Consider the following 144,179-nt stretch of genomic DNA (forward strand, 5'->3'; position numbering starts at 1 on the left):
CATAAGAAATTGCGTTGCATATTCTTGATTCTCTTTAGTACCCATTTCGGTGCAGCAAGGACTGAGAAAAGATAGAGGGGCATGGATTGTAGGACTGCCTTTATTAGGACAAGCCTGCTTGCCATGTTAAGGGTTCTGTGTGTCCAAGACAATAGCCTGCTTTCCATTTTCTCAATAAGTTGATGCCAGGAAGCATGCTTTAAGGCTGAATCTATAAGAGGGGCCCCTAAATAATGAGAAGGAAGTTTGGCTTGAGAGAATCCAATGATTCGAGCAATGATTCTTTGAGTAGCAACAGGAGTATGGAAGAAGAAAAGTTGGGATTTAGCAGTATTTATAGTGGTGCCAGAGGCTTTTGAGAAGGTATCTAGAAGAGCTTTGAAGGTACGGGCTTCATTGACAGAGGGATGACCAAAGAGCATGTTGTCATCAACAAATTGTTGATGAGTGATTGCAGGGGTTCCATGTACGGAGATCCCTCTGAGATCATGAGAATGAATGGTCTGCTTTATAATACGACCCAAACCTTTAGCCATAATGATAAAGAGAAATGGGGATAGAGGGTCACCTTGACGTATTCCTCTAGAAGGGGAGTAGGGTTTGGAGGGGATCCCATTGACTAGAACAGAGCATAGAGGAGAGGAAATAAGGGTCATAAGCCATCTTACCCAGGTTGGACTGAATCCAAAGGCAGTCAGCATCTGTTTTATGTAGGTCCAGCTGAGCTTGTCAAAGGCTTTAGATAAGTTGATTTTCAAAAGCATGCCTGCCTGTTTGTGTTTCTTTAATGAGTGGATGGTTTCATGAGTCAGAATAATGTCGTCCAGGATTTGACGTCCTTCTACATATCCATATTTCTCTGGTGAAATGAGAAGAGGGAGGAGCGGTTTGAGGCGGTTGGCAATGACTTTCGAGATAATTTTGTATAGGACATTGCAGAGTGCGATGGGCTTGAACTTCTTTGGAGTGCTTGGCTGCGCTTCTTTAGGAATAAGAGTGATGAAGGTCGCATTGAGCGAGGGAAGTAGCCAATGCATGACTCGTGATTCTTCGACCACATTTCAAACATCTACTTTAATTAAGTCCCAGAAATGATGGTAAAAGTTAGAAGTGAAACCATTAGGTCCCGGTGCTTTCCCCGCTTTCAATTGATTTGATGCCTTTTCGACCTTCATAGGGGTGACCGGTCTTAGCAGTAGCTGATTATGCTCCTCTGTTATGAGTCCGTTGAAGCCCCAAAATCGGGTCTACAACAAGGGGGATACCCGCCCGGTCCGGACCTTGGTTGGCAGCTCCTTTTCTGTTTGGTATAGCGGGTTCGATTGGGGATATGGGACCAATTTCCCAATTTGTGTGTGTGTGTGAGGAAGATCTGATATTTCTATTTCTAACAGTTTCTAAATGGAATACTTCTACTCTAATTCTAATCTAATAATAAGGAAACTGTATTCTAATAACAGGAATATGTAAGTCTACACTAACCCGGGGTGTGATTTTCTTCTATGTAATCTAAAATGATTTCAAACAACAACTGGTAATAAAGATCATTAAGCTATTATGAGAAAAAAATTCAATGAAGATGAACCACTTCGTATAAGAAGTTAGACGAAACAGTTGTGAAAAACATATCGCATAATGAGCTACTCATACACTAAGCATAAATAAATAGCTATCACCGTACAAAAGTGCCAAATGATAACTCAGGCATTCATACATTAATATATAAATAACTGAAATGAACATCACTTTAACACAAGGCAGAAATAGTTAAGAGATAGAAATACCATTTATAACTAGTCCTACTCATGAGCTTCAAGTGATCACGATTTATCTCTCCTTGATCAAATATCCACTAAGAGTACAAAAGTGCAACATCAGTAGCAGATATCAAATGCAAACATTAATAAATCATGTTCCATTCATTCATCAAAACCTCCTCAGAGGGTACAAAAGTGCATGTTCTGGGGATAAGTTTTTGATAAATTTCAAGACCCTTCTCTAAATGCATGAGAAGGGTTTAAATACTACTTAACTAATTCTAAAAATAAATTATTACAAAAATGTAGGATGTGGTTTAAATGACCGTCCTCTTTTCAGGAAAATAAAACAAAATTAAAGCTAAAATTAAATCTAACACTAAACTACTTATGTATTTGGTCCTTGAAATCGCACGCATGCAGCATCTGTTTGAGCAGAGTTGGCTGGCTGACTTCCGCTTTTAGCTGAGCTGAGTAAATAGAATCGACAAGCGCTGGCACCATCTTTTCGGCCGAATTGATGATACACTTAACAGTCATCCATTGGCTATGTGGCTTAACCAAGTATGCCCAGTAATAATCCCAGTTTAACTTGGTTAACCCTTGAATTGCTTGTGCCTTTTCTTGAGCTCTTTGTTTCCAATCTGCCTGTAGTTTTACTTTCTTGCGATTTTCGGGACTTGCAGGTGGCTGAGCAACTAGCAACTTTCCTTTTTTAGAAATTTTTCTCAGCGATGCGTGATTAGCGCTAATCGCACATCGGAAACTGCCTCTGTTTCTCGATCCGGGTTTCCTTGATGCGTTTTTCGCCTTTTGCGCTTTTTCCTTCCAACAGATATAAAGTTCAATATTTGTAAACATAATACTTCTGTGAACTCTTGACATTGAGTCTTAAACTGTTTGTTTCTGATTTCTGCACTATCCAGTATCCACTTGACCATGTCCATGTATGGGAGGATTTTTGGCCTTGCTGCTATCCGGTGTAAGAATGAGCAGGCTAGCTCTGAAAGGGACGCTTCTGAAGAACCATTTGAGCCCGCGCTAGCAACTACTTCCATTACCCTGGGATTTTCCTCTTCGAGCAGATTATACATGCCTTCCCACGTAGCTATTCCCGCGTCTCTGTTACAGGCCGTGTCTGTATATAAGGGCGCCATTTCCTTTTCTTCTGAGCTCGGGGCTTTGCCTTTCTTTCCCATTTCAACCTGTGTAATGCTTTGTATTGGCCTCTGTCCTCCATTATTGCAATTCACGAGTGAAGCGAAAATGAATGACAAGGAAGGGTGATGGTAAAAGTTTTAAATGCCACAAACATATCAAGCATACCACCTTATGTGAAATGATTCTTTCGATAAGCACACACCCATAATCCATTAAAACTGGCAACTACCTCATTTATTAGCATTAAAGCGCATGACTATGTGTCAGCTTAGGGAAAATAATTTTCTTGAATAACGCGCCCGAAAGATCTGCGATGAAGTGATTTTGCGATTTGCTTCGCAACATCGTAGATCGCAACATCGCAGATCGCAACATCGCAAATCGCAACATCACAAAATCGCAATATTGATCGCTCGTGACATCGCATTATAGTATTATCGTTGCATCGCGAAATCGCAATATCGCAACATTGCAATATCGCAAATCGCAGAAATGTTATGTATGACAGACTTCGTTAACCTGTTTTCTGCGATATGCGATCTTGCGATCGGCGTTATCGCATATCGGCAAATTGAAGTGTTTCAATGAGAGTTGTGCTGAATGCGATGCGATATTTGTTTTTTATCGCATATCGCGATCTCGCAAATGTTGGAAGTGTGCTTGTAAGGTGGCGTCCCGCTATCTTATGCGATGCGATATTTCCTAAGGAAAGATTTTATCTTACCTTATCATAAAACTTAGCTTTTTTGGATTTTCCAAGGGGGTTTCCTAAGTTTATGATGGTAATTTTATTCAAAAAGGAAATTTAAACACTACTTTGATTTTTTAAATTTTTAACAAAGGGTTCCCATTTATTTAGTATTAGGGATAACACTAAATAAGAAAAGGGGGGTTGTTGCTGGCCACAATAGAGTCTAGGAATATGTTGAAATATCTCGTTGATGGCAGGTTGTCTGTCTATGGGCGACTCTTGGTGCACTGTTTTGAAGTGATTAGTGAGCTCTTTCTCTATATCTTCCGGTTTCTCCATTCTGTCTTATTGTGAGTTTTGAATATGCAAGATTGTATTGTTCATTCTTCTTTGTATGGTTGTGCAATGAAAGAATTTGGTATTTCGTTCCCCTTCTTTTAGCCATCTAATTCTTGACTTTTGTTTCTAGAGCAGTTCCTCTTGTTTCCTTCTTTCGTCTAATTGTGTTATTAGGACTTGTTCATGTCTGGCTAGGTCCTTTGTTCTGCCTTCTATGATGATCTTCTGCTGTAGCTCTTTCATGCTTTGCTCCAGAACTTTTTGCTCTTGAAATATGTTGCCAAATGTAGTGTAATTCCAGGTTTTGATTTGCTTTTTGATGTGCTTCAATCTCTGCTGGAATTGATACATTAGTGAGCCTCCATTGGGAAGGAAGCTTTCCCACGCTGATCTGACCATTGTTTTGAACTCAGGGTGGGTGAGCCAGAAAGCTTCAAATTTGAAAGGTTTTCTGTTTGATTTTCCCGGATTTTTCCATTGCAAGGAAATGGGCCAATGGTCCGAGCCAGCCATGGGGAGAATGGAGGTGCATATGTCCCTACCTAGATGTACAAAGTTGTCTGAGATTAGATATCTATCCAGCCGTGATGATATTTGCTGTGAGCCTGCTCTTTTGTTGTTCCATGTGTAGGTGTCGTTATCAAATGGTAGGTCTATGAGCCCATTGTGTTGAATGTATTCTTTTAAGTTATTGCTTTCATTGTCCAACTTTCTTCTGCCTCCAAGTTTTTCCTCCAGCCGTGTGATCATATTGAAGTCACCTCCTATGATCTAGAGAGGATAAGTTCTTAGAGCATTAAGAGTTTCCAGTGTTTCTAGCACCCTGATTTTTTGCATGCCATCTTGAGGGAAGTATACATTAGTTAAATGGCCATGTATGTTGGTTCCGATTAGGTGGAACGTTGCTTGAATGAAATGATGTGAGGCATGGAAATTTGTGAGGGAGATATGCTGAGTGTTCCATGCTATGGCGAGCCCTCCCGAAGCTCCTGTTGCGTCTACTGTCACAGTTTGACAGCCTGCCCAAGCTTTGGATAAAGTGTAGGCTAATGTACTAGTGCTACATTTTGTTTCCTGCATGAATACAATTTGTGGTTGTTCCTGCTGAATCATGTTCTTTAACATTTTGTACTTCCTGGGACCATTAAGTCCTCTTACATTCCATGAGATGAGCTTCATGGTTGACCTATAGGTAGGGATCAGTAGTATTTGGTCAACTTGGAGCACATTCCGGACTCCACTAGCATTTCTCCAATTAAAATAGTGCACTGGAGATCTGTCTTTCTGCCTCTTTTCTTCCCATCTTTGATGATGTGTTTCCCATCCCATTTACCTCCTTGCTGTATGCCCAAAGTATTGTGCTGATGCACTCTTGTTAACACTACTTCCAAATTTTCCAGTTGTCTGTCTAGTATTGTATCAAACTCTTTCCTTTTACAGGCTTGCTCTAGACTGAAAATATCTATATCTCCTAGATCAAAGCTTTCAGGTTCTTCTTCCATTAAGCTTTGTTCACTGCTGCCCTCCATAAGGGATAATGGCTGAGGAGGTTCTGCCAGTATTTCATCAATGTCCATAACTTTGTCGGACCAGAGGGCTTTGTTTTGATTAGAGTTGGGGATAAGTTGCGAGTTTGAGGCATGCGTAATAGAGGTATTGACTTTCGATGGTTGACCTGTTTTATTGAGAATAGGTATGGAGGAAAGAGCGGTGGATGGAACAGAGGTTGCTTTTGCTGTTGCAGGGGGATCTGATTCAGGCATATCTAGGTTTTCCAATATATCAAAGCTGTTGCTGGAGGATGGCACATCTAAAGATGGAGTAACATTTTTAGGTACTGTGGGAGGTTTTTTGGTATGCCTTTTTCTGCTGGCCACTTTGGTGTATCCTTCTGGATCAGACTTACCTCCATTTTCTGTGGGTTTAGGAGGAGCGTTTAAGGGACAGTCACGAAAAAGATGTCCATGAGCATGGCATCTCCTGCATCTGAAAGGTACATGTTCATAATCTATAGGTTGTATCCATTCAAAGTCGTCGTGTAGGAGACTTACCGAGTCCGTGAGCGCCTGGCCCAACTTCATGTATACGCAAATACGAGCGTAGGATGTATATCTTCGAAGCTTTGTTTCCTCTGCTGCCTTTATGAACTCTCCCAATCCATTGCCAATGGCTTTAAGTGATTCTTCATCCCAGTATTCCAGTGGAAGCGAGTACATGCGGATCCAGACTGGCGCCCAACTGAAGTCTTCCTTATCTGGGTTAAATCTTTCGACCCAGTCACGTAGATAAAGACCTGCTGCATTGAAGAAATAGGGTCCTCCATCCAGGACTCGATTTTGGTCTTCAAGGCAGTTAAAGATAGCTGTGAAAAAGCCTTTAGGGCCCAGCTGTAGAGTGACATGTCCTTTGGGCTTCCACTTTGAGGTTATCCATCCTTGCAGAGCTTTTTCAGTTGGCCAATAGCCTATAAATTTTCCAATCAGGGCATGGTCTCTCATGTGTTGTATCTGCGCATTAATCCTATGACTGGGTAGCTCAATCTTGGGCCGTTCTGTGGCAATGGGCTTGCAAGTGGACGATGTTACTCTCTTTGGTTTTTCAGATGCTGTCGATTTATCTTCTTTCTCGTTGTCCAGATCTTCTTGCGCTTTCTTCCCCTGCTGCTGGTCAGGCCGTATCTCTGGCGTCTCTGTATTCTGAGTTCCTCCTTCTATTGGGTTTTCATTGTTGTGTTCATTGGGGGGAGGCGTTGATGCCTCCCCCATCGGAATATTCATTGTGCTTTGCTTCTAGAAGCACAGAGCCTGTGCTGTCAAGAGATCTGCTTGTGCCTGAGAAGCTGCTTACTCTGTCTCTTCGTCGTGTAAGGGTTTGTCAAAAACCTAGGCCGCCATTTTCCAGAAGCCAGAGCTCCTTTTTAAAAGGTAGTGGGCTGGGCCCAGTTTAGACTAACTACTCGCAAGACGAGCTATGACCTTGCTCGAGATTGAACACAAGACCGGTTCGTCATGACGAGGCCGACTTTACCACTACGCCACCTCCACGACCTTTTAAAATTATTATATTAATATTAGATGTATTTACATATTATTGATAAAATTAATCATATGTTCGATAGATTTTCCTTGGCTGCACACGAATGAAACCAACTTAGATCCATCTTAACTATGGATCCATCAAGTGCCGAGAGGGATCAAATCTCTCAAGATGCAAACATTTCCTCAAGTTTTGCACTAAAAAAGTGGTTTGCACCTCGAGAAACTGTTGTCTTATGTAATTGACATCTCAGCGTGGTGTTTTTTTTTATGTGTTTCAGTTGCTCCTTCCAGTTTTTTGGTTTTGGTTGTCCTCGTCCAGTCATCTTGTCGTTGTTGTTTGTGCCTTGCTTTGTTGCAATGTTTGGCGACGTTCTGGAGTTGTTGTGGGCTTCTTGCTGGGCTTTGTGGCCAGTTTCTTATTGCTCAGTGTCTCTACGTGTCATCTCTTGGTTCATGGGTGTTGGATTGGGAGTTTTCGTCGTTTTTCTCTCTGTGCTTCATGGCTATGTTTCACGTTGCCTGTTTTTGGGTTCAATGTTGTGATCATTTGGGCGGCCTATGACCTGTCAGTGTGTATTTTCTGCAGACATTTATCTATCTAGGTTTTTGTTGAATATTTTATGGCTGATTTTTTTTCTACCATGTAATGTTGGTCGATTTTGTTTGTAGTTTTAGGTTTCGCCATGGCTTTCTTCTTAGCCTTTTAGGGTTTCTTCGATAGAAGATGTTTTTCCGACCCATATATTCTAGAATACCAAAACACACATACAAAATATAAATTGTTTTTCTCTCATGAATAAGATTAAAATTACGTATGGTTAAATATGTGGCATCCATCTTTGTCTTTGCATTTTCTTTTGCGAGGATCCAAAATGGATACGAAATCTAAACCTCAAGATAATATGCTCAAAGATTGTGATCAATCAGGTGAATGGATCTCTTCAAAGATTTTAAACTTCGACCACACGAACCACCTAACTTGGTTCTAATGCGTTTCCTTAGAAGTCTTTACACATGTCCCTTGGTATTTTAAATGTTGCGGATGGAGTATTTTTAATCTTTACATAAAGAGGAACGAATATATAAAATAATGAGAGGAATAAAAATTTCAGATAATTTTTGCTATAAAATAGTATGAAGTAAATGTATTTTTTATATTAATTAATATAAAAATTATTTTAATGTAAATTTTCATATTAAGACATTTGTAATTTTTTTTAATTTTTTTTGTCATAGGTGAAATATTTTTAAAAAATAGTATTTAAAAAATAATAATAATAAATATATTAAAAAAAATAGTATTTAAAGAATAATAATAATAAAATAAATTAAAATTTTGAAAAATTATTATTGATATAGTAATATATTTATTAAAAATTTAATATGTTACTTTCAAAAACTAATTTTATATAAAGAGGATAACATTTTTGAAGGAAAATGATAACGTCTTTTTTATTCTGGTCGTGATGATGAACCTTGATTTAGGTTCAAAACGCGTTGACCCTTTGTTTTCAATGTGATTTTTTCCGGAAGATCTGAACAATATATTATGAATCACAGAAGCATAAAGTCTGAGAAATGTCTTTCTTTTTAATTAGAATAAAAATTTTGGTTTATTATTTATAAGAAGAGATAATGAGAAATAAATTGAAAATGATTTCAAATTTTTTATAACATTCTTTAAAATTACGTATTGAGATAAAATTTGTTATAATTATTTTTCCTTTTAATTTCAAAACTTTGTATTAATCATAGAAACAATATATATAGAGATTTATGTTGGCAGAGGGAGTTTCAACTGGAAATCTTGACCTTTGTCACATATATCTAATTGAATCTAGTTCCATGCATAATGAGATTTACAAAAAAATGCCCATTTGGGCTTACAAACTTTCCAATCAGACATCACCAAAGACCCAAGAGGAATTACATTCCAAAGATCCATAGATGAGTAGCCTATGTTGGCTTCAAAGACCTAACACAACAAGAGGCAATGGAACATACAAGATGCAACAAAAAAGTAACCATCATGAGCTGAAAGAAAACATGACCACCACCAAAATTGGGTTGCAACTTTGTATGTCGTCGTAATCCCAAATGAAAGCTACCCACACAGGGCCAAACTGGAACTTGAAGTCTACCATTGAGGGAGACATCCAAAAAACCATTATTCTCCCACCCTTCTTCACTAGTATCCATCTAACGAAGAAATATTAGCCGGGGCACAAGCACTTGAACTAGGCAAGTCTCTAGGGTCACCTCCTTTTGATTCACAGGGGGCATGGCTCTTAACATTCCTTAGGCGAGCATCAATCCCATCAACGCAGAAGAACATATTTCTCAACATCCTCTTAGCATCTTCCAAGGATGCAAAGATGTTGTACTTTTCAATTGTTTGTCTCTGTGAACTAAGCCCAATAGTGTCTTCATTTACCAATGAGGGACCACTGAGTTTAGGAATTGTTTCTTTCTGCCTCTTGAGTGTATAGGGTTTGGAACCCACCCACCCAAATCCTCAAGTAATTCTGACTCAGACATTGACTTCCTCTCTTCTCCCTCCTTTTTCTCTAATTCTCTTATCTCCATATGCACTTCAGGCAGGACGGTGCTGAAATGGGATGCCACTGTATCATGAGCAAACAACCTTGCACCCCTCTGACCAAGTCGAGTAGCGCTCCCTCCACCTCTTTTTCTTCTATGTTATTTCCTTGGAGGCATCTCGGAGTCGTCAAGGGGTTGACTTGTATCTTTATGGGGATTACTCCTTCTTGCAAAAGGACAAAAAGACCAAACTCTTTCCCTCTTGACAAAGTCAGGACACCACCACACCGAATCATCACAGTAGCTCCAAATGAAATGATTGAGTTTAGAAAGAAAACCACCTGCGCAAGAAGTGGGCAACATAAATTCCACAACGGACTTCAATTCCTCAACCATTTGACCAATAAAACACCACCCCAAAACACGATACCAGTAGCAAAACGGAAACCAAAGAAGCATGACACAATCCCTTTTCTAAACCCTGACACCACATAAAACCAATGTCGCCCTCAACAAAACATGCCTACACACAACACTATGAATACAACCGAAACGACACAGAGAATGAAAGCCCATAAACTTTAAGATATAAGACCAAGCAAGAGGAAGACTCTCAATCTTGAAACAATTGAAAAGCCAGGGTTGAAAAGGATGTGCCATTTAAAGAAAATTTGTCAAGAATTCAAGACAAACAACAAACCTAGCCAAACAACAAGATATAACTGAAGAAGAAAAATAAAAAACCTAATACTCCAGTCCGTAGAGATGAGTCAGCCACCTCGTCAATAGACATGAAACACAAACCCAAAGCACCACCTTCACCCACTAGCAGGAGGCTAGCCCCAATTCCCCACTCTTATTAAACAAACAACTAGAGAAATCCATGCAAGGAGGGCTCCCTCATTATCTTGCTTATACAATATACACCATGAGGTTGAGAAATAAACCTCGACTCTCGCATTCTCCTCAATACTACATGCCATGGATCGATACCCACTCCTTTGTTTTAACGGCATGCAAGTAAAGCATCACATACCTCCCACATTAATTGGGAGTGCAAATTACCAAGGGTGTTGGGCACAATAACCTAGGGCCCATCCTTTCTGCATTAACACTCCCATCCGGGGTTTATAATTTAATTTTTAATTATTATTTGAATTAATTATGCAGAGTCATTTTTAATAGAGCTTATTAAAACTGTCCAAAGTTATATATATATATATATATATGTATGTATGTATGTATGTATGTATGTATGAGTACACTCCACTTAGTAGAATTGGTAACTTTGTACATATGGCTACTACTTTTTCACCAAGTAGAACAATTATTTCATAAATGTCACAAGGGCCATTGAACCCACGTAGTTGGGGACACAAAATGTGTGTCATGCCACTCGAGCTAAGTTCCTTTGGCTGTATTTTTATAAAATATTAAAAAATATAAAATAAAATCGTACTTTATTAATATATTTTTAATTAAAAAAAAGGTTTTAATATTGTTTTTTTAAATGATAAAATTTATTATAATTTAATTGTTAATTAATAATTAATACAATTATCAAATTATGCCCCCAATTAGGGTATTGGGAGTTGGGACATTGCCAGGTCAGGGGGATCCTACCACCTTGTTGCCTCCCATCGCATTTAAGAGGGGGAATGGTGGGGCTGACCCACCCCATGCAACACACGTGGAAACACCATTTACCACTTTTCATTCATATGTCAGACAACACTATGCTCGTCCACTATGATATGAGAGATGTTGTTCTCTGGTTTTTATGTTATGTTTGGACTTCTTCCCCACAACAAATGGGATAATTCCCTTGGGAAACTGAGAGTATGGGACTTGTGCTTGACAACAAATTCATAGAGTTGGGGCATAGTTGGTGAAATTTCTCTCAGATTTAGGGATTGGATTTTTGTTATGGTCATGAATCGACATGCACTTGCATTCTAGGTAACTTGGATTCAGAGATTAAAGGACTTCAACTCATTCACTGACCATTGAGAAATTGTAAAGGGATAGACCTGGGGCAAGTAGTGGTCACATCTCTCAAGACACTGATGACAACCTTGGAGCTCGACATTGTAGAAGAAAGAGGCACAATCTTCACCTAGCTCGTACGACCTTGCTTGTTCAGGTTTGGGGGCTGGTCAATATAGAGTAATGTTATCTATATCAAAATTTTTTGGTTCATTCATTTCATTCTTTGGTAATGTTTTTAGCTGGTGGACGATAGCTTGTTATGTTTTGATCTCAGCTGGTGTGTGTGGCAATCTGAATTTTGATGTCTCATGGTGATTATTAGACCCTGCCAGGAGTCTTTCATCTTCTATTCCTTTTCATTTTTTTGATTCTGATAGTTGTTATAGATTGCTCTAGAAACCCAGAACCCCTTACATTTTTCCTTCATCTGGCTTTCTCAGTATCAATCCCTTGGGTCTCTGGATATTGTAGGTAAGAAATCTAGCCTAGTTATTTATTATTTAGTTTAATATGCCCCGGTAGCAAATGTGCTACAACCAAGGAGATGGGGGAAGGGGTCCTCAGGGTGAGTTGCATGCCCAAGCCCAAGCAGAAGATGACGTGGCTATCATCCACTCTACTACCCCCTGACATGCATGAGGAAATTCATCAACTTGAAGCTTTGACCACCAGTGATCGACAAGCTTATTCTAATTCAGAAATCCAAGTGGATGTAGCCAATTAGGTTCCTGACCCTAGAGATACCAAGGGAAGCCAGAGCCAATACCTTAACTCCATCACCCTTCATTGGCAGATGAAAACACTTTTAGGTAGGGTCTTGAAGGAGAAACATGAAGACTGCAATTACTTAATCTCTTCCATGAATGGAATCAAGTGAGTATAATGTTATCAATGTTGTCATCTTGCTAGTTTGTATCCCTAGCTTGCTTAACTTGCAATTCATCTTCAGTATGAGCTAAAACATTGGGATCCAACTGTAACAATTGCTCAAGACTCGGCCATATCAATGTTAGCTTCTTTTATTTTAAAATATCTAAACTTTGGTTAATGGTCAATAGATCTGGTTTCCCTCCTAATAGATTGAGAGTGAACATTGCATGAATAATAATATCTTTGCTAGTATATGAAAAAATTCTAAATAAGGCAATGTAAATTAAAAAAAAATTCAAAATTTATATTTAAATTTATAATAGAAAATCAATTTTAATCAATTTTATTTATTTTTATCAAAAAAATTTAAAATATTTTTTCAAAAGAAAGTATTTCCTTATATATATATATGATTCGTGTTTCCAAAATTTACATGTGTTCATTATAATAAATTATTTATATCTTCACTTTGATAAAATGTAAAGGAATATTTTTCCTTGTAACATTTTTTTCCTTTATGAAATCCATAATATTTATTTTAATTTTATAAGTTTTTAATAGTATTTGAATATTAAATTGTATTTTAAGTTTAAAAGAAAAAAATACATATTTAATGAGAGATCTCATTTAATGTCAAAGAATTAATATATTCATTAATATGTAAGTAGAGGATAACAAATTCCCAATTAAAAGGGGAGGTAGGTGTTTAAGGTTATTTTTCACGCTAGAGGAACAATTGAAGAAAAATATGCATGGAAATTTGGAGCGGAATTCAATATTGTGGCAAAAGCATATTCTTTCTTTAAAGGAATTTTCCTAGTTAGATCATTTTGTCTCATTCATCTAATGGTGTTTGGTTACTCTCAATTGATAACTAGATGCATGAGTAAAGGATCAAAGGCTAAAGATTTGACTAGAAACCATCATCAATCAAATTTGAGATCAAGTCTTCCATATAGAATGCAAGGTGGAATGGTTTCACATGAAGCAACAAAAAAAATAGGATGTGGATCCCAAAGTCAACAAGGATATAATAATGAATAAAAAGGGGGCCTTTTCTTTTAAGGGAATATATGGCATGCATTTAGTTCCTTAATCGCATGGACGATCAAGTGTGAACTCAAAATTGTACTAACTGGAGCCACTATAAAACATAATGTGTCACGTGCAACAATCATTCACCTCCTTATTAAAGAAATTAAAAGAGAGATATATATTTATTAAGAGAAACATTACACTAGCAACAATCATAAAACATAAACATAATGCACACAATGTTTACCCTAGGAAAACCATAACTTCGAGGAAAAACCTAGCTAATGAAATTTCATTATATCCCTTGTCCAAAACCCTGCCAAGCCAACCAAGTGAGACTTCACCGCTCATCTCCTTATACCATTACAATAGAGTCTACACCTAGACTTTTAAAAGGCTTCATTACATGAATTCCGTTGGTAGAAAAACATGGGTACGCTAAACCATGTTCGTGAAACCATTACCACTTGACCTAGTCAACTTTACCTAACAATTTCCCCTTAGACCTTGACTTGGGGTTTCCCTTGATCAAAACTAGCCAAACTAACTAGGTGAGTCAGTGTTGCTCACTCTATCCCTTATGCCCCTCAAATTGTATAACTAGGGGATTTGCATGCCCTCCCTATCACGTAGGTATAACATCAAACTTTACGCTAATTTCCTATGGATACACATGCCTTACTAGGTCTTACAAAAGTATGCCCATTTACATGTAATAAAATTTTTAACTCTATTATAAGATGATAGTATTTTTCTTGTTGCTTCATCATTTATGCTACCATCCTCTTGCCTTGAAACACACCTAGCACTTCGTCGCAATGCTTTCCTCTACCTACCAAAACCCTTGGTCATAGATTTCTCTAGCTCTCACTGTTTCTCTCACCATGCCATTAGTCCAGGTGATACTAATTTGTTGTGTAGATCTCTTACACACAATCCACCAATCAACCATCATTTTCAAATTCTTAAATGTCTTATTGTTGCCATCATCCCCAAGTTTACTTCTTGGAATGGTTCCATGTGTGCTTCTCTAGAAGGTCAATCCCTTGTCGTCTAATTTCTTGCCTAAGCACTGCCTAAGTTCCCTACAACTTCATCTACCTAAGTGCATCTTAATCGCCCCACATATTCACCTGCCTCTTTGCCATCTCCAATACATGATGAAAATATGGACCACATAATTGTATATAATGCAACACAAACATGACTCAAAGGGAAACCAAAGATATTGTTGGACTATCTCCCATAGGTGAGCATCATTGATCCTTTCTGACCTCCTCATCGAGTGCAAATAAAACAATATCCCTTCTTAATCGAGATATAAACCTCTTCACAATTATAATTTTATCCTCTAGACCTCCAAATTGTTGTCCAAAAAAAATACCACTCCTTTTCCATTGTCTCAAAAGTGTAGTTTTCTAGTGGCTATCTCAGATATCCCATGGTGCCACCACCACTAGATGGGATTATTGTTGTTTCCAATGGTTGTGATGGTCCCTCAACTCTCTTTGCGAGAAATGATGGTTCAATCCTTGTTTCCCAAAAAAACAATATATTTGTTTATGACTAGGTACTCCAACATCTTTAATCTACTTTAGAATCACATAGACCAGATTCAAACCTAGATCTAGATCCCTTATTTTCCTCACTACTCTTTGCTTCAAACCCTTTCCATCAACCTCTTCTTGCTTGGATTTGTAACTTCAACCACATAACTCAGATCTTGTCATTACTAATGACTGTTGCATTTATTAAAAAATCCTTGCATCTTCACTTGGTTTCACATTATCTCTTCCTCTTTGTGCCTTCACCTGGTAGAATGCTATCTTTTCCTCCTTGTGACATCACCTAGTCTCATGAGACTTGGGCTCATATAGCAGTGGATTCTTCTCCTATATGCTACAAATACTCATATATATCAACCCTACTATCACTTCCTATACCTCTACATTCATTGGTTTGAGATTCACCACCCATGCACTTGGTATCCTTGGCTTTGATTACATCATTCCAATTTTTAGAAGCATTATATGCCATCTCTCCATGCATCCAAACCTTTAGTTTCTCACCTTTACTATGTTGATTTTTCAACAACCCTCTAAGCTGATAATTGTTCTTATGATTTTTCTTAGATTGATAATTTCTCACATTCATTATTCAACATAAAACAATTACACAAATAATTCCTAGATAATCATAAAGAGACAACCACACAAGAACATAAGAGTTTATCCTGGGAAAATCTGCATGGGAGAAAAACCCAACAACCTTTCCTTATAGATTCAAGTCAACAAGAGAGACATCAAAGTCAAGATGATAGAAAAATTGACCAACAAGATAACAAGAAAAACTTCCACCAACAAGCCAAGTCAACCCTCCACAAATAGTTTCTTGAAAGCTCAGTCAAATTTGGTCAAGGTCTATGATTTCAGCCTCTCTCTTCCACAAAAAACTTGGACTTCACAATAGAATTTACCCACAGAAAAAGTTGGATTGCTTTCACACATGGCAGCAATAATAGAGCTAATATTTCACACATGCAAGGTCTTCTATCTCCTTTGACTTCCTTTTAGTCTTCAACCTTCTTCTTTTGTCTTTCTTCGCATGAGGAAGCAAAAATATACTTGATTTGATGAGATGTGAATTATCTCTTGGAGAGATGTTGAATGGCCTATTTATAGACTTCTTGAAGGGTCCAAATAGGTGCCTCTTGGGGTAGATCCGATTTGATCATGTGAGGGCCGACTTGGTCAGCTTTTGGAGCCAAAAAAAATCTAAAATTCAATTTGTTTTAGAAGGTATTGGATAACAAGCCTTCTAATTTTCTTTGAAAAATACAAATAATAGAATTTTCTTTTGAGAATGAATAACATGCATGTAATAATTGATTAAGTGATATGGTTCATCTGCACTCGATCTCAACACCTACACACAACCACAAACACTCAAGGATGACAAGTGATCTTCCTCGAAAGATCGTTAGCTCAAAACATCATAGAATCAATATATGTAACTGTTACAAACATGTAAATATAGGGAAGAATCATAAATTTCTATTAATCATGAATCAAATGGTACAATTATATGTTCAACAAATGAGATCCTCTCCTCAAGCTTATAACATGGTATCCTCTCCCAATACAGTAGAGATCTCGCGCTATAGTGTGGATACTAGATTTAACCCCCTTTCCTCTTGGTGAGATTATAAAGCCTTATTCTATCCTTCGGGAGAATGCATCTAGCCACCTAGGGGTTTGAGAATTTAGGAAACTTTTACAATAATGGACCCTTAGCTAACTCATACTCAAGTGGATCAAGTTGATCTCCTTGGGAATAGAAAAATCTAGAAACATTTTTCACATTTATGAGTTTTTTCTCAATTATCTCAATTATGAAATAATTATTATCTCATAATTATAGTGTTTGGAAAAATAATTATGAGAAATTGCTCAATTATGTAATTCCACCCTTTTATCATGGGATAAATCTTACATAAGTAAAAGAGAAGGTGAAAAGGGGTGTGTTCTAGCCAAACAACATAGGTAAGTTGATATTGGGTTTCTCTCACTATAATGGAGTGGAAAATAGGGTTATAACATATTTCATTATGTATTTCCCTTTTTTATAATAATATTTATACTTTTATAGGAAACTATATTTCATTTCCTCCCAAGTACCTATGCTTCCTCCTTAGGAAACTATATTTCATTTCCTCCCAAGTACCTATGCTTCCTCCTTTTAGTCCGATAAACTATCTTAAAGAAGCACCTTTCAAGGTTGAAGGGAACAACCTTAACTTTTGGAAATCCATTTAATAATTATAGGTTCTACATAAAAATTCAAATTCAAACAACAAGTATTGAGGTCTTTTGTATCAAACCACAAAAAACTAGAAGAACTAAAGAATTAATATTCTTTATGTTAGCATCATCAACAATTTCCCTTAAAGGAAATGGAAGTCCTCTTCTTCTTCTTCATCAACATGCATATCATGCCTTCTTTATTATATTTCCACCTCATATCATTCCTCATGTCCCTCCTATCTATCTCCCATGTTAAATTAAGTATCGAGTCCTAATCAAAATATTTATATCTTGTTCCATTACATCCAAACTCCCGAATATACAAATATGGAATCTCTATTGGCATTATGGCTAATGTATTGTCCTTGATGGAAACCTACTTGATAAACATGCCAACATGATGGTTATGCAGATGCTACAGATGGTATGGACAGAGAAATGACAGTTCAAAAATAGATTAATGTTAAAGGTGAAGTTTGAGAAAGTATACATGGATCTTATGAAGAAGGGTTGCGTACATACGCAGATCCTATAAGGGAAATTCGCGTAAAAAATCTGAACCATGGTAATTTGAATACTAGGAGTCTTTGCCATGGTATTGACCCATAGTAATGGAGAAACAATGATTATTTTATCCCGTTAAAGTATACCAATGACATTACCAAGGGATTTTCCTAAGGTATTGGCTAAGGCTAAAGCTATGTAAGGGGATGTAGATCAAGATGTCAAGTGGGCAAGTGATGAATTGTTTATGAATGATTTAATCTAAAATAGGTGTGTACCAAGGAAACTGGACATGAATCAGATCTAATAGATCTAAAGAATACATGTGCTTGATCTATTTGTGTTTGTAACTAATAATTTTAGATTTATGATGATGGTGTGAATCTGCATATAATGATGTATGACTGAAACAGTGTGTGTGGGCCAAGACCTGGGCTTGACAGATATTGCAAAGATATGATTAAGCGATTTTAGATCTACAAGTTGATTTTCTTCTGAATGGTCGCGTACACACGTGGATCTGCTCCTATAGGGTCACGTATACATTCTGTAGTTTGTTGAGATATGTAACCTAGTGTTATGCATGATAGTCACGTACATATGTTGATTTATACTATGGTAGTCACGTATATATATGTTAGGGTTTGCAGTGCACTTTGATGATGACACCTGATGAGTTATGCTCTATTTTCTGTTGTCTATCAATGATGTCTCTATCTTGATGATTTGTGTCTGACTATGATGATTGGGCTGGTTGATTGGCAATGATGCTTCAGTGTGGGGATCTGTGATTTGTTTAGTATTTTGTTATTGTTATGTGTATGGTTCAGTGATTGATTCAACATTACAATTATTCATGATTTAGTTTGTAGCAGTTTAAGATATGTACGTAGGTGTTATATAGAGGAGGTGCGTACATACGCGAGTCTTATTCAATACAGTCGTGTACAAAATTTGTTTTTTGTTGTTTTTGGTTGGGTTCTACATTCAATGATTTGATGCTTCAGAAATTCAATTGATTTGCAGTGTTATAGTGTCTCAGATTCAATGCTTCAGTTTGATATATTTGTTTGGGTTTATTGTTGATATGGGTCCAGTTTGAAAATGTGATGAAAGGTGGCCTACAAGTTGTTTGATGATTATTTGATAGGTGGATCCAGTTTGAAACATTCTAAAAAGTGGTCCACAAGGAGCTGAGGGTTGCAACCTTCAGAAAGGGGGTAGGAGCTTTCATCCAGTAGAAGTTGGTAAACAAGATTAGGGGGTGTAGCTCCCTTCCAGTAGGAGTTGGAGAATGAGTGGAGGTTGTAGCCTCCTGTAGGTAGGTTCCTGCGTACTGATAAGAGTCTGCATCAGTACAAATGTAATGAATATTTTTCTTTATATCATAAGAAAGAAGACAGAGACAACAACAACGATGGTTTTCTCCCACATTGGGTTTCCACCTAAAAAGTCTCAGTGTTCTATGTGTGCTGCTCATATGTTATGATTTATTTATCTTCTTTACTACATACTAAAAAGTAATTAATCTATTAATGCAATGATTAACGATAATCATATGATATAATACATGAAAAATTCAAATATTCTAAAAACTATATAAAAAATAAAAAATAAAAAAGTGTATATATATTTATTTATTTAAATTGTAACCAAAAGATTAAATTCTTATCTCTAATTAGTTTATAATTAGTTAAAAAAAATATTTAAATTATATCATTTTTATCAGCCTATAATATTTTATATTCACTCTTTGACTAATGAAGTGATTTTTCTTATTAGAATAATTTTTACTATATTTAGGAATTTGTTATAATCCTTTATTTATATATTTCCTATTCTTGGTTATGTTATTTTTATGATTGTTTATATATATATAAGTTAAATTAAATTAAATGAAATTATTTTAAAATTAATTAAAAATAAGTTTTCAATTATTTATATTATTTCTTCCCCTTTTTTCCTCACCCAGTCAAATATAGCCATTTTTATAGTCATTTTCCTTATAGCCTTTGGAAGGTCTTATTTCCCTATTTAACTTGCCACTATGATCTAATTCTTCTTCTTGCCTTGATGATGAACCACACAGGTTGGTTCAAAACACGTCAACCTAATTCTTCCAATGTGATTTCTTCCGAAAATGTTTCAAATATACAAAATATGGATCACAGAAGCTTAAATTTTAAAATCTGGATATATTTCGGTTTCTTTCTCAAAACTATCATACATACACAGGTTGATTTAATAACAGTGATGTACATCTTTCAAAATATAAGATTTGAGTGTTTGAGTTTAAAATATTGATTCCCCCCTCCCCACCAGTATTTTTCCCAACAATTGGTATCAGAGCAGGTCCCTTAGAAGAAGCTTGATCACTTAAAGGGAGATCCATCAAGATGAGTAGTCAAGAAGGAGCATTTTCTATTAAGCCACCTTTGTTTAATGGAACTAACTTTGTATTTTGGAAAGTCATAATGAGAGCATTTTTGCAGGCACTTGGAGCTGATGTATGGGAAATTGTTGAAGGTGGATATCAATACCCATCCTCCATCCCCACAGATGATGCAGGGAAGAAACAATATGATACCAATGCAAAGGCAGTCAATGCTATCTTGGGAAGCTTCACTGAATCTAAATTTGTAAAGGTCATGTAGTTGAATACAACAAAGGCTATATGGGACAAGATTGTCCAAAGCTATGAAGGAGACACTAAGGTAAAAAGTGCTAAACTTTAAATGTTTAGAATTCAGTATGAGACTCTTATAATGCATGATGATGAAATTATTTCAAGTTTTTTCCTTAGGTTTGATGAGATCATTAGCTCAATGAAAAATCTTGGTGACGAAATAAAGGGTTCTACTACTGTTGAGAAAATTTTAAGATCTATAACCTCAAAGTTTGATTCCAAAGTCTTTGCTAATGAAGAAATGCAGGATTTGAAGAATCTCACTGTTGAAGATCTCCATGGGATTTTAACAACTTATGAGATGAGAAAAGGGGGTCAATTAGATATTAGAGAAGCAACATTCAAGGCTACAAACAAAGGGAAGGAGAAGGAAGATCATAGGGAAACAGGTTACATTTCAGACAAAGAAGAAGTGAATTTTGTGAAGAAACTCCAAGTAGGAATTGGCAGGTTTAAAGGTAAGCTTCCTTTAAATGTTTTTCTTGTGAAAGAGTAGGTCACTATGCCGCTAAATTTACTTATAAAGAAAATCATGAGAAAGGGAAGAATGTTCCAAATAGGAATGTTAAATGAAATTTTAATAGCAAGAAAAGTTTTTATACTCATGAATATAGTGAATATTCTTCCAATAATGAGGATGATGAACCAAATCAGGATTGTTAGTTACTTATGGCATTTGAAGAAAAGTGTGTGGATGAATCTTATGATGTTTTTATTGATGCTCTAGAAGAAATTGATAGACTTGGGGTTATAAAAAAAAATCAAGACAAGGAAATTAGTATGTATAAGGAAAACTAGATTGTTGAATAAATAAATTAGCTAAGAATTTGTCTAGAAGAAGTTAAATTAGCTTAAGAAGATTTGAAGAAACAGGTTTTAGAAAAGGAAAGTCACAATGAAAACTTAGAACTTGAAATTTTGGGTCTAAGAAAGGAAATTGAGAAAATTAACTCTCAAATTTTCTAAAGGATCTGGGACATTAGAAGAAATCATTAAAGTTGAATTTTCTCCTCTCTTCAATATTGGTCTTGGATACAATCCAAATGATGAAACATCAAAAAATATGAAATCTTCTGAAATAGGTACAGGAAGCTACATCAATGCAGTAAAAGGAAGTAGTCATTAGAATTATAGACCTCAACAAAAGAATGAAGGATCAAATATTTCCCATGCAAAACAAAGAATGAAGGATCAAATATTTCCCATGCAAAACAATCTTACCATGAACACAAGGCAATCTACTCAAGAAGGTATTATAATCCCAAGTATTCCTACTTCAATGGTCAATGCTTCACTTGTCACAATTTTGGTCATAAAGAAGTTCATTGTGTTTCTTATAAAACAATTATGACTAGAGAAGCAAGAAAACAACAAGAGGAGATCAGGACAAATAAATCTTCTTACAATGTTTTCTCACCTCTTCAGAATGAACTTGAATTTTATATTTGTAATCAATTTGTCCATGAAGAAACCAAATTCAAAAGCAGGATGAAGTCACCTTACCAACATGAACAGAAGACAATACCACCCAAGGTATGGAAAAATAAAATTATTGCCTCTCGTCTAGTGTTTTATGCAAGAGACCAAGAGAATCTATGGTACATAGACAGTGGATGTTCAATGCATATGACAAGTGAAAAAGACAAGTATGTTTCTTTTAATGAAATTAAGAAAGAAAATAATGTGACTTTTGGTAATAACTCACTTGCTTCTAACAAAGGGAAAGGAACCATGCTTTTAAAGAAAAATGACAAGGTTGGAAATGTATTATTTGTTGATGGGTTAATACATAACTTGTTAAGTGTTAGTCAAATGTGTGATCAAGGGAATGACGTTATTTTCAGATCAAAGAATTGTATGGTAAGAAATCTGGATACAGGTAAGATCATAATAAAGGGAACAAGAACTCCATGTAATGTCCATGTCTTAGAAGGTGGCTAAGAGCACTATTATTTTAGCAATTTTGAAGAAATTTTTCTTTGGCACAAAAAGCTGAGGCACCTTAAATTTTCTCAACTATACAAATCAAGCAGGATGGGAGTAGTCCGTGAATTTCCCAACATCTCTCCACTTGAAAATAACATCTACAAATCATGTCAATTTGGTAAGCAATCCAGAGTTTATTTTAAATCTAAAGAAGGTGCTACAAGTAAATCCATTGAACTTGTTCACATTGATTGATGTAGTCCTATGAGAAAGAAGTATCCTCGTGGTGAACAATACTTAATATTATTTATTGATGAATTTAAAATAATGTGTTGGATTGGTTTACTAAAGTATAAGGATGAAGCATTTATAAGTTTGAAGTATTCAAGACTTTGGTAGAAATGAATTAAATCTAAAAATCAAATGTCTTAGATATGATAGAGGAGGAGAATTTATATCAGATGATTTTTTCAATTTTAGTGAACAACATGGCATCAAAAGACAATTCTCCATAGCTAAGACTCCTCAACAAAAGAGAGTGGTAGAAATAATGAACAAAACCGTTCAGCAAATGGCACATGCCATGCTTGATGAGTCAGGAACACCTCACACCTTTTGGGGAGAAGCAACACATATAGCCATGGATATACTTAACAAAGCTCATGTTCAAGTAAACAATGATAAAACTCCATATGAACTATGCTTTGGTAAGCCTGCAACTATCAAACACTTTAGAATTTTTGGAAGCAAATGCTACATAAAGAAAAATTATGATAAGCTTGGAAAATTTAAATCAAGAGTTGATGAAGGAAATCTTCTTCAGTAGACTTCTAGAAGCAAAGGATATAAATGTTACAGTAAAAGGCTTCAAAATATTGTTGAATGCATAGATGTTGTGATTGATGAATCATCCACAGGTACTAAAAGGGAAGCACAAGCAGATGATGAACCCCTCCCTACTAAAATCCAAGAAGTTGTAGGAGAAGAAAGATAAGCATCAGAAGAAGGAAATGGAAACACAGATATGTCAGAAAAGACTCCATCAAGGTATGTTCGAAAAAATCATCCTGAATCACAAATTCTAGGAAATAAAGAAGTAGGAATACAAACTAGAAGAAATTTTGTTGGGACTTCTAGTCACTTAGCCTTATTATCCACAATTGAACCTCAAAATGTAAATCAAGCAAGCAAAGATGAATGTTGGGTTAAGGCAATGCAGGAAGAACTTGATCAAATAGAAAAGAATCATACATGGGAACTAGTCCCAAGGCCTCAAGATAAAAATGTAATTGGAACAAAGTGGGTGTTCAAGAACAAATTAAATGAAAATGGAGAAGTAATTCGAAACAAATAAAGAATTGTATGAAAAGGTTATGCTCAATAAGATGGGATAGACTTTGAAGAAACATTTTCTCCTGTAGCTAGACTTGAAACCATAAGAATGTTTCTTTCATTTTCCAGCTTTCATAAATTTAAGATATATCAAATAGATGTTAAATTTGCATTCTTAAATGGGGATCTAGAAGAAGAATTTTATAATGAACAACCTGAAGGATTCATTCTTGGCAATGATAAATATCTTGTTTGCAAAATTAATAAGGAATTTTATGGGTTAAAACAAGCTCCTCGTGCATCATATTATCATCCTGACATGTATCTTCAGTGACAAGGCTTCAAAAAGGAGTATGTAAATAGAAACTTTTATATCAAATTTGATAATGCCAAACTTTAGATAGTTGTTGTTTATGTAGATGACATCGTATTTGGAAGCAATGTAGAATCTATGGGTCAAGGTTTTGCTTCAGTTATGCAGCAAGAATTTGAAATGTCTCTACTTGTCGAACTAACATACTTTCTTGGTCTTGAATTCCAACAAACTAATGATGGTATCTTTCTTTCTCAAACCAAGTATCTCAAACAGATTTTGAAGAAATATGGAATGGAAGACTGCAGGCATGTATGTGCACCAACGATAATAGGATGCAATATTAGTCAAAATGACGATTCTCCTTCAGTTAATCAGCCAAAATACATATCTATGATTGGAAATTTGCTCCACCTTACAGGTAAAAGACCTGACATTATGCATGTTGTTGGCATAGTTGGACGGTTTCAAGCAAATCCTAAGGAAACTCATCTCCAAGTTGTTGAGGGAATATTTAAGTATATACAAGGAACACAAGATTTTTATCTATGATATCCCAAAAATGCAGATTTTTCACTTCATTCTTACACAGATGCAGATTGGGAAGGTAATATTGAAGGTCGCAAGAGTACTAGTGGAGGAGCATTTTATTTGGGGCCCCACTTGGTTTCATGGTCTAGCAAGAAATAAGGTTCTATAACTTTATCTACTGCTAAGGTAAAATATGTTGTTGTTGCATCTTGATGTACTCAACTTCTATGGATGATCCAAACATTGCAAGATATTCAAGTCACTTGTCCTCAACCTGTACCTATTCTCTGTGACAATACTAGTGCCATAAGTATCTCTAAGAATCCTATCATACACTAAAAAACCAAGCACATTCCAATTAAATATCATTTTTTGAGAGAGCAGGTGCTTGATCAAAAGGTCAAACTGGAGTATTTTCTTTAAAAATAACAAGAAGAGGATATATTTAAAAAGCCACTTCCACATGATTCCTTTGAATATCTCAGACAAAAATTAGGAATGATTCCTGCCTCATCACTCTGCTAATTTTTCTAACATGTATATCATGTTCAGGGGGAGTTGTGACTGTAAATACTACAGTTTAATTTCTATACACCGATGGTGTGAAGGAATTGGGTATATACGCGATTTCTGAGTTAGACAGACGTGTATACATCTTAGTGATTGATAAAGAGTGGCACAAATCCAAGGGGAGTTCCCTATATGTACTCATCATTTCATGTTTGGTATTTTGGTTCTGACATTGGTTTGCTACAATTTGTTGGTTCATGGGGAGAAACTATTATGGCCCTATAGTTCCTTGTTGGCATTATGGTTTCCTGAGCATGTCTTGTTGCATATCTTTGCTAATGTCTGGATGTTTCTACTATTACTACTGAAGATTTATATGTTGTTATTTTGTCACTAGTTATCAATGATGCATGGATTCCAAATGATAAAGTTATGAATGATGCATATCTATTGGTATGCTTGATGAGGAGGATGTGTATGCTATTGTTAGTATTGATGATTGCTTGTTGGTGATGATCGTAAATTGATGCTACATTTCCTTATCTTACTTCAATGCTGCTGTGGTCAGATGTTCATGTTGCAGGTTCCTAGATGGTGTATGGTGGTTGTTGATGACTATCATGATCTTGATACCTCATTTTTGAGATCCTTGTTCTGGTTATAAGTGTCATATATGTCTCTTGATGTAAAAGTCATGAAAATACCCATGTTGTAAATCATTGTAAAATTCAGTTGTATATGGGCTTTTGGGATCATGTCATGTAACGTATGTAATCTCCCTTTGAGGGGACATTAATGTAATATTTTTGGTCCAATATGTAAAACCCACAAGTTGGATAATTGATGTAATCATGAGACTATAGAGTCATTGATCATAGGAAAGGTAATTTTTGGTTGAGTCATAAAGACTTGTACTCTATTGAATATCTTCAGAAGGTTTAGCATATGCTCAGGGGGAGTGTTCCTCTCTACAAAGGGGGGGAGAAGACTTCATTCAGCCCGGTTCAACCCTTTTCCCTTGATGTAAAATGGGCAGAGAAGCTTGGTGTTGGAGAAGAATGCTTGTAGAATCTTGGTGAGAAGTTTTGATATTTGCAGGTGTGTTTGCAAGTATTTACATGTAATGATCAAACACCAAAGTGGTTGCGATCAATTCCAAATAGGGAGCTTGTTGGAATTATGTCTAATGTGTTGTCCTTGATGGCAACCTACTTGATAAAGATGTTAACATGATGTTTATGTAGATGCTATAGATGGTATGGACAGAGAATACATGCAAATGAGACAGATGCATGTTAAAGGTGAAGTTTGAGAAAGTATACACAGATCCTATGAATAAAGGCCACGTACATATGTAGGTCCTATAAGAGAAAGTCACGTACAAAATCTGAACCATGGTAATTTGAATACTAGGGGTCTTGACCATGGTATTGGCCCATAGTAATGGAGCCAAAAAGGTTATTTTATCCTGTCAAAGGATACCATCAATATTATTGATCCAAAAATGGATCCTGGATAAACCTCTAAGTCTAAAAGACTTCATATAAGAGGTAAAAGGTGCCAAATGGCACAAATCCTTTGTAAATCAAAGGAAAATCAAAGGAAAATCAAAATTGCGAGCTGCTCTTGGAAATAGTCTCATTGCAGAGATCTCCTCATTTTGAATCCAACGCAACTTGAATGGGAGAAAACAGACTTCAGATGATGGAGTTATCATAAAATGAAGCTGCCCTTTTTCAAAGGAAAAAGAGGCAAAACAATGGCTTGAACAGTGTTTGCACAGGAGCCATCGGATCGGGCTAATCAATGGTCCAGATCCGATCAGAAATCACAGTCGATAGTGGTAGTTGGCAGATATGCGATGGGATCGGGCCAAGCGATATGTCGATCGCCGATATCGGCGGATCGCAATCGGTGATGCCACGAGGCAAAGACAGGACCCCGCGATGCGCGATGTGCCGATCACCAATATCGGTGGATCGCAGTCAGCATTGGCATTGGTCACGCCATATGGCTTACCTCGGGTCCCCCGATATGCGACAGTGATATTACGGACCCGATGGAAATATAAACATTGTTGCATAAGATTTGAGATCCGCCGAAAGGCAATTTTATGTATTTTCGTATATTTCATTATCAAACAAAATACAAAGGGAAACCTTGGAACCAAGCCATTTGCAATATGTGATAGCGACTCCCAAGTGGACCCGATAGAAATATAAGGTGGGATTAAGGACTTTTGAAGTCCGAAAGACAGTGTTTCTGCGGATTTTCCCGTGTTTTACAACGTTCTCTGTGTAAACAGAGAATGACTGTTTTTGAAGGATTTCAAGTGTCGATGGGTCCATTCCATTACAAAACAGGTGGCCGCGTGCCCTAAAGGAATTATGCAATGATTATTGAACGCTAGAAGAGGGATTTGAGCGGACCAAAGCCAGAAGTTGCAAAGCCCGAGAGGGAAAATGAATAGGCAGTGTGATTTGGCTTAAAAAGCCATAGAACAATAGAACGAGGGGACTGTTGGTTGCTGAGGGTGTTGTTGGGTTTTTTTTGCTGAAAGTGAAGCCAAGGCAGGAAGCCAAGGTGAAAGAGGTAGCACAGAAGCCAAGGGAGGCAGCACAGAAGCAAAAGGCAGCCAAGGGAGTCACTTGGAGTTCAAGTGAAAAGCCCAGAGAGAGATGTAACCTTATAAAAGGTAGAAAGAAGCTAGAGTGAAGAGCCAGAGAGCCAGAGTCAAAGCTAAAGAGCCAAAGTCAGAGCCAAGAGCCAGAACCAAGAGCCAAGAGCCAGAGCCAAGAGCCATAGCTTCAAAAGCCAGGGGATAACATGGTGTCTGAACCTGTTTTTTCTGTGTAAAACAAGAGGAGTTGAGGCAAGAGCTTGTAAAAAGGGCCTTGCCATAATCCCAAAGAGCCCAGTTGAGTTGAATAGAGCTCACGAAGATGTAGCCCAAGAGTTGTGGGTGAACTCCTAATTAATTCGTTGTCTTATGTGTTTGTTTTTACTGTTGCATTATTCGCTGTTATATGCATTTATATATCAATTTAAGCACATTCACATATCAGCACAAACAAAAGATTTTAAAACAAATAATCAGTTTAAGACAAACATAAGCATACATTATACTATCAAGCATTTCTTAATTCCGCACTGGTTAATCAATGAAACTTGGGAAGATTTTAAAGCTTTGGAAGTGGGAGAGGTTCTTGTAAGTTAAACAAGAAGCCTAAGAGCCCCATTTTCAGATCATGTGGTATCAGAGCTTAAGATTGACTAACCCCACCTTCAAAGAATGTTATATCAGAATGCTTGATTGACAAAGCAAAGATTGCTTGTCTGAAAGGTGTTTAAACAATTAGAGGTTGATTTTATGCTTGTTGCAGACTAACTATTGTTTGAGTTTGCAGAGGTGAAGAGAAAGCTCAGTCTAGCAAAGACAAGAAGAAAGAAGAAGTCATTGGCATAGTGACAACTTCTACAAGTGGGTCCTCAAATTTTGCGTTCTTCACAAGATTCTTTGATGAATACATGAAGCAAGAATTGTCCACCATGATGGATATGGTGAGAGAAATGTATGAGGATGGAAGGAAGAGTAGCATGCTTAGAGAGAAGTTTAATTCCATGAAGGAAGATAAGCAGTTTTTTTCTAGCAAATTGTAGGAAATGGAGAGGCAACTTCATATTGCAAATGTGAACTTGAAGAGGATGCATGAGTTGGAAACACAGCTCTTTGTTTCCCAAGAAGACTTAGTCAAGTACCAGCTTGAAGAAGAGGTAAGCTATTCCAGTTTGTCTTTAAATTCCTTTGAGAATGCTTGTATTGGTTCTTTTGAAAAACATATTAAAGGCATAGGTTCCAAGCTAATGTCCAAGATGGGCTATGAAGGAAAAGGCTTGGGTAAGCATGCACAAGGTATTGTTGAACTAATAATGGTTGAGGAAAGGCCTAAGTATTTGGGTCTTGTCTATGGATAGTATTATGGAGAGAATTCCAAAGCTGCCATGAATGCCATTGAAATAGTCCCAAGAAGGAGTTTCATCTCATGTCTTCTACCTCAGAAATGTGAAGGTTGTATTCAAGAGGAATACAATAGCTTGAAACATCAACTGCAGGATGCAGGTGTTTAGAACCACGCACTTGAACCAAAGAGTTGGGGACACTCCAACAACCTTGAAGAGATTGATGGTGTTCCAAAGGGAGCCACTTCTTCATTTGCTTCACCTCCGCATGAAGGCAATAAAGGTGAAAGAGAAAGGTATAAATCTGGTTCCAAACATTTTCCTTTTGATTGTGCAAAGCATGATAAATTTCCACATATGTATGGGAAAAGAGTTGCATGTTCCTTTTGTGGTTTGGATAACCATGATGTTTCTAGATGTTGGAAGAGAATGGCCACATACAGGAAGTAGAAGAAGGAAAAGGAGCAAGAAGCCAAAGGTCCATTAGACAAGGCAAATCATGCTGTCAAGAGGATGCACATGTGTTGCACTTACTGCCATAAGCAAGGACATATTGCTGCAAAATGTTGGGCTCTGAATCCAACAATGCTTCCACAAAAGTTGAAGAAAGTGGAAAGAGAATATGGAAGAAATGGAAGTGAATATTCCATGAATGATGTGTCTCAGCATGATTCACATGATGATGATGATGTGCAGACAAAGGTAGTACCTTTGAAAGGGATTGTTAAGGAACGGTTAGAGTTCTTATCCGATTGAGATTGTATGTCTATTGATGCATCTACATTATATTTCATTTCAACTTCAAAAGTACAGTGTGCTCAAGTGAAAGGTGAAGGATGAAACGCATTCATGAGCTTGAGATGCATGAGCACAGGGATGTTGATGATTTCCTTGTTTTTGAACATGTATGCGTAATTAACTTGCAGGGTTGATTGCTTTGACATGCATGTGATTCCATGTTGACTTGGGAGAAGTTAACTTGGTCTCCAAATGGAGATAATGATGAAGGTTTCATCTTTTGGAAAAAGAGTCCTAATGGTATTTTCCTACATGCTTGACTTGAAGGGTCATTTGTTTAAAGTCCTATTTTGTGGGCTTGTTATCTAGTCCATCATTTGTATGTAGATACAAGACATGGAGGTGTTCACAAGATGTGAAATCTGTTTCTTTTGTTGAAGCAGGAGTTTAGTCCATCCAGTTGTTGTCTCTATGCCTGTTGTTGTTAACAGTTGTGTTGGTAGCTTGTCAAATAGGTACAAATGAAAGTTTTTATGGAGCAGATGTACTTCACATTTGTTGAGCCACCTTGGATCAATGATCAAGGCAAAGAAGCTCAAACTACCTTCTATGACCATTTCAGCAGAAGTTATGCAGGAAGGCAAGGAGGAAGACTGTTCTTCCTAGGAAGACTAGCCCATCCAAGAAGGGAAGTGGTCAAAACTATTGGTGCAGAGGCACTATGCAGAGGCAAGTGTAGGGAGGCTGAAAGAAGAGGGTGAGTCACTCTCATTTACTATTCAGATCAGTATATCAGTCTTTTGGAGACCAAAATTTCTCTTAGTGGGAAGGCATGATCCAAAAATGGATCCTGGATAAACCTCTAAGTCTAAAAGACTTCATATAAGAGGTAAAAGGTGCCAAATGGCATAAATCCTTTGTAAATCAAAGGAAAATCAAAATCGCAGGCTGCTCTCAGAAATAGTCTCATTGCAGAGATCTCCTCATTCTAAATCCAATGCAACTTGAATGGGCGAAAATGGACTTCAGATGATGGAGTTATCATAAAATGAAGCTGCCCTTTTTCAAAGGAAAAAGAGGCAAAACAATGGCTTGAACAGTGTTTGCATAGGAGCCATCGGATCAGGCCGATCAACAGTCCAGATCCGATCGGAAATCGCAATCGGCGGTGGCAGTTGGCAGATATGCGATGGGATCAGGCCGAGTGATATTCCGATTGCCGATATTGGTAGATCACAATCGATGATGCCACAAGGCAAAGACAGGATCCTGCGACACGCTATGTGCCGATCATCGATATCGACAGATCGTAGTCAGCGTTGGCATTGGTCACGCCATATGGCTTACCCCGGGTCCCCCGATATGCGACACCGATATTATGGACCCGATGGAAATATAAACATTGTTGCATAAGATTTGAGATCCGCCGAAAGGCAATTTTAATGTATTTTCGTATATTTCGTTATCAAACGAAATACAAAGGGAAACCTTGGAACCAAGCCATTTGTGATATGCGATAGTGACTCCCAGGCAGACCCGATAGAAATATAAGGCGGGATTAAGGACTTTTGAAGTTTGAAAGACAGTGTTTCTGCGGATTTTCCCGTGTTTTACAACATTCTCTGTGTAAACAGAGAACGACTATTTTTGAAGGATTTCAAGCGCCGATGGGTCCATTCCATTACGGAACAGGTGGCCGCCTGCCCTAAAGGCGTTATGCAATGATTATTGAACACTAGAAGAGGGATTTGAGCAGACCAAAGCTGGAAGTTGCAGAGCCCGAGAGGGAAAATGAACAGGCAGCGCGATTTGGCTTAAAAAGCCACAGAACAATAGAACGAGGGGACTGTTGGTTGCTGAGGGTGTTGTTGGGGTTTTTGTTGCTGAAAGTGAAGCCAAGGCAGGAAGCCAAGGTGAAAGAGGCAATGCAGAAGCCAAAGGAGGCAGTGTAGAAGCAAAAGGCAGCCAAGGGAGTCACTTGGAGTTCAAGTGAAAAGCCCAGAAAGGGTTGTACCCAGTGAAGAACCAGAGAGCCAGAGCCAGAGCCAAAGAGCAGAGTTAGAGCTAAGAGCCAGAACCAAGAGCCAAGAGCCAGAGCTAAGAGCCAAAGCCAAGAGCCAGAGCTTCAAAAGCCAGGGGATAACATGGTGTCTGGACCTGCTATTTCTATGTAAAACAACAGGAGTTGAGCCAAGAGCTTATAAAAAGGACCTTGCCATAATCCCAGAGAGCCTAGTTGAGTTGACTAGAGCTCACAGAGATGTAGCCCAAGAGTTGTGGGTGAACTCCTAATTAATTTGATGTCTTATGTGTTTGTGATTATTGCTGCATTATTCACTATTATATGCATTTATATATCAGTTTAAGGACATTCACATATCAGCACAAATAACAGATTTTAAAATACATAATCAGTTTAAGACAAACACAAGCATACATTATATTGTCAAGCATTTCTTAATTCCGCACTGGTTAAACAATGAGACTAGGGAAGATTTTAAAGCTTTGGAAATGGGAGAGGTTCTTGTAAGTTAAACAAGAAGCCTAAGAGCCCCATTTTCAGATCAATTACCAAGGGATTTGCGGAAGGTATTGGCCAAGGGTAAAGTTATATAAGGATATGGAGATCAAGGTGTCAAGTGTGCAAGTGATGAATTGTTTATGAATGATTTGATTTGAAATAGATGTGCACAAGGGAGCACGGAGATGACTTAGTTCTCATAGATTTGAAAGGAATACATTTTGCTTGATCTATTTGTGTATGTAACTAACAATGTTAGATCTATGATGATGGTGTGAATCTGCATATAATGATGTTGACTGAAAAAATGTTTGTGGGCCAAGATTTAGGTTTGACAGATATTGTGAAGGTATGATTCAATGATTTTAGATCTCCTTGCTATTTTTCTTCTGAATGGTCGCGTACATACGCAGATCTGCTATTATAGGGTCACGTATACATTCTGCAGTTTGTTGAGATCTGTAAGCTAGTGTTATGCATAATAGTCATGCATATACGTTGATTTATACTATGGTAGTTGCATATATATATATATATATATATATATATATATATATATATATATATAGATATATATATACATATATATATATAGATATATATATAGATACATATATATATATATATGTATATATATATATATATATATATATATATATATATATACATATATATATATATAGATATATATATATATATATATATATATATATATATATATATATATATATATATATATATAGATATATATATATATATATATATAGATATATATATATATATATATAGATATATATATATATATATATATATATATATATATATAGATATATATATAGATAGATAGATAGATAGATAGATATATATGTTAGGGTTTGCAGTGTGCTTTGATGATGACACTTGATGAGTTTTGATATATTTTCTGTTGTCTGTCAATGATGTCTCTATCTTGATGATCTATGTCTGACTATGATGATTGGGCTAGTTGATTGGAAATGATGCTTTAGTGTGGGGATCTATGATTGGTTCAATATTTTGTTATTGTTCTATGTATGGTTTAGTGATTGATTCAACATTACAATTATTCATGATTCAGTTTGTAGTATTTTAAGATATGTACACATGTGTTATATAGAGGAGGCACATACATATGCAAGTATTATTCAGTACTGTCATGTATGGAATTTTATTTTTGTTGTTTTTGGTTGGGTTCTACATTCAATGATTTGATGCTTTAGAAATTCAATTGATTTGAAATGTTATAAGGTCTCAGATTCAGTGATTCAGTTTGATATATTGTTTTGGGTTTATTGTTGATATGGGTTTGGTATGACAATGTGATGAAAGGTGGCCTACAAGTTGTTTCATGACTATTTGACAGGTGGTTCTACTTTGAAACATTTTGAAAAGTGGTCCACAAGGAGTTGAAGGTTGCAGCCTTCAGAAAGGGGGTATGAGCTTCCATCCAGTAGAAGTTGGTAAACAAGATTAGGGGGTTGTAGCTCCCTTCTAATAAGAGTTGGAGAAATATTCTTTATTTCTTAATTTTCTCAAATTCGGAATGGGGGGAGATTCTTGTGACTAAAGGAAATGGTAAGCAGTTCAGATATAGAGGTGAAGAACTTCAATGGGCAAATTTTTGAGCTATGGAAGGTCAAAATGGAATATATTTTGGTGGAAAAATATTAGTGAATCTTTGTGGATCCAAATAGTAAATAAATGGATATGTCGATAGATAACCAAACCAAGTTGGATCAGAAGGAAAACAACATAATATGATTGTTTCTCTTAGATTCAATATTGCTAAATGCTTCAAGAGAAGCCACATTGAAAACATTGTTGAGTAAGTTAGGGGCTTTATATCAATCTAAGTCCCTAGTGAGCATATTATTCTTGAAAAAAACTATATAACCTAAGGATGAAGGATGGAGACTCAGTAACCAATCATCTAAATGCCTTCAATACCATGGTAACTCAACTATTATATGTTGGTATTAATATTTCAAATGAAGACAAGTGTATAATGTTGTTTTGTTCTTCACCAGACTCTTGGGATAGTCTAGTTTTTTCCATAAGTAGTAATGCACCTAATTGAAGTTTTGATGAAATAGCCTCATCCTTGTTGTCAGAGGAGATGAGAAGGAAAAAGAAAAAATAAAAAAAGATCAAATAGTATAAAAAATATTCCCAAGTAGAGGAAATTGACTTTGGTGAGATTTTATCTCTTTTTCCAAGAAAACTTCTATTAGATTTCATTTATCTAATGTTGCTACTTTTTATTTTAAAGTAGAATAGATGGAGGTGAAGATAACATTCTTACACACAGATATAGAAGAATAAATCTACATGAAGCAACTATAAGGCTTTGTAGTGAAGGAAAATAAAGAGTTAGTATGGAAGCTGAAAATTTTCATTTATGAGTTAAAGCAATCACCAAGGATGTGGTATCAAATTTTTTCTTCTTATATATTAGGACTTGGCTTCACAAGGATCAAAGAATATCACTGTGTATATTTCAAATTAGTTAGTTATCACTTTTTTATTTGGTGTTGTATGTGGATGATATGTTGCTAATTAGAAATGACAAGGAAATTATCCAAGATGTAAAAACTCATTTGTATTTTAAGTTTGACATGAAGGATAATGGTACTGAAAAATTCATTTTTGGCATAGAAATCAAAAGAGATTAGGAAAATTAGAAACTTTGGACGAATTAAATGAAGTATGTCAAGATAATATTACAAAGCTTTCATATGCAAGAATGTAATTGGTAAAGGTCCCAATTCCTACACATACAAATTTATGTGTAGATCAATGTCCCAAGATATAGGAAGAGGAGGAGGACATGTTTCATGTTTTGTATGCTAGTGCATTTAGCAGTTTGATGTATGTAATGGTATATAGTAGACCAAACATTGCACATACAGTGGGAGTATTGAGCAGGTATATGTCAAAACCAGGGAGCTTGTATTAGGCAACAATAAATAGGGTTTTTAGGTATGTGTATGGCACTATTAGTTATGGACTATGATACCAAGGAAGACTAATAACAAACAGAGTGTTGGAAATATATGGTTTTGTTGATGCAAACTAGGATGGAGATCTAGATCACAAAATATCTATAAGTGAGCATGTGTTTAACCTATTTGGAGGAGAAATCAGTTGGATAATTAAGAGGCAATAATTAGTGGTATTCTCAACTATAGAAGTTGAATACATGGCAACCACTCATGCAAGCAAGGAAGCAGCATGCTTACAAATATTATGTTTAGGTATTGGGTTGATACAACAATATGTAAGGGTAGATTGTGAGAATAAAAGTATAATATTCTCAGAAAATAACCTTTCTTGTCATTCTAAGACAAAGCATATTGATGTCAAATATCACTTTATGGAATATATGGTTGAAGATAAGAAGGTGATGCTAGTAAAGGTGGACATTTTGAAGAATGTTTTATATTAATTATTAAAATATGTAATCATTGAGAAACCTCTTGGTGTATAGAAACAATGGGCATTGTTTCCCTACATTATTGATCATGTACACTTGTGACCCCTTATATGCAAAGGAAACAACAAGTGCAGAATGATGGGTATGTGTTATATTCTTTGCACGACTAGCCCCATGTGTGCTTCATATGTATGGAGTGCGATGGGAGGTGGTATCCCTCCTTTCGGGGGTCTAGGAGGTAAGGAACTATGGTTATATTCTAATCTAAGATATATATATATATATATATATATATATATATATATATATATATATATATATATATATATATATATATATATATATAGATATATAGATATATATTGTTTTTTATTGTTTTTGATGTGTGGTTCACGGACTTCAGCGGTCACTAGGTGGCCGCTACATCCACAGAAAATATTTGAGCTTGATCAAGGGTATCAAGCCCCGCGGCCAATAGCTAGGCCTAACCCCAAGGGCTTCCAGGAGAATTGACCCTGTGACCTCTCGAATGGCGAGGCACTTATTTGACCAGTTGAGCTAACCGTTGGGGCTTATATATCTATATATATATTGTATTTTCACATTGTAAATATATAATATACAAAAGAAAAAAAAAACAATCTTTCTAATTTTCCCAAATTGGATTTCCAAGGTAATATCTCTATGTTGAATTTCTATGTGTGCCATTGCATATTTTTTGTTTTTATCAAAATATTTACATCAATTAAATTTACAGGTTAAAACCCACCATTTCAACTTTGTATCTTTTAGTAATTTATTGTATAAGGCTAAATACAAAAGAAAATTTCTAAAAATTAGCATTTTTCCTCGGCAACAACACCAAAATGTGATAGGCTTCAATCGTATATGGAATAGAACATTTCATTTATCATCAAAACCTACTTTATTTATCAATCTAGGAACATATAACTTTCAAGAATTTGTGCACCAGATATGCATTTTTAGAGCCTTAACTTTCTTGGCAATCTATTCTAATGGTTGGGTTCTTTCTTGGGGGAGAAATGTACAATCTCTTGTTCCTAATTTAGTGGTGTATTAGCTAAATTAATTCTACTACAAAGGAATTCAAATATGACTTATTATTAAAAGCTGACTAACTTTGCTTATATAAACAATTACAACAATAAACTTCTATCAACTATGTTATTTCAGTTGCAAAAATTAATTACGGAAATTAACTTACATTAACTATTTCAACTACGGAAATTAATTACAACATCTAATTAAGCTTATCCAAGCTATTACATTTTTATAATTTTTGATATACAAGATTAGTTCCACAAGTTCTTGTTAATTACAAGATGAAATATGTCCTAAATTATCATCGCAATAGAGTAATCAATCTTATGAAATAAATATGGTTAACTAGGTGCAGATAATGGAAACCTAACAAAATTAAATCAACACACTTTCTTAAAGAGAAAGAATAATGGAAACGTAACAAAATTAAATCAACGCACTTTCTTAAACATAGAGAATAATGGAAATGTAACAAATTTAAATCAACACACTTTCTTAAAAAGAAAGAATAGTACATAATTGAAAATTTGGGAAAATGAGGGGATCACCATGCATATAGAGTGGCTCTTTCTCTAAAATTTGTCGTATGATTTACTACATAAAACTTAACAAACCAAGAATAAATGGAACCAAGATTCACTAAAATATTTTTGTATTAAAACTATGTAAAAATTGTGAGACCCTTGAATTCTCTTTTACATTGTTTATACATTCGAAACAACCCTAACCCAAAAATGGTTTCTTGATTTTAGAAAACTAACTTATTTGGAAAAATGAACTAGCCATATTTCCTTAAATGGATGAGAGAAACAAGATACTAGTTCCAAAATATAATTTATGGTGTTAGCTTCCTTAACCACCTCACTAATTACATGATCCACAAATTGCATCTAAGCAAAATGGGTAAATGTGTGTAATTGTCAATACTCTTAATTGTTGATGTGGAAGTCTAATAATTTTTTATAGTAAAGTATTAAAAACAATAATTACAATCTTAGCACAAAAACATTGCAACAAAGAAATTTTGCAACAACTTGTTCTTCCTCGGTTTGGTACTTCTACGACAAAGAAAATCTACAATAATTGATATTTGATACAACAAATTGACGCTATTGAAAAATCATGCAACATCTATTTCTGAAAAAGAATTCTAATGCATCTGATCAATAGTAAAATCATGTTGACATCCCAATGAATCCTGCAGTTAACAAGTTTACAATTTTAACACACAAATCATGTAGACTTGTTACTTTCCTAGGAAAACTCATTAATTTTGTAGAAAATTCCAACCATAAAAATATAGCATCTTGGAATAGTGAAATGAGGTGAAATTGGTTGAATAATAGCAGTGGAAGGAATAAAGAATGAGGAAGAAAATTACATAATTTATGATTGAGAAAGGTAAATTAATAACCTCATCAAATTGAACCTATGCTTGGATCCTCGAAACCCTCTAAAATAATTTAGTAGAAGACTATCTTTGGCTTAAATGACTCTGAATTGCATCCTCTCTACCACAAGTTGATCATAGTAGGTGATTCATTGATTATAATATGGTGTATGGTCCTTGATATTACTGTAGTTTACTATAGTGTAGCATTGATTCTCACTTGGACTAGACAAGTGTTCCAGAGCATCCCAAAGGTAAATTTCTTCTACACATAAAGAAAAATAAAATATATCTCCAAGACAATTTATCCATTCAGGGAAAACAAGGTTTTATTGAACTTGATGGCTTGCTTAATTTTCAACCAACGCATGAAGTATGATTGGCCTCAAAAATGACATCACATAATGATTTAATAACCATTTGGAACTCATGAAATTCCTTGAATATAATTTCATTTAGTTAGGAATGTTGCGAGAACCTCACACCTTTGATCTCATGTCAATCCAATGTCTTAATTATGAATCTAGTACCCCTGTCTGACACAATGTATGTGGGATGAATATTTTTTGGGATGCAAGACAACAAAGTTTCATAGCATAGAGAAATTTCATCTGGTTTGTGTTTGGATCCAACCTAGATCATGGAGTCTTTGGCTATAGGAGAAGCCTTTTCCTTTGTTGTTAGTCTTCTCCCCTTAGTTTTAGATTCTCGCCCCTCATGGCTTGATTTGCTTGTTATGATTTTTCCTCCCAACTTATTTAGTTCTATGTGTAAGTGTTTCCTAAATGGTGGATCTTATAGTGATGGCTTATCTATTTGGTGGCTTCCATGGTGATGGTTCATTAATGGTTCGTGGTGGTGGCTAATTAGTTTAAAAATATACTCAAGGGTGGTTCAATGGTTTGGTATATTGCCTAGTTCATTAATGGTTCTCGCCATTCACATATAAGTTATATTATCATTCCTTGAGGGCCCTCTACCCTAGAAAAATTTCATTCATTTTTGGAATAGGTGGGTACATCTACCTCCCCCCTGGTTTTTCTTAATCTCTGGCATTTCATCCTAATCTATCATTTCTCTCATCCTCATTAAGTTAGGTTGCAGGTATTCTTGGTGGTTCCTTATGGAAATCTACGACTAATTTTGGGCCCTCATGCAACACCAAGGCTCTAAAATATAGGAAAATCATGCCTTTTCTCTATCTTTCTCTATTACTAGTTATAAAAACAAGATCATTTAGCCTTTGAACAAAGTAGCATTTTCACAGATATTGTGGCCATATAACTTAAGAGGCACAACAATTTGGAAATTGAATGTGCCCCTCTTTGATCCATCATCACTTTATTGTCTCATAATTTTGTAGATGGTCCCTCCATTATCCAATCAATCCTAGCAATAAGGAAAAAGGAGGAAGCAAAGCAGTTCAACCTTTTAGACCTTAGTGCTCCAACAAAGGAATCTTTTTCTTTAAATCCCATGGGGACATTACGGATTAATTATGGTGTTCCCTCCTTTTAGCCAATGTATTATAAAATTGTATGGATTTTAGGGTCTTTTTGTATGATATATACAACTAAGTTTTGTATACTTGTTTTCAAGATATATTCAGTGGCTTTTTCCACCCTTAATCAACAATATAGATTTGATTTGTTAGTTGACTTTTGCCTTCCATATTGCCATTATAATGTCTTTTTATAATTACGAATTAGCATGTACCTCATATTTTTGCATAATATGAATATCTACTAGTTTTTGTTATAAAAATAAATAAATAAAATAGGAGTAATCAATAACAATATCTCCCCATGGTTGTCCATGATCAAAATTTTAGGTTTCCTCTTATAGTTCCCAGTAGAAGAAAACTAAAGAGAATGAATGTCTATCTCCAACTATTTATTGATAAATTCAAGAAATTAAAGGAAGTTATACATGCAGACAACATATCGAGGCCCATCTTGAAAGAGAGGTATTTTACATTGCATCATGTGTACACTGCACATGATTATCCAAGACTAGGCGTTTAGGTAAGCATGTTGATTCATTTATTTGAATCCACTCTACTATTTGGCATACTAAAATTGGTGCAACTATTTTTTAGCACTAGCGTTTTCTATAATAATAACATTGTAACTATTGCAACAAAAATGTATCATGGGTGTTAATATTGTGGAACTTATATAAAATCTAGGTGATTTGATAGCCTATGAAAGTTACTATAAAATTGTTCAAGTTATTTCTTCCAAAAGGGTGCCCTTAGAGAAGAGTAACATCTTCTTTAAATGTTAAACGAAAGAGAACCTAAAGACCTAGAAAAATGACCATGATATATTGGATTTGGGCATATGAAACATGGAATAATAAGGAAATTGCATATATTTTTAATTCAAATGAGAAGCCTATGTTCAATGATCTTGATTTTTTGCAACACCAATATTGAGAAAATGCCCATTAGGATGAAAACAAAATATTATTTTACAAGCTTCCATATTTGGGAGAATTTTAGGATTACCAACTTCATATATATATATATATATATATATATACACAAAAATGTGTAATCTTCTTTGTGGAGGCACTATTATAAAAAAATTAAAAGAAAAATGTTTTAAAACAAAGTGACACGTTGGGCGTTATAACATATCTTATTGCTTCAATGATTTAAAAACAAAATTTACCAAAACAAATATATCTAGAAGAGAGGCTAGTCCCACTTGGTATTTTAAAGAAGGCGATGTTCAATGGATTTGAAGAAAGATGATTTTTGTCTAATGAAGGGTCATGTATTAGGTGTAAAGGCACCTTGTTTATATTGGTCAACATTCCAACGTTGCTTCATCATGGAAGGAAATTTGTTAGGGTTAAAATCACATGATTCTCTAAGCCTTATAAGGGTGAGTGAAATACATGATTCTATTTCTGTGGTGGCAGTTATATGTAAGGAAAATTTTAGGGATCCACACTTACCTTAAAGTTTAGAAACTTTGATGTTAGTAATTCTTAAAATGTCAACCAAAGTTTTTGGTGATTGTTGTGTAAAGATAGTGAAATTTTAAACGATTTTATATAATTTTACAAAATTTTGACCATTTTTAGAGTAAAATACTTTTATCCTATAGAATTCGAGTGAATTATTTTTCAAAAAAATGGAAATTGGAAAATATTTTTTGAAAAAAAACATGGAAAATTAGTCCATGGGTGAAATTGAGCCATTAAAAGTTTCCTTGGTTATATGGTGTCTAGTCATAATACATTCTCTCTTTAACTCTATATGTGTTTATTTTACACTATCATTATCATTACTTGTGTGTGGTTACGTGAATGATGACTTCCCCTAGGCCTATGACATGCCATATCAAGATTATTTGCATTTGTATATTGGGTAATGTCAAATTGAGAAATTCACATGGCTAGAATTCCATGGTGGGATAGAGAAATAGCTAAGATTGTTTTGTTCTTGAGAAAAAACTACCCATGAGTTTCATGGACTTTGTTGACATTCTCCTTAGAGAGGTTAAGTTAGTTGATAAGGTTGAACTATCTAGGGTGGTCTCATATCAATGGATGCTCTTCTTGGAGAAGTACATGAACAAATTGAAGGGTTTTATTTAAACCATAAGGGTCTATGGAAAAGGAGTACATAATATATGATTTTTTCTATTATAATGGTGATTACATCAAGAAAATTAACAAAGCATCAAGTGCAATGGTTTTTGGGTGACCTTGGAAATGATGACATAAAGGAAGGCGAGCTAATCCAAACCAATTGAAAAAGGATGGATGATAAAGATTAATCCGCTTACCTTTTATTGTTTACAATATGTTGGAAATAATACTGAGAAGGGGGGGGGGGGTGAATCAATATTAGTCAAATAAATAAATTTTTCTTTTCATACTCTGATTTATATATGCTATTCAACGAAGGTAACTCGCGTGTACACCCAACTGTCTTTAAAGTAACCAACGTATATCCAACAAACTTATGATTCAGTTAATTCATCATATGTTGATCTTTAATCAGTGCATGAATACTTCATTAACCATATAAATCGTAACCATGTGCAGTAATAATAGAATAAACCATCACACATAAGCAACACACATGAACACCAAGATTTAAGGTGGAAACCCAATGCGGGACAAAAAACATTTGTTGATACCTTCTTTTAATATAAGAAAAGCCTATTTACAATCTTGTACTGGTGCAGACTCATACCAGTACGCAGGCACCCACCTGAAGAAGGCTGAAACCTTCTCTTGTTTTCCAGCTACTACTGGAAGGGAGCTCCAACCCCCTAGCTCTTGTACTAGTCAATCTGTTTACTAGTACGTAAGCGACGGCCTACAGAATGCTCCAACCTTCACTCATTTTCCAGTACTACTAGAAGGGAGCTCCAACCCGCTGGCTCTTGTACTAGCTGATATGTTTACCAGTATGTAGGCACCAACCTATAGAAGGCTACGACCTTCTCTCTTCCTCCAGGGACCATGTTTCATAAATTTTAAGATTGGATACTCCTGGAACACAACACTACAATCTGAAGGCCAAGTTTCATCAAGTTTTCATACTGGACCCATCAACAACATTGAAGCTCAAAATTCATCATCACTGCAATACAACCAGTCACTGAAAAACCCATCATCACTGAAGAAAATCACAATCAATCAATCTGAAGATTCAAAACATTGTCACCAGAACACAAAGTAGAACCCAGAACTCTACATCAACAACCAGAACCAACTGCAACTTCAAACATCATATTTCATATTGTATACGCTACTTCGATGTGCCAAACCAACGTGTATACGTTCTTTTATCAAAGCGAACCAACGTACAGATCTGCAAATACTAACTTAAAACATCTTGAAACTATTCCAGACTTCAGTCATACCCAGATCTGAACATTTACATTGTAAATCATGCATTAGCAATCATATCTAGACTATCCATGATCAGACCACATAATGATAATTCATTTAATGTCTTATGATCTTGATCCATTATTAGATCTCATCCCTCATCAACCACTAAGGTTCATCCTTAGTTCAGATCAAGAAAAGCATCAAAGACCCATAACAAGCATATTTTCTTTTGATCTCACTCTTCATAAGATATTCATTACTTGCACACCTATCCCTCTGATCTTCTCCTCCTTATATATTTTTAGGCCTTTCTCAATACCTCGGACCAATACCTCAGACCAAATACCTCGGACCAATAACTTGGACCAAAAACTTGATTTTCCATCCCATACGTGCTTTTCCTTCTATGAAGGTGTGTGGATATGTATACACCATTTATGTTCTGTTAACCCATGTGTATACACTCCTTGGACAAAGTGAACCATCGTATACTTCTTAAACCACTCTCTTTCTTCAATCTCTGGAGACTGGTCTGTAATCCTTTGGTGTTAACCTATTGCACTGTGAATTGTCATCTATGTGAGTTTCCATCAAGGACAACACCCATATCATAATGCCAACAATCTCCCCCTTTGGACTTGATGGAAACAACAACACTGAGACACTCTCCCCCTTTGACATCAAGGGCAAAGCGTGGACCAAGATATTATCCCCCTTTGATAGACATTATGTTGTCCATGCTCCCCCTGAGTACATGAAAAGTCTGCAAAGATATTTTTTCAAAATAATGACTCTATAACTCAGTTAAGTGAGTATGACTTCCCTAAGACCAATGAATCATACATACATCAATCACCCAACAAAGTGAAGATACACTAAATTTGATTTGTCCACCCAACCAAGTGGGGATATACCAAATGTTTATACATGACTGAAATTACATCATCCTTCCCATGCATAATGGGTTACAAATTAGGTCTTTACATGACCTTTACATGAAATGATATACATGACATTTATCACAAGGACCAACGATCTAAACAAGACCATGATAGTCATCAACAACTATCATACACCATATATGATCTGCACCTTCAACATCTGTCAGCAGCATTTGTCAGCAACATCAAGATCAACATCCTATATATGTCCATCATCAAAAGAGTCACTTGAATCAAACAACTATGTGGATCAAGCAATATAAGTATCATCATGTACCAAGGTCTTATAATATAATGCAAACAATGCATTATTATAAAAACATACTACCCCTGAACCTATGCCAACTGTTCATTGTTAGATCTGATTATTGCAAATATCAGTAAGAATCATCAAGGCATCATCACCAATCAGATATACATTAACTTTTTAACAGTTTATGAGGACCAAAACACTTCCACATATCATTAATAGATTGTAACCATAATCAAACAGAGAAGATAACTGACTGAACCATATCAGATCCCTTTTCCTAAGTCTGTCCCATTGCTTTTTCCTCAAAACCTCATATACGTGACTGCGCAACTTCTAACTCACATATATACACGACTTGTCTTCATGATAAATGCGTGTGAGAATTGGAATTCTGAAGTTTCACACTTTCAGCTCCCCATGAATATGTTATGTCTTTATACTGTGCTATGCCACATCTTTTTTACTGTACTTCCTTCTTCTTCCATATCTTCGAGTGTGATGATGTTTTCTCCTTTTGGTATGGTGGTCAAAATTTGCTCCTGCATTCCTTTACTATATGTCCAAACTTGTTACATGCATAACATATATACACGACTTGTCTTCATTGATAAATGCGTATGAGAATTGGAATTCTGAAGTTTCACACTTTCAGCTCCCCATGAATATGTTATGTCTTTATACTGTGCTATGCCACATCTTTTTGACTGTACTTCCTTCTTCTTCCATATCTTCGAGTGTGATGATGTTTTCTTCTTTTGGTATGGTGGTCAAAATTTGCTCCTGCATTCCTTTACTATATGTCCAAACTTGTTACATGCATAACATCTAACATGTTTCATATTCCTTCTATAGCAGTCAATGGCTTTGTGACCAAACATATTGCAAGAAAAAAATATCCCTTAAAGTACCTGGAAGCTGAAGATCTTTCTGTGTGACTGTCCTGAACCATTCTACTTTTTCATCTCGTTGCAACATGTCCAAAATTATGACATGTAAAACATTCAACATTATTCATTAGAGGAAATAACTGACTATCACTTCCATAGTTAAGAGTAAAAGATTTTCTTTGAAGACTTTCTTTCCTTGGTTGTTGATGGGGTTGACTTCTCATCTCCTTGTTGAGAATTTCAGATTTTGCATTAGAGTTCCTTGCCTCATCTTGAGAGCTAGATTCACCTTCAATAGATTCATGAAAACCAAGACCAGTTTTGATGGTAGGAGACCTTTGACTACTAAGAATATTATCCAAAATCTTAGTACTATCTTGAAATCATAACAATGTATCCTTTTCTTCTAATTTACCTTTTATTTACCTCAACCTGATATTGTTCTTCCTTTCAAGATATTGCTTCTTCATGATTTCTTCAACCTTTCTTCCTTCTTACACTTGTTGCCTTAATTTTAGAATCTCATTTTCTTGTTCTTCATCTGCTTGAGGTAGTTCTTCATTTTTCTTATTTGATTTTTCAAGATCTTCTTTTAGAGAGAGGATCTTAGCTTCAAGACTTTCATAGTAACTAGATCTATCTTTAAGTCTCTTGATTGTTGTGTTCTTTTCATTTACTTCATTTCTTAATGATGTCACTTCATCCTGCATCTTTTGACATTGATCTTCTTTTTCCTTGTACTGCTTCCTTACTTTGTTTCCTTCCTCCAACTGAGCTTTTAATCTGGTAACTTCTTCTTTGAAGGCACACTCCATTTTGTTAAATAGATCTTGTTGATCTCTAATTTTATCTGTAAGTATTTTAACTTCTGCCTCTACGTTTCTTTCACGATCACTTCCAATATCTTCAACATTGCATGAATAGAGAAAAGTATCACTAGAAGACCAAAAATTTGTACCTGATACTTTCTTTTCTTGTTCATCTTCATTCTAAGGTGATTTTGAATCTGAAGAGTTGCTTCCACATAATAGCCAATCGCCTCTCCCACTATCACCTTTCCTTTGAGATGTCTTCTTGTTTTGAGGTGCTTTCTTCTTTTGCTTCTTCCCCATTGTTACTATGGATGTCCTTCAAGCGATCAAGCTTCTGCCAAAGGATCTCCTTTGATACCAATTGTTGGAAATAATACTGAGGGGGGGGGGGGGGGGGGGTGAATCAGTATTAGTCAAATCAATAACTTTTCCTTTTCATACTCTGATTTATATAGGCTACTTCAACGAAGATAACTCGCGTATACATCCAACTGTCTTTAAAGTAACCAACGTATATCCAACAAACTTATGATTTAGTTAATTCATCATATGTTGATCTTTAATCAGTGCATAAGTACTTCATTAACCATATAAACAGCAACCATGTGTAGTAATAACAGAATAAACCATCACACATAAGCAACACACATAAATACCAAGATTTAAGGTGGAAACCCAATGTGGGACAAAAACCACCTGCTGTTGTTTTATTTTAATATACGAAAAACCTATTTACAATTTTGTACTCATGCAGACTCATACCAGTATGCAGGCACCCACCTGCAAAAGGCTACAACCTTCTCTTGTTTTCTAGCTGCTACTGGAAGGGAGCTCCAACCCCCTGGCTCTTATACTAGCTGATCCGTTTACTAGTACGTAGGTGCGGGCCTACAAAAGGCTCCAACCTTCACTCATTTTCCAGCTGCTATTGGAAGGGAGCTCCAACCCCTTGGATCTTGTACTGGCTGATTTGTTTACTAGTATGTAGGCGCTGACCTACAGAAGGCTATGACCTTCTCTCTTCCTCTAGGGACCACATTTCATAAATTTTCAGACTGGATACTCCTGGAACACAACACTACAATCTGAAGGCGACATTTCATCAAATTTTCACACTGGACCCATCAGCAACATTGAAGCTCAAAATTCATCATCACTGCAATACAACCAATCACTGAAAAACCCATCATCACTGAAGCAAATCACAATCAATCAATCTGAAGATTTAGAACGCTGTCACCAAAACACAGTCACCAGAACACAAAGCAGAACCCAAAGCTCTGCATCAAAAACCAGAACCAGCTGCAACTTCAAACATCATATTTCATAATGTATACGCTACTTCGATGTGCCGAACTAGCGTGTATACACACTTTTATCAGAGAAAACTAGCATACAGATATGCAAATACTAACTTAAAAAATCTCAACTATTCTAGACTTAAGTCATACCCAGATCATAACATTTACAATGTAAATCATGCGTTAGCATTCAGATCTAGACTATCCATGATTAGACCACATAATGATAATTCATTTCAGGTCTTATGATCTTGATCCATTATTAGATCTCATCCCTCATCAACCACTAAGGTTCATCCTTAGTTTAGATCAAGCAAAGCACTAGAAACCCATAACAAGCATATTTGCTTTTGATCTCACTCTTCGTAAGATATTCATTACTTGCACACCTATCCCTTTGATCTTCTCCTCCTTATATATTTTTAGGCCTTTCTCAATACCTCAACCAAAACCACTTAGGACCAATACCTCAGACCAAATACCTTGGACCAATATCTCGAACCAAATACCTCAGACCAATACCTCGGACCAAATACCTCGGACTAATACCTTGGACTAAAACCTTGATTTTCTATCCCAAGCATGCTTTTCCTTTTGTGAAGGTGCGTGCATATGTATACACCCTTCTTGTTCTGCTAACCCACGTGTATACGCTCCTTGGACAAAGTGAACCAGAATATACTTCTTAAACCACTCTCTTTCTTCAATCTCTAGAGTCTGATCTGTAATCCTTTGTTGTTAACCTGTTGCACTGTGAACTGTCATCTATGTGAGTTGCCATCAAGGAAAACACATGTATCATAATGCCAACACAATAGACTTGATAATAGTAATTTAATATCATACTTTGTTTTCATGAATACATTGATGACTTTATAAATTGATGCCATAAATAGATTTATTCTCTATTATGTGCATTTAACATGACCATATGTTGCATTATATGAAGGGAATTGAAGAAAAGGGGGCATTGGAGGGAAATTTAAATGCCTAGATAGTAGAAGCATGCATTATCCTAATGATTTAAAATGAGATACATTGATGATCTATCCCATTAGTTGAATAAATGACCATATCTGAGTAAAACATGGTTTATCTAATTGTTACTCATATGGTGAATAGGATGAACTAAACAAAGATATTGGTGGCAACAACTTTATAATGTTGTCTCTATGTTAATTGTCCATTTGATAATGTATGTCAACATGTATTATGTTTTTATTGCTCAAGTTCCTAAATATATGACATTTCCATTTGTTCATAGTTTTACAAGTGAATTTCTTCCCATCTATTAGTCATATGGACATCATTTTCATATTGAGGCTGCAACAATGGAGATATCAAACATGACTATGCAATGGAGACCAAGTTTCATAAATCTAGTCATGCTATCAACCATGATCAAACCCTAATAAAAGGAAAGCTAAATAACATTGGAAAGTTATAAGAGACCATATAAGTGGATTTATTGCCTTTCCAATGTGTTAATTTTAGGTGCAAGTCATGGGATACCTTAGAATAGAGCAATATAAATGAATATCAAGATAATGGATTGATATGTATCAACTGAAAAATATGTGGGATGAAAGAATTTTAGGGATTTTTTTCAAGTACAAGTACAAATCCTCAATGAGAGGATTAGAACCTCATTGATGGAGAAAATATAGGCTTGTATTAAACCTTAAGAGGATTAAGTCAAAGTTGGATAAAAACTAAAGTTTCTAATATGACCCAAGGGTGGTATATGGGATAAATGTATAGATAAGAGATATAAGCTACACAATAAATCCTTAAATAATTGGAGAACCTCCTCAAATTAGCCAAATACATGCATTCATAAAAATCACATGTCCCCTGTAATGAGTACATGATCTCTATATATACCTATTCACAAATTACCATGTGGCCCCTTTATTATTAGGATGACCCTATTATGTATATATTTACATCTAAAAAACACATCTAACCCCATACACGGCCTCCCTTGGGGTCATATCATATATATTTAACCCCATGTATGCCATCATTGGGGTCATATCAATTTCTCTCAAGAGGAAAGGGACTAAGGGTTTTGAAACCTCCAAATTGTTCTTGAAACAAGAGGGTGTTATATTTCTCCAACCATGAACCCTCTAGTTATATACTTGAGATTTGTTTCAAGTAGTTTAGGCTCAAGATCTATGTTACATAGGTGTACTATATCCACATACTTCTCTACAATCCCACACTTTTAATATATCTTAAATTATTTAGGTTATTTGTGTGTGCATGCATGTTGCTAATTGTTATTATATTGTTTGGCATTCATCTTGATGCTTTCAAAGTGGAAAAAGTGGAGGAATCAACTCATAAAATGGGATTTGAGACCTTTCGAGAGTATTTTGAGGCATCAAATGATGTTTTTTTAGTAATTTAACTCTTCGCTTATGAGCCACACCTTTTGGTATTATTATACACCTAGAGATATTTCCAACGATTCAATAATTTCCTCAATCAAAGTCGATATGAAAAGGTTATGCCATTCGGAAGTTGGCCTTCCCGTTTTTACCACCATAATTCGAGAGGATACCACATCAACCCCCATTACTCATGCAAAAAGAGCTAGCCATGTGATCATGATGAAGAAGACTCTAGTAGAGAGTGTAATGTAACTCTAGATATGAGTTGAGGGAGTCAAACTTAATGAATAGGAAGCTATCATGGTGTGTTATGACCATACCATTGAGAGGAAAATGGGTTACATTGTATTCAAGTGCATTTTGTTTCATAAATCAAAAGAATAGCCAAGAGTGGTTAGGAAGAGAGAAAACATAGAGGATTTGTGCATTGTAGCAGCCTTCAGGCCATGGGCCTCACTTCTTTGTACTTGCATCCATTTTCTATCTAGAGAAAGAGAGCAGAACAATCTCACGTTTTCTCTTGAAAGGGTTTTCTGGGATATATCTTGTGCCAATTGTGGTTTATCAATTTTTTATTTTATTTTATTCATTTATTGTATATTTTCTGCATAATTATCATTTACATTCATACCCAATATACAATAATTAACAGATCCAAAAATATATGGAGAAATAAACCTCATACTATAGATTTTAGATTTTAAGCATAATGTTATTAGATCTATTGTGATGAATTGTCCAATGGAATATCCATGGTAGTTTACGAATCACAACTTGCAAGTTGTTGGTGAGTTGCTTCAAGGCAATAAAAGGAAACATGCTTATCATTCTTGAGAAGAATCAAAACCACTGAGATAAGTTATAACAAAGGGTTAAATAAACTCATAAGTTCAACGCTGGCCAAATTCATCTATAACAAAATGAATGAGCTTTACGAATTCTAAAACATTACAGTTGAGTGCTTTTTACCCAAATATGATTGATAGAGATTGATGGTTTATACAAAAACATGAATTGAGATAAAAACATGGTTTTGAGAGCAACATCATCAACATGTCAAGCGAAGATAATAATTAGAGTGATAGAAACAAAGACTAATATGTGCATGTTTTATTTAACATTTAAGTTGTAGATATATTAGATGTTATGGATTTTACTGTACTTCTTTAAAAATCTTATTATGGATTTAAGTGTAATATTTTTATTACAAATTCTACATAATTGTATTCATCTTACTATCTTATTATGGATTTAAGTGTAATATTTTTATTACAAATTCTACATAATTGTATTCATCTTACTTTGGAACTTTAGAGAGAAATTTCATCAACTAAAGGAAGTAGTTTATTGTGGATATAATTTAAATATTAAATTAATTAAAATTCACAAAAAAATGTTTAACAACTATAATTAACTATTATTAATTAATTACTAGTGAAACTTAATAATTCCAAAAGTTAACCAAAAAACACAATCATATTTTCTTGTTTTATAATATTAGATATGAAAAGTTGACAACAATTTATAATCATTATCTTGAAAAAAAATATTTTTTATAATATAAACCTTTTCAATATAATCATTATTTTTATAATATAATTTTTTTAATAAATTATGGAACAATTTTAAGAATATAATAGTCCATACCTTTATTTACATATTGTCTCTTTTAAAGATAATAATATGAACACTTATTAGGATAAAAAACTACTTTAGTGGAATATATATATATAATTAATGAATTATTTTTTAATTACTAAAATATGCCGTAATGAATCATTTACTTAAACATGCAATCATTTAATTACGTTATTGAATAAATAAGAGTAGTTATTGAATAAATAAGAGTAGTTACGTTATTGAAGCATCGGTGCTAATGTAATCATGAAATGCAATAATATGCGCACTATGCTTCTTTTAATATGAGAAGTCATTAATACACATGGGTGTGTTTTGTTTTATAATGAGGCATCCCACTAATGGTGCTTCCTATAAATTCACAGGATGAATCGTTGAGACAAACTTGGGAAATTTACCAGTTAATGTTTGTGTGGTGCGCTCATATTGTATATACGGCGAGGTTGCTAGGGTTTTTAAGTGCATTAATAAAGTTTTTGATTTTTAAATTATTATTTTTTACTGAAATAACTAATTATTTCAACTAAATCTAATACGTTTTGTACACATGATCTGATCTGATATTCTTAATCTAGTGGGGAGCACCAATATGCATTTTTTTTTTTTTTTTAAATAAAAATGACATTTTAATATTTTATAGTAATGACGGTTATGGGTGTGTTTTATTTGTTTAGCATTAGTGTATTATTTTTGTGAGCACAAGGTGATTTTAGGTAAAAACCTCTTAAAAAAAACCTATAGCTCCTCATTTTTACTAGCAAACTCTATTTATTTTTACTAGCAAACTCTATTATAAATAGAAAAGGAATAATTTTTCTAGGTAGGTTCTAGAAAAACTTTGACTACAAGGTGTTTTCCTTATAGTGACTTAACAATCATCATCTTGGAAAGAAATGACGTGTTTTAGAACTTCAAGCTTTTTAGTGAATTATGAAGCATTTTTAAGTGTAAGATCTGCATGGTTTATATCTTTATCTACATATTATCTCCTTTTATTATTTAAACAACTAGTATCGATAAGATTGTTTATGTTGTTTTTTCAAAGAGGAATTGCACCACTTCAACGTAATGGAAATTGTTAAGGTTGGAGTAAATCAAGAAATAACTTGTCAAAAAAAATGGATTAACATGCAAATGAACAAGAAATAAACAAGAGGTGAGATGGTGGGAAGCAAATTTGTTTCTTCAATGGTAAAAGGTAACAAGCCTTGACAGACTTTGAATAGACATAAAAGAGAATTGGATTAGGTAGAGTGGCCTACTATAATCCCTTTAAGGAAGGTCTTTTTGTTCCCCCTTATAGAGTCTCTCTCAATTTCAAGAAGCTTTTAATATTCTCCAATGGTGGATAACTTTCTCATTGTGGTAATGATAACACATATAATGGTGGGGAGTTATTGGAACTCTTGCAAAAATCTGGCAGCATAACATCACTTTCAATTATCTTGTCAAATGCTTACTAATTGTTTGGTATTTAAAGAAAAAAAAAACTTCAACCCCATTAAAGCTAGCTCAAAGTGTGAATGAAGCTCAATCCAAGTGTGGACTTCCATGCATGAAGAGACTTTTGGGTTACCAAAGAACTATTTATCAATGATCTTGGGCTTTGAACCATCCTAGTTCAAGCTTGAGTATGGAATTTTGATGGGATGTTAACATTTATTACGTCGAAAGTTAGTGAGACTTCTTATCTTATGAGTCTGCATGATTATTGAAGAAATAGTGGTGCAAATCATGCAAAAATCACACTGTGAATTTGTCCACATGTCTCAAAAACCCATTTTCAATAGTTTTTCCACTAATTTTGAGTTGTTCATTTAATTTCCATGGGTAACCTTTCTCAAGTTGCATTAATGAATTTTCTAGTAATCCTCTACATAACTGTGTGAGTGATTTTTATGTAATAACTAGGACCACTTAGTTAAAAATAATTATTGTTATTTTTTATATTTAATAAAAAATAGAAAAAGGTTACCATCGTTTTATAAATAAATTGATAAATAATAAATTCATATAATTATTAATTCACTTATGCATAAAACCATTTAATTCATCAATTTGGATTATCTTAGGTGGTTGGGTGGAATGGTTGTTATCTTCCCTACCTGAGTTCATGTGACACCCCTAGAACTTTTTCCCTTGATTTTGTAATGTAATGATACTTTGAAATTATACATGAGTATGTTTTTATGTAATGTCCTAAAGTGTGGGACCACATATCCATGATCTAAGAAGGAAGAGTAAAGATAAACCAAGTGGGGTTGGTTGGCACCTTAAATTAATGTTATGGTGCAAATAATGACAAAAGTAAGAGGAAGAGTCCAAGAGGAATATGAAGAGACCCCTGAGGAAATGATAAAAAGGGAAATGCACAACAATGTTGGGGTGGGACCTCTTGTTAGTGAAGCTCATGAGTAAAGTTGGAACAATTTATGAGATGAGGGAATGGGATTCCTTGAAAGAGATAATTGCAACCAGAAGAGTAAGAGGATGAAAAGGAAATAGGATGGGTGCTTGATGTGGGAAAATAAACCACTCATTGAGTGCTTGCCACAAGTGATAAACCACCTAGGGTTCTTACTAGGGCTGATAAACCACATGAAAAAGGGTGTTTGATGTGGGATGATAAGCCACTCGTTGAGTGCTTGACATAGCTAATAAACCACCTAGGGTGATTGCTAGGGGATGATAAACCACTCCTAGAGTGCTTGACCCAACTGATAAACCACCCATTACTATGAATTTTATTGTTCTTGACTAACTAACAAACCACCCATTATCATATGTATTTCCTATCCTACGTGTATCTGAAGATGGCTTCTTGTTGAGGCTACTAAAATGAAAATTTCCCCTTAGATAATGGATTCTGGCTCAAGGGTAATTATTGTAAGTACTTTTGGGTACGCTAGGTCTATGGTTGGGTGGAAAATGGAAGTCCCACCTTTTGTTTGCCTTGTTTTTGAATTGTACATGAAATGATCTGAGTTAATATCTTTGGAATTAAAGAAGTTATTTATGAACATATGTAAATCTGAATATTGTTGCATGGAAATTTGATGTTGGTGCATGGATTTGATTGAATCCTTGACTATTTTATGGTTTTGTTGATGAATTTTCTATCATGCAACTGTAAGTTCAATACCTGGGAATTTCTTTGTTATTGCATATATAAGGCAGTCTCTGTTTGTTGCATATATTAAGAGATGGTCTGAGTGCAAATAAGTTCCTTTATTTGAAAGTTGTGATATTAAGGACCATGTCTTGCCAAAGTTAATATATAGTTTTGTGGATTATCTCATGGTTGTAGAAATTGGTACATGAAATTAATTGGTTTGATTTTCTTTGATATGATCTATGGATTTCATAAATCTCTACTAGTGAGTTGTAAGTTAAATACTCTGAATGCCTACATAAGTTTATTGTGTTATATGCAGCCATGCAAGTTATGTGAGTCATATTTGTTTCATACTAGATTTGTATGTTAAATACAAGACTGTTAGTCTTGCTAAATGTTGAATGCATAGAGCATAAATATGGTTTGAGTCTTAGTGAAGTTGCAGGCGTGGTTGTAAGCTTGTTGAGACTATTAAACATGTATTGTTAAAGCAAGATCATTTCATGTGTGTAAATGTTCTTTGCATACCTTGTTTTTCTTTATTTTATCAATAAGACTAGCCAGATTGAAGGCATGCCCTAAGCTTTTATTTAAGTTCTTAAGCTCTAAGTAAAATTAAGGCCAAACTAGAGAAATTGTGATAGAGTAGAATAATGGTTAAAATCATAAAATTAACTAAGTGCTAATAGTTGGGGCCTTTTGGGGTCGATACCCTTTGGGGTTATGTTATGGATGGAAGTTCCCAATTGGTGAGCTAGGACCGACCTTACTCGAGGGTCGAGAAGGCAGACAAACCTTATAAAATTGCTCTTAGATGAAAGTGTCAACTGGTGGGCCAATATCAACCTTATTCGGGGGTTAGGACCTTGGCGAGATCAAAGGTTAAAGGTTGAGACCTAGGCCAAGTTGAAAGTCAAGGCTTCAGAGGTGTGCAAATGGATTTCATTGTGAGGAGGTCAACCCAAACGTTCTTAATGGTGGGACCTAAGCTCATGTGGCATGGAAAAGGCCACATGGTAGGTAATGTGGACCACCGGATGAGGTGGAGTTCCATACAAGTGTTGGGTGGTAGTGCTCTTGCTTACATGGCTAGGGTTTTGTTGGGCCAAACATTAAATAGACATAACTTGTTATCTAGGTGTAATATTTAGATATAACTTTTATTACCAAAACTATCATGACGAGCTGGTCATGATGGTAATATTTGTTTACAATTTATAAGGAGTTGAAATTTGAGGGATGTTATGAACCCATTCCCATAATTGAAAAATAGGGGTTGAGTCATCATAGTAACTACTTCCTTATACCCTTAGTGTGGCCTATGGGTGGTAAGGGGTATGTTACAAAGTGGTATCAAAGAAATAAGTTTAGACAATTGACCTGAAGAGGCTCACATGCACACACTAGATGATTGATTAGTATGCATGATATGTTTGACCTGACTAGTATTCCCTTTATGCTAATTGTAGAATATTGTAATATGTGGTTGTATAGAATTGTTGATTGAATATGATTACGTGCTAACTCATATTTGATACTTAAATATCTAATGATAGAGCAAGTGGGTATGTAGATATCTCAATTGAATGTTCTTTCTAGTTGGATAATATCATTGTGTGTGTAAAAATAAGAAAGATAAGCATGAAAATACAATGAGGATGAGAAGAAATGAGGGGAAGATTTGAACAACATGGTATGAACTGGACCTTGCAAGGTCTCTAAGAGGAGTCAATTAGGAAGATGAAAGAGGAATACACTCTTGAACTCATGGGCAAACTTAGATGTCTAAGAGTTGAGATAGGAAGATGCAAGGTAGATAATGAAAAGATTCTCAAAGAATAAGTAGAAGTAAGTGATTTATTGTTGCAAAGTCTATGAGAATTACAAATACATATATTAAAAGACGCTGGTTCCAGCCATCATGACAAGAGCGGGCCTAAGGATAGCCCATATGAGATCCAAAATCACAAATTGGATGATAAGAAAGCAGAGGGAATTCGATCAAGAAAAGGAGAAGACATGCAAAATGAGGAACATAATTTCTCACCTTTCCAAAAAGAGGATTAAGTCGTCCTAGCCAATCAATGGAAAATGTAGCCACCAGATATCATCATCAAAGGAAGAGTATAAATACTCCCATGCAAGAAGAATTCAAGAAATAAAAAACCAAAACCTATGATGGAGAGGTAAAGAAAGCAGAAGATGCAAAGTCTTGGCTTTTGGGAATTAAGAAGTACTTCAAGTTGCATGAATATACTAAGAACGTGAAGGTTAGGGTAGTTGTTTTTAGTCTAAAAGGAAAGGATGATATATGGTGGGGGAATTTAAATAATATAAAAGGTATCAGGGAAAGAGAGATGACATGGAGAAATTTTGAAAAGCACTTCCGAGCAAGGTACTTGTCTGAAAATTATTATGACAACAGAGCCAACGAGTTCTATGAAAAAAAATGAGGCAGATGACACCTAAAGAATAAACCAAGGAGCTACTAAGGTATGTACCTTACATCAAGGATGAGAAGACCAAGATCTAGAGGTAAGTTTGATGATTACCATAAGCATACTGAGACAAAATAGAATTTGATGATAGTACTTTTACACTTCTGAAAGTCGCCCCCCACATCAAGGACTGGTGGGAAACCTACTGTGAGAAGAGGGAAGAAATTACACCCTCACTATTTTTGGCCACAACCACTTGGGATTGGTTCTGAGATGCCATCAAGGAGCAGTACTACCCTTTAAGGAGCTACGAGGATAAATACATAAAGTTAACCACGCTGTGACAGGGAAGGGACCAAGATGTGTCAGAGTTTACCAATGTTTTTCATACCCTTCACACAAAGTTGGGTATCAAGGATTCTAAGAAACATTTGGTACTCAAGTACCGCGGATGCCTACGTAGGTACATCCATGATGAGATGGAGTTCCTAGACATCTACTCACTCAGCATGGTATACTGATATGCTATCAAGATTGGGCAGAAGTTTAAAAATAAAAAGTAAGAATTTGGATCTGTGAATCCAAAGCAAGGGAAAGGTGTCCCCAAACCGTAAAGAAAAGGAAAAAGCCAAAGTGGAGCAACCTAGGATAACCCACTGAAGCCGCAAGTAAAAAACAACATGATGAAGATAAAGAAGGACACGGGAAAGTGGTGTGAATTCCATAAGAGCTCCACTCACCACACAAGTGACTGTCAGGCCAAGCAGTGACTGGTGGTTGAGCTGAAGTCTTCTGAGTCAGAGGCATGTTCTGACTCTGAGTCAAAACCTGACAAGGGGAATGATAAAGGGAAGAAGATCATTGACATGGAGCCTAGTTCCATTGTGGCCACCACTAAGATCCAAAATATTGAGCATGAAGATCTAGAGGAGGGGGAACGCCTATTCCACTCACAAATGTAGGTGAATGGTTCACAGTTGCAGCTCATTGTCGACAGGGGGAGCTAAAAGAACCTCATTTCAATAGAGGTCATGACGCGGCTAGGCCTACTGACTAGAGCACATCCGCAGCTGTACACCATTGGGTGGCTTTACCAAGGACGAGATCTTCGCGTCAGCTAGTAATGTGGCCTTCCCTAAAGCATCAAGCCCTTCATGGATGAGGTATTGTTTGATGTTGATCCTCTTGAGTTTGTGATGTATTATTAGGAAAACCATACTTATGGAAGTGACATGTTGTATATGAGTCTAGACCCCGCTCTGTTATTATTTATTTGGGTAGTAAGTTATACAGGATTCTGGAGGTAGTCCTACCTACCATTGTCTCTTTGATCTATGTTAAGAAATGCAGTAGGATCATCTCCCAAACTAGGAAATTTGTTTTCTTTCTTATTCACTCTCAAAGTAAGGGGGATATCATAGCCACATCCATGGCCCCAAGGAAGGGTTCCTCCACTTTTCACAAGAAGGTGGTGTTAGCTCTGCCACAATTTGCAGTATTTGATGGGCAAAAAAGCAGGTTTGGCAGTGTTGCTGGTGCTTTCAAGAGGTTCGTAGCAGTGGATTTGTTCTTCCCCTTCATTCTCCTTATTTTCCCTCATTACCCCTTAATCCCTGTTTTCTTCTTAAACCCTGTGTAAACCCATATTTACTCAAACTTCAATTGCACCCTTATGGCTTCCTTTTCTTTTGTTTTCCGCTTAATCCCTTCACAAGCCCATTTACCCCTTTTCCCTTTAGTCCCCGGGCATTTTTGTGTTTACCGTTAAAAACCCAGATAACCCTTTATAAATCATATTAACCTATGTTTTTTGTTATAACACCGCGCATATAATGAATTTATTAACCCTAAGCTTTAATAAAACCCGGGCCCGCCCCTTACCTGTCACATCACCTGTCACATTAACTAAAACTTATGTTTTAATTCTCCACCATTCGATCCTCTGCCTTTCGATCCAATGTTGTACGCAAACCCCGCTCCGTCAACCTGCACGTTATATAGCCTGTGGGGAAGTGGTATTCTGCCAGCCACGTGTCATGAAACTATTGGATCGCATGCCCTTGTACATAAACCACCCTTGGCCATAAAGCGGTGCGGGGAAACCGTTTACCACCCTTCCGGTACGACTCCCTTCCCGTTAACCCACGATCAACTCCACCTCCCGTCAACCGTTAGATCTCCCGATCATGATCTGATGGCCCTCATTCACCCGTTCGTCTATTTCCCGATAGCTATCTAGATCCAATCTGCACCATCCATTTTGTCATCCAATGGCCAGCTTCCTCCTCGGCCCTTCGTCCATATTTTATGAATTTTTCTGTGTCTTTGGCCTATTTGTGCATGCGAAGAAGCAAGAAATGATCCAGCTGTCAGTGCATGAACTCCTCATCTACCACAATTAAAGAGCTAAATGATCAAGGACGAGAAAGTACTCCCTCGAGCAGTTGAATTCATTCAGCAGTTATGGACATTTATTCATTGTTATAGACATTTTTGGGCATTGCAACCCCAATCATAAATTTCCATAAACAAGGGCTCTTAATTCCCTAAAAGTTTTGTTCCAACCTCTAAAAGAACAAGGTCAACTGATTACATCTTCTCCCAGAAGTTCTCCATGAAAAACTACTCAAAACTGGTCAAAACTGGACCATCTCACCTGCTCCATGGTCAAAGTGCGCTACATCCCACCTAAATACACACGGGAGGTGTGATGCATACTCAAAAGCCCTTCTATGGGGTGCGATGGACGAGAGTGGACAAATGGTAGGGTCAATCTGCAAGGTGGAGGATCATGGAATCTTCCATAAACTTCTCCTGTGACACTTGCCTCTCTGCATTCGCCCAAGGATGAGTAAGAGATCATCAATCTCCAAGTGGAATCAAGAACTATCAGAGAGAGGACACTAATCAAATCTCAAAAGCTGACTCACCCCCCTTGCAAACATCTATATATGGATCCCTCATCCTAGAGATCCAGAGGCTGGAATTTTGTATCTTGTAAGGAAGTGTTGCTGGTTTCTTGGTGTAACATCATAGTGTTGGGTGATCTAAGCTTTTCATGAGGTAAAGAAGGGCTTTCTTGCTGAGAGGATGATGCTGGTTCAGAACAATTGGTTGTAATCCTCTTTGGTGTTCTTGATTATTAATAAAGCTATCCAAGTTTTCCTCCACATTCTTGTATGATTGATGATATGTGCATTTCTGTGGTCAATATATATCTGGTCCTATATTTTTTATGATAGTAGATCTATGTTCTTGGATAGTGTTATGCTGCTTTGATTCTACAGGTGCTCTTTGAAGCTGGGTAGATGAAGAAGCGAGTGGCAAAGATCTATAAGAAGAGAGAGGAACCAAGCAAGGAACCAAGCGCAAGACAGAGGTTGGTCTCCTTCTTTCCCCTCTTATCTACTTCTCATAAAGGAAAACGAAAGTGGTTTTAGTTTGTTTGTTTCTAAGGTAGCTACCAGCCTTAGTGGGACTAGCAGCTCTACATAGACACTAGATTTCCCGATAACAAAATGGTGACTCCGCTGGGGATCGAATAGATTGTTTGTTTGTCTACATTTGCTTGTTTTATAAACTTACAGACGAAGCCTAAAGTCAAGCCAGCTAGCCTTCGAACTGCATTTGCTATGCAAGTGCAAAGTAGATCAATGCTGCTTCAGTTTATCTCCGGGGTTTTTTTTATGAACTGAAAAATTGATTTACAAACTCTCTAATTTCCCTTGTGGTGGATCTAGTAACCTCCTTATATCTACCCCTGTGATTGATTTACTGATTACCACTTGCTCGGCCTAAATCCCTGAACTGAGCTGCAAACTGTGACTCGGAACCCAGTTGAAGTCTCGTCCCTGGATCATCGCACTGTCTCTGTAAGAAAGGATAGAAAAGATAGATCAACACCTTAGAATTCAGCCTCTTCGAGGGGGCAACCTCCTTTACATTACATAAATGAACAATTCTTGGATGATACAAATGAAAAGACCTCCTTTCTATATATAGGAGTCTAAGGGGTCATAACATAATCATAGCCGACATAACAATAATAATGTAAGGGCACAATAATAACAATAGTGAGCTTCTATGGGGCACAATAGTAACAATATGGGCACTACATGGGTACATCAATATAATAAGTGGGTTGTACTAATAACAATAAGGGGTTACACTAGTAGTATAGGGGCCTAACATACCCCTCTCCTTCAAAAAGCGTTGTCCTCAACGCTTGAGTAGTTCTTGATGCTTCTGTATAAAATTCTTTTCCTCCCATGTGGAATCTTCAGCGGGTAAGTTCATCCACTTGATGAGATACTCTGAAATTGATCGATTTCATAGCTATCGGGTTCTTGTTTCTGTGACTGCTCCAGGTTCCAATATGATTTTTCCTTCCTCTTCAATTTTTGGCAATATTGTTTGAATTGGGATCTTTTGCAACTTTTGAATAAGTGGCCATATTTCTTCGTCCTTCTTCCATTCATCCCTTGCTTCGTTTATCCAATTTGGTTGGATAATATAAATAGCACAAAACAATGCTTCCACATCCTCATCCTTGAAGAGTCTTCCCATTCGGTAAGGTCGCCCTTTTTTAAGTGCATGTAGTATTGCCAACATTTCCTTCTCATAAATAGCTTGCTTGAGATGTAGGAGTAAAAATACCCAATCACCTACATCAAAACATTTTTCACTACGATGTTGATCTACATGTTGTTTCATTTGATTTTGCACTGAAGCGGCGTTATCCTTTAAAAGTTGGAGAACTTGTTGTTGATGCTCGATGTGATCTTTCACTGCTTGAACCTTTTTCTTCTTGATATGTCCTTCTATCTCTAGAGTTTGAGGAGTGGTAATTTCTTCCAATCCTTTACAAGATATGGTCGGATTCATTTCTTGATGCTCAATGTGATCTTTCACTTCTTGAACATTTTTCTTCTTGATATGTCCTTCTATCTTGATAGTTTGAGGAGTGGTAATTTCGACCAATGAATTACAAGATATGGTTGGATTCATTTCTTCTTTCTCGATGTGATCTTTCACTTCTTGCACCTTTTTCTTCTTGATATGTCCTTCTATCTTAAGAGTTTGAGGAGCGGTAATTCCTGCCAATGTTTTACAAGATATGGTCTGATTCATTTCTTCTTTCTCTGGGGTGGGGTCCTGGCATATATCTTCTTCTTTTGATATTTCTTGATCCTTTTCTTCCTCCTCTTCATATTCTATGTAAAATAATTTCTTCTCAGCACACTTATGACCTTTAGTGCATTTTCTATCACAATTGTAACAAAGCCCTTTTTCTCTTTTTTCTTCCAATTGTTGTGGTGTAACCCTTGTAGGTTGTGGAAGGCTAGGAGAAACAACACTTCCATCTTTATAGTTGTGAGGGGTAGACTTCCTTGTTGCCATAATTTTACTTTCCAATATGTCACAAAGCCCTTTTACTCTTTCCAATTGTTGTGGTGTTGCTCTAAAGAAGGTGTTGCTCTTTGTATCCTCATAATGTGCTATCATTTCCTCCGTGAGAATTGACCACGTAACAAGTTGTTTACGAGAACAAAGCCCTTCATACCATAAAAATTGATCTAGTTCTAAATATGAAGATGCAATACATACCTTTTGTAACAGTTGTACACCATGTAGATCAAAATATTGCTCCATCTGAAGTATCTAATTTACCGGATCCTTGCCATCAAACTTCCTCATCTTGCTTTTTCTTGATTTTAGGAGCTCGACCTTGAAATGACTGTAACTTTGTACTTTCAGATCTTTAAGTTCTGAAATTGTGAAATATAGTAGCCCTCTGTGTCCTCTTTCCAATGCCACCAGTCTGATCCAAATTGGATTCTCTAAGAAAGAGTTATGCACAATCTCCCAAGATGACCTGATTATAGACCTTTCCAGAAGAGAGAAATTGTATGAAGTGCCACATGTCACTGTTTCAACCTTTGGATCTGAAAAATTCATACAAGAAACTACAGTCCGTCCTCTTTCTGTACCTTCTTACGAAATTTCAATCCGATCCCCAGAGAGAAAGTTATGACGATTTTCCCCAGGTCACCTGTTTGGAATGTAATTCAGGAGTCTACAAAAAGACCAACTTCCTCAGATCATATCTCCGCAAATATAGCGCGAAAAGCTTTGGAATTCGGACCCAAGGTTCAACACGATTTCTTCTCAAATGGGCTTTTTTTTTTACCTCTGAAACATCACACAAAAAAAATTATAGTGAAAATTCCACGATGACCTATTTGGAGCAGCGAGACCCTAGAATCCAAAGCTCTGATACTAAATGTTATGAAACCAGCTCAAGAAAAGATAGAAAAGATAGATCAACGCCTTAGAATTCAGCCTCTTCGAGGGGGCAACCTCCTTTACATTACATAAATGAACAATTCTTGGATGATACAAATGAAAAGACCTCTTTTCTATATATAGGAGTCTAAGGGGTCATAACATAATCATAGCCGACATAACAATAATAATGTAAGGGCACAATAATAACAATAGTGAGCTTCTATGGGGCACAATAGTAACAATATGGGCAATACATGGGTACATCAATATAATAAGTGGGTTGTACTAATAACAATAAGGGGTTACACTAGTAGTATAGGGGCCTAACAGTCACTTCTCTGGAATCTGGATGCATCGCACTTCACGAGTGTAGTAGGTGCACTGCATCCCACTTTCCTTGTGTTACAGGTGCGCTGATCAGATTAGACCTCTCTTGCTCCTAGATTTTGGTTTCTGTGTTCACTCTTTTCAGCTCTATTCAGGAGTTTTGCTGTCTGTAGTCAGTATACCTCTGTTGAAACCCCCTTCCTTGCCATTATTCTGCCTCCATTGTGCAATGAACTGTAAATGTTTTTATGTATTGTGATCCATTTTCAGTTCTCTTTACAAAGAAGTAGCGTAATTGAACTGTCGTTTCTTGATTTGAAAGTGTCGCAAGTGTCGTTTTCAGTCATAGAAGAGAATCTGATTGTTCTTGATAGTCGATTACACTGTTACTCTTGTATTTGATTTGAATTAGTAGTTTTTCAAGTGTCGAAAGCAAGTTTTCAATTCCAAATCGCAAAGTGTCGTCATTGTCTTCATTTTGTCTTGAAAAGAAACTTGTTAGTAATGTCGCTTTGAAAAATAATTCAGATTTGCACTTAGCTTTCTTTTTATCATTCACACATTAAGAAGGCTGAAAACAAATACATGCATGTGCATTTGCATTTAGACTGTTTGTTGGTTTGATTTAGGACAATGCATATAGTGTGTGCTCTTTGCTCTATGTTGAAAGAATATCATCTCTCTTTCCTTAGCAGCTAGGATTTTCATTGCAAAAAGAAGATTAAATGATTGCTTATCATCTTAGATTGCATTTTAGGAATTGTACATCTACATCATGCGGTGAACCTGAAAGGAAAATTTCTTAAGCAAGATCAACTGTAAAATAAATTCAATGAATCTAAAAACGCTTTGGAACCTAACGCACAACATTTAGAAGTCTAGGCTAGAGACGTATTCCAGCGTCGTAAAGCCTAGTAACTGTTGTTTTCATTGATGGTTGGGTGATTCCTCCACTTTGAGACGATAAGTTCCAGTACGGACTTGTGCTCCCACCTACCGTCGAGTATATATTGGGAGACCACAATAGGCTTTATCCTTTATCCATAGGAAGCCATGTCTGCCACCCTATCGATCGCAATGCACTGAACATAGCATTCAGGAAGATTGACTGTCGTACCGTAAAAAGTATTCTGCAGTTTTGCGATTAGTTTGGTAATCCCTCTATCTAGATTTCTAGAGCTGTCTCTTTCGTTCCATTTCAGACTCCTTAAAGTAAAAGGTCCATCTGAGCAGTTGTCACTTCAGGCTCATTAAAAATCGAAGGCGACTAGAGTCATCTTTTGTTTTTTCTCGACTCTTAAAAATTGAAAAAACAAGTCGTGTTAAAGCATCTAAAATTCATTTAATTCGGAAATATATTTCCCCTTGATTTTTAGTTGATCGAGTAATCCGCAATCGTGGAAGAAATTCAATTGAAACCCCATCGTTTGTGGAGGCTTACGAGTCAACCGTCTTTGTCTCTAGAATTGAAACTGTTACGGCCAAAGCGAACTCATTTAATTAGTTCCAAATCCCCTGGTAAAGTTAGAACAAGTGTTCCAACACCATCGGAGACTCCGGTTACTCCAAAAATTTCTGGTATCCCTACCTTTACAGAAGAAGTTCAGTAGCCACCAAAGGATAGTAGAACTGATCCTAGTGTGAAGGTAAACACCTGTATTACTGAACCAGCTCCATCTACAGCTGATTTGGTCGGTGTTATTCCCCAAACATCTGTCGCTGTAGATTCTATACCTTCTTCCGCACCAGAAATATTTTACGGACCTGACGGTCTACCTCTTCCACCTGGTATGATTGCTATAGAAGAGATTGTGGAGGATCCTCCATCTAGTACTCCATTGCAATTTGGAGTCGGGATCACTCTATATCCTTCTTCATCAGAAATTAGTCTACCGTCATCAGAAGTTCCTGTAGAATCGCTAGGCAATCTTTTGGATAGACTAGAAATGTCTGAACAACCGTCGACATCTAGGATTGTGTCATTTGACACAGCAACGACAGAACTTCCTGTTGTCACTCCAACAATGTTCGCTGGCATACCATCTATCCCAACTAGCTCTCAATCACTATAAGGGGCCCACTCAGGGGCTATTTCAACAGTATGGTTTGTTCCTGTTTGTTCATCTGGAATAGTATCCGGGAACTCTTATGTTGAGTCTCAGCAAATTGATCCTTCCGGGTGTCAATTTGGGCAGTCTGGTCCTCAAGGACAAACAATTCCTTTGAGTACCGCATTACCGCCATATGGGGGGCAATATACCCTTTCATTGTCTCCTCCAGGAGGACAACCATACGAGAGTTCACAACAAAATTCAGGTTATGCTAGAATTACATCTAGCGGTTGGGTGCCAATACTACCTCAACAACCAAGAGTTGTATACTCGATGCAATAATGTTTACCTATGTCAAATATACCAACTACGCCGGCTATTGTGACGGTGTCACAAGTACAAGCGTTGCCTGTTGTATGCCAACCTCAGGTTTCTCAAGTTGTAATGCAACAACCTCTTGTCCCTACGACTCAACCACAATCGCCAACTAGTGGAATGACACAGGCCCAAACGGGTACAATTACCCCTCATCTTGGTCAAACGGCCAGTATTGGACAATAGCACATGGCTTCACAACCATGGCTGGTGCAATACCAACAACCGCAATTCCAACAAGTATACCAAGGATCTGAGCAACAAATCTTTGCAAATAATGGGTAGCCGTATATTCAAAACGGTCAAAATCAACCATTCTACAATGGTTATGCCCATCAACCTTACCAAAGTTACCAGCATCAAATGCATTATGCTGGTATGCAAAGACCAACTGCTCAGGCCATTCCATCCTATCCTGGGTATGCTTCACCAAACCTGAATCAACAATTACCCTTCGTGGCAACTTTAGAGTTACCGGATCTAAATCGGCTAACGAACGATCCAATTGCTTACACCCCTTGGTGGCTAGCGATTTCGCATAAACTTCCATCAGATATTCCTAAATTTAATGGAAATCTGGGTGAAGACCCGTCGAATCATGTGATGAAATTTCATCTATGGTGTTCATCAAACACCCTAAACGATGATTCGATTAGGCTTCGCCTTTTTCAGAGGACGTTAACTAGTCCGGTAGCAAAATGGTATATCGAGTTACCCAGAGCTTCGTTTGACAACTTTAGTGTCCTAGCCACAACCTTTTTAACCCATTTTCAGTTACCGATAAGGTATGAAACGGGAACAGAACTTCTTACCAATTTCAAGCAAACAATGGCCACTCACATATCCAATCATATTCATGAGTGGCAACGTCGTCATAGAATGGTAAAAACGTATGTTCCTGATCAGCTTTTAGCTGAATGGTTTATTAAGTCATTATTACCTTCCATTACAGAAGATGTGGCAAAAGGAGGAGTTATCACTGAAGAGCAAGTTATTGCTCGTGCACAATATTTAGACTTGATTTATACTCAGTCTGGCACGCTCTACGATAAAATTCCTAACGCTCCCAGGCCGGAATTTTTCGTTCCTCCCCCTCCTAAATCGAACAATGACTCTCATTCTGGCGATGGTGTGATTGGTACGATAGACACAAAATCGACAAAGGCTACATCCAAAAAGGCCCGTGAGATTTCTAGTCAAAATGAAAAAGAAGAACTTCTCGCCTCGGAAGTAAATGCCATCTCGACTGATAAAGGCAAAGAAACCAAGCAACCAGGAGGCAAGAAGAAAAACAAAGGGAAGAAGAAGAAACAGGAGGAATCATCACCTGAAAAATGTTCTGCAAACCCTTTTGGAGATAAGAAACCAAGTCGTCCATGTCTTATATGTGATTAGGATCATTGGACAAGAGATTGTCCATATAAATCTAAGCTTAGAAAATTCTTCAAGAATTAAAAAACCTCGGCGATATTGACTGAGCCGTTTCCAAATCCAGGAACAAATATGGTTGCTAGTGAAAATGCTTCCCCGTCCCAAGTGCTGATGTTGTCGGTTTCGAAACAGCAAAATGATGCTTTGATATCGACAAGGAATAAAGATTACGGGAATCCACAGCTGTCGAACAACAAGGATAAAGATCAACCTAGTAGTTCGACAACAACTTTGATAGAAGTTGCGGTGCCGATCATTCCAGAGCTAACAATAAAACCACCAAAGGGAGTAGTACAAAAGTTGACATTTAATCCATGTGCCAGAGCAGCACAACATTATAATATAGTGGAAGATCTAGCGCAATCGCCATCCGCTATGTCGACACTTGAGGTACTGCAAAATTTCCCATCCCAAAAGCAGGCTTTATTATCAGCTATAGGTGGGATAGACCCAAAGGATTCTAATCTTGTGTCCTTTAATCACAAAGGATATGATCCTTAGTTACCAGCTCAATTACCTTTCCTCATTCAAGTGAAATCCCTCAACAAAACTGTTCATCGAACAATTATTGATGAGGGGGCATCTACATGTATTATGTCGATGAGTTGCTGGAAAACTTTAAGATCTCCAACCTTGTCGCGATCCTCGATGACATTAAAAGCATTTGATGGACGAACATATACCCCATATGGGATTCTAAGTAACTTGCAAGTTGAACTGGGAGGGAAAACAATAGAAATAGATGTTGAAGTAATCGACGGAAACCTCGATTACAACATCCTACTGGGAAGGCCCTAGATATATGCTATGGCTGCGGTCGTGTCGACATACTTTAGGAAGATTGCATTTCCTTTCCAAGGAGGAATTACAATTGTCAACCAACAAATATTTCTCCCCAATAGTTCCCAAGTTACGGGAAGCATTCCAATGATCTATGGAAGCCCCCATTCGCTTCAAAATATCGGAGTAGGCCTACTAAAATACCCTATATTTATGGGGACTTTTGCCCTCCCGCCTCCAATCAATCTGGCGGAAGTGGCGACGGTAGGAACCTGTAATATGATATATTCGATTCAAAAGATCTCAGAAAACGATATTAACATGGATCATCTGCAGGTATTGCCTCCAAGCCCAATAGAAATATTGTAGCAATCAATGTTTTCGGTATGGAGGCAGACCCGAATCAATGCTCATCAAGTGTTTGGATAGATAGGTCTAATGAATATGGCACCCCTTCAGATCCTTGGTCACAAGTGCATTACACCGATGAAGGAATTGTTCAATCAATAATAATTGAAGGGGCACCATGGGAAGATTACCACCATCGTTCCCATCTTCCGAATTGTCAAGAAGATACTCCTGATGACCTTCATCATCCTTCAGTTTTTGATTTCCTATCAAATACTGTAAACACAGTGGATTTCGATCGAAACTTGTCCAATATTGAAGAGACTATCGCCATAAATATCTCGACCAAAACGGATGTTGTAGAGAGTATTTATGTTGGCAAATGTTGTTCTCCTTCAGAACTGGAAATATATAATGCTCTTTTTCACGAATTCAGGGATGTCTTCGCTTGGTCATATGATGAAATGCCAGGCATTGACTCGAGTATAGTTGAACACGAAATCAAGATGTATCCAGATGTCAAACCGGTATGACAACGGCTACGGCAGGTGCACCCTAAGAAAGCCACTGCCATCAAGGCAGAAGTTGAGAAACTTCTCCATGCTGGTTTTATTTACCCGGTTCCTCTAACCGATTGGATATCGAACATTGTTCCTGTGATGAAAAAACAAGGAACGATTAGAGTGTGCGGCGATTATAGGGATGTAAATCAAGCTTGTCCAAAGGACAACTACCCTACACCCTTTATTGACCAGATAATTGATGAATGCGCCGCATGTGAAATCTTTTCATTTATGGATGGGTTCTCTGGGTACAATCAAATAAATATCCGCCCATAGGACCAGTCAAAGACTGCATTTATTTGTCCGTGGGGCACATTTGCATATCGCAAATTACCCTTTGGTTTAAAGAATACAGGGGCAACATTTCAGAGAGCAATGAATTATGCCTTCCATGACATCAAAAACATCGTTCAACCATATCTCAACGACCTTCTGGCTCATTCGCGAAAGCAGACCGATCATCTACAGCATTTGAGAGCGATATTTTTACGTTGCCAACACTACAAGATACGACTCAATCCACACAAATGTGTGTTCTGCGTCAGTTCTAGTCGTTTTCTTGGCTTTGTAGTCTCAAAGGACGGGATTCATCTTGACCCCTGTAAGGTTCAGGCAATCATAAATTTGCCTCCACCTTCAAATTTGCTTCAGATTCAGAAACTCCAAGGGAAAGCAAAGTTTCTGAGGAGGTTCATTCCAAATTATGCCGAACTTGCTAAAGGTTATACACGTCTATTGAAAAAGGAAGTGCCCTTCGTCTGGGATCAGGTTGCGCAAGCTTCCTTTGATGCTTTAAAAGAATCCCTAATGAAAGCATCATTAATGTACGCTCTTGATTATCAAAAAGACTTTAACCTGTATCTGGCTGCGGCGGATGCAACCATCGCAATGGTTTTAGTTCAAGAAGAAAACGGAATTGAACATCCTATATATTATTTGAGTAGGAACTTAAATGATACAGAAATCAAGTATTCCTATGTTGAAAAGCTGGCTCTCGCAGCTGTTCAAGCGATATAGAGATTTCGACACTATGTCCTCTTTCGAAAAACTACCATTTTGTCGGATTGCAACCCAATGACCTATATATTGTCGCGACAGTTGCTGGGGGGAAAATATTCAAAATGAATAGCAATTCTTCAAGAGTTTGATCTGGAATTCGTAAAATCCAAATCAAATAAATCCCTGGTTTTCACAGAATTACTATGCGATCTCCCATCATCGTCCAACGATGAAACATCCGAAGAAACCATCGTGGATGAATCTTTGTTTCTGATATCTTCAAGCAATCCATGGTATGGAGATATAATCATCTATCTCCAAACCCAAAAATATAGGTCTAATACCTCCCGCTCGGAACAAAAACGTATTCGATACCAATCAAAAGACTACATGATCGTCGGTGATACACTTTACCGTCGTGGTGTCGATACAGTTTTGAGGAGGTGCCTCACCCATGAGGAGGCCGAAAAAGTCCTGAATGATTACCATTCAGGCGTGTGTGGGGGGCATCAATCTGGTTATGCTACGGCGCAAAATTTTTTATGAGCAGGATACTTCTGGCCAACAATGTTCAAAGATTGCATAATCGCAGTCAGAAGTTGCCATGCGTGTCAAATTTTCGATAGCAAAACCAGAAAACCACCCGCACCCCTGCAACCGATAGTTGCTATTGGGCCATTCGCCAAATGGGGCATCAATTTCATGACATGTAACCCCACCTCGACTGGGGGGCATGGGTATATCATAGTCGCAGTAGACTATTTTACCAAATGGGTCGAGGCGATGCCTACATTAGATAACACTGGTGAAACAGCTGCCCTTTTCTTTTTCAATCATGTAGTCGCCAGATTCGGCGTTCCACAGGCTATAGTCACAGATCATGGATCGCATTTTTGCAATCACATGATGGTCGAATTGGCTGCCAAATTAGGGTTGTCCCATGACAGCTCTACTCCATATTACCCGCAGGCCAATGGACAAGTTGAAGCAATCAACAAAGTCCTGAAGCGGATGCTGCAAAGGATGATTGGAGTCCACAAAAGGAGTTGGCACCTAATCCTGTACTCAGCCTTGTGGGCATACCGAACATCGGTAAGAAATGCAACCGAGTTTACACCTTTTCAACTGGTGTATGGCCTAGAAGCAATCTTACCAGTTTAGTGTGAAATCTCATCTCTCAAACTCGCAGTCGACCTTCTCCCCGAAACTTCAGAAGAGGAGGCTCGTTTCTTGGAACTAATCCGATTGGATGAAACCCATCGTGATGTCGCTTTGGCTAACGAAGCCCATAAGAAATGAGTCAAGGCACAGTTCGACAAAAATGTCAAACCCCGTGTCTTCTCAGAAGGTGACTTGGTCTTACTTTACGACCAGGAATCCGATAAATTGGGAGCAGGTAAGTTCAAGTCTTTGTGGATGTACCCCTATATTGTTAAGCGTGTATTAGCAAAAGGAGCCTACGAGTTAATGGATTACGATGGGATTCCACTGGTGCAACCCCGTAACAGGTTGTACCTTAAGTGTTATTACGCATGATTCAGTGTGGTAACCCATATGCTTTTGTTACATTTTTGTTTTCGCTAAGAGTAATTGTTTTGGTCAAGTAATCCACTTTTTACATTTGTCACAGATGTCAAACCTATTGGAATCTTTTGTTGGATATGCCGACGGAGCGAGTCGTAGTTCGCGGACCCTATCTTCCGCGGCCTGGGCCATTTTTGATCCAAGCGGCGAGTTAGTAAGTTTCAGAGGGGTATGTATTGGTCGGTCAACAAATAACATCGCTAAATATAGCGCGTTGATAGAACTCCTCTTTGATGCCATCACACATGACATAAGCCGACTTGTCGTCAGGCTAGACTCACAGCTCGTCATACTACAACTCACTGGTATCTACTCCGTCCGAAATCCATCTATCTATCGCATGTTCCTAAGGGTCAAGATTTTGGAAAGGAAATTTAATTTTATTCAATATCAGCATATTTCTAGAAACTTAAACACATTAATAGACTCATTGGAAAATTATGTGTTAGATAGACATTTGCAACATTTATAAAAAGAAGCATTTCATCAGTATTTGCATCAGGATCATGTAACTTAACCAAAATAAAACTTCAAAAATCAAAAATATATATATATATATAACTATTTATGGTTTACACATAATGTTCTGTAACCAAGACAAAATTGGTCAAATGACCCAAAACTCAAAACGCTAGGGGGCACCCTAGTCTAATGATGCTGGTGATAACAAGTCACCGCCTATGCAATCATGTGTAAAAGCCTAGTCCACCGACTCGGCATGCCGGTAGTATGTCACTGCAACGTCAGAGGCAGCTTGTTAGTCCTCACGTCCAGAATACCAAGAGTGAGGCCTTCGACCTAATCCTGCAATGCTAAAAGAATCTCGACCACATCAAGGTCACGAAGGATAGCCCTTCCCACACCCTCTCCTGCTGGAGCGGCAACTGGCACTCTCAGGCATACTACTGGCCGAACTGGTCCAACATCTGCATGAGCACATGAGTTTTGATTAGTCTTGATAGAAGAAAGCACAAGAACATTATAAGAGAAACGATAAATAGAGACATGTTCAGAGTTCAAAAAGGAAAGGATGAAACTAAAGAGCTCAGGTTTAGCTCCTACCTGGTCTAGACGGCGCCAAGAATCGTCCACAGAATCTCCCGGAATCAGCTAGTTAAAATCAAGGGGGAAAGCACCTCCAAAGCTCCAACAAATCAAAGTTCAAATGAAATGGTAAAATGAGAGGTAAAAAGCACTTTTAAATTACTTTTCACATTATTCAAGTAAAATATTAGTGTTTTAACTCATTTTTCAAACATGTATTGTTCGTTTCTAACTAGTTTGATGAAGCAATTGAGCAGGCAGTACAACCTTTGAAAGAACAATGTTGTCAATGGTAAAATCAAGATAATCAATGACCATTATATCGAGCAGTTTTAACGCGGAATTCAAGCTCGTTAAAAAATAAACATAAGCAATGAGCAAATGTTCCCCCGGAGTTTAAGCTCATTAAAAAATGAACAATTTTCTGGTAAATAACCTTCGTGAATGTATTATCATCAGCCTTTGAAGCCTTGGTCGTGTTTTCATCATCACCTCCACTCTATATTGGCCGATCATTCACCTCCATTTGATTGTTTACCCTTTTTGAGGAACAGTTGCGAAGAGTGATCCTGTTAGCCATCCTTGTGACACTGTCGTGATTGGAAAATTCCAAACCTTACCTGGAATCAGCAGCTACCCGAATTTATCACTCGTTCCTCATGATAGAGGGAATTACTCCCCTAGGGCTTTTTGGGTTGAAACCCTAACAGACTGAAAGTTATCTATTCAAAGAAACATGCATTCATATAGCCATTATGCTATTATAAGCAAATTCTATGATAAGGGTACGTACCTTTGGTCCTACGTTTGAGAAGGCCTTTAGGGTCCAAACCCTTCTTGGAGTTCCCTTCTTCTCTTTTGTCCTGCAAAACAACCAATTCAAAGAACACAGCAGTACATGGACAAAACTTATAAAGAAACCATCTTCATGTTATAAAGAAAGGTAGTTAGTTATGAAATCCAAACAACCATTTACATATGAATTCTAAACATGACTATCATTAACATAAAGAAGATTCATTTCGGGAACCAAGACATGTGTTTCTTTTATTATAGACAAATAAAGTACATAAAAAGGAATATGTTCACCTGAATCACCTTCAGCAGGCTCCAAGCAAAGCTTCCTTCCGGATCCATTCCAGCCTCAAGCCTCTAACAAAACTCCTTCCATGACTCTCTCTATGATGTCATAAATGGTGGATGAACATCAACACACAAGGAAACAAAGGTTTCTTGTACAAAATGGGGGAAGTGCAGAAGGCACAAGGGACTTCAGACCTGGTCAAGGGAAAAATATCAGCATAATAACCTTTCTCTCTATTCTCTCCTCCCTTAGGCCTTCCCTTTGAGGTCTTTTTATACCATCTCCAAAGTAGTTTTTTTAGTTAGGAGTTGGTTGGGAACAATTGGGCCACGGGCACTAACAGGTGATCAGCAGGTAAAACCCGCGATCTCCGCCCGAAAATGAGGAGTTTTATATTTTTTTAAGTGTTTTAATACATACACATGGGTTGGCTATACACATACCCACGTATACACGCGTTTAACTCAGGGAAATGTCGGGTATAAGGGATAAAACACTGTTTTTTAAATTTGAGGACCAGGTCTGGAAGGAGGGGTTGCCCTAGGCCATGAGTACAGCATCACAAACCATAAGAGTGAGATTTGGAGCTATAACACCTCAAAAAACGAGTCACCTTTAAGCTCTTTTCAACTGACTCGTAAAATATGAAAAGATTGCCAAGCAATTGGCCTCTCCAACTCATTAAAGGGACCAGAAGTGCTATCCCTCCTTTAGATTTTAATCTTTTTGGACTTGAGGGATCATTACACAAAAATATCGAGCGCTTGTTTTGTTCGGCTCGTTAAAAGTACCAAAAATTCATCCCTTTTGTATTGTTTTATACTTTTTCGGACTCAAGGGATTATATGACGAAAAAGGATTATTGGAGTTTTCTTTATGTCCCTTTTTTAGACTCTCTAAAATTGAAAAGGACCGAGTTATCCTTGTCGTTAAACTCGTTAAAACCCAAATAGCGACAAACTTGTCCATACAGACAAGAACGAGTTTCACTATCGCTAGGCTCGTTAAAACATAGCGATGGGTTTGCTCGAAGGGAAAATTATAGAACAAGCATATGTTATCCTCCTCAAGCTTGACAAAAATAAAGAGGTACTGGTCAGCAATGACTGGGGAAAAATTGGGAAGAAAACTTGAAGAAACTTTATTGGTAGCAAGTCGAGCTTGAACATGACACTTTCACTCCGCATCCGAGTCGGGTTGGGTTGTTCCGTTCACTGGTCATACCACCATGGGTCCATCACACCATCCACATTTGGGGTTAACGCTACCAATCCATTATGTCAGTGTCGCCGATATGTTCAAGAGAAGTCGCTCAGATAATTCACCTGTGTCTCACCCACTACAATACATTTACGCTCCATTCATTCATGACCGCTACCCTGAACCTTATATCACCAGATCGTTTTCACCTCCATTAAAATCATTTGCTCCGTTCCGTGTCATTGATGTGGGATTCACTAAGGCCCTCCTATGACGGATCACTTCTTGTCGACATCAGCTCATTATCCAAGAAGTTGATCTAGGAACAACCCTTTCAGTACTTTGAAGCTTGCATGCCTCAATGGCAAGTTTCTCACTTCCGGCGACAGGTTTACATCAATGGCCTTCGACCGAAATATTTTGCGTGGTGTTCGACGGCAAGTCCCTTATTCACACCACGTGAATTGTACTATTGTACCTTGAGGGTCATCATCATTATCAATGATTCCTCTCGTGCCTGTTAATGGCTTACATCATTGGCTGGTAATCAGGCGATGTCTTTCTGTGTTCGACTCTAGAACATCTCTCACATGGATCGAGTTGTACTTTGAGTGAAGATCGAACGATATTGAAGACCCCAGATGTAGTTTCATCCATCTGGGCTACGATATATATTCAGGAAAATAAAGACATCAAATGTACATCATTACTGCATAGATAATCATCCAATCCAAGGAATGATGGCACTACCAGGCTCATCAGTCTACACTCAGACGATTGTCTGTCTTATGTACATGAAAATGAATTTATAAAGCTGAGCATGGGAATTCCCGCCTCAGCTAGATCATGAAAATATTATGAAGATAATGTATTGTATTGTATCTTATTACAGGTCGACTTCCAGCTTGAAAAAACTTCAGATCCTCATGATAAAGCATTTCACCCAACATCAACATATTAACGACCTCATGCTTTAGGGGGCAACTGTTATAGACATTTTTGGGCACTGCAACCCCAATCATAAATGTCCATAAACAAGGGCTCTTAAGTCCCTAAAAGTGTCGTTCCAACCTCTAAAAGAACAAGGTCAACTAATTACATCTTCTCCCAGAAGTTCTCCATGAAAAACTACTCAGAACTGGTCAAAACTAGACCATCTCACCTGCTCCATGGTCAAAGTGCGCTACATCCCACCTAAATACACACAGGAGGTGCGATGCATACTGAAAAGCCATTCTATGGGGTGCAATGGGCGAGAGTGGACAAATTGCAAGGTCAATCTACAAGGTGGAGGATCATGGAATCTTCCAGAAACTTCTCCTGTGACACTTGCCTCTCTGCATTCGCCGAGGGATGAGTAAGAGATCATCAATCTCCAAGTGGAATCAAGAACTATCAGAGAGAGGACACTAATCAAATATCAAAAGCTAATTCACCCCCCTTGCAAACATCTCTATATGGATCGCTCATCCCAGAGATCCAGAGGCTGGAATTTTGTATCTTGTAAGGAAGTGCTACTGGTTTCTTGGTGTAACATCATAGTGTTGGGTGATCTAAGCTTTTCATGAGGTGAAGAAGGGCTTTCTTGCTGAGAGCATGATGCTGGGTCAGAAAAATTGGTTGTAATCCTCTTTGCTATTCTTGATTATTAATAAAGCTATCCAAGTTTTCCTCCACATTCTTGTATGATTGATGATATATGCATTTCTGTGGTCAATATATATCTGGTCCTATATTGTTTATGATAGTAGATCTATGTTCTTGGATAGTGTTATGCTGCTTTGATTCTATAGGTGCTCTTTGAAGCTGGGTAGACGAAGAAGCGAGTGGCAAAGATCTATCAGTAGAGAGAGGAACCAAGCGCAAGACAGAGGTTGGTCTCCTTCTTTCCCCTCTTATCTATTTCTCATAAAGGAAAACGAAAGTGGTTTTAGTTTGTTTGTTTCTAAGGTAGCTACCAGCCTTAGTGGGACTAGCAGCTCTGCATAGACACTAGATTTCCCGATAACAGTCATGAAACATTCCACCTATTCAAGCAGTACACTAAAGTACCAGAGATTGTCAGATTTGTTAATTAAAACAATCAGAATGTATCAGAAGCTCATAATAGTTTGTAAATGTGGTTGGTGGTCAATTAAGACACCTCCACGCATACCCTAGTAGAGATTTTTGTAAACAAGATTCTATATATACTCAGAAAAACGATGTAATCAGGTTGATGAGTGTTAGATGAGTGTTACTCTGTTGTAAGCTTCAACTTCTGGAGACTGTAACTACTGTGAGACCTGCAGCGTCTGGTCTTCATTTCCAACTAATACAAGCTTCTTTTGTTGTCAATTGCTCATTTTTCACTTCTTCTATGTTCCTGGTTGTGCTTGTCATGCATTTTTCATTTGTTGTAGATGTTTAGCATTAGAGGGGCTGTCATCCCACCTCTGTGTTAGTATCTAGCTAGAATTATTGGATCTGTATGTAGGTTTCTGTTGTTTTAGTGTCAGATAGTTGTTATCCTATCTGTGCATTAGAAGACAGATTTACAGACCTTTTAACTGGTTGCAACTGGTAATCACAGGGTCTTGTGCATCGACTGGTGTGATCAGTCTTCTCCATCATCACACTTTCTTTAAACTATGAGTAATTGGTGGTTAAAAGCTTTGTAGTATGGGGGTGTTCACCCATGTCTGGGGTTCAGCATAGTAGGAGTGGTTATCTGGCTTGAATATGCAGCATTTCTAACATTCATCCACCATTTATCCAACAATTTTGTTGAGTTTGTAATGTTCCCGAGCATCACTGATATACAACCTACTGAGTTTCTTGGGGTGATAACATTAATTGGCGTCATTGCCGGGGAGAGGAGATTGAAGCTCCGCTTCCCTGGGAGAATGACACAGTTTCAAGCTTTGATGATAGACAACGTTTGAACACATATTTTGGTTGTAATCATCTATCTGGCAACTCCACTAGAGGAAGACCGTCTTTTGATGACTCCAAATTGCAGTTCTGGTGCAGTTGGTGAGGCATGTTCAGTGAAATACTTAGAAATCATCAGTTGAATCAGTGCCTGATCCTGAGAAGATCGTTCAGTAGAAGAAAATATCGCAGTAAGGAGCATCAGGACCAGGTAAGCCTTAGTAATTCCATGTATCCCTGCTAGTGAAAGTCACCTTCAGAGATTCATAAAGCTCCTTAGTCTTTCATTTCCTTTTTTGACCTCAAGAGAAAGAAGATTTCCATGCTGTCTATCATATTCCTCTGTTTCTGTTATCCAATCCATTGATTCATTACACTCAATCCACCAGTATCCTTTTACCCTACCTCAGTCATGGCAAGCCATCAAGCTCTTACAAATATTGAAAGAATCGTTGCTGCTGGGTATGGACCCTTAGTCTTTCCTACCCCTTTGAATGCCATGCCCGCATGAGATTATCAAGAATACATGCCTAAGTTTACTGGTGCAGAAGGAGTATCAGCTGAAGAGCACCTTGAATCTTTTTATAGCTATGTTGATAACTTGGATATCAGTGAAGAGGATGTCTGGATGAGGGTTTTTGTCCAAATCCTAGATGGGGAAGCTAGAAAATGGTTTAGAGAATTACCCCCTAGGTCTATTGCAAACATTGAGGCCCTAGATGATGTGTTCTTAAAGCACTAGGGAATAATAAAGATCTACTCTTTTATCATGATGAATTTGGGAACTTGCAGAGAGAAGATGGTGAGCTGATGTCTGATTTCAATCTCAAATTTAATCATACGTACAGCAGAATGCCACCTAAAGTAGGACCTACCCCTGCTTTTGCCATGCTCACTTATGCTAATGACTTTGATTCTCAGTTCTTCCTGTTGTTAAGAGAAAGAAGATTTTCTTCTTTGGCTAATATGAAAAATGCAGCCTTTGAAATAGAAGCAAACATCATTGTTGCAGAAAGCCTCGAAGGTGATGATGAAAACAGAAGACAGGGAGGTGAATCCTCATCATCCTATGACCTTGAAATAGATGAATTAGCTAGGATAATTGAGTTTTTGGCCTCTAAAGTTTCCAAGTTAAAAGTTGAGAAGTATTTTAAGGAAGTAGGAGCTCCTTGTTCCATTTCTCTTCTAGCTCCAAATCCATATAGAGGAACACAGGAGCAGTTGCAGATTTTGCAAAGAAACAGAGATGCAAACGAAGATCAAAGGGTGAAGACCCTTTGTCAAAATATAGTCATGGAAGAAGAGCATCCTAAAGAAGAGGAGGAGGTCCATGGTTTGGAAGGTGCTCCTTTCCTAACCAGAGCTACATATGAAGAAGCATTATCAAGAGGCACTGCTTGTCAGTTTGTTGTGCCTGCAGAACAACAAGCTTATCAGCAGTAGCAATTAGCAGAAGGAACCTTCATCCTCCAAGAATATGTGCTCGATGGTAGCCCATCTTCACATGGCTATGCAGATCTACAAATGAGCCAGCCTACTATTATTCCCAGTCCAGTGATCAATAAGGCAGAGGAATGCTCCCCATCATCTTTTACCCCTCTACCTGCTCAAAAGACAATCCCTCAAAGTTGCCCCTTGAACACTGAGGCAGGAAATAGCTCTACTCTCAAGGCTGAAGCTGATCATCTCAGTCTTGATATTCTGAAGCCTGCTCAGATGGCCTCCACACAAAATGAAAAGGCAGCTTTTCAGATGACAGAGGAAGAGGATGCACAGTTTTGGGACTCCTCCTTGGATGAGGATTGTTCAAAGAAATATTCAGGAGTAGATAATGTTTCTGTGTCCCCTACACATGAACATATTGGTACACCATTCATATTGGTTTTGCAGGCCACAGAAGACACAAAAAATTACACAGCCATGATTATTCAACAGGTGTACAAAGGCTCCCATGAAGAACATCCAAGGAGGAAAGCACACAGAAGGGAAATGAAATTTGATCCATATCTGCCTCTTAAGCTCAAATGTCCTAAACTGTTTGAGGTGGATGATCAAATAAATCATGTTTTGCAGCTCTATGATGAAGGGGCCGAGAGCAGGAGAAATTATTTTGATGGCCTATCAGTTGGCCAATTTTTGAGTAATTGTGTAGATTGTAAGAAATTTCTTTTTTAGTTTTAGGAGTAGGCTTAATTTGACTCCATGCCCAATGGATACTAGGCAATGTTTTTAATCTAATTTTGTATGAAGGAAATGGTCTGCGGGTTCTTGAGACCTCACAGGGAGGCTCTCATCCCCAGAACGAGCCAGTGTTAGCTCTGCTACAATTTGCAGTATTTGATGGGCAAAAAAGCAGGTTTGGCAGTGCTGCTGGTGCTTTCAAGAGGTTCGTAGCAGTGGATTTGTTCTTCCCATTCATTCTCCTTATTTTCCCTCATTACCCCTTAATCCCTGTTTTCTTCTTAAACCCTGTGTAAACCCATATTTACTCAAACTTCAATTGCACCCTTATGGCTTCCTTTTCTTTTGTTTTCTGCTTAATGCCTTCACAACCCCTTTTTCCCCTTTTCCCTTTAGTCCCTGGGCATTTTTGTGTTTAACGTTAAAAACCCAGATAGCCCTTTATAAATCATATTAACCTATGTCTTTTGTTATAACACCGCGCATATAATGAATTTATTAACCCTAAGCTTTAATAAAGCCCGGGCCCGCCCCTTACCTGTCACGTCGCCTATCACATTAACTAAAACTTATGTTTTAATTCTCCACCATTCGATCCTCCGCCCGTCGATCCAACATTGTATGCAAACCCCGCTCCGTCAACCTACACATTATATTGCCCACGGGGAATTGGTATTCCGCCAGCCATGTGTCATGAAATTGTTGGATCGCATGCCCTTGCACATAAACCACCCTTGGCCATAAAGCGGTGCAGGGAAACCATTTACCACCATTCCGGTACGACTCCCCGCCCGTTAACCTACGATCAACTCCACCTCTCGTCAACCATCAGATCTCCCTGATCATGATCTAACGGCCCTCATTGACTCGTTTGTCTATTTCCCGATAGCTATCTAGATCCAATCTGCACCATCCATTTTGTCATCCAACGGCCAGTGTTCCTCCTCGGCCCTTCGTCCATAGTTGATGAATTTTGTTGTGTCTTTGGCCTGTTTGTACGTGCGAAGAAGCAAGAAATGATCCATCTGTCAATGCATGAATTCCTCATCTACCACAGTTAAAGAGCTGCACGGTCAAGGATGAGAAATTACTACCTTGAGCAGTTGAATTCATTTAGAAATTATGGACATTTATTCATGAAACATTCCACCTGTTCAAGCAGTACACCAAAGTACCAGAGATTGTCAGATTTGTTAATTAAAACAGTCAGAATGTATTAGAAGCTCATAATAGTTTGTAAATGCGGTTGGTGGTCAATTAAGACACCTCCACGCATACCCTAGCAAAGATTTTTGTAAACAATTTTCTATATATACTCAGAAAAAATATGTAATCAGATTGATGAGTGTTAGATGGGTGTTACTCTGTTGTAAGCTTCAACTTCTGGAGACTGTAACTACTGTGAGACCTGCAGTGTCTAGTCTTCATTTCCAACTAATACAAGCTTATTTTGCTGTTAATTGCTCATTTTTCACTTCTTCTATGTTCCTGGTTGTGCCTGTCATGCATTTTTCATTTGTTGTAGATGTTTAGCATTAGAGGGGCTGTCATCCCACCTCTGTGTTAGTATCTAGCTAGCATTATTGGATCTGTATGCAGGTTTCTATTGTTTTAGTGCCAGAGAGTTGTCATCTTGTCTGTGCATTAGAAGACAAATTTACAGACCTTTTAACTGGTTGCTGCTGGCCATCATAGGGTCATGTGCATCTGCTGGTGTGATCAGTCTTCTCCATCATCACACTTTCTTTAAACTATGATTAATTGGTGGTTAAAAGCCTTGTAGTTTGGGGTTGTTCACCATGTTTTGGGTTCAGCATAGTAGGAGTGGTTATTTGGCTTGAATATGCAGCATTTCTAACATTCATCCACCATTTATCCAACAATTTTGCTGAGTTTGTAATGTTTCCGAGCATCACTGATATATAACCTAGGTGAGTTTCTTAGGGTGCTAACAAGTGGATTCAGTCGTGGAAGAATATAAGGATGTCTTCTCCTCACCCAAAAGGGTACCCTTACACTGTCAGGTCAAGAATTTGATCGATCTGACTCTCAGAGCACCTATACCCAATGGGTCGTTACATCATTGCTCCATTTTATAAAATGAAGATATGAAGCAGAAAATCCAAGATTTTTTGCAAAAAGGGCACATACAACTAAGTTCCTTGCCTTATGGAAGTCTCATTGTACTTGTATAGAAGAAGGATAGGGCCTAGAGGCTCTGCATTGATTATCGGGCACTAAGCAAAATAATTGTTAGGAATGAGTATCCAATCCCATGGATTGATGACCTTCTGGAACAACTCAAGGGGGCCAAGTATTTCAGCAAGTTCGATCTGAAGTCTAGTTATCACCAAGTTCCAATAGATCCCATATATGTATTGAATACCACCTTCAAATCCAAGGAAGGCATTTTTGCATGGTTCGTTATGCCCTTTGGGTTGACAAATTCCCCGACTACTTTTATGAGGCTAATGGATGACATCTTTAGGCCCTTCACCAACTCAATTTTGGTTTTTTATCTGGATGACTTCCTCATCTTCAGTGAGAGTTGGGAAGAACACTTGCAACACATTCAACAGGTCCTTCAAACCCTTTAGTAGCACAAATTGTGTGTCAACTTGGAGAAATGCACCTTTGGCATGGGCCAGGTCCAATATTTCAGTTAAATCATAGATGAGTGTGTCGTGCATGTGGATCTAAATAAGATCCAATTCATTCGAGATTGGCTAGTTCCAACCACTCTAATGTAGAGTCACAGTTTTTTTGGCCTTGCAATTTTTTATCGGAGGTTTGTGTTGGGATTCTCCCATATCATTTGGCCTTTGAGTCAGATCAATAAGTGTGGAGTGCAAGAAAATTTTTCCTCGTCCGAGTAACAACAGAAGGTGTTCGTTGAGTTGAAGCTCTGACTCTGCTCTACACCGATACTCACACTGCCAGACCTGCAGCAGCCATTTGAAATAGAGATAAATGCTTCAGACTATGCTATTGGGGTAATCCTCACCCAGCACGGGCATCTAGTGGCCTATCATAGTGAGACACTTTCTGAATAATTCAGAAGTACCACACCTATGATAAATACATGTATTCCATTGTGCAGGCTTACCGACAATGGAAGCATTACATTCTAGGGAAATAGAGGGTCATCCACACCGATCACTGACCTCTTCAATTTATACAGACACAAGGGAAGCTACAGAACGATCAGCATTAGAAGTGGTCTACATATCTGCAACAATTCCACTTGAACATTAAATACAAAAAGGGCAGCATAAATAATGTTGCAGACCGCCTCAGCCGACCCCTAGTTGCAACACTCACTATTGTTCTCAACTCTTGTGGCCATGATACCTCCGGATGGCTGCAACAATACAAAAATGATCTAGAGTTCACCTATGGATGGCCGCAAATTCTGGTCAAACCTCTGGACACTATTAGACACTAAGCTCAACAACTCGACTACCTTCCATCCTTAAATTGATGGTGAGATGAAGGTCATTAATAGGATGATAATGCACATACTCTACATGTACAATTCTAAGCATCCACGAACATGGGATGAGAGTCTTCCCTATGTGAAGCACAGTCATAGTAGAGCTCTCCATAGCTCGACTGGTCACATTCCCTTTCAAGTGGGTCTAGGATTCCAACCATTATGTTTGATTGATGTTTTCATGCCTCATGCGACTACACAGACATAATCCACACATGTATTGTTCCAGGTTGATAAAGTGACTAGATTTATTGAATGCATCCAACACATCCGCTAGTAAGTTCACAACACCTTGGAAAAGTAAAATTCCAAGTAAATGCAGCAACATGGTCAACATCGGGTGCCACACAAGTTTCAGGTGGGCGACAAAGTTTGGTTGCATTTGTAGAAAGAATGCCATACAGAAGCCCATCGGAAGCTCAGACCACTCTGATACGGTCCTTACACCATTACCAAGGTTGTGGGAGATAATTCTTTTGAGGTCATCATTCCCCCATTCCTTGGCCTGCACCCAATGTTTAATGTGAACCATCTTTGACCATACTTCCAACCATTATTGGACACATCAGACATTGCAAAAAAACTCACACAAACGGAGTTAAACTCAGACTGCATGGAACAGGCCACAACAAATTGAATTATGGACACACGGGTCAAGAACACTTTCCATCAGAAGATCCAACTATATCAAGTTGCCAATGATGGCTAACTCTTGTACCAAGGCAAGTGGATCACTAGGGACCAAGTTCGGTAGAAGTTTTCACATCTCCTCGAGGCACTCAACACAATGGGGACCATTGCTTCCAAAGGGGGGAGGACTGATCCAAGTAGATGTTGGTGGCCACAAACTTATTCCACATGGACCCCACCACTGCCTCTTTCAATTTTTCAGTTTATTAATTGTAGCACAGTTCACTTTGTTTGGCAGTTTTTTGGGTCCTGAACTTCCGTAGTCATTTTGAGGCCCTAAGGGATGCTTTTCAGGAAAATTGAGGCCAACATGGACTTTTTCAAGATGTTGTTCACACAGAAGTTGTAGTCCTCAGATATATATTTCTAACAAGGTATTGTGCGCATAAAACACAGATCTTATGCCAAAGTTATGACCTTGGGAAGTTGATGTACCAATGTATGAAGCCCATAGTTTTGGTTCTTCATCTCCTAGAGTTAGTTTTTTGGATGTTTAGGGTTTTTCATTATTTCTCAATAATAAATAGGCCTTCGAGCATCATTGTAACATAAATTAGAGGCATGTATCCGCCACATATCTTCTCAGAGATAAGCTACCATCGCCTGAGCTAGTCTTATTTCCATTATGTTTGTAAACATATTTCAGTATTTGATATTAATGAAATGAAGTGTTTTTTCTGCTGCACCTCTGTATCTATGGTTATATCCGTAACTTGTTGTGTTCCTGTTTAATTTCGAAACAATGGTATTAGAGTGGTCTACTCTTTCTCTATTTTTCTTTGCATGTCCCCAACGAGGTTGGTATATAAGGAGTTAGGGCTCGAACTAGTCGAACCTTTGCAAGACCAACCTCACAAATCCCAACTGCCTCCCATGGCGGATGAGAATAAAGATGAGGGTACATGAGATCCTTTCAAAATCTTGCTCAAAGAAGCCCCCGAGTAATAGAGGAACGTGATGATGGAAAACTTCGCCTAGATCCTTTAGTGGCTACCCAAGGGTGACACATCTCCTTCCAGCAGCTACTCTAGATGTGCCACACCCTTTAAGTTACAAGTTAACTTTGACATACCCATATTTCAGGGTCAGATAGATGTAAATGTCATAGATAAAAAAGTTAAATCTGCTAGAAGGATATTTTTTGTTCATGATTTTTCTAGCCGGGAAAATATTACTTTTGCACTTCTCAAAGGCATCCCCCATATTAAGGCATAATGGGAAGCCTACTATGAGAAGGAGGACGAAAGAATACCCTCCCTATTTTTGGCCGCACCCACTTGGAATTCATTCTGGGACACCATCAAGGAGAAATACTACCCTATCAAGAGCTATGAAGATAAATACATAAAGTGGACCGTGCTACGACAGGGAAGGGACCAAGACGTGTTAGAATTTACCAATGTTTTTCATACCCTTCACACGAAGTTCGGTATCAAGGATTCTAAGAAACATTTGGTACTCAAATACCATGGTTGCCTACATAGGTACATCCAGGATAAGATGAAGTTCCTAGACATCTCCTCTCTCGGTACGACGTATCGATACATTGTCAAGATTGAACAGAATTTTAAATAGAAAAATCAAGACTTTGGATCTGTGAATCTGAAGCAAGGGAAAGGTTTCCCCAAACCACGGAGCAAAGGGGAAAGATAAGGTGGAGCACCTAGGATAACCCACCGAAGACGCAAGCAAAGAACAACACCATGAAGACAAAGAAGGACAAGGGAAAGTGGTGTGAGTTCCATAATAGCTCCACTCACAACACAAGTGAGTGTTGGGCCAAGGAATCACTGGTGGTCAAGCTGAAGGCTTCCAAGTCACCCTCATGTTCAGACTTTGAGTTAGAACCTGACAAGGGGAACGACCAAGGGAAGCAGATAATTACGCGGAACCCAGTTCCATTGTGGCCACAACCAAGATCCAGAAGATTGAGCCTAAAGATCCAGAGGAGGGGGAACGCCTTTTCCACTCACAGTTGTGGGTGAAGGGTTATCCACTTTATTTCATTGTTGAGATCTAAATCCAAAATAATCTATTGGATACAGTCGTGGAAGAATACAATAACATCTTCTCCTCACCCACATAGGTACCCTTGTACTATCAGGTCAAGAATTTGATCGATCTAACTCCCGAAGCACCTCTACCCAATGGTATGATACATCATCACTCCATTTTGGAAAATGAAAATATCAAGTGGAAAATCCAAGATTTGCTGCAAAAAGGGCACATCTGACCAAGTTCATTGCCTTCTGGGAACCCGATTGTACTTGTACAGAAGAAGGATGGGACCTGGACACTCTCAATTGATTATCGACAACTAAACAAAATCACTGTCAGGAACAGCTATCCAATCCTATGGATTGATGACCTTCTGGACCAACTCAAGGGTGCCAAGTATTTCAACAAGATCGACTTGAAGTATGGCTATCACCGAGTTCCAATAGATCCCATAGATGTATGGAATACCGCCTTCAAATCCAAGGAGGCATTTTTGAATGGTTGGATATGCCCTTTGCATTGATATTTTCCCCTGCTACTTTTATGATGCTAATGGATGACATATTTTGGCCCTTCACCAAATCATTCATGGTTGTTTATCTTGACGACATCCTCGTCTTCTTCAAGAGTTGGGAAGAACACTTGCAACACATTCAGAAGGTCATTCAAACCCTTCAGCAGCACAAACTATGTTCCAACTTGGAGAAATGAACCTTTGGCATGGGTTAGGTCCAATATTTGGGTTACATCATAGATGAGCATGGCCTGAATGTGGATCCGACTGAGATCCAAGTCATTGGGGATTGACCAGCCCTGACCACTCTAACAGAGCTTCACATTTTTTTGGGTCTAGAAAATTTTTATTGGAGGTTCATGTTGGGATTCTCTCGTATCACTTTGTATTTGATTCAGATTACTAAGGGCGGGGAAAAAGAAAATTTTTCCTAGTCTGAGTCCCAATGTAAGGCGTTCGTTGATTTGAAGCATCGACTCTCCTCTGCACCAGTACTTACACTACCAAACCTGCAGCAACCATTTGAAATCGAGATAAATGCCTCAGACTATGCTATTGGTGCATTCTTCACCTAGCACGAACATCGAGTGGCCTATCATAGTGAGACACTTTCTGATACAATTCGGAAGTACCCCACCTATGATAAAGAGATGCATTCCATCAGCAGGCTTATCGGCAATGGAAGCATTACATTCTAGGGAAGGAGACAGTCGTCCACACCAACCACCTACCTCTTCAGTTTATACAGACACAAGGGAAGTTACAGAATGATCGCCATCAGAAGTGGTCTACATATCTACAACAATTCCACTTGAACATTAAATACAAAAATGGCAACACCAATAATGTTGTAGACCGCCTCAGCCAACCCCCATTTGTAGCACGGACTACTATTCTCAAATCTTATGGTCACGAGACCTCTGGATGGCTGCGTTCACCTCCATATACCAGATGCTAGTATATGGAAATAAATTTCCTGAGTTCCACCTCTAGGATGCATTATTATGCTACCTGGGCCACCTTTGTGTTCCTTCAAGTGAGTGTGCCAAGCTAATTTGGGAGGCACACTCTAGTCGGTTCGCAAGACACTTTTGTGTGGAGAAAATTGTGGTTGTACTACAAAAGTACTTTGCAATGCTCAAACTCTGAATGGATGTTACAAAATATATGGATCTTTCACTACCTGTGCCATCCCTAAGCCAACCATCAAGAAGCAAGGCATGTCCACTCCTATGCCTACTGCCAGCCAACCATGGGAATCCATCTCCATGGACTATATGTCTAGCTCCCCTTCTACTAACCATGGTAATGATTGTGTATTTGTGATCGTGGACAGATTTTCTAAGATAGCTATATTGGAGGCCTACAAGAAGAGTATCATAGTAGAGGAAACTTCCAAAATCTTCTTTGAACGAGTATGGATACATTTTGGGATCCCACAGACCATTATATCATATCGAGATAGCTGGTTCCTAAGCACTTTCTAGTCAAGCCTCTGGACACTTTTGGACACCAAGCTCACCAAGTTGACTTCCTTCCATCCCTAGACTGATGGCCAAACAGAGGTCGTTAATAGGATGATAGTGCACATACTCTGCATGTAACTCCAAGCATCCACAAACCTAGGATGAGAGTCTTCCCTATGTGCAACACAGTTATACTAGACCTCTCCATAGCTCGATTGCTTGCAGTCCCTTTCAAGTGGGTCTAGTATTCTAACCATTGTGTCTGACTGATGTTGTTATGTCTCATTCGACTACACAGACAGAATCCACACATGCATTATCCAAGGATGATAAAGCGACTAGATTTATTGAACGCATCCAACACATCCACTAGTAGGTTCAAAACATCTTGGATAAGTCAAATGTCAATTACAAGCAGCAACATGATCAACATCGGGTGCCACACAAGTTTCAAGTGAGAAACAAAGTTTGGTTGCATTTGTAGAAAGAACACCTTACCAAAGCCCATCGGAAGCTCAAACCACTCTGATATGGTCCTTACACCATTACTAAGGTTATGGGAGACAATGTTTTTGAGCTCAAAATTCCCCCATTCTTTGGCATGAACCCAATGTTCAATGTGGAGCGCCTTTGACCATACTTCCCACCATTACTGGACAAATCAGACATTGCAGAAGATCTCACATCAACAGAGTTAAAACTATAATACATGGAACATGCCACAACTAATTGGATTATGGACACAAAGGTCAACTACAATCGTCAAAAAATATCCAACTATATCGGGTTGTCAAATCTTAGCAACTCCTCCACCAAGGCAAGTGGCTCACTAGGGACCAAGTTCAGCAGAAGTTTCCCCATCTCATGGATGCACTCAACGCAATGGGGACCATTGCTTCATAAGGTGGTAGGACTGATCCAGGTGGATGTTGGTGGCCACCCACCTATTCCACTTGGAACCCCACCACTGCCTCTTTCATTTTTTTAGTTTCCTTAATTGTAGCACAGTTCACTATTTTTGGCAATTTTTCGAGTCCTGAACTTCTGAAGCCATTTTGAGGCCCTAAACAACGTTTTTTGGGGGAAATGAGACCAACATGTTTACTTGGGTAGTGTTTTCCACTTGAAATTTGTAGGCCTCAGATAGATATTTCTAATGAGGTATTGTGCGCATCAAACGAATATTGCATTCCAAAGTTACGATCGTGGGAAGTTGATGTACCAATTTATCGAAACGGGGCCCATAGTTTTGTCGCTTCATCTCCTAGGGTTAGGTTTTTTTATATTTAGGGTTTTTCAATGTTTCTCAATAATAAATTGGCCTTCAAGCCTCATGGTAACATATTTCAAAGGCATCTATCTGCCACATCTCTTCTCAGAGATACGCTACCATTGCCCAAGGTAGTTGTTGAAACTCAAAATTACGCTCTCCTTGATAGTTTTTCTCACTGTTTTCCCTCACTTTCTCATAAGCTTACAGACCACAATCAATGATAAATGCTAAGGTTTTTCTTAAGGAAAGCATTAAAATGATTTCCATATTATATTTTCATGTTCTTGCTATTTGAGTAGATTTTTGCAATTTAGCTACAGAACGCAACCTATTCTGCAGCTAACTGTGGATTTTGTAGCTACTCTCATGGTTTGGCAGGTTCCAGGTGTCAAATGAAGAATTGGGCCACATGGGCATTTCTAGAATCATCTCCACATGGATTCTATCCTATTCACTCGGTCCAGATCGACAGAAAAGTGAGCCTAAGATCATGGTCAAAGATGGAGTCAAAATACGTTATCCGGAAGCAGTAGGACTCTTGATTTTCTCTTTCGTAGGAAATCAAGAGTCCAATAGTCCTATTGCAAATCTAATTCGAATTAGACACCTGTAGCAAGTTTATCTCACAAACAGTTATGTTATTTTCCTTTAAATATCGGTTACATAGAACCGAGAAACAGTTCAGAAATTAAGTGTTAAATTCAGGCTTTTTGCTGATACTCTATATTCAAACTTCATTTTATCATAATATAAAGTTCGTGTTGCGAATGATTGTTTAAGAGAATCCTTAACTAGCTAGTAGTCTAGCCAAATCAGTTACAGAGGGCCCCTGCACTGGAGGAGGTTTTTTTCATTTGTTGTTTTTAGTTCAATTTCCATTACTCTGTTTTCAGCAAATCTGTTTTCTAATTAGGATAATATTTCATTCTAGTTTTTGATCAATAGCATAGTGATAAATCACAACTGTGCAGCCTTGTTCTTCTAAGATATTTTGTGGATAAAAACAACTCTGTTTCTAAACCGAATTAAGATTGAAGTAACAACAATACACAATTGCTTAGTTTTCTTACTATTTTGTCATTCATTTTCTTAGAACATAATTGTCAACTAACTGTGTTAATGGATGTTTTCAAAAGCCATTTCAAGATGATGACGATCCTAAACTAAATGGTTAAATGTATAAATTCATACAGTGATTGAATTTACTCAGTACATTGTTATTTTCCTAGGAACTTAGGAACTAAGGTATAATTGATTTCTTGCACAGCACTTCAAGAGGGTAACGCTTCAGATTTGAATGTTGGAGAAAGTCAAAATACATTAGTTGTTTACAATTAGTTTTACACGCTTTCACCTTTTTTATTTCAGATCCTCACTTAGTTGCATCATTGATATTCCCAATAATCATTTCAAGGAGATTGATTTAATCATATTCCAAAATTGAATGGTTGAATGTTTAATGAATGCAAATACTGAGTTACCTTCTGCATGCTTTACTTAGTTTTCTAGATCATTAAGTATAATTGATTACTTGACACCATCTCAAGGAGGTCGCACTTCCCACTTGAATGTTGGAGTAGCTAAGAATACCTTAGATATTTTCCTTTGCATACTCTACTTATTTTTCTAGGACATTAGAAGTTAAAGTACAGAAAGTTTCTTATACTCCATCTCCAGAATATCACACTTCATAATTGAATGCTAAAGTAACCAGAAGTACTTTAATTGATTTCATTTTCTACCTTTACTTCAAACAAGCACTATAATTTCATTCTTGGTTTTAAGAATTATATCCATGGATTAGGACTAATGATAAGATAAGATAGATGCTTTGTTTCCCAAATTAGGTTCTTTCTTGGTTTATTTTTATGAAAATTAGATAAACTTAGGAACATCCCCTTTTCTTCCTCCTTAAAATTCATTAGACTCACTTAAATCTTCTCATAGCTTTAAGTTGAACATTCTTAGACATCAAAGATCAGAAACCCCCCAAAAACAACATAAAATACAAAACGATGAAGTAAGAGAAAGGTTAACTAAGCACATATAGTGCACCACACTTCATCAGTTTACAAACCTCGGTTGATAATTTATGCAAGCAATTTAGGACACTAAATTGACTAAACATTTTGATGTTGTTTCCAAGGAAGTGTAATTAGGTAACCTCATCTCTTACATCTAAAAAAAAAAATGATATACGTAGAGAAAGAGTCCTTAGGGGTAGATTCATAGCTAGAGGCAGGAGTTTAATTCCTACAACACCACTTACTCCACCAAGACTAAGAAGAGATACACCTCCATCTCAAACTCATATTCCACATTTTACTAGCCATAGACTTCCTGAAGTTTTAAGGTCAGAAATCCAATTAAGAGGATCTCCTACTTCATCCACTGAGGCAGTCCTAGAGGAAGAAAATCTTGGATCTCCAACAGAAAGAGTAACCTTTTTCACCTCTACAGGGGAACATATTTTAGCTGAAGAATTAGAAATTCCTAGTGGAGAGGAAGAAAGAGAACCCTTCTTCAATACACCATTGATAGAGGAACCAGAGGAAGAGCAATTAACCTTGCAGGTTGAATCTTATATTAGCTCTGAAGAATCTATAATGGCAGGAAGAGAAGGAGAAGAAGTTATAAATGGAGAAAATTTACTATTTGGAGGAGGAAGAGGTGGAGGAAATAGGGAAGTTGATAATTCTTTTGGATTCCCTATAGTTGATGAAGATACAAATGCCACAATGAAAAATATCTCACCTTCTGTCCTCCCAAATTTCCATGGATTAAAAAGTGAAGATCCTGAAACCTTTTTATTTGAATTTGAAGTCTTGTGCAGAACTTATGATTATTTACAAGACTCTCAAAAACTTAAGTTGTTTCCTTCAACATTGAAAGGATCTTCTTTAAAATGGTTCATGGGGTTGCTCACTCAGTCTATTAGGACATGGAATGACATGAAGAAAGCATTTTTGGAAAGGTATTTGGATTATTGCAGGCCTATCAATCACAAGGATGAAGTGTTTAAAATGATGCAAAAAGAGGATGAAAATTTGGAGGATTTAATTGAAAGATTCAACTATAACATAAAAAGAGCAAAAATGGAGAACTTAGATTAGGATACTTTAAAAGCTCTTTTATTAAAAGCCATTAGAGATGAGTGGATAGACATCCTTAATATGATGGGGAAGGGAGATATCTCTCAACTTCCATTAAATGACATTGGAGAATTATGTATTCATCTCTCAAGAGGAAAAGCCAAAACTGGGAAAGGTCCAAGAGATCCTTCTCTTACTAGAGTGAATAAATCTGCAACTGGATCAGTGAGTAGGGCAGAAATTGGAAACATGCTTGATGAATTTAAAACAGATATTCTAGAGAACCTTAGTGAATAGATAGACACCCTTAAGATACAAAACAAGCAGAAATTTGAGACTGATGCTTTAGCTATTTTCTGTCCCAAATGCATAAAGAAACATGCTTTAAGATAATTCCCTTTGGATGCAAAAATCATAGAGACTTGTGTGATTTGTTCAGAAAACCATGAAACCAAGAGTTGTCCTTCAATTCCTAGTCTTAAGGTTATTTTTCAAGAAGAAAAAACTTCAAATCCAACAAAATCTCTTTGCTTTGTCTCTAGAAGACCTTGGCAGGGGCCACAAACCCAAGGTTTTAACAACCAAATGTATAATCAGCCCCCACCAAATTGGAATTCTTGGCAACAACCTTGGCCTCAACCGCAATCTCAATCTCAATTTCAACCTTAGGCTCAAGGAATGCAAAACCCTTATGAAAGATTGTCTCAATACTATCAATATCCTCCATCATATCCAAACTATCCTCCGCAACAAATTCCTCAACAAAATCAACAGCTCCGACTTCAAAACCAAAATTCTCAACTTTCACTACCATTCTCACAGAGACCAAATCAGCTACCTGCCCAACCATTACCAAACCCCAATAATAAAAATCCTCATAATACATATATGGTGGAAGGACAACAATTTTCAACCTATATGATCACTCCTCTAGATCTCAATGATGTCCAACTAAGATCTGGGAGGATATTAGAAAAGAAAAAGCCTTATGTAGTTATTCAAGAACAAGACAATTCTAAGGAAGATTCTCTACAGCCAAATAAAAGTTTTGGACAAGAAAATCTCTTCAAAACCAAAACATTGAAAATGAAGAACAAAAAGAACCAATAAACTCAACTCCCATCATAGAGCAACCATCAGTATCTACTTCTACACCTCCTTTTCCTGAAAGATTACCAGTTGATAGAGGGGTAGAAAAGCATATTATGTTGCCTAATTATGATTTTCTAGATGAATTGAAAAATGTATGTACCAAAATCTCTTTGTTACAATCCATTAAGGAAATTCCAATTTTAGCTAAAAAAATAAAGGAGTTGAGCATGAAGAAACCAGGAAGAAAGATAAAAGAAGTAAAAAGAATTCAACTTGTAGGAAAAATAGCAGACATTATGATGGGAAAAATTGCCATACAAAAATATTTAGATCCATGAATTCCAGTTGTAAAAACACATATCAATGGAGTTGAAATTCCAAATACATTAATTGGTTTAGGAGCAGAAATAAACATCATGAGCAAACAAACCATGGAACAGCTCAAGCTTATTAATCTTCTTTATACACCTACATTATGCAATTGGCAGATAGATCTGTAATATAAAACCAGATGGTGTGTTAGAAGATATTTTAGTGTCCTTAGACTCTTGGGAGTACCTGATGCAGTGTTACCCCTGCTTACACCCACAGTATGCATATACAATGCATAAGCACATCAGTTCCAAGAAATTAACTCTCTAAGGAGTCAAAATCTTCAACCATCAATGGTTAAGACCCCCTTATTAACTCAATGGAACCATTCATTACAATAGCCCAGTCTTTCATTTCTTTCTATCGGAACTCTATCCACCCTTATAAACCTTAGTTTAAACCCATAAGCCACACATTAGGCCTTCATAACATTGTTGCCGCATATATATAACAAACCCCTCTTTAAACTTTGGTTAATGCGGACTTAACCCATAAAACCCCCTATCAGTGCTTTATTTCTATTATAAATAGAAATACACATAAACATGCATAACTTACCTTTTTGCCTTTTTTAAAGCCTTGCATAGTTTCCAATGTTTCCCCTTTATCATTGATCACAATCGAGACTCTCCACGGTCACATTAACACACACCTCCTCTGCATCTGATATGCAATTAACCTTCCTTTCGGATTTCAAATCATATAAAACTGCGCTTATAACCATATCAGGGCCGCACTCATCCATCATCCTTCCATTGCGCTTTCCATTCAAACTCTGATCAGCGATCAAATTATGACCGTCAATCTAGACTCAATCTGACAGTTGGACTTTCAACCGATCAAAAAAACAGAACAGTGACCCTTCACCGTCGATCTTCCTCCATCATATCCGACGATTAATATTGGTTTCGGGTAGACAACGAGCACAAGGATTAACCACCTGATAAAGTGGTTTCCCCTCACCACCTTTGTGCTACATGTCGAATGGTGAGTGGAATCAGGCACTCACCCTTCCATACCACTTACCATTTAGACCTCACCCGAAATACCACTTCCGTATATAAATCCGCCTTTTCGCTGACTATCTTCCGCACTCTTTCACCGTGCGATGACCGTTGATCTATGAGATCGATGGTTCTCATTCTTTGTCACCTACGCCGTTGATCTTCGAGATCCAATGGTTCCTATGTATCGACGACTCGCCTCTTCGTTCGTCCCTTTGCCTTGACTTTAATTCATTCCTCAGTGTTTTTCCTGTGGGTTCGAGTTTTTCTTCAGGGTTTCGACCTTCCGCTTCCGCTGCTCAACTTCCTCTAAGCTTAACTCCTCTGCGAATTCTCACTTCGCTACCTCTCCAGAGCTCCACTCTGATTCTCCAATTGGATTCAAAGATGCATTATGATTCCTCTGAATCATTCTCTCCTCTGCGTAGTTCTACAGAACTCTGCCTGCAACCTCTGTTACAGAATACACAATTTTCACGTAATTCAATCATTTAATATCCATTCACACATCTATGCAATTCTGGAATAAACCTTTATATACATGAATATAAACAATTGATTACATATCGAGACCCTCTGTCTCACAGGCTTGATCTTCAATATCAATGGACTCCTCCCCTATAATCTGCCTGTAGGCTTACATTTATACTAGAAAGGTTCTATTGAACTAATTCTGGTTCAAATCCTAGATCTACTGAACTGACTCCTAGATGTCCTCTATGTCCACTTCTAACTTCAATTTATTCCTAATAACTCTCTCTAGTTCCTTGAATCATGAAACTACCTTTAGAGTTATAATTGGCTTGTAACTCTCTTGTCATTATTAACCACTCATGTTCTCCTTTATTTGAGATCATTTACAAACATCCTCACACATCTAATTAATTCCTATTCTAATCACTTTAAATCCTAAATATTACATTAATTTGAGACTTAGGAAACCAACTTCCTTAAAACACATGACCCCCCCATGTCTACTGAAATACAATGATTTTCCTTGGGTTGAATGTTCCTGCATCAATACCTTGTTGATTTTATGATCTTAACCCCTAAGAAAAATCTAGGAGGACATCCACTTATATTCAGAAGACCTTGGTTGGCTACAGTTGATGCTTTCATTAGTTGTAGATCTGGTGATATGTATATCTTTGATGGTAACTCAACTAAGAAATTCACTCTATATCCTCAAGCAAGAACAATCACAGAGATAGATGAAAAATAATGGATTGATGATGAATTTGATATTCAACCTCTCTTTACTATTTCAACCATTAGTGAAGATAGTCAAATCTTAAATACAATGGAAAATTTTGAATCATCTCAAGGATATGAACATGATCAATTTCAAGAAAAATCTAATATTGAATATTTTTCATCTAGGCAGATGTCTCTTTATTCTATGGAAGAATTTGGTAGCTCTACAGTTGAAATATTTCCAGGAAAAACATTGAACATAAACAATAAATTGGAAAAAGTACAACAGGAAAAGCTAATCAAAACACTACAACAACATTCTTCTGCATATGCATGGGAATACATTGACATGAAAGGAATTAGTCCTAAGACTTGTATACATCACATCTACATTGAGGAAAATTGTAAACCTATCAGACAACCTCAAAGAAGGATGAACCCCAATCTTAGGGAAATAGTGAAGGAGGAGTTGCAAAAATTGTTGAATGTAAACTTCATTTACCCAATTTCAGACAGCCAGTGGGTTTCCCCTCTAGTGATTGTGCCTAAAAAGAATGGTAAATGGAGGGTATGCATTGATTATCGAGAATTGAATAAAGCTACCCTAAAAGATCATTTTCCTCTACCCTTTATAGATCAAGTGTTAGATACATTAGCAGGTAAGAAGTATTTCTCATTCTTGGATGGTTTTAGTGGTTACAATCAAATTCAGGTAGCATCTAAAGATCAAGATAAAACCACATTCAATTGTCCATGGGGAACTTATGCCTACCGAGTACTTCATTTTGGATTGTGCAATGCACCTGCAACATTCCAAAGGGCAGTACTAGGAATTTTTTCTGATCTAATACGTGATTGTGTAAAGGTGTATATGGATGACTTCACAATTTATGGGAATAGATTTGAAGAAGCTTTAGAAAATTTGGAAAGGGTTCTTAAAAGATGTAAGGAAGAAAACCTTTCACTAAGCCATGAAAAATGTTTTATGATGTTTACAGAAGGGATTGTTTTAGGACATCACATTTGAGGAGATGAAATTAAAGTTGATAAATCTAAAAGATGTGATCCCCTACACCATATATTACACAAGCAAGAATTTGACTCCCACTGAGTTAAATTACATTGTAACTGAAAAGGAATTCTTAGTTGTTGTTCATGATATCAACAAATTCAGACATTACATAACGGGATATGAAACCTTTGTTCATACAAACCACTCTACAATTAGCTACTTAATGAATAAATCTATTACTAATGGCAGAGTTACAAGATGGCTATTACTCTTGCAAGAATTCAACATCACTGTTCTAGATAGACCTGGAAAACAAAACACAGTTGCTGATTTCTTGTCTAGAATTCAAAATATCAAAGATGACACTCCAATTGAAGATAAATTTCCTAACGAATATCTTTTTTCAGTGACTACTCAAACCTCTTGGTTTGCAAATATTGCCAACTACTTAATCACAAGAAAATTACCTTCACATTTGTTTCCTAGGGAGAAAAGAAAAATCATTCAAATAAGTGCAAGATACTCATGGGTTACTAATGAATTGTATAAAACAAGTCCATAAAACAAGTCCAGATCTCATGATCAGAAGATGTGTTCGAGAAGATGAAATGTATGAAATTCTTAAGGCATGTCATGATGAACCTTGTGGTGGAAACTTTGCTGACAAGAGGACAACCTATAAAATCCTTTATTTAGGATATTATTGGTCATCCATCTTCAGAGATGTCAAAGAATATGTAAAAAGGTGTGATAGCTGCCAAAGGGTAGGAAAACCTGCTCCTTCAGATGAAATGCCACTACAAACTCAAGTACTCATTGAGCCTTTTGAAAAATGGGCCTTGGATTTTGTTGGACCAATTAATCCTCCATCCAAACAAAATAAGTGTATTTTGGTATGCACTGATTATGTCACTAAATGGGTAGAGGCTAATGCATTACCTTCTACTAATGAAAAATCTGTAGTTAATTTTATTTTTGAGGAAATCTTCACTCGTTTTGGTGTTCCAAGAGAAATTGTGACAGATCGGGGATCTCAATTTACATCTAAAATGGTGAAAGGGCTTGTGGAAGATTACAAGCTCAAACACAAAAAATCCACTCCTTATCATCCACAAGAAAATAGTCAAGTTGAATCTACTAATAAGGTGATTGAAGGAATTCTCACTAAGACTATACATCTACATAAAAGAGATTGGGAAGAAATACTTCCTGAAGCCTTATGGGCCTACAGAACTACATGGAGGAACACAACAGGACATACTCCCTATGAACTTGTTTATGGGAAGCAAGTCCTATTCCCTATAGTTTTTTAAATCAGAACCTTCAAGATGGCAGTCCAATTGGGACTTGATTTATCAGAAGCATAGAAACATAGATTGGAGCAACTCAATGACCTTGATGAAATCAGGCAAGATGCAGTTAAAAGAACCAGTATAGTCCAGCAGCAAAGGGCTAAATAGCATGATAATTATATCAAAGAGAAGAAGTTTCAAGCAAGGGATTGGACACTTTTGTTCGATTCAAAATTCAAAGATTTTCAAGGGAAGTTTCAGACTCATTGGCTTGGGCCATATGAGGTTGAAAACATCCTTGATAATGGAGCAGTGAAGATAAGGGCAATAGATGAAATACAGGGACCTCTTCTTGTGAATGGTCATCGGTTGAAGATATATCATAAGCCAATTTCAAGAGAATATTTTATCAAGATTTTCCAGGATATCACTCAAATGAAGTTGGTGAAGAAGAATTCTTCTTCTTCACTAAATTAGCTTTTATTTTCCTATATATATAAAAAATAAAAATAAAAATAAAAATAAAATAAATATATATATATATATATATATATATATATATATATATATATATATATATATATATATATGAAAATATGAAAACCAATCATTGATTGGCATACTTATACAGAAAATATAGGGTGAAAATCAGAGATTTCTGACATCCTATATTTTCCATTTCTTTTCTGTAATAAGTAGTGACATAAAGCTACATTCATTTGTAGTTCATAATCTGCAAATCCATTTCATTTTACAGTTTCATTCCATCTCACTCCATTTTCATTTCATTTTATAGTTTCATTCCATCTCACTCCATTTTCATTTCATTTTTCAGTTTCATTCCATTTCACCATCATATTCCATTTCACATTCATGTTCCATAGCCATACTTCATTTTTGTACAAATCACGTTCTGCAGCTGATTCCATTCTACAACTAATTCGATTCTGCAGCCATATCTCATTCAGCAGCTCTGACACAATTGTACAGCTTACAAACAAATGATGATTGCAAGGAGTTGAAGAATTATGTTTTGAAGACCAACACACTAAAAGGGTACCTAAGGATCAACACCAAAGAAAACAGCAAACGAAAAGGTTAAGTTCTAAAAGGTAAAGTGAAAAAAATTATTTTAATAGCAAGGTTAAAACATAAAGCATGTATAATATGGATATTCATATGTTTCCTTGACAAATCATCATTTGATTTGATTGCAATCTCCATCATACTACATATCAGCCACATCCTCAATATTTTGTTGCATAACGGTCCATAATTGACTCCCTCATTGATCATTAACGGTCATGACTACGACGTAACATACTTGTCTACGTTTCTCCAGAGGGAAGGCATCCCCTGGCGCATCAATGAAGGAAACTGTGTAAGGATTGGGGTGGATCCGTGGGTCGAGTGCAGCAATTCGCACAGGTTATCTGATGAATTATTAGCGCACCTTCATAACAAAGGCATCACGCATATCAAGCATATTGGAGACAGGGCGAACACCACCTTTCTGCAACAAGCTTGGGCATCCCCCCATACCTTAGAGATACCTGAACAGTGGCATCTAGAATGGCGGGCTTTTACTGATGCTCTCTCGCAGGCGCACATACGACTCACCGAAGGCCCCGATGACATTATCTGGGCAATCGCATCCCATGGTATCTATTCTCCCAGGTTGGGATATATAAAACTCATGGAGCCTTACAAGCCCACGGCAATTCTCCCCATCTGGAAAGAGCTCTGGAAGCTGGATGCAGCTCCTCGCACTCAACTCCTTATGTGGAACATACTATTCGATAAAATTCCAACAGGTACCAATCTCATGAAACGAACATTCCACGGTCCGTTCAGATGCCACCTATGTTGTTCAGGAGAGGAAAGCACAGCGCACCTGTTCCTATATTGTCAGGTCACTAAATCATTTTGGCAAAGCATTACTTCACATTATCCATCCCTCAAAGTCTGGCAGGGACAGAATCTCATGGAGGCGTGGAGCGATTGGTGCCGATCTCATACAGGCAAATCCGTCAACATGCCTTTGCTTGTTTGCTGGGCAATATGGATTGCTCGGAACCAGGTTATGTTTCAGAATAAGGCACCTCATTGGCCTGTCATCCTGAGCCACACCATTGCAGATTTCGAATTACTCCCTACAGCTGTTCCAAAAAATCCTACGCGCACCTTCAGGCATATTAATCTTGATAAATCAAAGCCTTGGGCTTTTTTCGACGGCTCTGCCCAAGAAACAGGATGTGGCAGAGGAGCGCTGCTATATCTCAGCGATGATCATTATTATAAAATTCAAATTAATCTTGGTCGTGGCACCAACAATTTTGCTGAATTATGCACAGCAAAGCATATCATCCATTTTGCCATACAGAAACAATGCAGCGACCTTCAGTTATTCGGGGATTCACAAATTGTATGCAACTGGTTGAACGATACAACACATTGCTATACTTTCTCTCTGAGTCACATCCTCCAAGAGACAAAAAGGCTGATCACATCACTTGAATCCTTCAAATGCAGCCACATATACAGGGAACAGAACACTGAGGCGGACCAGCTATCCAAAGCAGCAGCGCAAAATCAAAGGGATGACTGGCTAATTCAAGAGGTGATTGATGGATCATCCCATCAATACTACCACAGACCATTTCATGATTTTCCTTAGGAATGGGCTTTAGACCCACATATAATCAGTGCACATTTCTTGTAGTTTTTTTTATTATTGTTTTTTTTTATGTATAACATCTATGTAGCTGAATCAGCAATTGTTGGGCTCTCTGCGCAGAGCCGGAATGTAAGTTGTTATTTCAGGCATATTCAGCCTTAGCTGTTAGGACTCCCTATCAGAAGACATGATAAACGAGGCACCTACAGGATGGTCACCGACCCACAATTATGAATGCAAATGCATCTGCAAAATGTAATTTCTCCATTAATAGAAATTACGACTTTTTCCTTATGGGAAAAAAAAACATACTTGTCTACGTTTCTCCAAAACCCTACCATCTATTTATTCATACCAACCCGCAATTCCTTTCACCATATTCACAGGCAATTCATAAAACAAGGAAGGGTAATTCTGAAGGTTGAGAACTTTGCACAGTAGAAGGCATGGGGCTAATTGTCAGATCAGAACCGGTAGGAGCAAAGTACATGGAAGGATACCCACAACTCAAAGAAATGTTGTAGAAAGCTAGATGGCTTAAATTCATCGAGAAATTTGATGATTTTCATAAAGAGATTACAAAATCCTTTGCTCGATCTTTTGATGGCACAGAGGTAGAAATTGGAGATATCAAATTTGCAGTGACTGAGTCATTCATGGCCGAGGCTACAGAACTTCCTAGGCATGGTGAAAGATGGTTCAAGAACAAGGAGTTCCACAATGAATCATGGAAAGTAATACTCAAAAACCCAAGTATGGATGTCTCCATTTTTAGAAAAGGTATCCCTAGCTCAGCTCTTAAAAGTAAATGGAGGAACATGCTCTTGATTTTACAGAAATTTATCACTTGTGAAGGGAGGTTTGGTTGCATGTATGTCTACCATATCCGTTTACTGATGAATTTCTTAGAAAAAGGGGAAATTAATCTTCCTTTCTTCCTGCTAAATAGTTTAAAAAGGATGGCCTCAAATGTGCAAAAGAAAATACAGTTCATAGATACAACCATGTATCATCATGGGTTGATAAAGATATTGGTTGAGTTTCATTTAAAGAGCATAGGAGATACCTGGGAGAATTTCCTTATTAGAAACCATTTTCAAGAAGCACTAGAGTCACCTAAAGAATATAATGTCAAAAGAAGTAGAAGAAAGAAGATAGATATAACTATTGAAAATAGACCTGAGTCTTCATTGCAGAAGAATGATGAAAAGCTAATCTCTGAAGAATTGACAGAGATCAGAAAGAAAATCAAGACAAGAGGGAAGATAAGAAAGGAGAAAAAGGTTACAAATGAGGAAAATGTAAGTCCTCCACAACCTAGAAGGAGCTCTAGACTCCGAGGTTTGATAAAGAAAACATCATCAAAAGGGCCAGAGCTTATAAATTTAGACGAGGAAACCCCAGTACCATCTCCTGTTAACATCTCTTCTGCACACAGTCCTCAAAATTCTCCTGTTTATCAGTTTGAAGGTAGCCCCAGTAGAAGATCTCCAGGCATAGACCTAGTGCAACAACAAATATATGATTATATAGAATCACTGGAGAAGAGAAGTGCCTCAATGAACCCAGAACCTTCTGTCAATCCACAAGAACCTCTAATTGATGCTCTCAAACAGGATATTTATGAATTAGAGATATTGAATAGACATATCAAACAGGAAAATGAGACCTTGAAGGAACAAAATAAATTGGACAAGGAAATTCATGATAATACCATTCTGCATCTAGGACTGTGGTATAAGAAAAACGGAAATTGAAAAGAAAGAATAAGGTTTTGAACAAAGAAGTCATTAACCTCAAGTACAAGCTTCTTATGAGAAGGCCTAGAATGGCAGTCACTTCAAAGAAGAACAAAAGAAGGAAATTGGATGTACTAGTAGAGGTGTCTGAGCAAATGCAGTAGGGAAGAAGAACTCACATTTTTGGCAAATTGCATGAGGACATGCAATGATTTTGCAGTGGGGGTATGTTGAACCTCATAATTACCCTCTCCTTGACAGTTTTTCTCACCTTTTTCCCTCACTTTCTCATAAGATTACAGACCCCAATCAATGATAAATGCTAAGTTTTGTCTTAAGGAAAGCATTAAAATGATTGCCATATTATATTTTCATGTTCTTACTGTTAGAGTAGATTTTTTCAATTTCGCTACAAAACGCAACCTATTCTGCAACTAACTATGGATTCCATAGCTACTATAATGGTTTGGTAGGTTTCAGGTGTCAAATGAAGAATTGGGCCACATGTGCATTTCTAGAATCATCTCCACATGGATTCTATCATATTCACTCGGTCCAGATTGATAGAAAAGCGAGCCTAAGATCATGGTCAAAGATGGAGTCAAAATACGTTATCCGGAAGCAGTAGGACTCTTGATTTTCTCTTTCGTAGAAAAATCAAGAGTCCAACAATCTTATTGCAAATATAATTCGAATTAGACACCTGTATCAGGTTTATCTCACAAACAGTTATGTTGTTTTCCTTTAAATATCGGTTACATAGAATCAAGAAACAGTTCAGAAATTAAGTGTTAAATTCAGGCTTTTTGCTAATACTTTGTATTCAGACTTCATTTTATCATAATATAAAGTTTTTGTTGCGAACGATTGTTTAAGAGCATCCTTAACTAGCTAGCAGTCCAGCCAAATTAGTTGCAGAGGGCCCCTACGCTAGAGGAGGTTTTTTTCATTTGTTGTTTTTAGTTCAATTTCCATTAATTTGTTTTCAGCAAATCTGTTTTCTAATCAGGATAATATTTCATTCTAGTTTTTGATCAATAGCATAGTGATAAATCACAATTGTGTAGCCTTGTTCTTCTAAGATATTTCATGGAGAAAGATAACTCTATTTCCAAACTGAATTAAGATTGAAGTAATAAGAATACACAGTTGCTTAGTTTTCTTAATGCTTTGTCATTCATTTTCTTAGAACATAATTGTTAATTAACTGTGTTAATGGATGTTTTCAAAATCCATTTCAAGATGATGATGATCCTAAACTAAATGGATAAATGTCTAAATTCATACAGTGATTGAATTTACTCAATACATTGTTATTTTCCTAGGAACTTAGGAATTAAGGTATAATTGATTTCTTGCACAACACTTCAAGAGGGAAATGCTTCACATTTGAATGTTGGAGAAAGTCAAAAATACATTAGTTGTTTATTGTTAGTTTTACATGCTTTCACCTTTTTTCTTTCAAATCCTCACTTAGTTGCATCACTGATATTCCCAATAATCATTTCAAGGAGATTGATTTAATCATATTCCAAAATTGAATGGTTGAATGTTTAATGAATGCAATTACTGAGTTACCTTCTGCATGCTTTACTTAGTTTTCTAGATCATTAAGTATAATTGGTTACTTGACACCATCTCAAGGAGGTCACACTTCCCAATTGAATGTTGGAGTAGCTAAGAATACATTAGATATTTTCCTCTGCATACTCTGCTTATTTTTCTAGGACATTAGAAGTTAAAGTACAGAAAGTTGCTTATACTCCATCTCAAGAAGATCATACTTCATAATTGAATGCTAAAGTAACCAAAAGTACTTTAATTGATTTCATTTTCTGCCTTTACTTCAAACAAGCACTGTAATTTCATTCTTGGTTTTAAGAATTAGATCCATGGATTAGGACTAATGATAAGATAAGATAGATGCTTTGTTTCCCAAATTAGGTTCTAACTAGCCAATAGTTCTTGGTTTATTTTTATGAAAATTAGATTAACTTAGGAACATCTCCTTTTCTTCCTCCTTAAAATTCATTAGACTCACTTAAATCTTCTCATAGTTTTAGGTTGAACATTCTTAGACATCAAAGAATAGAAACCCCCCAAAAACAACATAAAATACAAAACAACGAAGTAAGAAAAAGGTTAACTAAGCACATAAGTGCACCACACTTCATTAGTTTACAACCCTCGGTCAATAATTTATGCAAGCAACTTAGGACACTAAATTGACTAAACACTAGTCTTATTTCCATTATGTTTGTAAGCATATTTCAGTATTTGATATTAATGAAATGAAGTGTTATTTCTGTTACATCTCTATATTTATGGTTATATCCATAAATTTTTGTGTTCCTATTTAAGTTCAGAACAGTGGTATCATAGTGGTTTGCTCTTTCTATGTTTTTCTTTGCATGTCCCCAACGAGGTCGAGATATAAGGAATAAGGGCTCGAATTGGTCAAACCTCTGCAAGATCATCCTCGCAAATCTAGACGGCCTACCATGGCAGAAGAGAAGAAAGACGTTCAAAACCTTGCTCAAAGAAACCCTCGAGCAAGAGAGGAACACAATGATGGACAACTTTTCCCAGATCCTTCAGTGGCTACCCAAGGGTGGTGCATCTCCTTCTAGAAACTACTTTGGAAGAGCCACACCCTTTAAGGTACAAGTTAACTTTGACATCCCCATATTTGAGGGTCAGATAGATGCGGACATCATAGATAAATGGTTAAATTTGCTAAAAGGATATTTTTGTGTTCATGATTTTTCCATCAGGGAAAAGATTACTTTTGCACTTCTCAAAGTCACCCCCACATTAAGGACTGGTGGGAAACCTACTATGAGAAGAAGGATGAAAGTATACCCTCACTATTTTCCGCCTCACCCACTTGGGATTCATTCCGGACTCCATCAAGGAGCAATATTGCACTGTCGGTAGCTATGAGGATAAATACATAACCTGGCCATGCTACGGTAGGGAAGGGACCAAGACATGTCGGAGTTTACCAATGTTTTTCATACCCTTCACATGAAGTTGTGTATCAAGGATTCTGAGAAATATTTGGTACTCAAGTACTGTCGTTGCCTACATAGTTACATCCAGGATGAGATGAAGTTCCTGTACATCTCCTTGCTCGGCACGATGGATCAATACGATGTCAATATTGAAAATAAGTTTAAACATAAAAAGTGAGTTTTTGGATTTGTGAATCCAAGGAAATGGAAAGGCGTCCCCAAACCACAGAGCAAAGGGAAAATACAAGGTGGGGCAACCTAGGATAACCCGCCAAAGCCACAAGAAAAGAAAAACACCATGAAGAAAAATAAGGACAGGGGAAAGTAGTGTGAATTCCATAAGAGCTCCACTCACAACACAAGTAAGTGTCATACCAAGTAGTCACTGGTGGAAGAGCTGAAGGCTTCCGAGTCAGACACACATTCCTAATATGAGTTAGAACCTGACAAGGGGAATTACAAAGGGAAGAAGATCATTGACTCATAGCCGAGTGCCACTATGGACACCACCAAGATCTAGAAGATTGAGCTTGAAGATCAAGAGGAGGGGGAACACCTATTCCACTCACATAGTTGGGTGAAGGGTTCACTGCTGCAGTTCATTATCGACAGCGGGAGCTAAAATAACCTCATTTCAGTAGAGGTTGTGAAGTGGATGGGCCTATCGACTACATCACATCTACATTCGTACACCATCGGGTGGCTTCACCAAGGAAGAGATCTATGCTTCAGTCAGCAATGTCGCCTTCCTTACAGCATCAAGCCCTTCATGAATGAGGTATTGTGTGATGTTTCTCCTCTTGAAGTTTGTGATTTATTATTAGGACAACCATACTTTTGGAAGAAACATGTTGTATATTATTCTAAACCCCACTTTGTTATTATTTCTTTGGGTAGTACGTTATACAGGCTACCGGAGGTAGCCCTGCCTACCACCATCTCTTTGATCTCTACTAAACAATGCAGTAAGATCATTTCCCAGACTGGGAAAAAAAATTTCTTTCTGATTCACTCTCAAAGTAAGGGGAAGATCATAGCCACATCCATCGCCCCCGGGAAGGGTTCCTCTATGAAACAGAAGCTAGTGGATACGGTCGTGGAAGAATACAAGGACATATTCTCTTCACTCACAGGGGTACCTTGCACTGTCAGGTCAAGCATTCGATCGATATGACTCCCGGAGCACCTCTGCCTAAAGGGCTGATACATCGTCTCTCCATTCTGTAAAATGAAGAGATCAAGTGAAAATCTAGGAGTTGTAGCAAAAAGGGCACATCTGACCAAGTTCCTCGCATTCTGGGAACCCAATTGTACTTGTGTAGAAGAAGGATGGGACCTGTACACTCTCAATTGATTATCGGGAACTAAACAAAATCAATGTTAGGAACAGGTATATAATCCCATGGATTGGTAACTTTCTGGACCAAGTATTTCATCAAGATAAATCTTGTGTCTATCTATCAACAGATTCCAATAAATCCCACAGATGTATGGAAGACCACCTTTAAATCCAAGGAAGGTATTTTTGAATGGCTGGTTATGCCCTTCACATTGACAAATTCCCCAGCTACTTTTATGAGGCTAGTGGATGTCAATTTGTGGCCCTTCGCCAAATCATTCATGATTTTTTATCTGGACGACATCCTCATCTTCAACAAGAGTTGGGAAGAAAACTTACAACACATTCAATAGGTCCTTCAAACCCTTCGGAAGCACAAACTCTATGCCAACTTAGAGAAATGCACCTTTGGCATGGGCTAGGTCCAATATTTGGGTTACATCATAGATGAGGGTAGCGTGCATGTGGAACCGACTAAGATCCAAGTCATTCGAGATTGGCCAGCCCTAATCACTCCAATGGAGCTTCGTAGTTTTTTGGGCCTTGCAAATTTTTATCGAAGGTTTGTATTGGGATTATCCCATATCACTTAGCCTTTGAGTCAGATTACTAAGGGCAGGGTGAAAGTAAATTTTTCTTGGTCTGAGTCCCAACAGAAAGCATTCGTTGAGTTGAAGCACCAGTTATGCTCTGCACCGGTACTCACACTACCAAACCTATAGCAGCCATTTGAAATCAAGACAGACGCCTCAGACTATGTTATTGGTGCAGTCCTCACCCAACATGGGCATCCAATGGCCTATAATAGTGATACACTTTCCGATACAATTCGGAAGTACCCCACCTATGATAAAGAGATGTATTCCATCGTGCAGGCTTGCCAGAAATGGAATCATTACATTCTGGGGAAGGAGACATCCATCCAAACTAATCACCAACCTCTTCAGTTTATACAGACACAAGGGAAGATGCAGAATGATCACCATCAAAAGTGGTCTACATATCGCAGCAATTCCACTTGAACATTACATACAAAAAGGTAAGCACCAATAATGTTGCAAACTGCCTTAGATGACCCCCACTTTTAGCACTGACTATTGTTCTCAACTCTTGTGGCCACAAGACCTCCGAATGGTTGCAACTATACAAAAATGATCCAGAGTTCACCTCCATATACCAGATGCTAGTAGATGGAAAGCAAGTTCTTGATTTCCACCTCTAGATGTATTATTATGATCCTTGGTCCACCTTTTTGTTCCTTCAATCAAGCGTGCCAAGATGATTCGGGAGGCGCACTACAGTCGGGTCGTAGGACACTTTGATGTGAAGAAAAATATGGTTGTACTACAAAAGTACTTTTATTCTCCCAAACTTTGACTGGATGTTGGAAAATATATCAGATCCTGCATTTCTTGCGCCATCGCCAAGCCAACCATCAAGAAGTAAGACGTGTACACTCCTTTTCCTACTCTTAGCGAGCCATGGGAATCCATCTCCATGGAATATATGTCTGGCCTCCCTTCTACCAAGCATGGTAATGATTGTGTATTTGTGGTCGTGGATAGATTTTCTAAGATGCCTATATTGGTGGCCTGCAAGAAGAGTATCACAGCAGAGGAAACTGCCAAACACTTCTTTGAATGAGTATGGGTACATTTTTGGATCCAGTAGACCATTACATCATATTAGGATAGTAGGTTCCTGAGCACATTCTGGTTAAGCCATTGGACACTATTGGACACCAAGCTCACCAAGTTGACTGCCTTCCATACCCACTCTGATGTCTAGACGGAGGTCGTCAATAGGATGATAGTGCACATACTCTGCATGTACAACTCCAAGCATCCATGAACCTGGGATGAGATTCTTCCCTATGTGCAGCATATTTATAATATAGCTCTCCATAGCTCGACTGGTCGCAGTCCCTTTCAAGTGGGTCTAGGATTCCAACCATTGTGTCTGATTGATGTTGTCATTCTTTATGGAACTACACAGATAGAATCCACACATGTAGGCTGATAAAGCGACCAGATTTATTGAATACATCCAACACATCCACTGGCATATTCACAACATCTTGGAAAAGTCAAATGCCAAGTACAAGCAGTGACATAATCACCATCAGGTGCCACACAAGTTTCAAGTGGGCAACAAATTTTGGTTGTATTTGCAGAAAGAACACCTAACCGAAACCCATCGGAAGCTCAAACCACACTGATATGGTCCTTACACCATTTCCAAGGTTGTGGGATACAATTATTTTGAGCTCATCATTCCCCCATTCATTGGCTTACGTCCAATGTTCAATGTCGAACGCATTCAACCATACTTCCCAACATTACTGGACACATCAGACATTGCAGAACAGCTCACACCAATATAGATAAACCCAGACTACATGGAATAAGCCACAACAAATCATATTATGGAAACATAGGTCAATAGTAGTCGCCAGCAGAAGATTCAACTACATCGGGTTGTCAAAGTTGGCCAACCCATGCACCAAGGCAAGTGGCTCACCAGGGACCAAGTTCAACAGAAGTTTCCCCGTCTCATGGAGGCACTCAATGCAATGGGTACAATTTCTTCCTAAGGGGGTACGACTGATCCAGGTGGATGTTGGTGGCCACCCACCTATTCCACTTGGACCCCCACCATTGTCTCCTTAAGTTTTTAGTTTCCTTAATTGTAGTAGAGTTTACTATTTTTTGCAGTTTTTCGGGTCCTAAATATTTGTAGTCGTTTTGATGCCCTAAACAACATTTTTTGTGAAAATTAGGGCCAAAACAAATAAATGGCCAATGTTGGCTACTCAAAAGTTGTATTCCAAGGATAGATATTTCTAACGAGGTATTGTGTGCATCAAACAGAGATCGTATGCCAAAGTTACGACCCCGGGAAGTTGATGTACCAATTTACCCAAACAGGGCCCATACGGTTTTGGCGCTTCATCTCCTAGGGTTGGGTTTTTGGATGCTTAGGGTTTTTCATTTTTTCTCAATAATAAATAGGCCTTTCAGCCTTATTGTAACATAGTTTAGAGGCATGTAGCCACCACATCTCTTCTCATAGATAAGCTATCATCGTCCGAGCTAGTCTTATTTCTATTCTATTTCTAAGCATATTTCAGTATTTGATATTAATGAAATGAAGTGTTATTTTTGCTACATCTCTGTATTTAAATTTATATTTGTAACTTGTCGTGTTCTTTTTTAAGTTAAGATCATTATCTTACTACAAATTCAAGGTAGCCTTCATTTCCATACCCTAATCTCTCTAAGGAAAACTTTATATTCTTTTCCTTCTGTTTTTCTAGACTAGGCCACTAGGTCTAGGGAATCACACATGCAACATGTTACCTGTAAGTCTTCCTGTTGAAGCTACTTGATCCAACCTTCCTTGCTTGTCATTTTCTTCCCTTTTCCTTCTTTTCCTTCCTTGTCCTTCCTTTGCTTTCTTGCTTGTTTTCTTCTCATTGTGCTCTTCTCTCTTTGAAACTAATTCCAAATCTAAACTGACAAAAATTTGTGAACTGATCCTCAGAAGCCTTTTATCATTGAGGCCTCTATTTCATTTTCCTCTATTTTTCCTTCAATTTTCCTCTTGTGCAAACATGTGACCTTTCATCTCCCTTTTCTCCTATTTTCCTTTATTTCCATAAATAAATATCAATTAATGTCTCTTTGCCTTCACATTTTCCTTTGCCGATTTCCTTAGCCATAAATAAACCAAAGTGAAACCCACTAGGATTTTTTTCCCAACATTCAGCTTGGAATATGTGTCTCGTGACCTTGGTATTATTTTTCCTTTATTAAATTTATTACATGAACATTTAACACATGGATATTACAAACCCCTCCCCCTTTGGTGAACATCATCCTCGGTGTTCTATGACACCTATAACCAGCAAGACCGTTGAAAACCAAAACATACTTCCCATGGAGCTTTATAACTTAACTTGATGCAGTATTTACAATGAACAACTTGTTGAAAAGAAAAACCAACATGACAACATAAAAACATAACAATCATACTGCTTATTGGAGCTTTATAACACAACTCGGTTCGGTATTTACAATAACAACCATACATAAATATGTACATATACCAAAACTTCATTTTCCTCAACTGACAAACAATGAAGGATACAAATCTCGCATCTGTTTATCCATCTCCCATGTAACTTCATCAAGCCCAAAGTGCTTCCACTACACTTTAACTTGCTCAATTGCTTTGTTCTGGAGCATGAGTTTCTTTTGCTACAATATTCACTAAGGTTTTGGTTGGAATTCTCCTTCTAGCTCCACCTACAATACAAATGAGTCAATCACATGATCAACATCCTTCACATATATTTTAAGCAATGAAATATGGAAAACATCATGGACGTTCACTATCGATAGCAGTGAAAGTCTGTAGGCCACTAATCCAATCCTCTTAAGGATCTTGAAAGGCTCTCAATATTGAGGCGCCAACTTGGCACATGATCATATCCTCAAGGAGATCCTCTTGGGCTTGATGTGTAAGTATACATGCTCCCCAACCTGAAACTCCTTAAATGCCTTGTGTTAATCTGCATAACTCTTCTGCATGTCCAATGTTGCCTTTAGATTCTTCTTAATAACATGCATTTCCTATTCCATTTCTGCCAACATTTCCTATCCATTCAGTACCATGTTCACTAGCTCACTCCAACTAATGGGAGTGTTACAAGTCTACCTATAAAATTCCTCAAACGGACTCATCCTCAATGACTCTTGATACCCATTATTGTAAGAGAACTATACCAGTGGAAGATACTCCTCCCACCTCCTTTGTTCGTGCATGACATACATCCTCACTATATCCTCCATAATCGTGTTAACCCTATATGTTTTTCCATGTGTTTGTGGATAATAAGTTGTGTTGAAATCCAACTTTGTACCCAAACCTGTAAACAACTCCCTCCAAAAACTAGAAGTGAACTTAGCATCTTTGCCTGACACAATCTTCTTAGGAATACCAGCAATATCACTATCTCCCTGATGAAGAACTACGCTACCTCACTAGCAGAATTAGTAGACTTCACTGGAATAAAGTGAGCTATTCTGATCAACCTGTCAACCACAACCATGATGGAATCATGATGTCTATATGTCATTGGAAAACTTGTAATGAAATCCATATGAATTACCTACCATTTCTATTATGGAATCGGAAACGGTTATAGTAAACCACTTGGATGCTTTCACTTTTCTTTTACCTATTAATAATCCAAATACCTTGCAACAAAATTAGCTACCTCTTTCTTCAGATTCAGCCAGTAGTAAAAATTCTTCATAGTTGTTAGAGTCTTTTGATATCCCAGGTAACCTAAATATGGATTAACATGAAATTCCCTCAAGACGAGATTTTTGAGCTCATTGTTGTCTGGCACATATATCATGTCCCTAAATCTCACCATACCATCTGTTGTGAGATGATAATCCACATCCTAATCACATGTACCTTGTTGTTGTAACCTGTGCCTAAGTTGTTGGTACATGTCATCTTGTTGTCTAGCCTATAAGATTTGATCCTGTAAATTTGTCCCATATGAACTCATAGTTTTTATGTGATTTACTTGCACTCCTCTGCTAAGAGCATCTGCAACCCTGTTCTCCTTACCCTTAATGTACCTGATCTCAAATTTAAACTCATTGAGCATATCCAACCATCTAGCTTGCCTAGAATCCAAATTAGGTTGGTCAAACAAGTATCTCAACACACTATGATCACTCATCAACAGAAACCTCTTGCTAAGAATATAGTGCCTCCACATATTCAATGCATGAATTATCGTTTCCATCTCAATATCATGAGTCACATAGTTCTACTTGTGCTCATTCAGTTTCCTTGACTCATAAAATACCATTTCCCCTCTTGCGTCAAAACTCCAACAGTCCTCTCTCGCAAGCATCTGTGCACACCAAAAACTCTTTATCTAGATTTGCAATCTTTAGAACAGGAGCATTTGTAAGAAACTACTTCAACTTCTCAAAAATGGTTGTACATTCCTCTATCCATTCAGACTTCTTTCCTTTCCTCTACAAATATGTAATATGATAGGAAATTTGTGAGAATTTCGTAATGAACTTCCTGTAATAACTTGCTAACCACATGAATGATCTGACCTCATCCACATTCCTAGGAGTTTCCCATTCCATGATAGCTCTAATATTTTTCGAACCCACTGCTATGTCTTCCTTGGAAACAACATGTCCCAAGTAATGCACCTTTGTCTCAAAGAAACTGCATTTGCTAAGCTTGGAATACAAATGATGCTCTCTTAGAAATATCAGTACTACTTCTAAGTGTTCGACATGTTATTTATCATTCTTAGAATATATCAATATATCAATCTTGTCAATATTGGTTAATAGATGGCCATGAGTGTAGGTTGTGATTGGTAAAAAGGTTAAATAAAACATTGAAAAATATGACAAAAAGGGAACTCAACACCAAGCTATCGCCGAACTCCCCATTTCCAAACATTAAGTTATACAGACAATCTGTTATAGAAGTAAGTGAAGTGAAGAAACAGTTGCAACAGCTACTGGAACAGGGTGTCATCCGACTGAGTACGTCACCATATAGGTTAGCCATAATCATTGTGCCAAAGAAGGATGGGACTTGGCAAAGGTGTGTTGATTACAAGGCACTGGAAAAAATCACGTTCAAGAACAGGTACCCCTGTCTAGGATTATTGATCTGTTGAATCAGTTGCAGTAAGTGAAATACTTCATCAAGCTAAACTTAAAGTTTGGATATCACTAGGTTCAAGTCAAAGAAGAATATAGTGGGAAGATTGCCTTCAAAATTAGGAAAAGTTTTTATGAGTGGTTAGTCATGCCATTCAGCCTATGCAATGCACCAGCTATGTTTATAATGCTAATGAATGATATAATGCATCCTTTTTTAGATTCATTTTTTATTGTTTATTTGGATGATATACTAGTATATAGTGCTATTGGGAGGAGAACATCTCACATTTAGGTGTTGGAGACATTAAAGAAGCATCAACTACTAGCAAATATCAAGAGGTATGAGTTTGCATAGTAGTCTTTGTGTATTTGGGGTATGTGTTAGGTGGAGGAAAGATGAAAATAGAAATGGAGGCCATTATGAAATGGTTGGTGCCTACTAATGTTTCTGAGGTTAGGAGTTTCATTGGCACAACACAGTACCTAAGGAAATACATAGCCCCATTTTCAGTGGTAGCAACACCACTCCATGCAATACAATAAGTGGCAAAATCTTACAGTGGGGAAAGGGTCAGCAAAGGGCATTTGAGGAGCTAAAGAAGAAGATCATTTAAACACCATCTACGGCATTACCAAACTTGTAACAACCCTTCGAAGTGGAGACAAATGCAAGTGGGTATGCTATGGGAGTGGTCTTGATGTAGGGAGGAAGGTTTATATGCTACCATTTTGAAGTGTTGAAAATTCAATAAGAAAATCATGATTTAATTTTTTTCCTTGAATTAAATTATGAATAAAATTGTAATTCCACATCACAAGAAAACTTATACGAGTTAACTAAGTTAATTTGACTTAATTGGCTCAGTTAATTCAAGTTGAGGGTCTAACTTGATTCATGTAGAGTGTCTCCTACTTTATAGGAGCCCTAGTTGAGTTTATTTTTAGTTGTAATTAATTAATTCAGTTTAACTGAGTTAAAGTCAGTTAAACTAGTTCCAACTGATGGAGGAACTAGTACGAGGTTAGTCAGTGGGGTGTTGCTTCATGTGTTCAACCAGTTAACTGATTATTCACTCATAAATAACTCATGCATGTCAGATCTAAGGGTAGTGTACTATTAGTTGTATAATCATCCAAATTGGACAGGTGGTGCACGCAGTCAGAGGAAGGCCTATGAGGATTTCACAATTCCAATTGAGGAATTTCCCTAATTAATAGGGGGCTAATTCTCAAGGAAACAATGCAAGGAAATAGGGACTTGGGCAAGAATAAAATTGGTTAAGTATTGGCCTAGGCTTGTCTAGGAAGCGGTGAGATAAATAGAGATAGTTCAGGGTTTCTCAGGCTTGAGAAAAGAATTGTAATCTTCTCATATTTTCTGACTAATGCAATATACAGATAGAAGGGGATTTTGGCTGTGGTTTTCCTCAAGAAATCATTGTGTATTGTGTTGATTGAATTCTTTCTCTTGTATGCTTCGTGATTTCTCGATCGATTAATCGTTTCCACTGACGAGTAGAGCATATTCAAGTCTATTGTTTTACTAAATTGCAATTAGCAGTTTGAATCTACAAGGAATTTATACATGAAGTATTTCATGGGTGGTTCTTAACTACCCTACCTATGGCAAGGAGCTATATGCCCCGATGCAAGTTGTAAAGAAGTGGAAACATTATATTATGGGAAAGGAGATAGTATTCCATACATATCACCAACCACTACAGTACCTGCGGGACCAAAGTAAACTACAACAAACTAGGCATTACAAGTGGATGGGGTTTCTACAGTAGTTTCATTTAGTGATCAAGTACAAGAAGGGAAGTACAAACAAGTTGATCGACATGCTTTCAAGGCCACCCACATCAAAGATCACAACTTTGGGAACTCTGATGCACATGGATCCATTCACCCATGATACATATAGAGAGGTATATTAAGAAGATGAGGACTTTAAGGAGGTGCTTCAATATTTGTAGATCCAAATTCATGTGCACAATAGTGACAATAAACTTGACTACCATCTCCAAGACGGGTTACTCTACAGATTGGATAAGTTGTGTTCCTAAAAGTGAGTGATTACAACTTATTAGAGAGGCTCACACCTCCAAGGTTGTAGGGTACTTTGGCGTAGGGAAAACAACGGCCAACTTACAAAGGTATATATATTAGCCCTAAATGAAATAACATGTAGCTAAATTCATATGAGAATGAATGCTTTGTTGTACCAGCAAGCTTAGTAACAAGAAACAGTGTCTGTATCATCCCTTACATGTACCCACTCGATCTTGGGAAAGCATTTCCATGGATTTTGTGGAAGATTTATGATGCAGGTACAAATAACCATAGGGTCAAACACATAAAAACAATACTGAAAGCAACAATATGTATACACATAAATTCAGAAATAATTTATTAAAACATAAAATATTTACAAGAGAACTATAATCTCAATTATTGGCCACTCATTTCTCACACTCACACACACAATACTACATACATACATGCCTCATGGCTCACCTTAATTTATACAAATCGATTAGAACCCAAGGTAGGTTCTAGATCCCTAAACTAACTCCCAAAATATCTCTCATGATCCCTTATCCATAAATAAGAGCTAACTAATCCCTAATCCTCTCAAATCTTCCACAATACTCTTGAATCTTCTCATATTTACAAGAATTATTATTTTCTCCTAAAACTATAGAAAAGTACATTAATTTATTAAATCCTAACTTTGAGAACTAACTCCTCTAGTAAACATTTGACCTAGGTTAGATACACCTGCATCAGACTCCTCAGGTAAAATAAAATCATGCTCTCCTGACCATTAGTCTTCATAACATGACAAAAACCCTCCTGGATCCCAAACTTTAGTTTGTCGTTGATCATGTACTTTGTTATGTTATTGATGTTTTATCGATGTCCTTTTATTTTTTCCAGGTTTCCAAAATTGATGTTGCAATTCTCCCTTCTCCTTGTTAATGTATGCTTGTTTTGTTGTCATCAACAAGCTTATGTCATCTTCTTTCCTTCCTGCAATATGTCTCTTTTGGAAAAATTTAACCATCAATCTTCTAATCTCTTCAATTGTCATGTCCAACTTGTCTTCTTTCTGGTAAAAATCACCCATTCTTTGTTGAAAATGATTCTTGTCCTCCATGAATTCACTAGGATACCACTCATCTTCTATCATTCTCTGTCTCTTCTCCTAGAAGTCGTCCTCATTGCTGCCACTTTGCTGTTGCATTTTATTTATTGAAACCTCGTCCTCATCTTTTATGAAATTGGTGCAGTCCATCATCATTTCATTTGTTTCACAACTTCTCTTTGGATTTTCCAACCAATCCTCTAAAAAATCCATTTCTGCAGCAACAAATTCCATATCTATGCCTTTGTAGACTTGCATAGGTTCCTCCAATGGTTTCTAAGTTTTCTTAATTTCCAACTTACTCTCGGTTTCTTGCAATTCTCCACTACCTGCAAACACAAAATAAGTATTAGTTTCAAAATCATGAGACCTGGAGGTCTCTCTTATGGCTTCCTACATCCCTTCCTTATGTAGCATACAATCCTTCAAGTTTCCCACTGACTCTTCCTCATCTTCTTCAATTTGCTTATTGGTGTAAATCATGCATTCATCATCCTCAAGTTGTTTTTGCCTCTTTTCAATCTGCACAATAGTCTTCAATAATTGTTTTTCAGAATAATTTATGGTGCCATTTGTGGGAATCGAACCCACGTTCATTTCATCATCGTTGTCACCAAGTGTTAGAATTATGATATAGGTGTTGTCCTTGATGGAAACTCACATAGATGACAGTTTACAGTGCAACAGGTTAACAGCAAAGGGTTACAGATCAGACTCCAGAGATTGAAGAAAGAGAGGTATACGCTGGTTCATTTTGTCCAAGTAGCGTATACACACAGTTAATAGAAAAAAAGGAACATATACATATGCACGCACTTTCACAAAAGGAAAAGCATGTATGGGATGGAAAATCAAGGTTTTGGTCCAAGGTATTGGTCTGAGGTATTTGGTCTGAGGTATTGGTCCAAGGTATTGGTGCTAAGTGGTTTGGTCTGAGGTATTGAGAAATACCTAAAACTATATAAGGAGGAGAAGATCAGAAGGATAGGTGTGCAAGTAATGAATATCTTATGAAGAGTGAGATCAAAAGAAATATGCATGTTATGGGTTTTTGGTGCTTTGCTTGATCTGAACTAAGGATGAACCTTAGTGGTTGATGAGGGATGAGATCTAATGATAGATCAGGATCATAAGACCTGAAATGAATTATCATTATGTGGTTTGATCATCTATATTATAGATCTGAATGCTAACGCGTGATTTACACTATAAATGTTATGATTTTGGTATGACTAAAGTCTAGAATAGTTGTGATGTTTTACGTTAGTATTTGCAGATTTGTACATTGGTTCGCTTTGGTAAAAGTGTGTATACATGTTGGTTTAGCACATCAAAGTAGCATATACATTATGAAATATGATATTTGAATTTGCAGTTGGTTCTGGTTGTTGTTGTAGAGTTCTAGGTTCTGCTCTATATTTTGGTGACTGTGTTCTGGTGACGGTGTTATGAATGTTCAGATTGATTGATTTTGATTTTCTTCAGTGATTGATTGTAGTGTAGTGATGATTAATTTTGAGATTCAATGTTGTTGATGGGTCTAGTATGAAAATTTGATGAAACGTGGCCTTCAAATTGTAGTGTTGTGTTCCAAGAGTATCCAGTCTAAAAATTTATGAAACGTGGTCCCTAGAGGAAGAGAGAAGGTCATAGCCTTTTGTAGGCCAGCACCTATGCACTGATAAACATATTGTCCAGTACAAGAACTAGGGGGTTGGAGCTCCTTTCTAGTAGCAGTTGGAAAATGAGTGAAGGTTGGAGCCTTCTGTAGGTCGGCGCCTACGTACTAGTAAACGGATTGGCTAGTACAAAAGCTAGGGGGTTGTAGCTCCCTTCCAGTAGAAGATGGAGAACGAGAGAAGGTTGCAGTCTTCTACAGGTGGGTGCCTGCGTACTAGTATGAGTCTGCACTAGTGCAAGATTGTAAACAAGTTTTTCTTATATGAAAAGAAGACAGCAGCAGGTGGTTTTTGTCCCGCATTAGGTTTCCACCTTAAATCTTGGTGTTCATGTGTGTTTATTATGTATGATGGTTTATTTTGTTATTACTGCATATGGTTACTGTTTATATGGTTAATGAAGTATTGATGCACTGATTAAAGATCAACATATGATGAATTGGTTGCTTTAAAGACTATTGTGTGTACACACGAGTTACCTTCATTGAAGTAGCGTATATAAATTTGAATATGAAAAGAAAAAGTTATTGATTTGAATAATACTGATTCACCCCCCCTCCACCTCTTAGTATTATTTCCGACAATTGATATCAGAGCATATCCTTTGAAAGAAGCTTGATCGCTTGAAGGAGATCCGCAGTAACAATGGGAAAGAAGTTAAAGAAGAAAGCAACTCAAAAGAAGAAGACATCTCAAAGGAACTGTGACAGTGGGAGAGATGATTGGACTTTATGTGGAAGCAACTATTTAGATCCAGAATCACCTCATAATGAAGATGAAGCAAAAGAAGTATCATATACAAATTTTTGGTCTTCTAGTGATACTTTTCTCTGTTCATGCAATGTTGAAGATAGTGAAAGTGATAGTGAAAAAAATATAGAGGAAGAAGTTAAAAGACTCACATATAAAATTAGAGATCAACAAGATCTATTTAACAAAAGGGAGTGTACCTTCGAAGAAGAAGTTACCAGATTGAAAGCTCAGCTGGAGGAAGGAAACAAAGTAAGGAAGCAGTACAAGGAAAAGGAAGATCAATGTCAAAAGCTGCGGGATGAAGTGACATCATTAAGAAATGAAGTAAATGAAAAGAGTACAACAATCAAGATACTTAAAGATAGATCCAGTTACTATGAAAGTCTTGAAGCTAAGATCATCTCTCTAAAAGAAGATCCTGACAATTCAAACAAGCAAAATGAAGAACTACCTCAAGCAGATGAAGAACAATAAAATGAGATTCTCAAATTAAGGCAACAAGTGGAAGAAGGAAGAAAGGCTGAAGAAATCATGAAGAAGCAATATCTGAAAAAGGAAGAGCAATATCAGGTTGAGGTAAATATCTTAAAAGGTAAATTAGAAGAAAAGGATAAACTGTTATGATTTCAAGATAGTATTAATATTTTGGATAATATTCTTAGTAGTCAAAGGTCTCCTACCATGAAAACTGGTCTTGGTTTTCATGAAATTGTTGAAGGTGAATCTAGCTCACAAGATGAGGCAAGGAACTCTAATGCAAAATCTGAAATGCTCAACAATAGGTCAACCCCATCAACAACCAAGGAAAGAAAGTCTTCAAAGAAAATCATTTACTCCTAACTATGGAAGTGATAGTCGGTCATTTCCTCTGATGAATAATGTTGAATGTTTTATATGTCATAATTTTGGACATGTTGCAACGAGATGCAGAAGTAGAATGGTTCAAGACCATCACACAGAAAGATCATCAGCTTCCAGGTACATTAAGGGATATTTTTTTTCTTGCAATATGTTTGGTCACAAATCCATTGACTGCTATAGAAGGAATATGAAACATGTAAGATGCTATGCCTATAACAAGTTTGGACATCTAGCAAAGGAATGCAGGAGAAAATTTCGGCCACCATACCAAAAGGAGAAAACATCATCACACTTGAAGATATGGAAGAAGAAGGAAGTATAGTCAGAAAGATGTGGCATAGCACAGTACACAGACATAATAGACTCAGGGGGAGATGAAAGTGTGAAACTTCAGTGTTCTAAATCTCATACGCATTTATCATGAAGACAAGTCGCGTATATACGCAAGTTCGAAGCTGCACAGTTGCGTATATGTTGGTTTGAGGAAAAAGCAATGGGACAAACTCAGAAAAAGGGGTCTGATATGGTTCAGTCAATTATCTGCTATGTTTGATGATGGTTACAGCCTGCTGATAATATGTAGAAGTGCTCTTGGACCTCTGAAGTTGTTAATAATTTTATGAATAACTAGTTGATGATGATGCCTTAATGATTCTTACTAACAAATGCAATGATCAGATTTGATAGTGAATAGTTGGCACAGGTTCAGGGGGAGCATATGTTTCTAATAATGCATTGTTGGCATTATATTAGAAGACCTTGGTACATGATGATAATTATATTGCTTGATCCACATAGTTGTTTGATTCAGGTGACTTTTTGATGATGGACATATACAGGGTGTTGATCTTGATGTTGCTGACAGATGCTGATGGTGCAAATCATATATGGTGTATGATAGTCGCTGATGACTATCATGGTCTTGTTTAGATTGTTGGTCCTTGTTATAAATTTCATGTATATCATTTAATGTAAAGGTCATGTAAATACCTAATTTTTAACCCCACTATGCATGGGAAGGATGGTATAATAATTGTTATTTCAGTCATGTATAAACATTTGGTATATCCCCACTTGGTTGGGTGGATGAGTCAAATTTGGTATATACCCACTTGGTTGGGAGATTGATGTATGTATGAGTCATTGGTGACAGGAAGGTCATACTCACATAGTTGAGTTATAGAGTCATCTTATTCTTTTGGAAAATATTTTTGCAGACTCTACATGTGCTCAGGGGGAGCATGGACGGTTTAGTGCATCCCATCATGTACAAAGGGGGAGCTTAATCAGAGAATTTAGCATGTACTTAGGGGGAGCATGGATAACATAATGTATATCAACAAGGGAGAATATCTTGTTCTACCATTTTCCCTTGATTTCAAAGGGGGAGAGTGTCTTGGTGTTGTGGTTACCATCAAGTCCAAAGGGGGAGATTGTTGGCATTATGATACAGTTGTTGTCCTTGATGGCAACTCACATAGATGGTAGTTCACATTGCAATAGGTTAATAGCAAAGGATTACAGATCAGACTCCAGAGATTGAAGAAAGAGAGGTATATGCTGCTTCATTTTGTCCAAGTAGCATATACACGCAGGTTAACAGAACAAAAGGAGCATATATGTATGCATGCACTTTCACAGAAGGAAAAGCACATATGGGATGGAAAATCAAAGTTTTGGTCCAAGTTATTGGTCCGAGGTATTTGGTTCGAGGTATTGGTCTGAGGTATTTGGTCTAAGGTATTGGTCCTAAATGGTTTTGGGCTGAGGTATTGAGAAAGGCCTAAAACTATATGAGGAGAAGATTAGAGGGATAGCTGTGCAAGTAATGAATATCTTATGAAGAGTGAGATCAAAAGAAAATATGCATGTTATGGGTTTCTAGTGCTTTTCTTGATCTGAACTAAGGATAAACCTTAGTGGTTGATGAGGGATGAGATCTAATGATGGATCGAGATCATAAGACCTGAAATGAATTATCATTATGTGGTCTGATCATGGATAGTCTAGATCTGAATGCTAATGCATGATTTACACTGTAAATGTTCTGATCTAGGTATGACTGAAGTCTGGAATAATTGTGATGTTTTAAGTTATTATTTGTAGATATGTACACTAGTTCGCTTTGGTAAAAGCGCATATACACGCTGGTTCGGCACATCAAAGTAGCGTATACATTATGAAATATGATATTTGAAGTTGCAGTTGGTTCTGGTTGTTGTTGCAGAGTTCTGGGTTCTTCTTTGTGTTCTGGTGAAAGTGTTTTGAATGTCCAGATTGATTGATTATGATTTGCTTCAGTGATTATGGGTTTTCAGTGATTGGTTTTATTGTAGTGATAATTAATTTTAAGCTTCATTGTTGTTGATGGGCCCAGTATGAAAATTTGATGAGATGTGACCTTCAGATTGTAGTGTTGTGTTCCAGGAGTATCCAGTTTGAAAAATTATGAAAGTGGTCCCTGGAGGAAGAGAGGAGGTCATAGCCTTCTGTAGGCCAGTGCCTATGCACTGGTAAACATATCGGCCAGTACAAGAGCGAGGGGGTTGGAGCTCCCTTCCAGTAGTAGCTAGAAAACGGGTGAAGGTTGGAGCCTTCTATAGGCCAGCGCCTACGTAATAGTAAATGGATCGGCTAGTACAAGAGCTAGGGGGTTGTAGCTCCCTTCCAGTAGAAGCTGGAGAATGAGAGAAGGTTGTAGCCTTCTGCAAGTGGGTGCCTACGTACTGGTATGAGTCTGCACCAGTACAAGATTATAAACAGGTTTTTCTTATATTAAAAGAAGACAGCAGCAGGTGGTTTTTGTCCCGCATTGGGTTTCCACCTTAAATCTTGGTGTTCATGTGTGTTGCTTATGTGTGATGGTTTATTATGTTATTACTACACATGGTTACTGTTTATATGGTTAATGAAGTATTGATGCACTGATTAAAGATCAACATATGATGAATTAACTGAATCATAAGTTTTTTGGATATATGTTGGTTGCTTTAAAGATAGTTGCGTGTACATGTGAGTTACCTTCATTGAAGTAGCGTATATATATTTGAGTATGAAAAGAAAAAGTTATTTATTTGACCAAGACTAATTCACCCCCTCCCCCCTCAATATTATTTCCAACACCAAGCAATGGTCCTTTCTCTGGTTCACAAATGTATATATTTGTCTGGAATTTCTCTACTTCTAAAATTTTTAGTTTATGCTTCTGTCGTCTTTCCATTAACTCTTTAATTAGCCATTTAATTGTTTTCTTTATTACCCATCTGTGTCTTTGTATTTGTAATAGCTCTAGCAACACGTCAATTCGTACCTTTAATTCAAAAATCTCTTTCTCTTCATCAGCAATGCTAATTAATATGCTATATTCTTTTGTGAACTTCACCTTGTTCACTGTAACCTGCAACTGAATCACTTTACCAAGTTATCTCCTCTAAACTTGGTCAATGGTTCACTTCACTTGAACCTTCTTTCTGAGCACTCCTTTGTACTGCAATACTCCTTCAAATTATTTTTACAATGACCAGACTTTTTGGGTGTCGGGCTCCATCAATCATGCACCCATTACATTCAAGGACTCAAACCTTTGACTTGACTTATAACTCTTTGACATCCATCCTTACTTGAACTTTTCAATACTATGACTCATGAACTTCAACAAAATCTTCATTATATATACAACACCTTTGGTATACATTATGTTCCAACTCTCCTTAAATGTTTCTCCACCACATTTACAAACCATCAATTTAGCTTTAAAAATCTCACCACCACTAAGTTTCTCTAATAAGAGCAATCACAACAACTCAATGAAAATAATAATTAATATCAATCTAGACTATTACAAATTGAAAGGAGTGTGTAAGAGAATTTACTAACATCGTCTACACCAACCAATGTCTCCAAAAAGAAAGAAATGAAACTAAAGCATGATCATCAAACCATCTTTCAATAGGATGCTATTGTTACTTGAAATCGAAAGGCTTATGGCGAGTTGTTAATGATGGCAACTTGCCGAAGGTTCCACCACGCTTTTTTTTCCTTCTTTCCTAATGATCATCATTATCTATATCATTTGACTTAGACTTTTTGGACTTCTGATAGTTTTCCAATAATGCTTGGCCTTGAGAAGACCTGTATTGATGAGTTTTGGATGTTGGAGACAATGTAATTCTAGGCCACGTAAATCTCAAATACAGTCAGCAACCCAACACTCAAATTTTAAAAGAAATCATAGCAATCATTTTAATATATGATTGAACGTCAATAATAGAGCTTCACGATATTTAATCTGCAGCCTGGACATTCGTCAATGATTACTACAGCCATGGTCCTCTAGAACAAGAAACGCTCCTCCTGCAACGATTCACAGTGCAACACTTCACACTTAGGTCTTCAATACTTGCAGCATCCACAATGCAAGTCTCCACGCTCCAACTTATGCTACTCCTTCATGTGGTCTTTCTCCCCAGCTCCACATAGATTTATTCACAACGCACTCAAATTCACAATGTATTAATTTTATAACAATTCAATCCTCTGTCAAATTTGATTGCAAACAATATTTGGCAGCTCAATCTTCAGCGTCACAGCTTCAACATTAAAATTGATGCATGCTCTTTGTGTTGAATATCTCCCGCTCCTTTAGATGTTGTTGGAACCTTGCAAGACGGGCTTGTAAATTAACTAAACCAGCTGCTTTATGTGATAGAACAAAACTTAATTTAGAGACGTAACTATCTATGCGGCTCCCAGGTTGATTAATTTAAGTGAGAAGCTTCATTTCATCGCGTAAGCGATTTCCATCGTATCTCCAATTTCCTTCTTGTGGGCAGTTATTAAAGCCTCCTCTTTCTCCAACCAGTATTTCATTTATGTGTCCATCATATATTGTTAATTCAGTTTCTTCCTTGCATCTCACAGAAGCAGCGCTCAAAGCAGATTCATCAACATATTGTTGTTGGTGGCTATAAAAAGCATTGGAGACATCACGTTTGATGAACAATGGACGACTTGTCCGCGTCTTACTCAAATTGTTTAATCACTAACTTAGCGCAAAATAGAAACTCAGTCGCCTCTCCTCCATAGTCAATAAATGGAGATTTTAATGGCACGGAAATGTTCTCTTCCGTTGAAAACTTTGAAGTAGTTGCTCCTATACCAAAAGCAGCGTCTGTGCATAGAGCATAAGCTCCAACCTCCTCCTAGTCATTTTTCACTCAAGCTTACAAGTCTGCATGGAAGTTACAAGGTTGAGTGTCATCTCTCCTCCAACAAATAGCGGAAACAAATAGATAATACTTCATCTTATTTCTCTGATACCAAAAATTTGACGTAGGTACAAATAACCATAGGGTCAAACACATAAAAACAATACTGAAAGCAACAATAGGTATACATATTAATTCAGAAATAATTCATTAAAACATAAAATATTTACAAGAAAACTATAGACTCAATGATTAGCCTCTCATTTCTCACTCACTCACACAATACTACATACATACATGCCTCATGGCTCACCTCAATTTATACAAATGGATCATAACCCAACTTAGGTTCTAGATCCCTAAGCTAACTTCCAAAATATATCTCATGATCCCTAAAATATCTCATCTAATCTCTTATCCCTAAATAAGAGCTAACTAATCCATAATCCTCTCAAATCTTCCACAATACTCTTGAATCTTCTCTTATTTACAAGAATTATCATTTTCTCATAAAACTATAGAAAAATACATTAATTAATTAAATCATAACTTTGAGAACTAACTCCTCTAGTAAATATTTGACCTAGGTTAGATGCACCTGCATCAGTTTACTAGCAACTAGGAAGGGATGTGACTACTTGTTCGTGGTAGTTGACAGATTCAACAAGATGTGTGTTCTGATGCCCTATAAAAAAGTCATCAATGAAAAAGCATTAAAGGAATTTTGCGGTCAAAAATGTGCCTCAAAAGAAAAAATGTACTAACAAAATTAATTTTAAAAGAACCAATAGGATTCAAGATGATGATGTCATCACCAAGTGAAAATATTTTGGAGGGAAAATAAATAAATAAAACTTTTTTATTGTATTTTTGGCTTATTTCCTTATAGATTAAATCAAATGTCAAGTGTAGACACTCGTTGGATGTGGAATTAAAATCCACTTCTAAAACACATTTTTGTTCATGTATTTAAAAAAAGAATTGTGGGTCTACTCAAAAGTATGCAAAATGGGTACTCATTGGATGTGGATTTGAATTCCACATCCAACGAGTGTTTACACTTGACATTTGAGTAAACCTATAAGGAGAAGCTGAAAATACAATAAAAAGGTAGTTTCCTTTCTTTTTCTTTAAAAATTCATAAACCTTATTTTATTATTTTAACTATTATTTTACCATTTTCTTTAAGAGACTCGTTTTGGATCTCAAATTTCCCCTAATGAAATAACAAACTTGTTCTTTGGACAAGTTTAGGTGCACTTCAAGATACCGAGGAGCATCATTTCAAACATGGACACGAGCTTTCTTAGTGCATTTTGGACTACAATGTGGGGTATGTGGACACAAAGTTGAAGAGGTCTACAACATTCCATTCATAGACAGATGGGTAAATAGTGGTCAACAGGACTTTGGTGTAGCTTTTGAGGGGTTATAATCAGAGGGCATCCAAATACCTTGGATGAAAATATGGTATAAATACAACATTCTTGTAACATAACAATCTACATTTCTACTGATAAGTCCCCATTTGAAACTTGTTTTAGATATTCATCACTTTCACCTTTGGATACTGCATATGGGCAGCAATGAATGAAGAAGGATCTTACAGAGGATGCCTTGAGGAATAGAAAATTTGTTGAGAAAATCAAGCATATCCATATACAGGTACAGGAAACACTGCAAAGATCACAGGAAAAATATGAATTCAAACATGATCTTCATAGAATAGAGAATTTGTTCAAGGTGGGAGACAAAGTATGGTTACAATTAAACAAGGAGAGGCCCTAGGGCCCTGGTAAGAAAATCAAGGCTATGTAGTACGGTCCCTTTGAGATACTAGAAAATGTGGAAGATAACGTTTATAGACTCAGTCTACCCCTATAAATGCACATTTACTCAGTTGTGAATATAAAGAATCTAAAACTCTATGAGCCTTTCATGCTAGATCAAGAAGAGGAACAAGTCCTACCTTTTGTGGAGGATTTGGCAATAGATGCTCAGGCATAGTTGATAGAGGATACATTTTTGCAAAAGATATCCAGAACTATAAAACAAGGGCAACATGATATCTTGTAAATTGAGTTGAAATGCAGCTTCCAAGAAAAGCTAAGTGGTACACTCGAGAGAAGGTGGAGGAAAAATTTTCTTGCGTCATTTAATAGAATATTTTGAGGGACCAAAAGCCTCCCAAAATGGGAAGGTGTGATCCACATTAGATCATTATACAGTTTGTCATCCATCTCAATGGTTTCAAAGTGGAAAATGTCGAGGAATCAACTCACAAGACCATTTTCACCGATGGGACCCAGTTTGGCAAATTTTGGTTTGAAATCTTCCAAGAGTATTTTTAGGTATCAAACAATGTTTTTCGTGGGTAAAACTTCATCACTTTAGAGTTGCATCATTTTTTCCTATTCTACACATAAACATTTCCAATGACACAAGAATCGTCTCAATCAAAGTCTGTATGCAAAAGTTATGCCACTCGAAAGTTGACCTTCATGTTTTGACCACCATAATTCAAGATGATGCCACATCAACCCCCATTATTCATAGAAATGGGACTAGTCACATGATTATGATCAAGAAGACTTTAGAAGGCTCCATATTGTAGCTCTGGTTAAATGTTGAGAGAGTCAAACTTAACTAATAGTAGGTTATCGGGTTGTGTTATAACAAACCACTAGGAGAAAAAGGGCTTCCATTATTTTTTAGTGCACTTGTTCCATAGATGAGCAGAGTAATCGAGAGAGATAGGGAGAGAGCACGCGATGAAGATTTGTGCATTATAGTAGCTCAAGGGCCACATGCATTACTTCTTTGTACTCATAGTCATTTTCTATTCAAAGAAAGAGAGTAGAGCAACTTCACCTTCTAGTTGGGTTTTTTCTTAAAAGAGTTTTCCAAAATATTGTTGGCATTATGACACAGGTTTGGCACTATGACACAGGTATTGTCCCTGATGGCAACTCACTCAAATGACAGATCATAGTTCAGGCTTTCAGAATGAAGGAAAAGAGATATACACAGGTTCCCCTTGACCAAGCCGCGTATACACGCGGGTTAGAAGTCCAGAAGGCGCGTATGCGTATACATGCACTTTCACGCAAAGAAAAGCGCGTACATGTTGGAAAACTTGGTTTTGGTCTGTGGTATTTGGTCCTTGGTATTTTGACCCATGGTATTGATCCAAGGTATCTTGACCGAAGTGTTGACCCCAAGTATTTGGTCTAAGGTGTTTTTTTTAAGTGGTTTTGGAACATGGTATTGAGTAAGGCCTAAGACTATAAAAGGAGGAGGAGATCATTAGGAAAATGCACTCAAGCATTGAATATCTAATGAAGAGTAAGATCTAGAATATTGGTGATTGGGTTAAGGTGCATAGCTGGATCTGAATCAAGGAGGAACCTGAGCGCTAAAAGAAGGATAAGTTCTATTGATGGGTCAAGATCTTAAGGCTTGAAAAGAAGTATCTTTGTGTGATTTTGATCTTTTATATTTGGCGCATGTCTTGATCTATAAATCTGATGATCTGGATATAACTGATGTCTGAATAGTTGAAAAGGGTAAATTATCTTTTTACAGATCTGTATGTAGGTTCAGTATAGCAAAGGTGCGTATACATGCTGGTTTGGTAATTAAAAACAGGGTATACATAGGTTTGCCTTCATATAGCAGTGTATGCACGTAAGTTCTACATATTGAAGTAGCGTACGTCTCATAAAATATGTTTTAGTTACTTCTGTTTACTGTTGCAGTGTTTTGGGTTCTAGTTGGGTTCTGGTACTATTACTGTATTCTGGTTACAGCATTCAGAGAAGTGATTGTTTGATTCAGTTTTGGTTAGTGCAAGGGAGATTGATTGATGCAGATATATTTTGATGTTTAATTGATGCTATTGATGGATTTAGTCTGAAAATTTATGAAACGTGGTCCTTGGAAGAAAAGAGAAGGTTGTAGCCTTCTGTAGGTCAGCACCTACGTACTAGTACATCCGCTAGTACAAGAGATAGGGGGTTGTAGCTCCCTTCCAGGAGAAGATGGAGAATGAGAGAAGGTTGTAGCCTTCTACAGGTAGAAGCCTGCGTGCTGGTATAATAATGCACTAGGACAGAAATATTGTAAAAAGAAGTTTCTTATTAGAAAGAGACAGAGATGAATTGCAGCAGGTGGTTTTCACCCACATTGGGTTTCCACCTTATATCTTGTGTTCTTGTGTGTGATTGTCTGCTTTGTTTTTTACTGTACCTATTACTGCTTATATGGTTCTGATACACAGATTAAAGATCAACTGACTAAATTATAAGTTTACAAGGTGTACGCTTGTTGCTCTAAACATCGTTGCGTATATACGCAAATTTCATTAACCAAAGTAGTGTATATAAATCTTTTTATGGAAATGAAATATTATTAAATTGATAATACTGATTCACCCCCCCCTCTCAGTGTTATTTCTAACAATTGGTATCAGACCAGGTCCTTCAGAAGAAGCTTGATCGCTTGAAAGAAGATCTATTATCATGAGCAACTATGAAAAAGAGGCATCCATCAGGCCACCAATCTTTGATGGGAGCAACTTCGTCTATTGGAAGGTAAAAACCATAGCCTATCTTCAATCTCTTGGAATAGAAGTTTGGGATATCGTGGAAGGAAGATACACTATCTTCAATCTCTTGGAATAGAAGTTTGGGATATCGTGGAAGGAAGATACACATTTCCATCAACAACTCCTACAGATACGGCAGGGAAAAAGCAGTATGAAACAAATGCAAAGGCTGTCAATACTCTATTGGGGAGTCTATCACAATTAGAATTCATCAAGGTTATGCAGCTCAAAACCACCAAAGAAATATGGGACAAGATCATTCTAAGCTATGAAGGAGATGACCAGGTAAAACGTGCAAAACTACAATCTCTCAGAATTCAATATGAAACTCTCAAAATGCACAATGATGAAAGTGTAGCTAATTATTTCCTACGTATAGATGAGATTGTTAATCGCATGAAAAACTTGGGTGAAGAAATAAAATAACTTACTTTAGTTGAAAAGGTTCTAATATCCTTGTCTTCTAAGTTTGAATCAAAAGTTTCTGCCATAGAAGAAAAGAAGAATCTTCATATTATTACTATGTCATAGCTGCACGGAATCCTAACTACTTTCGAAATGAGAGGGGGTCCATCAGATATGAGAGAAGTCGCATTCAAAGCTTCAAGAAAAGGAGAACTCAATGAGTCAGGACATGCGTCAGAAGGTGAAGAAGAATCAAACTTTGTCAAGAACCTTCAACAGGGTTCTGGAAGATTCAGAGGTAAACTATCTTTCAAATGTTTTGCTTGTGGAAGAGTAGGTCATTATGCAGCCAAATGTCCTCACAAAGATAAGCTTGATAAAGGTAAGGAATCAGCAAAATGGAATAGAAAATTGCTTGTGGAAGAGTAGGTCATTATGCGGCGAAATGTCCTCACAAAGATAAGCTTGATAAAGGTAAGGAATCAGCAAAATGGAATAGAAAAAAAAGTGTAAATAAGAAGAGCTACTATACGCATGAAGATAGTGATGGTTTATTGAATAGTGATGAAGATGAAAATAGTAATGATTATAGACTTCTGATGGCTTTTAAAGATGATGATTTCCTGGATATTTTAGATGAAGATGGTCTCTATGAAGAAATTTCTAAACTTAAAATCTGTTTAGAAGAAAAGAGTATGATTATAGATACTCTTACATTCCAACTTGCTGAAAGGGAAAAACACAATGAAAAGTTAGAATGTGAAATTGTGGGTCTAAGAAAAGAAATTGAGAAAACAAAATTTCTCAATCTTAAGTTTGCTAAAGGATCAGAAACTTTAGATGAAATTATATAAGTGCGGCGTTCTCCTCTAATAAAGATAGGTCTTGGATATACTGAAGAACCATCTCAAGCACAGAAGCCATCAACCTCCAAAAGCTATCTTGATGCAGCAAGGAGAAATGAATAGGTTGACAATCGTCAGCAAAGGCTTAAAGCAGATCACCAGGTAAATCGGGTTCAATCTACTTCAAGGATGAACAGAAGCTATAACCAACCACAGGTAAATCATTCTCAATTTGCTTCAAGAATGAATGTCAATGGAAACTACAATCATCAGGTCAGTAGATTCAATAATCGCAGGAATTTCTTTAATGGCCAATGTTTTTCATGTCATAACTTTGGACACAAAGCTGCTCAATGTGTTGCTTACAAGACCATCATGACTAGAGAAGCACGAAATCAAAGGAATGTGACTGGGATCACAAAAAGGACCTACAATAACTTTTATGTTCTTGAAAATGAAATAGAATGCTCTATCTGTAACAACTTCGGTCATGAAGACTCTGAATGCAGGAGTAAATTTCGGCAAACATCTCAGAAGGAGCAAGATTCCTTGGGTTCCAAAACTCGGAAAAAGAAAGAACCACAGACCAAAAGATGTGGTATAGCCTTATATGCAGAAGGACAAGAAAATCAATGGTACATCAACAGTGGATGCTCGAAACACATGACAGGTGATAAAGAAAAACTTCAGTCATATAGTGCCTTAGAAAAGGAAAGGAAGGTCTCATTTGGAAATGACACCCCTGCAATCATAAAAGGTAAAGGCTTTGTTCTCTTAAAAGAAAAGGTCAAAGCTGGGAATGTTATGTATGTTGATGGTTTAAAGCATAATCTATTGAGTGTTAGTCAAATGTGTGATCAAGGAAATGAGGTAGTATTTCGATCAAATGGATGTGTTGTTCGTGAGCTTGATACAAGAGAAACAGTGATCAAAGGCATAAGAACTCCAAATAATTTATACATACTCAAGGGAGGACAACAACAATGCTATCTAAGCAAAAATGATGAACACTAGCTATGGCACAGAAGATTGGGGCATCTAAGCTTCCCTCAAATAAGGAAAGCATGCAAATTCCAAGCTGTACGCGATCTTCCTGACATCAGAATTCCAAAAAATACAATATGCAAATCATGTCAATTTGGTAAGCAAACCAGAACACATTTCCTTGAGAAAGAAGGATCAGCTAGTAAGCCGCTTGAACTTGTCCATACTGATTTATGTGGTCCATCAAGGAAAAATTCACCTCGTGGAGAAGAATATTTTATATTGTTCATTGACGACTTTTCCAGAATGTGTTGGATAAGACTTCTAAAGCATAAAGACGAAGCATTTGAAAAGTTCAAAGCCTTCAAAGCTTTGGTTGAAAATGAATCAGATCGCAAAATCAAATGTCTCAGATCTGATCGAGGAGGGGAATTTACCTCGGATGAATTCTTCAACTTCTGTGAAGAACATGGAATAAGAAGGGAATTCTCTACCGCAAGGACTCCTCAGCAAAATGGAGTGGTAGAAAGGATGAACATAACTATTCAACAAATGGCTCGTGCTATGCTAGATGAGTCTGGAACTCCTACACCCTTTTGGGGTAAAGTTGCATTTGCTGCTATCATTATTCTCAACAAAACGAATGTTCGGGTAAACAGCACTCAAAATACTCATGAACTTTGGTATGGTAAGACTCCTACTGTAAAATACTTCAAAGTTTTCGGAAGCAAATGTTATATCAAAAGGACTGATGAAAAACTTGACAAGTTTGAACCTAGAGCAGATGAAGGCATTCTCCTTGGTTACTATTCCCGAAGTAAAGGATACAAGTGTTATAATAAAAGACTTGGGAAAATTGTTGAAAATATTGATGTTGTGGTTGATGAAGCAGGCGAAAATCCAAAACAAGTAAAAACTGAAGAGTGGGAAGAAGATGAGGATTATCCTTCCACATCAAATCAAACTAATGCTTAAGAAGAAGAAACCAATGAAGCACCAGAAGAGCAAATAACGGTAGAAGAAAAGACTCCATCCAGATATGTTCAGAAAAAATCATCCAAAGACTCAAATTTTGGGACAGAAAGAGATAGGTGTGCAGGCAAGAAGAACTATTACAAAAGCTTCAAGCTATCTAGCATTTCTTTCCTCCATCGAACTGCAAAACATACATGAAGCATGCAAAGATGAATGTTGGGTCAAGGCTATGAATGAAGATCTTGAGCAAATTGAAAAGAATAATACTTGGGAATTAGTTCTTAGACCTCATGATAAGAATGTCATAGGAACCAAATGGATATTCAAAAATAAGCTGAACGAAAATGGAGAAGTAATTAGAAACAAGGCCGGACTTATCTGTAAAGGGTATGCTCAACAAAAAGGTATAGACTTTGAAGAAACTTTTGCACCTGTTGCTAGACTTGAAGCCATAAGAATGTTCCTTGCTCTTTCTAGCTTTCAGAAGTTCAAAGTATATCAAATGGATGTGAAATCTGCCTTTCTTAATGGAGATCTAGAAGAAGAAGTATATATTGAGCAACCAGATAGATTCATCCTTGGAAATTATCCAAAACTTGTATGCAGACTCAGAAAGGCTCTCTATGGTCTAAAACAAGCTCCAAGGGCCTGGTATTATCGTCTTGACAAATATCTTCATCAACAAGGTTTTTCAAAAGGATCAGCTGATAGCAATTTATATATAAAAATTGACAATGATAAATTGCTAATACTTGTTGTGTATGTTGATGATATCATTTTTGGTAGCAATGAAGAATCCATGAGTCACAACTTTGCTTTGGTAATGTAGAAAGAATTTGAAATGTCCTTGCTTGGTGAGCTCACATATTTTCTTGGTTTACAAGTTCAACAAAATAAAGATGATATCTTTCTATCACAAACCAAGTACCTCAAGTAGATCTTGAAGAAATATTCTAAACCAGTATGTACCACTATGGTAACAGGATGTAGCCTCAGCGCAAATGATGACTCAACAGCGTTACATCAACCAACCTATAGATCCATGATTGGTAGTCTGCTCTATCTAACAGGTACTTGACCAGACATCATTCATGCAGTGGGAATAATTGGAAGATTCCAAGCAAATCCAAAGGAATCACACCTGTAGGCAGTCAAAAGGATCTTCAAATATCTTCAAGGAACTCAAAATTTTGGCTTATGGTATCCTAGGGACACAGATCTTACACTTCATGCATACACAGATGCAGATTGGGCAGGAAGCGTGGATGATAGAAAAAGCACTAGTGATGGTGCATCCTATATGGATTCCAGATTAGTGTCTTGGTTCAGTGAGAAACAAAGTTCAATTGCATTATCTACAGTTGAAGCAGAATATGTGGCTGTTACATCTTGTTGCACACAACTCTTTTGGATGATGCAAACATTGTAAGACATTCAGATCACATGTACTCCACCCATCTCCATTCTATGTGATAATACAAGTGCAATCAATATTTCAAAGAATCCAGTCATGCATTCCAAGACCAAACACATACCTATCAAATATCATTTTCTCTGGGAACAAGTGCTTGAACAAAAGGTCAAATTGGAGTATGTTCCCTCCAAGGAACAAGTTGCTGATATATTCACCAAACCACTACCCAGAGAGACATTTGAATACCTCAGACAGAAGCTGGGAGTAGTTGATGCATCATCTTGTTGTTGACACTTATCTGTTTCAGAGAACAGTGGTTGTACGCGAGTTTCATGAAGCGTATCCACGTACATACGTCGGTTTCTATGGATACAGCCGCATATATGTTGGTTTGAAGAATATCAGTGGGCCAGACTCAAGATGAAAAGAGTCTGATATGGGTCTATCAGTGATCATCTGGCACAGGGTCAGGGGGAGCATATAATGCATTATCATTGTTGGCATTACCTTAGAAGATCTCGGTACAATTTCACAGTTGTTGTTTATTTAGGTGGAATAGGTGTAGAGGGAGATCATGGTTGTTGCTCTGGATGGTGATTGACAGATGCTACTGATGATAATTGCTGGTAACTATCATAATCTTGTTTTAGATATTTCCTCTCTATGTCATGTATATCTTTTATTATCAAGGTCATGTAACGACCTATTTTGTTTCCCCACTATGCCTGGGATAGATGATGTAAGGTTCTTGTTTTATCATGTATAAACTTTTGGTGTATCCCCACTTGGTTGGGTGGATGAGTCAATCTTGGTATATCCCCACTTGGTTGGGAGATGGATATATGTATGAGTCTTTGGTGATAGAAAGGTCATTTATGATGTATAGAGCTGTGTCATCCTTATAGAACATCTTTTTGCACACCTTGCCTTCAGTCAGGGGGAGCATGAACAATACACTTCAGCATATCCGAAAAGTTCAGCATGTACTCAGGGGGAGCATAACCCTTTGCCCTTGATGACAAAGGGGGAGAATGACTTTGAGTGACTTGGGGTTGCCATCAAGTCCAAAGGGGGAGATTGTTGGCATTATGACACAGGTTTGGCACTATGACACAGGTGTTGTCCTTGATGGCAACTCACTCAGATGACAGATCACAGTTCAGGCTCTCAGATGAAAGAAAAGAGATATACGCGGGTTCCCCTTGACCAAGCCGTGTATACACGCGGGTTAGAAGTCCAGAAGGTGCGTATGCGTATACATGCACTTTCACGCAAGGAAAAGCGCGTACATGTTGGAAAACTTGGTTTTGGTCCGTGGTATTTGGTCCCTGGTATTTTGACTCGTGGTATTGATCCAAGGTATCTTGACCGAAGTGTTGATCCCAGGTATTTGGTCCAAGGTATTGCTTCTAAGTGGTTTTGGACCATGGTATTGAGTAAGGCCTAAGACTATAAAAGGAGGAGGAGATCATTAGGGAAATGCACTCAAGCATTGAATATCTAATGAAGAGCAAGATCTAGAAAACTGGTGATTGAGTTATGGTGCATAGCTGGATCTGAATCAAGGAGGAACCTGAGCACTAGAAGAAGTATAAGTTCTATTGATGGGTCAAGATTTTAAGGATTGAAGAGAAGTATCTTTGTGTGATTTTGATCTTTTATATTTGGCGCATGTCTTGATCTGTAAATCTGATGATTTGGGTATACTGATGTCTGAATAGTTGAAAAGGGTAAATTATCTTTTTACATATCTGTATGCAGGTTCAGTGTAGCAAAGGCGCGTATACACATTGGTTCGGTAATTAAAAACAGCATATACGCAAGTTTTCCTTCATATAGCAGCGTATGCACGCAGGTTCTACATGTTAAAGTAGTGTACGTCTCATAAAATGTGTTTTAGCTACTTCTGTTTACTGTTGCAGTGTTCTCGGTTCTGGTACTGTTACTATATTCTAGTTACAGCATTCAGAGAAGTGATTATTTGATTCAGTTTTGGTTAGTGCAAGGGAAATTGATTGATGTAGATATATTTTGATGTTTGATTGATGCTATTGATGGATCCGGTCTGAAAATTTATGAAACGTGGTCCCTGGAAGAAAAGAGAAGGTTGTAGCCTTCTGTAGGTCAGTGCCTACGTACTAGTACATCCACTAGTACAAGAGCTAGGTGGTTGTAGCTCCCTTCCAAGAGAAGCTAGAGAATGAGAGAAGGTTGTAGCCTTCTATAGGTAAAAGCTTGTGTACTGGTATAAGACTGCACCAGTACAGAAATATTGTAAAAAAAATTCCTTATTAAAAGAAGATAGAGATGAATTGCAGCGGGTGGTTTTCACCCACATTGGGTTTCCACCTTATATCTTGTGTTCTTGTGTGTGATTGTCTACTTTGTTTTTTACTGTCTTTGTTACTGCTTATATGGTTCTGATACACAAATTAAAGATCAACTGACTAAATTATAAGTTTACAAGGTGTACGCTTGTTGCTCTAAACATAGTTGCGTATATACACAAGTTTCATTAACCGAAGTAGCGCTTATAAATCTATTCATGGAAATGAAATATTATTAAATTGATAATACTGATTCACTCTCCCCTCCCCCCCTCTCTCAGTATTATTTCCAACAAATATATCATGTATCAAATATGGTTTGTGAGTTTTTATTTCATTGTTCTCTATTTTCTGCATAAATTTTAATTTTCAAGCATACACAATAAATAGTAATACAAAGATCCATAAATATAAAGAGAAATAAATCCTCATAGTGTAGATTTCAAATTTCTAAGTTATCAACTTTGTCGTGGCGAACTGCCCAATGGAATATCCACGGCAATTTACAAATCACACGCTTGTGTTGAATGCTCAATCATATGTACTCACTATGAAAAAGTCTATATTATTTGAAACTGGGCAAAAAGTTATCTTTTGGAAACCGATTTAATGTTATAAAGCCCATTTTTTCTTATTTCTAAATTATGAACACTTATTATTGTTATGAATGATTTTTAGAATAAGATTGTTATTGGGAAATATTTTCACATATAGCACAAGCTTCCATCAAAGGTAAAATGCGTTGAAGGGCAATTCAACACTCTAGGGCAACATTTGAGTGTGGCCAATTACTTGGTTTCTTGTTAGGGAGTTGAATACCCAAACCTTAACAAAGAATAAATTCTCTCGCTCAGGAATAGAATTGGGATTCATAGTTCACAAGGAAAACTAGTAATCAACTTGCCATATGAAAAATGAGCATAAAAATGTGTATTAATGGGCCATGATAATATAAAGAGAGGGTACCATGTGAAAAATGTTTTGATATGTTCTTTTATTAATGCATGATACTCTCACACAAAATTTTACATGGTTGGGTGAGCATTATCGTTTTTGTAAAGCCTTATATGGTCGTATTAGTCAGGTAAAACCATTGGCAAGTTAGAAATTATTAAGAAATCCACTCAGATTTAATTCTTACACTAACCTTCAATACATAAATAGCCGGTTAAAAATGGTACAAGATCAAGGTCAAACTATAACCAATTTCGTTGAAGGTATAACCTTCAAACTTAGTATCTAAACAAAAATCAGTCTGTATTACCTACTGCACCCCTCAATTTTCAAACATGGTTTTCAAAACTCAACTAAAAAATGTTCCAAAAACATATTTAATAAAATAAAATCCAATTGGGATAAGCTGTAACTTGAAATTGTTGCCGGAGGAAAAATGGTTTTTCTTAAACTTGTTTTAATAATGTCTTTCAATAGAATACGCGAACTTCTCTATTAGTATTTTTCAATTGAATATGCAAATTGCTAGAGTTTTTGGGCAGGGATGCTCACATGTTTCAAAAACCCTGATATGAAATCACATGAAGACAAACGAACGAGGCCAGATCAAGACAAGGCCAAAAAGCTGAAAAAACAAAAGAAAAGCAATAAATCAATTCCATAGATAGAAGATGACAAATACATACACAGAGGATGGAAAAATACGTAGGGAAAAATGAGAGATCATGAACATAAAAAGGTACTAACTCCGACATGTGTCTCTGTATTAAAAGTACAATGTGTGCCTTTCTATACAGTAAGAGTGGATGAAGTATTCCCGTGACGATGACCAACTTTCACGCCTCTCTTCCCACTTCAAGACAAAAGATGCTTAGATTTAGATAATTAAATCTCAATATGAGGGCAGATTAAGAGATTCCTTTTAGTGAGAGCTGAAATGTTGATCCTGTCAGTTGTGAGAATCATCCCCCATTACTTCATTTAATAAGTTTGTCAAGGAGAATTGATGTGGAAAGAACACCAACAGAATATTTATGCCAACAATGATGAGAATAACAGATGTTTTCAACATGAAAATTTGGTCTCATCTCTATATCATTACACCAGCAAGCTAGCCTGTATTAGATTGGTCAACTTTTATCGTATACAGGTGATCCCCACAGTAGGTATTATTGGCAATCATTTGTTATCATTTGTTTTATTTCTCATTTTTCTTACTGAGGAGAAGATAATACACGAGCAACATTTGTCAAGTGGGCTGTTGTGAAATGGGAAACATAAATGTTTTCATAATATACCCAGGTTTAAAACCCATCAAGACTTGCAGTAGTGATAATGCAATGGTCCATTTTTTTGAGTACCCTCTCAATGAGCTAAAGGGGTTTATCTATACGTATAGTAAACAACACTCGGTTTTCATAGGAAACCTATACACAAGTCTACCCAACATCAATCTAAACAACAATTAAGAGAGAACATTTGATATGTGATTTCTGGTGATATATCTAGTGAAAATATGCCCTAAAATTTTTCATGCAAACCCATGAAAGATAAACTCCTGTCTTGCTCGAGTGTCTGGTTTCTCTCTTCCTCGAGGGCTTTCTTGCCATCTCAATGGGACAGATTTGTATAAGAACCCAATGCTCAATTACGCTAGTTACCATCATTTCCATGATGAATAAGCATAATATATAATTTCTGTATTCAAGCTTCTGTGATCCATAATGAATTAAGCAAAGTCTTTTGGTAGAAATCACATAAGAGAAAATTTTAGTTCGAAACACAGTGGCCAAAAATTTCTATGATGTGATTTCTACCGAAAAACTTTGCTTAAATAATATAGGGTGTTTTATCTATAAATATACTGTGAAAGTATTGCACACCCTTAATCGTTCTATGCAAATCTGAATATTTCAACGGTTTCCTCTAAAGGCCATATATTGCAAGTTGAACTTGCCCTACAGGCAATAAATTCTATGTCGTTAAGAATCTATGTAGAACTAGTTCAGCAACTTCTTTAGTATTCACCTGTATACTGCCAAATGTCACAAGTTGTGCAAGAGTATTACTGGATATACAATGGAAATATACTTGCGCTTTTGGCATGGAGAGCCATAACAGAAAATGTATCGGCTGAAATCCTCAAGCCTCAAAGAGGAAGCACGAATGAACTGAATAATTAACATAATATACGAGATATTAAAGAATTACAATGATTTTCAGGACCATGTATGGACGCTGTAGAGCTCCCAGTAGGGAAGGTATCCCTGGGGGATTTCTGTACTTCAGAATATATACAATAAGCACACATCCTATGTAATCAAATAATATCAAGGAAGAAGAGACAAGACTAACAGCATTGCATCTGCCGGAAGCTTATTTCTTATGATTCAATTCAGCAAAGGAATAAGATAACTGCTGCATCTTCCGTACCACCTTCCACAATGGCAGTGAAAGGCATGCCAATACTACAGAACAAGTCAATACAATGAATGGGGCTTATGAAGTTCTAGAAAGGAGCAGTAGTGTCTGTACAGATTTAACTGTTGATGCAGGCCACAAATTTATTGTGAGGTGAGAAAAGAATGATGCATAGAATAATCTGCAGAGACTCTAAAGCAAGACTTTTTGAGTCAACGTGAAACTGCTGTAAGAAATTGGTCACTATACAAAACGCAAAAGGATATTACAATGGACACAAGTGTAAGAAAACCATCATTATAATTTTCCCTTCAACAATTCCCTTGATACTTGCTTATTTTCATAGATGCAACCTAGTAGGGGATTAGCATAAAAGTATTCCTCTGTTTTTGGAAATTCCCCAGGTTCTCGCCAGTACGGAGCTCCTGTCCTATTAGAATGAATTTCCCTAACATCATGCTCAAAGGTATCCCAAGAGATCATTCCTGATTCATACTCATCAATCAACCTGACCAAAGTTTGTCTGCATCAAATATCATAAAATTCAAAAAGTTAATGAAGCATAGATGTAGATTATTTAGTATCAAAGCTAAAGAACTGACTTTTAAACTCCAACCATTCCTATACCTGTCAGGACTGATTGTCTTCCTAAATCCTTGAAAACGCCTGTGGCCTTGGACAGCTTTGGCCATGTTGCCATCATATGTGTATACAAATACATTGCTTTCCAAAGCCATTATATAATCCAATCCTGCCAATCTATTTTGGAATTGTTTCATTGAGGCAAGCTCCTCCTCAGTTGCAAGAGTTGCATGTGAGTATACATTGGGAAAATGTCTCTTGAGGGATTCTAAACTGCCATTGCCAAAAAGTTTCCCTGCCACTATATAGAGTTTTGTTGCAGCTGGATAGCCCAATCCCTTCAGAAAAAGGCCTGTCTCATGAGGAGTAAGTGGACAACCTCCCTGCCTACGTCTTTCTTCCCCATCTATCTCTTTTTCCTTCCAATGTGGAACATCATATCGCATTTTTCTGAGCTCTTCTCCTTCCTCCAGTGCAAGCCCATGCGTGCATCCTGTAAATGCAAGCATATCCTGCTCATATCTAAACACAGCAAGAAAAGCAACAAGTTCATTAATCCCTAGTTCTAGAGCAATAACTAATGTGCCTCCTATTCACATTCGTTGACACTACCAATTTTAAACATGAGATACCTGAGATGGAGGGCAATGAAGGGTGCCTTTCCCTGAATTCTGGTGAGAAGAGTTCGTGCAAGTTTCTCAATAGGGTCAGCAAATTTTAGAGCTTCATAGTTGGCACGACAACGAATCTTCTGAATTGAATTAGGAAGGTCATTATTTGCAAGACGAGAATCAGCATGAGTGAAATATAGAACATTGTGCTTTTTTAGCAAAGGAAGCATCTCATGCTTGTAGAAAGATGCCTGTACAACAAACAGTGCACAATACTCTGTTAGCTGAAATACAACAGTAATTTGAACAAAAATTAGTGTATGGAAAAGGTTTCTTCCAAAACTTATCAAAAACTATGGACCAGAATAATGTTAGTGTCTAACACACCTTTGACCAAGACACTGGGGCCTTCTCCAATGGTTTCACATTTTTATGAGATCGTGGTAAAGACTCAACAATGCGCACATCTTCCTTTAGAACATTAATAAAGTGATGAAGATCAAAAATGTCTTTGAATTCACTGGATCATCACAGTAATTTAAAATTGATGTGAGATCTGACATTTTTCGTATTGTTGAAAAAGCATCATATAACACTAAACAGTACAAAAAGTAGGGATATTTTATTTTCCAAGGGAATAAATAACCCAATTCATGTCGCTTAGTAGAGAGATCGCATTCACCTTGGATCAGCCCAAAATGAACTGTTGTCCAAAGTCGGTATAACAAGTACGACATTCATAATCCTTGCAATGGCGACCATATCACAAATCTGCAGGATAGAAATTCTTTATTAAAAAACAAGAAAATATGCTCGAACCAACAGTTATAAAGCATGTTACAAGTACAAATTTTCATGCACTTACTCCTGTACGCATCTGATTCAATCCTCCGTTGGCCTTGAAAAGTATATAACCATTATGTCGCTCACCTGGTTCTGCAAATTAAAAAGTTTATTAAAGAAGTTGCAGTAAATTGCTTCCCTGAAAAGTAGGAACTGCAAAAGGGGGAGTCTTCGTTGACAAAAAAAAGTTGCCTACTATTGTGATGCCATGGACGATCAATGCATTTGACAAACTCTTTACTATCAGGCTTCGCCCACAGATTGTCTGTCAAGTGATAATCCTGGTTTCGAACAATTAGATATTTCAAAAATCATACTATATGACAGCCAATTCCTCAAAAGACAACAAAACTGCAATTAAAATTGCATATTCCAAATTTGAACAAATAATTTTTCTTTTCGAATTTCATCAATTCACCATGCCTACTTAACCATCCACCTCTAATATATTAGATGATCCATCAATATCTGTAGGAGGTTGAGTCTCCTCTGTCAACGCAAGATTCAGCCCTGAGCCTCCAACTGTCTTCAGGGACAAATATTGTGGAATGGCCTGCAAAATATGATGAAGTAGCAGAACAACCAGACTTTAGATTTTATCCTGTGCAAATTCTTTTGTATTGAATGAACGTATTCCACATATTAAACAAATTAAGAAAGTCTACATTTGCTGCCTACAATCTTAGATCTAAAAGAAGGGCTAGAAAAGTTTTTTAGGTACCTATGCCACAAAACTTTGTCATTTAGCAGAAGCATAAGTTGAATTAAAATCTGTTTTAGTATTAATAAGATACTAAAATACTTTGAGGTCACAGAAGAATGGTATAATACCAAATTCCATTATTGTTTCTGGGCAGTTAGGCAGATTGGTCGCACAAAATAGATATCAGAGAAATAAATATGAGAACGATACATTATCAGCTACTGCATGTTGAACAGATGAAGGAAAGAGAAAACAAATACAAGAACGGCATAATATAACAGTTACTGTATGCTCAGCAGACGAAGGAAGAGTAAAGCAATGTTCAAAGTTCAAACAGTAGTATTCACTAGTTAGAAGTTACAGAAGACTTGGCAAAATGATTTCGGTCAAGTGATTAGACACGCCAATGGCAAGCTGAGGATTAAGATGCCTTGAAGGGACACATTATACACTTAATGTCAAACCGAACAAACAGGATTGCTGCTTTTTGGGCACATACTACTGCTGAATACAGTATTCCTTCTGTTACCCCTCTACATTGGAAAGGGGTCCTCTTTGGCAATAACTGCGTGCTCTCACGGGCAGGAAGGGGCGAGTGGGATGTGATCAGACTGACAGGCATTTCAATTCTTAAAAAACGGACAGGATTGAACAACCTTTGACGAGACAATTGACCCAGTCCATCTAGGATAACTAATGGGTTTTAGAATCTAGATCAAAGTTGTCTATGCAACTCTCCATAAATATGGATACTTTAGGAAAGAAGTCTGTTATCTTGAAGATGCAGCCAAAGCAGACATGCTTGCCCTAATCGCTTATGTAGAAAGGAGAATCTGCATGTGTGATCTTTTGGCTTAATGATTGTACATTCTTTATGTGCTATTGTTTAGTAATTAAAATTCTGATGTGTTCAAAACA

The 144,179-nt window shown here is 37.1% G+C and overlaps 2 protein-coding genes across 2 annotated transcripts in view; one reads left to right on the forward strand and one right to left on the reverse strand.

Annotated features, from left to right (window-relative positions):
* Positions 1 to 26,882: 26,882 nt before the first annotated feature.
* LOC149151510 (uncharacterized) lies at positions 26,883 to 101,262 on the forward strand. The gene is made up of 3 exons (XM_089443177.1): positions 26,883 to 27,050; positions 99,795 to 101,072; positions 101,218 to 101,262. Exons 1-3 carry the CDS (start codon positions 26,883 to 26,885, stop codon positions 101,260 to 101,262), a joined length of 1,491 nt encoding a protein of 496 aa, XP_089299303.1.
* A 39,006-nt stretch (positions 101,263 to 140,268) lies between these two features.
* Positions 140,269 to 144,179, reverse strand: part of LOC149151511 (O-fucosyltransferase 19-like) — a 5,431-nt gene continuing 1,520 nt past the window's right edge. Inside the window, exons 2-9 of the mRNA XM_089439558.1 lie at positions 142,998 to 143,111; positions 142,755 to 142,839; positions 142,581 to 142,651; positions 142,398 to 142,486; positions 142,103 to 142,235; positions 141,737 to 141,966; positions 141,150 to 141,626; positions 140,269 to 141,045 (exon numbers count right to left, since the gene is read on the reverse strand). Of these exons, the coding sequence (XP_089295684.1) occupies positions 140,820 to 141,045; positions 141,150 to 141,626; positions 141,737 to 141,966; positions 142,103 to 142,235; positions 142,398 to 142,486; positions 142,581 to 142,651; positions 142,755 to 142,839; positions 142,998 to 143,111 (1,425 nt within the window). The 3' untranslated portion in view covers positions 140,269 to 140,819. The remainder of the gene's footprint in view (positions 141,046 to 141,149; positions 141,627 to 141,736; positions 141,967 to 142,102; positions 142,236 to 142,397; positions 142,487 to 142,580; positions 142,652 to 142,754; positions 142,840 to 142,997; positions 143,112 to 144,179) is intronic.

This window comes from Pinus tabuliformis, chromosome 9, assembly GCF_031772625.1.
Source record: "Pinus tabuliformis cultivar Carrire ecotype Pingquan chromosome 9, CPIR1, whole genome shotgun sequence".
Lineage (NCBI taxonomy): Eukaryota > Viridiplantae > Streptophyta > Pinopsida > Pinales > Pinaceae > Pinus > Pinus tabuliformis.

What these genes read in the sequence shown, in the direction of transcription:
- LOC149151510 (XM_089443177.1), top strand. Translation starts at nt 26,883, where the DNA reads ATGCGATGGGATCGGGCCAAGCGATATGTCGATCGCCGATATCGGCGG. An exon ending in CGCCATATGGCTTACCTCGG is followed by an intron (nt 27,051 to 99,794) that starts GTCCCCCGATAT and finishes ACGTTTCTCCAG; the next exon opens with AGGGAAGGCATCCCCTGGCG. An exon ending in ATGACTGGCTAATTCAAGAG is followed by an intron (nt 101,073 to 101,217) that starts GTGATTGATGGA and finishes ACATCTATGTAG; the next exon opens with CTGAATCAGCAATTGTTGGG.